General features: G+C 36.8%; 5 protein-coding genes and 1 non-coding gene across 14 annotated transcripts in view; 4 read left to right on the top strand and 2 right to left on the bottom strand.

Annotated features, from left to right (window-relative positions):
- Positions 1-29,123: 29,123 nt before the first annotated feature.
- On the bottom strand, positions 29,124-52,170 carry mthfs (5,10-methenyltetrahydrofolate synthetase (5-formyltetrahydrofolate cyclo-ligase)). 2 transcript variants are annotated; one of them, XM_046857634.1, is made up of 4 exons: positions 52,157-52,170; positions 51,119-51,256; positions 45,101-45,365; positions 29,124-29,583 (listed from the first exon to the last, which is right to left on the bottom strand). In XM_046857634.1, exons 2-4 carry the CDS (start codon positions 51,245-51,247, stop codon positions 29,360-29,362), a joined length of 618 nt encoding a protein of 205 aa, XP_046713590.1. In that variant the 5' UTR covers positions 51,248-51,256; positions 52,157-52,170; the 3' UTR covers positions 29,124-29,359. The 2 variants fall into 2 exon arrangements, with proteins under 2 accessions (XP_046713590.1, XP_046713589.1); XM_046857633.1 differs by lacking the exon at positions 52,157-52,170 and adding an exon at positions 51,973-52,086.
- A 496-nt stretch (positions 52,171-52,666) lies between these two features.
- On the top strand, positions 52,667-52,739 carry trnag-ccc. Its single transcript has one exon. It is a non-coding gene; the product is annotated as a tRNA-Gly (tRNA).
- A 2,236-nt stretch (positions 52,740-54,975) lies between these two features.
- Positions 54,976-68,683, top strand: zfand6 (zinc finger, AN1-type domain 6). 5 transcript variants are annotated; one of them, XM_046857638.1, is made up of 6 exons: positions 54,976-55,155; positions 58,312-58,515; positions 61,367-61,524; positions 63,036-63,170; positions 64,225-64,329; positions 68,366-68,683. In XM_046857638.1, exons 3-6 carry the CDS (start codon positions 61,374-61,376, stop codon positions 68,512-68,514), a joined length of 540 nt encoding a protein of 179 aa, XP_046713594.1. In that variant the 5' UTR covers positions 54,976-55,155; positions 58,312-58,515; positions 61,367-61,373; the 3' UTR covers positions 68,515-68,683. The 5 variants fall into 5 exon arrangements, with proteins under 5 accessions (XP_046713594.1, XP_046713593.1, XP_046713595.1 ...); XM_046857637.1 differs by having other exon boundaries at positions 58,175-58,515; XM_046857636.1 differs by lacking the exon at positions 54,976-55,155 and adding an exon at positions 56,562-56,770 and having other exon boundaries at positions 58,175-58,515.
- Positions 68,684-69,906: 1,223 nt separating this feature from the next.
- fah (fumarylacetoacetate hydrolase (fumarylacetoacetase)) lies at positions 69,907-98,097 on the top strand. Its single transcript, XM_046857632.1, is given in 15 exon segments — positions 69,907-70,244; positions 70,325-70,435; positions 70,545-70,666; positions 71,374-71,423; positions 71,981-72,071; positions 81,237-81,334; positions 85,571-85,623; positions 87,507-87,606; positions 89,308-89,438; positions 90,725-90,800; positions 90,894-90,905; positions 90,908-90,939; positions 95,336-95,437; positions 96,470-96,587; positions 96,771-98,097. Coding segments are annotated over 15 exon segments (1,338 nt in total). The 5' UTR covers positions 69,907-70,079; the 3' UTR covers positions 96,848-98,097.
- A 9,475-nt stretch (positions 98,098-107,572) lies between these two features.
- Positions 107,573-129,551, bottom strand: LOC124390852 (cortexin domain-containing 1). The gene is made up of 3 exons (XM_046856923.1): positions 129,403-129,551; positions 109,870-110,122; positions 107,573-108,617 (listed from the first exon to the last, which is right to left on the bottom strand). Exon 2 carries the CDS (start codon positions 110,060-110,062, stop codon positions 109,883-109,885), a length of 180 nt encoding a protein of 59 aa, XP_046712879.1. The 5' UTR covers positions 110,063-110,122; positions 129,403-129,551; the 3' UTR covers positions 107,573-108,617; positions 109,870-109,882.
- An 11,309-nt stretch (positions 129,552-140,860) lies between these two features.
- arnt2 (aryl-hydrocarbon receptor nuclear translocator 2) overlaps positions 140,861-144,179 on the top strand; it is a 111,564-nt gene continuing 108,245 nt past the window's right edge. The window contains exon 1 of one of the 4 annotated variants that reach the window (XM_046857776.1): positions 140,861-141,413. In XM_046857776.1, coding sequence (XP_046713732.1) covers positions 141,383-141,413 — 31 coding nt within the window. In that variant the 5' untranslated portion in view covers positions 140,861-141,382. The remainder of the gene's footprint in view (positions 141,414-144,179) is intronic. The other 3 variants (XM_046857778.1, XM_046857774.1, XM_046857777.1) reach the window with 3 other exon arrangements.

Raw genomic sequence — 144,179 nt, 5'->3', positions numbered from 1 at the left:
AATTACAGGGATGCACCGAGAATTTTCGAAAATACCTAAATCACCGAAACAACACGGCAGAAACACAATTGTAATGACGCAATAAAAAAAGCGCAGCCAGCACACGGTTATCTGGATAAGAGCAACATGTCTGCGGTGTGCGGATAGCGATTTGCAAAACATGCAATGCTGAAATTTCAAGAGGGGGTGTATCTGCAAAGAGTTTCTCCAAGTCGGGTTTAATTTATCACCTAAAATCCAAACATCCCAATTGCCATTCTAAATATGAGAAGAACGCGGCGCAGAAAAGTAGTCAATCCGAGCATGCGCACTCCGTCTGTAGTGGATGTTTTTGAAAAGGCAGGAAAGTTTTTCAGTGTTGGTGCCAAGGCAAAAGGCATAACACAAAAAAATATGGATTTCATTGCCTTTTGAATTGAATTTTAATTTCGGTGCATCCCTAAAATATTATCGTTGGTGTGGCCCTCTGACACAATTCAGGTTTCTCGTGTGGCCCCTTGTAAAAATTTATTGCCCACCCCTGCAGTATATTCATCTCACGCACATGCGCATTTGACGAAAATACCGTTTTGAACTCAAGCGAATTGAACACGCACATAAAAACAAACCACACACAAAGTCTGTGTTTTTTTACCCTGAAACACGTGACATCAAAGCATCGATCTGTTCTGACTGACACGCATGTGAAAGAATTGCTTCGAGTGGCAACAACGGAATACGAGGCAGATTTGAAGGATTGTTTAAGGCAAGGAATGCCAAAAGTCCCACTAAGTAACATGCATAGTAAAAGAAAAACTCTATTGTAAATTATTATATATTTTTTGGTGGACTTGGTTAAACTGAGTTTGTGTGTGTGAGACAGTGCAGTGTTCATTGTTGAAAATGTCTGTCCTGTGGTTTTAGAACTGTAGGAGTCAATTTCTGTCATTATGTTGGTGTGTGACATTTACAATAAATCTGGCTGAGCAGAGGTGTGTGTGTGTGTGTGTTTAAGAGGAAGGGATGGGTGATGTTCATGTGTGCCCATGTGTATGATGTGGCTCTTTGCGGTAACACAGTCAAAAATGTGGCTCTCGGTCTCTGACTGGTTGGCCACCCCTGATCTAGAGGTACCTTGGACCTAAACCTATTGCACATTTTATCAGGTAAACCTATATATATATATTGTGTGTATATACACTATATTGCAAACATACATGGACACCAAGATATAACAAAGTTAGAAGCATACACTTGTACAGAATGTATTTTTATTTTTTTTGCTGTAAATTTAACATTTCCCTTTACTAGAACTCAGGGGCCGAGACAGGCAGCCATGACAATGGCTTTATGCATCAACTAACATCCATGAAGGAATGGTTTGATTAACACCATCTCTCTAACATATAATTAAAAGCCTTGTGGAAAGAGTGAAGTTATCAAAACAGGAGCACTTAAACCAGGGGCACTAAATTTGGTACAAAAAATGCATTAAATAATGATGTTCAATTACTGTTTTTATATAATTTGGCGTTATAATTTTTTACATTCAAAATAACACCAAAAGTATTTTTTGCAACAGTTGTTTTTTTATTACTATACAAACAGAATGCTAATAACACAACTTTAAATACTGCCACATTAACCAAAATACTGTGCTTGGTCTATAATATACCGTATTAGCCAATAAATTTAATGTAATTTTTTTTTATTTATTTATCAAATGTAATGAAACATAAATAACATTTATATCTGTGTATAATCTTTACATTTATGATATAACATATTAATGTAAGAGTTGTTCCTATTTCACAACAATAAAAAGGAAAAAATAATATAGTAATAATAATATGGTATAAAAGTGTTGACCTTGTGCATTCAGCTTCAAACCACAGCAATATACCTTTGAGATTCTACAATGAATTTGAGTCAGGAATACATATTGGCAGATTCATGACTCTGAGGTTCTTTGATCAATAGTTGTTATAAAGAAGCACAAAGATTAAGGTGACATGACAGCTCTCCTGGAAATGATTGGCATGGGTCAATCCCAAATGGTTTGCGCTGAATAGAGTGAAGAAACCATTATTTCATTGTCATTTCATTGGTGTATTCAGTGTATTTCATTGGCAAGTAGAAAGGTAAAGACAACGTTTCAGAATACTAAGTAGGAAAATCTGTACCAACACTACAAATAAATACTATCTGTGCCAAAACTTATAAATATACTTAAAACTATATATACATATACACTCGAATTGGGTGAGGAACTGCTACATTTAACTGTGATGACATTGTAGTGTCTCTGTTCTCTGGTGACCAGTCAAAATGTCCCAAAAGTAGTTTTTGAACTGCACAAGGGCTTATATTTGCAACATACTTATAGTGCTAATTTCAGTCTCATTCAGGACAACCACATATATAAAGCTAGAAATAGCATTGCAATGAATAATCATTAGATCATACAAGAGTTTATTACAGTTTTTATAACAACTGAGGAATCGGCCTTATTCAATCAGGAAAATTGGTATTTTATCTCAAATATGAAATCTATGAATTCAAGTTAGTTATGATTTTAGTGTTTCAATTGCACCACTATTTCCAAATTAAATTGAAAATTATTATTGGCTGTCCCAAAGCTATAGGATGACCCTCATGCACCTCATGTCATCTTTATGAACTTCTTTTTTTACACATAACATGACTGTTTGAACTGAGGAAAATAACTCATTATTGGTATGATGCTTAGAAGATGCTTAGTTTACTATCCACAAAGTTTTTTTATAAGTAAAAAAAATTACTTAGAAGTTATTATGTTAAAAGCTAATTTTACATTTATGAAAGAATAAAATCAAATTATTTATCAATTCACTTAACACAACAGCAAGTACTGTATATACAGTTATTTTCTCTGTTTCTCTTTGCCATGGCAAGGAATTTACTGACTGTTATTAACTTTCCTTTTAAAAAGTTTCACCCCATAAATGATTATAAGGTTTTCTTAAAGCTTTCCCGAGTTTTTTCATTATATTACATAAAAAAACGTGTTCTGTACTCAATCTTTGCCTCTCACACATTCGCGAAAAATCTTTGAGAAGGGTATTGGGAGGTCCAAGTTTAAGAGAAGGTATTATGCTCTTTCTTTGCTCTCTGAGCCACATGGTAGTGCTGAATGACAGTCACTATTCTCTGATTGCCCCGAAAACTAGAATCAGAGTACACCGACTGTGAGGCTTCTGAGATTCAGTGTATTCATGCAGAGTTCAGCTTGAGTATAGACTTGATACTGCAATTGACATCTCTTTCCCAGCTATTACAGAATGAATAGATTGGCAATTCAGGTCTTCAGCTAGGTCACATTAGACAAAACTCAAATCTCAAAGAACACTAAGGCACGGTATAATGTTGCATGAAAGCATTTGCATTTTTCGTGACTGCATTTTGCAAGACGACTTTAAGCTTTAACTCAAAGACACAACCGTGTAATTGAATACAGAAGCAGATAATGAGTTATAAATCAAACATTTATTTCAAAAAATATTTTTATTTTATTTGAGAAAGCATGTTTGAAAGGTCTGGGATCCCAAAGGGTTTAATCAAATGAAGTCACACAATTTTTCTTTTTCATTATATATATTTATGATGGCGAGTATGAAATGGTGAGCAGGGTTGCCAGGTTTCAGCAATATTGTCACCCCAAATACAGTATAACCAGAAAACAAAAATCTATTTCTTTAAACTTGTCGTTAACAGTATACTACGATTATGTATTTGTTCAAAAGCTTATTTATTAAAAAATTATTTAACAAGTGCATCTCTGATTTCTTGCTAAAGCTGCCACTCCTTATAGCTCACATACCCCACATGCTGTGCACAAGCAAACATACTGTATCTTTGTGGGGTTTAAATATAACATTTTTGTATTGGAATCCTGTCACATTAGCCAGCTAGTATGAACTGTAAAAATTATGAATGTTGTTTGTACGCCTTAGGAATCTTGACAAGACCACAACCCTTTCAACACAGCATAGACAGCTCAGTTCTGCAGGTGAATGCTAGCCTGTCAGCTGTATGCATGTTTTAGTCAGGCTTCAATTCCCCCGAAAAATGTCTTTGCTATCCCTTTAAAGTCCATAGAAATTGATTGACAGGGCCACTTTGTTGACAAGGAAAATGCTAATGGGATTGCAAAGGTGTTTTATTTTTGGCTGGAATTTGAGGAAGGAAAAGTACAAAAGTACTTTGAGGGATTTTTTATAGGGAAGAATCATAGCACTTTAACTATTTAAAAAAAAAAAAAAAAAAACAGGTTGAAATGTCATTTTGACAGCCATTGTAAATTGTTTTACACCATCCATAAAGAATCAAAATAAATGAGATAAAGTTTGGAAAATTGTTGCTGCAGTGTACATTTACTTAAGTGAATGCAACTTTATGAAGGTTTTTTTCATTATTTATCTGCTTACAAAATTTTGATACTCACTTTAACTTTATCATATGGCAGCCATTTTTCGCTCTCTGTTTATTACTTTGTACTTTTATCTTAAGCTTCTCCTTGCTTTTTTTGATTTATTGCATATCTCTATCCTGCACACACAGACAAACACTTTATCTCACAAACAGTAGTGTCAGCGGTGTCACAGTGGCTGACTGATGCCTGAGAAGCTTGATAGTGATGGACAGGAGCTGGGTCGCGATGCCAGCAGACAGTATACAGTTTATAAGTAGATCTGAAACAATATACTCTAGTCATGCTTTTAATTTGCTTCATAATACTGGCGTCATGATTTCTATTCTAATAATCCTCAGAATATTGAAACAAATTAAGTACAAAGATAAATGATGATTTGGAATCATAATTTCAGCAACAATTGCATTGAAAAACAAAAATGTCCAATTTTAAATGTATAAAACAAAAATAAATTACAAATTGGCTATGAATGAATAAAATCTTTTAAAAATATTACAAATTTGATACAGGCTCATTAAAAATTAACAAATAGGTTTATAAATACTCCTAGATTAAAAAAACAACTGTCAGACCCAGGAACTTTGAAAATAATCAAGCAAAATATAAGCTCTGTTGCAGAAACAGCTCCAATGTCAGCTAAAATGCCTGTTTTCTGCCAACTTTGTTGTTGTTTGTTGTTTTTTTTTAACCATTATATTCTGGTTGTGTAATCATATAATGCATAATGCATGTTGGTCAATGCAATCTGGAGCTATTTAACTTCAAAAGAGGAGCTCTTACAGGCTCTCCGTGTCATGATGTATTAATACACTGCTAATACTTGGTTCAATACTTGCAGGCTGGCCAAACAGCAAATGTAAAATACACTTGAAATACGTATTTAAATGATTGTCATCTCAATATCTCTTTCTTCACAAAATTAAAAAGCAAGCTTTATGAAAAGATTTTGGTAGATTGAATGGGTTTAAAATATACTTTTTATAGCCCAAACTGTTATGTCTGGTGTGTATATTCAATACACACCAGACATAACAGTTTGGTCTATAAACAGAACGAACTGTTATGTCTGGTGTGTATACTCAATACACACCAGACATAACAGTTTGGTCTATAAAAAGTATATTTTAAACCCACGTTTTTAATCTGCCAAAATCTTTTCATAAAGCTTGCTTTTTAATTTTGTAGTGGACTACACTAATGTAACTAGAAGCCTAATCCTTAAGCAATTACAAACTAATAAAAAAAAAAAAAGCTCAGCTATTTGGCGCAACAAAATTCTATGAGCTCAGTGAGCTGAGCATGTTTGCATGCCCAAGGTATGGTCACACATGAGCTTTTCCTTCAGGCTTTAGGCATACAAACACACCTAGCTCGATGCTCAGGGAATAACAGAAAGAACGAGATCATCTATTTTTGGACAGAACTATACTCAGGTGTGCTAAGCCAGTCATCTGCAATCTTCACCGTATTAATGATATGTTTCACTATGTTAAATGACATTTTATTCTTAATACATTTATTAATAAACTTAGATTATGTGACATGTTCAACTTACAAGTAAATAAAGAATTGCCATAGAAAAGATGAAGTATTATAATAAGCACATTAATATCAACCAATCATTTGAACTGCAGGCAGAACTACTGTCAAAGCCAAGCTGGTTTGGAAAACTATTCAACACCTTCAGATTAGAGAATTTAACAGCACTGTTGTGTAATGACTAAATAAATGACAGTCTATGCTGTGTTGAGAGGTGATCAGAACTGTGATTGTTCATCCTTGTCTTTCCATTTTGAGATGATTGTTTCCTAGCTGGTCTTTGACATATCAACATTCACAGCATATTTAAACGCTGCTGTCAACAAACATTGTTTGCCTGTTGGGTACTACTTTATCATTACTGCTACACAACCGTGAACTTGATGAACTGAGTCGTGCAGCAGTGCACTCGTGTCCCAAAACTATGTAATGAATTAAGCATTCGGTATATACAGAGAACAGGGCGTGAAATACTTGGCCTGCATTCCAATCAGCAGGCAGCTAACCAGATAGACAACATTTGCACAATTCTGAGAAAAATCTGTTCCATTCTGAAGCCAAAATTTAGAGGGTTCATACCAAATTTATTTTTAATTTTATTATAATGAACTGGAACAAATCACAGATTATTTCAAATTTAGTAACATAACAATAAACCTCACACAATTATTCCCATTATACCAGACATTTTATTAATCTTTCAGTACATGTAAAGTATGTTAACGATGTGTTAAGTGATATGCTCTTCTTTTTAACAAACTCACATTTTCAATGAAAATAGTCATTAGTCTAATGTTAGTTCTATTTCACTAAAGATGATGAACATTTTGATACCAAGATGAAGACTTTTCTTTGTAGCAATGATAATTAAACCATCTGTTGTCAGCTTTAGAGGGGTACACTTTCCAAATCACACCACAGTGAAACGCATCTTTTGCTGCAAATGCTTTTTATGTCATCACTACTTTTATCTACCTATCTATCTATCTATCTATCTATCTATCTATCTATCTATCTGTCTGTCTGTCTGTCTGTCTGTCTGTCTGTCTGTCTGTCTGTCTGTCTGTCCGTCCCTATCTATCTTATATATATATATATATATATATATATATATATATATATATATATATATATATATATATATATATATATATATAAATAATGTATGTTTGAAATCTAATTCTTAAAAGATGGATTTGTGGGGAGAAATTGTTACAATTTTTAAATAAATTATCAGCAACTGAATACATGCGAACATTTCCTACAATATACAGCCTAAGATGATAACGTAAAAACTATTCTAAATAGTACCTTGATTGAATAATATCAAGGTTTTGATTTGAAATAATTAAATGTCATAAACAAAAACAACAAAATTATATTTACAGGTAAATGTAGCTTCTAAGACCCTTTTTGCAATGTTTAATTGTGAAATTTTGAATTGGCTTTTTAAATGTGTTTATTCGCTGCCATGCCATTTATGTGTACAGTCATGTAACAGATATATCTGGTATAAATGCGGGTTAAGGACAAAAACGACAGAAGTATAGTACAAAGTTTAGAATTGGTAAACAGGCAAATAGTTAGGTAATTAACAAACAGGATATCATAGGACAGGCTAAAATTGAAAAAAATATACCAAACCGGTTGCAAACAGGATACAAAGACTTGGTAAACAATGAAGACAAATGCAAAAGAGTATATTACTTCACAGGTAACTTAATGAGTCAAACTAAGGTGTGACTAATCAGTACATTACAGTCAATTTACAATCAATATTTGTAAATAATATAAATGACAATAATGTATTTATTAATTAATTAATTAAATTCTTTTAGGTTTTCAGTATTACACTGTACATTTTCCAGAGTATTTTACAGTAGTTCACTGGCAATTATAACCCCAATTCCAAAAATATTGGGACACTATGTCAAATGTAAAATAAAAACAGAATGCAATGATTTCCAAATATCATAAACCTATTTTTTACCCATTCTATTTTATTCACAATAGAACGTAGCAAATATATCAAATGTTGAACTTAGAAAATGTACCATTTTAAGGAAAAATAAGGTAATTTAATCTAATGGCTGCAACATGTTTATTTTTTCTAAGATGATTTTTTTTGTAAGATGATTGGGTATAAAAGTATATCTTAGAAAGGCTCTCAGAAGTAATGGTAGGCAGGTTATATAGGTTTTATAGTAACAAATGCTTCCATCGAGAAAATGTCTGTTTCAAGGATGGCCTTACATATTTGAGCAAGATAATGCTAACCACATACTGCATCTATTACAATAGTATGACTTTGTAATAAAATATTCTGGGTGCTGAACTGGCCTGCCTGCAGTCTAGAACTTCCACCATTTGAAAACATTTGATGCATCATGAAATGAAAAATACAACAAAGGACACCCAGAACTGTTGAGCAACTAGAATCCTGTATCAGACACATATGAGATGACATTTCTCTCCCAAAACTGGTCTCCTCAGTTACCAGATGTATGTGAACAGAAGGCAGGATAATGGTAAACATGGCCCTGTCCTATTTTTTTGAGACTCGTTGCAGCCATCAAATTCAAAATGACCTTTTTTTGGGGGTTAATTGTGAATAAAATATGGATTTATAAATCAAATCAAATTGTTGCAATCTGTATTTATTTAAATTTTGCACAGCATGCCAACTTTTTGGGGGGAATTAGGGTTGTACATGACAAGCTTCTAAAAAAATAATTACAATGTTAAATGAAAAATACCCAATGGACTGATAATATTAACTTACTTTTACAACTTTCAATCAAGGTAGGATACAGCTCAGCACACTAGGGTTAAGTGTTTTGCTCTTAATTCATACTTGACTGTCGAATTAAACATGCAATAGAAGACAAATTTCATTGATTCACTAAAACTGGAAAAAGAATCATTTCTAGCATGTAAACTAAAAACTAAGTAAATAAATAGCAGAACAGATCACTGATTACTGGTAACGCGTTACTGCCCAACACTGGTTATAATTGCCAGGTCGTTTACTGTACACAGCTAAAATAATATTAAAAATATTTTTGTTGTAAAAATAATATTGCAAATTTACAATTGTTTAAAAATGGAAATAGAAAATGGTTCATTTTATATAAAAGAAAATATAGAAAATCAAATGCAAATTAAGTTTTGCAAATCACTATTAACATTCACCTCATATCTTTTAAATTTAATATACTGTATGACGAAAATTTTAGTACAACAACGGTGTCATTCATTCAATTAGTAAAGTCAGACTTCACTTGACCTACAGCCTGTTAGAAAAAAAGAGGGATGCAGTTCAATACCATCAAATAGAAATATTGTTCCTGGTCAAGCATATGAAGGCAAAATAAATTGATGCTGTAAAGAAAACTGGTCATCAAATTGCACACCCCACCGGCAAACATCACTGATATTTTTAGATGAAGCTATCATGAGGGGTCTTCCCAGTTCAGCAAGCACCAAACAGACCACAAAAATGAAAGGAGGACAGACTGAGCGAGAGATGGAATGATAAAACCATTTAATTTGTGCCACCACTGTATACTAGAAAAAAATGAGTCAGTCTAGAAAGTTCTGATATTAATAACAATTTTTGCCCTTGAAAGGTCTCACTTGCATGTATCATTTGCAAAAGCCAATTTAATAACTGTAATGGATCTGTAATGGACCATTTTCATTCAGTTGTAGAATAGAGCACTTGATACCAATGATTGAAATGTTTGATGTTTCAAATATAACCATACCTGTATCATGTTCACACTAGGAGGTAAAGAAAATTTGAAAACATTCAAATCAAGGTTTTTATACCCTACCTGTCAATCTGCACCTTGCCAAGAGTTGATGAAATGGCAAACGTCTTGTGATGGTGACTGATAGCTCGCCCGAATGAAGTTACACTCACCCCGACAATGGCTTCGGGCCCTGTGCACTTACAATGCTCCTATACACTTCTAAATGAGCCTCTCTGCCAAGTCTAATTTGAAATTCCCCACCGAAGGGCAAGGAACTACGTGTTTAATTAAATTTGTCAGGCATTGGAGCAATAGCGTGCCCCACTGAGCATTTGTCTATTTCATGCAGTGTCGCAATGGGATAAGTACATTTGAAGGGCGAGGATTTGATTTTTCACAAGGACTTTTGTGAACAGAGAGACAATCTTGAGTGATGAGTTATCACTCCAAGAGAGCAGTAGATAATCAGCCTTCCCTTGAGTGTTGCTAAATACCTGCGCTTGGAGCAGCCTGATCATTCTCACAGGGTGACTTGCAGAAATGAATATGAGCCAAATTGAGAAGATTCGAGGTGGGATTGTTTAGTTTCTAGTCCTCAGGAGATGTTACAAATAGGAACAAATGCTCTGCCTCGATGTTTGCCAATTAGTATTATTAATATTGCATTTTTGACTTGTGATGAAGATATAACAAGCGACTTTATTCAGCCTTACAAGCTACACATTTAACATTTTAACCCGTTTTAAAGTATTTATTTAGCTGTTTGTTTTTTCGTATGTGAAAATGTAAATTAAATTCCCTTTTTCAATAAGTCATGTCTTCATTTAAAATCATACGATACAAGTATTTGTGATGTATTAGTTCTTAATGCACTAGTTTTGGGAAATAGCACAATCATATAAAGACATAAGATTTATGTACGTTTATTTGTAGAACATAAAATGTTCGCTCAGTATGCCACTGTTTCATGTCATGAAATGTCTAAGTGAATTGCGCTGTAATTATAGTGTTGTGGAGATGTGGCAGTGTGTACAATGTGTTTACACTCTGCACTTTAGAAGGGGTTAAAGATGTAATTACAATGCTAACTTTAGCTGTATGGAATTTGTGGTCTTATGTATTCAACAATAATTGTGTGAAATTAGTCAGGGGCTCTGGGCACATGCTGTTTTTACAAGTGTACAGTGAAACCCCGTTGTACGAGCATAATTCGTTCTTGAAAATTGGTCTTAGGTCCATTTGCTCGTACGTTCGAACTGATTTTCCCCATAAGAATGAATGTAAAAGTGATTTAATCCGTTCCAAGACCTCATCGTTGATTGCGAGTGTGAGACGCGCACCACGCTCTTAACCTCCTCGGTTTCCATGGTAATTCTATTTACCTTGTTTTCACAGCACCATTAATGATTTTCTTGGGAGACATTTTTCAAGATTTCTAGTGAAATGAAAAATAAAACTAAAAAAAGTTACGTTTTTGCTGCACTGAACAACGAGAGCGGCCGAGTGATACGTCATCAACTAAGCAACTGAGGCGACCCTCCGAAAAAGGTGAACCGACAGCGTGGGTTTGCTCGTGCCTTCTAAATTTGCTCGTGAAACGGGGTAAAATTTTGCGAGCGAGTTTGCTTGTACTATAGGTTGCTCCTACAACGGGGTTTTACTGTACTTGTTTTATTTGCATGTACACGTATTTTTGGGCTATTTTGTCAGCTTGTATATTTCCACAATTTCTTTTATACTTTCTTTTTTTTCTACATCATCCCTTTTTTTTTCCACATAGCCTGCCTGCTTAATAAAATATTGCATAATAAGTGAATATTGCATAATAAAATTTTTACACAGGGTCACTGCACTCACACTATTTTTATGATTTTACTAGTGTACACTTTATATACACACACTTCCACTATTGCTCATTACAGTAACAGTTTTAAACTGGCCAACCTGTACTTATTTTTGTACAGTTATCGGTACAGCAAGCTCAGTCTATAAATAACTTGTAGAGCTGTTTATATGTATATTTTTTTATTTCACTCATATTGTTTATTGTGTAGTTTTTAAAAAAATATTGTAGTGTTAAGTCTTGCTTTTTGTATTGTGGCTGTTGTGACTCTGAATTTCTTCTTGGGGATTCACCATCTCTGTCTATTTAGTGCAATTGTTTTAGTGCTTTATCTTACTGTTCTCCATCGTGAGACAATTATTTAAACATTCCTTTTGATGTCCTCTTTCAAACAACATGCAATAACAATAACATGCCCAGTGATTCAGTGCTTTACAGATATAAAACAAGCTTTGACAAAATACACTGGAGAAATTATTGGAGAGGCAAAGAAATACGATAAGAAAGTAATGTGCTCTCTGTAGATGCTTTATATAGGAACCTCTGAATCATTATGCTATGTTTTATAGTATTCATCTTTGTAGTTATGATTTAAAAGTCTAGTAAGAATAGATTTATTTATTTATTCATTTATTCATTTTATTTTACTGGTTGTGTTACTACCTCAAAATGTCAGCGACCTACATTTGACCTTGAATTTGAGATTACTGAAAATCAATAGATGGATGGATGGCTGGATGGATGGATGGATGGATGGATGGATGGAGGGATGGATAGATGGATGGAGGGACGGATGGATGGATGGATGGATGGATGAATAAATGCTTGGATGAACAGATAAGTCAAATGTATGTATTTTTAATAGATGCATTTTCCCAAACATGTACACGTTACCCAGACCTTACTGATGAATCATGATGTTTATGATTGGAATTAGTTAAATGGATCCTGTAGCACAAAGCAAGACATGCAGTAGGAGGCATCAGATTGACCCTTTGATCCCCTGGTTTTATGCATACTAAGGTAAAGGTATTAAATGGTACTAAAAACATTTGTATAGATCAACCATTTAAAAAAAAATGCAGAAACATGGACATCACTGTGTTTGCTGTTTGGGTTGACTTTTCAATTTAACAGTACAGTGTTTGCAGTTAAATGCATAAACAGCAAGCAGGTCATAACAGTAACACAACCAGTCTACTCATGTTACACTAAGCTAATATATTATATATTAGCTTAGTGTATTAAGAGGTTTTAATATTAAGAGGCTTCCGTCATACTAAAGCCCTGCGATAAAATCTGATGTAAGCTAGTGCTTCTTTTTTAAGCGTGTTACACTGCCCTGGGATGCAGCATGAACAGCAGTTTGCTGAAGGAATTATGTGCTATCCTTTTCCCCAAGGATCAGGGAGAGCTGGCTGGCGGAGGTCAAATAATTGAAGGAAAAATGAAAAAAGAGATGCATTTAAAACTGGATTGCCTTGTATCGGGTAGTGTGTGACGCTTGGTGAGTGTGCATATAGTCATATAAGCCGCGTGCAAGAAATATTTTACTTTTAAGCTTCCCATTCATTAAGTGTCAGAATGATAAATTCACATAAAAAACACAGTCTCATATTTCTGCATGCCACCAGTGCTATTTTAGCACCAAATACTGCAATTCACCGTGGATTACTATTTTTATTCTATTTGGGATCATGAGGTCCTAAGGAGGCTTAAAAAAAAGCAGATTAAAACACAATATGAATCTGATTTGTGGAGTGTGTTTTAGTGTGTTACCTGTGCACCATTCATTCCCCTCAAACAGGCTGCTCATGTTACTGATCTAATTGCTTTATCCAAAGAAAAATAGATGATTATTTTCAGGGGCAGCCACTTGTGGGTTTCAGTGTCTAGACAAATTCAGTCTGAGATGACCAGATGCAATATGTGCTGAACTAGACAAACACACAGTGGCAAACAAATAAACTTAGAAGCATCAGCCAGGATAATCTCCATTCACCCACCAGGCACAGACACATACATGTACACTTATGTCTCATCCTTTCTGATGACCATCCTGTGCAATAATTATTCGTGCAGCTAATTAGCACTAAGCTACCCCAAACACAAAACTTTGGCTTGTAAAAAACAAAAGATACAAACAAACAAACAAAAAAAAAAGAGTCATCAAAATGTCTGAAGAATGGTAAAACTGTCAGATGTTTCGTACTTTCTTGTATGGACGTGCATGCACACACACATACAGCCATCACCATTTTATGACAACTCTGTCATTATTTTTACACGCCCCTGCCCTTCACAGCCCATGGAACAGATTTTGAACATAGCCTGATGGGACTTAAGGCAAAACACAAAAAACCTTGAGTGTGTGGCTATAATAGTACGTAACTCACTTGCTTGCTGACACTTTTTGTGTGTTGTGAATTTGTAACAGTTCCCTGGATGACGTAGGTCCAGTCATGAATTCACTGAGCAGGCACATATAAATGAACTATAATCACAAAGCTCTTCCTTTCTTTCAAAGAAAATAAAATGTCAAAACAAGGTGGTTTCACACTAGGCATGTTCGCTGTGGTCTGAGGCTGAGTGTAATTGTTCCTGGTGCCCCCTGGTGCGTTGGTCTGGATTCAGACCCACTTGGTTCTATCAAATACCAGTGCATTTGGGGTCATCATATTTTATCAAAAAATGCACAAGGAGAACGTTTATCTTGGGGTTTTATTTTCATTTGAAATCATCATTTAAAAGATTTTTTGTTGTGCCACTCAGGAGCCTTGTCTGCAGGGCTCATATTAATATCATATTTGATAGGTTATTGAAGATTACAACTTCATACCAGTAGGGGTCCACTTATTTCTTAATAAGGATTTTTCTTCGCTCACAACATCCTGTTACCTTCCTATTCTAGCTTATGTAAATACATCTGTCTCACACTCACTGCATGTTTAGTCTACCTTCTGACCACTGGTATTTCCCAGATTCCTTGACCTTTGCCTCTGCTATGAAATAATTTCTTTGGTCTTACCATGTTGGATACACAAGTTCTGGGATATAGCCAAGCTGCCACTATTGGGCCCTTAAACAAGGCCCTCAACCCTCTGCACTCTGACCCCAGATTCCTAACATCGTTGGAATATGCAAATAAGAATTTCACTGTGCTGTACAGTACATGTGACAAGTAAAAAGCACCTTTCTTACCTTTATTTTGAAATTATTCATATCAATCTCATGCACCTGGACCATTACACTTTAACTTCATTTAATTGTGAGGTATTCAAGATAGCATGTATAGATAAAAGAAAACAATTCTTAAATCTATACATGCTATCTTGAATATGAAGGGGCAGGTGTTTCCTGGTCTGTTTTTATGCTATTAGTATGTAAGTGTTAATGCTAGCTTTTCTATTAATCCAAAAATAAGGTTTGGATGAAGTGTCCACACTTCCACTCTGATACAGTCATTTGACTCAATTTAATAATAATGAAAATAGTAAGCAAAAATGTATTAGCAAGAAACCAGCAAGATGAGAATGGAAAAGGGGTTGAGTGTGATGCAGTGAGGAGCTTTTATGTGCTGGCTGTAAAAAATCACTGACTTTCTGTCAAATAAATTGTGCAGTAAAGCTTTTAAAGTAGTAATATAAATACAGTTTGCTCGAATGATTAAGCACATATGCACAGCACTTAACAAGTGCCTTTGAAATGAAAACATTTCACTGTGAAGCATTGAGGCATCATTAAGATTATCAAAATAATGCCATGCTATACATGACTTACATTTGCTTCTCTCTTAATCAAATGTTTTTTCCCCTTATATATTAAAAAGCGAATAGAATCAAAAAAGAATAAAACGGTGTGTGCTCTGTAGTTTAGTTAAGGATGTGGGTATGAGATAACGGAAAAAAATTTTTTTAAGGTTTATTTCTTTTTTCTCTCAGGGAAGAAAATTACTTTAAAAAAAATACTTTGAATTGAAAATATGCTCAATTTCTGGGGAGAGTGTAAGATAATAGTTTGTGCTTATTTTGTAAGAGTTATTAATGCAAAGACAGAAAGAGTGAAAAAACGAGAAAGGAGGAGGGTTTTAGGGCGGAAAGGGTTGGTGTGTAGGTGCTAATGAGACATGCTGTTCGGAAATGACATGCACCCCAGGTGTGTACTCCTACACCCAGAAAATCAGTGATCTGACCTTGTCTGAATCTCTAAAGCTTGTTTAGCTGAAAAACAAAGCCTGAAGGCGAAGACAAAGATGGCTCTTAGACATAAATAGTTCGAGTTAAGAATATAACTACTACCTTCTTCACATGTAGCCATGATTTTCTTTATTAGAAGGAAATGCAGGTTGAAATGCAGAGGATTTTTGATTATTGATTTTTGGTGACAGCCTCATTTTACCTACTGTAGGGTATAGAAGTCCAACTGCATTTATTTATTTAAAAAAATGCATAAAATTGATGATAGTGATATTCAGGATAACAAGGTTGTTTAATGACAATGTCTGCCAATTCTGACATTTTAACATATTTTAGGCCATAAACCTTTGACACACTTTTTTTCCTTAAAAAAATATAATTAGCTGAATATAAAAAAATTTGTTATCTATTTCTGTGATTAAACTTTGTTTTTTGTTTTTTTCTTTTTCCTTCCCGGCACATATATTTCAGGACAGGACGAGGCTATACTGCTTCAGGACAATCAAATAGATACAAGATAAGATAAAATGGTGTTTCGATCTTTGTGTAATGACTTTTGGAGTCTGCAAGTACTGCCGAGTACTGTATATAGAACAAGAACAAGCTGAAGGGAAGAATGACAGCACTCTATTTGACATTCAGCAGTCTGGAGGAGTAGAGGAACAACTTCCCTTTTTTCAGAAAGAGAGAGAGAGAGAGAGAGAGAGAGAGAGAGAGGTAATAACCATAACCATAACTTTAAAGCTTGCACTGTAAATACTGTATACACCATTTCATGTATCAAAGCCCATTCCAAACACAATGCATGCCTTTTAAATTAAGTTCGGTATGAAGCTTATCCTTGTTCAGTTGTTGTTTTTTTGAATGGAATCCAGCTCATAATTCAACCCACTCCTCCACTCCAACCCCAAGGGTTTAGTTGTTAGATTAGCTGAAGAGTGCATCGTATCTCTCACTCTGCCCCTCTGAGACACACCATGCTCCCGCTGTCTCACGCACTAAACCCACTCAGTTTGCACTCCTTCTTTTCTTTTCTCTTTGCACTTGTTCTAATTTACACTCCAATCCCAAGGGAATTGCCTGCATCTGTCATAGGCCTTCTTCACTTACTCTCTCTTATACATCTTTCTGAGAGACAGTGAAAGAGTAAAGATTTATCCTCTGGTGCCTATATATACTGTACAGCACGCGTGTGCAATCTTTTCTCAAAAAGTAATAAGAAAATAGTCTTTGGGTATCATGCCTAAGCAGCTAATGACCAGGAATAAAAAAAAGTCTTAGCTGTATATTGCAAAAGTATGTTATGAAAGATAGTGACTTATTTGTTCTTTAATGCTAATGTTGTGACAATGAACCTTTCGCTGTAATGACAATATCATGACATGAAGGCAGAAAGTTGACTAGTGCTAACAGTGCTTTGACATTATATTGTTGCAATGCATTCTTCTTCCAATGTATAGTGAAAGATGACTGTGGGAGCAAGACCAGGTGAGAATACATGGAAGATATTTCTATGATCAAAATAGAATAGTTAGCTAAATGTTAGCTACATTTTTTGTCACCTAAAGCAGTAGTAGAAGGAAGTTATTTTTCCATTTTCACAGGACTACTAATGTGCAATTCAATTTGAATTCATTAACTTAAAAATAAACGAAACAAAGGTTTCTGGCGACTCGTTTTCTACTTAGATTCAAGTTACATCATTGGTTCTCAAAGTGTGGGGTGCGTCCCTCTAGTGGGGAATAAAGACATGACAGGTGAGGTGCAATGAACAGCAGGATAAATATACATTTATTTTGTGTTCTTCATTAATTTTCTCTATCAAAACTAAAGTTCATACATGCAAATCAACCAAAAACAAGCAATTAGGTCATTAATGCAGGTGTATTAAAACATCATTTAGGGTTTAGCCTGGCCATTAGGGTTGCAAAAGCCAGTGCACTCAGTGACGGTCCCAAGCCCGGATAAATGGGGAGGGTTGCGTTAGGAAGGACATCCAGCATAAAAAACATGTGCCAAATCAAATATGCGGATCACAAAAGAGAAATTCATACCGGATTGATCGGGCCCGATTTACCAATGACCACCACAGGTATCGTTAGCCAACAGGGTACCGGAAATTGGGCTACTGTTGGCCGAACGAGAAAAAGGAGAGGAGTAAGATGTCTACAGAGACAGCAGGGAAAGGAGAAATGTAGGAGAGTGGAGGTTAGGGTTGGTACTTTAATTGTTGGTACTATGACTGGTAAAGGAAGAGAGTTAGCTGATTTGTTGGAGAGGAGAAAGATAGATATGTTGTGTGTTCAGGAGACCAAGTGGAAAGGGAATAAGGTCAGAAATATTGGAGGTGGCTTTAAAATTCTGAAGGAAGAGGACAGTAAGAGTGTAGTGAAGGTGAAAAGAGTTTCTGATAGGGTGATGAACGTGAAGCTGGAAGTTGAAGGGGTGATGATAAATGTCATTAGTGTCTATGCTCCACAAAGTAGGTTGTGAGATGGAGGAGAAGAACCAATTCTGGAGTGAGTTAGATGAAGTGGTAGAAGGTGTACCTAGGAAAGAACGATTGGTGATTGGAGCAGACTTTAATGGGCATGTAGGTTAAGGGAACAGAGGTGATGAGGAAATGATGGGTAGGTATTGCCCTAAGGAGAAAAAGGCAATAGTGGTGAGACAGATGGTGGTAGATTTTGCTAAAAAGATGGAAATGGCAGTGGTAAATACTTATTTTAAGAAGAAGGAGGAGCATAGGGTGACATATAAGAGTGGAGGAAGGTGCACACAGGTGGACTATGTACTATGTAGGAGATGCAACCTGAAGGAGATTGGAGACAGTAAGGTGTTGGCAGGGGACAGTGTAGCTAGACAGCATCAGATGGTGGTCTGTAGGATGGTTTTGGAAGTAAAGAAGAAGAGGAGGAGAGTGAGGACTGAAAAAAGAATAAGATGGTGGAAACTAAAGGACGGGAGACGGTAGTGTGAGATTCAGGGAAGTGGTCAGACAGGGGCTCGGTGGTGAAGAGGCGCTGGATGATTGGGCAACTACTGCAGAAGTGATAAGGGAAATAGCTAGAAAGGTGTGACATATGGAAATAGAAGACAAGAGATAGAAGAGAAGAAATAGAAGAGAGGTGTTGGTGGAATGAGGAAGTGCAGGAGAGCATAAGGAGAAAGAGGTTGGCAAAACAGAATTGGGATTAGCAGAGAGATAAGAAAAGTAGGCAGGAGTACAAGGAGATGCGGCAGCAGGTGAAGAGGGATGTGGCGAAAACCAAGGAAAAGGCATATGAGGAGCTGTATGAGAAGTTGGACACTAAGGAAGGAGAAAAGGATTTGTACCGATTGGCCAGGCAGAGGGACCGAGCTGGAAAGGATGTGCTGCAAGTTAGAGCAATAAAGGATGGAGATGGAAATGTGTTGACTAGTGAGAAAAGTGTGTTGCGTAGATGGAGGGAGTATTTTGAGCAGCTGATGAACGAGGAAAATGAGAGAGAGAAGGTTGCATAGTGTGGAGATGGTAAAGCAGGAAGTGGATAGGATTAGTAAGGGAAGTGAGAAGCAGGTGTGGGAAGCAGGTTGGACCAGATGACATACTGGTAGAAGCATGGAGATGTTTAGGAGACATGCAGTGGAGTTTTTAACAAGATTTTTTAACAGGATATTGAAAGGTGAGAGAATGCCTGAGGAATGGAGAAGGAGTGAGCTGACACCAATCTTGAAGAACAAGGGAGATGTGCAGACCTGCAGTAACTACAGGGGAATTAAGTTGATCAGTCACACCATGAAGTTATGGAAAAGAGTAGTGAAAGCCAGACTGAGAGAAGAGGTGACCATCTGTGAGTAACAGTATTCATTTTCATGCCGAGGAAGAGCAACACAGACGCATTATTTGCTTTGAGAATGTTTATGGAGAAGTATAGAGAAGGTCAGAAGGAGTTGCATTGTGTGTCTGTGGATTACGGAAAGTGTACGACAGGGTGCCGAGAGAGGAGCTGTGGTATTGTATGAGGAAGTCAGGTGTGTCAGAGAAGTATGTGAGGGTGGTGCAGGACATGTATGAGGACAGTGTGACAGCAGTGAAATGTGCAGTAGGAACGACAGACTGGTTCAAGGTAGAGGTTGGACTGCATCAAGGATCGTCTCTGGTCCCTTTTTTGTTTGCACTGCTGATGGACAGATTGACGGACGAGGTTAGACAGGAGTCTCCGTGGACTATGATGTTTTCGGATGATATTGTGATTTGTGGTGAGAGTAGGGAGCAGGTTGAGAAGAGCCTAGAGAGCTGGAGGTATGTGCTAGAGAGAAAAGGGGAACGAAAGTCAGTAGGAGTAAGACAGAGTACATATGTGTGAATGAGAGGGAGGGCAGTAGAGGCATGCAGTTGATGGGAGAAGAGGTGGTGAGGGTGGAAAAGTTCAGGTACCTGGGTGTCAACAGTGCAAAGTAATGGAGAGTGTGTTAGAGAAGTGCAAAAAAGAGTGCAGGCAGGGTGGAGTGGGTGAAGAAGAGTGGCAGGAGTGATTTGTGATAGAAGAGTATCTGTGAGAGTGAAAGGGAAAGTTTATAGGACTGTGGTGAGACCTGCGATGTTGTATGGTTTAGAGACAGTGGCATTGAGTAAAAGACAGGAGGTGGAGCTGGAGGTAGCAGAACTGAAGATGTTGAGGTTTTCGTTGGGAGTGATGAGGATGGACAGGATTAGAAATTAGGTAATTGGAGACAAGGTGAGGGAGGCGATATTGAGATAGTTTGGACACATGCAGAGGAGGGACATGGGGTATATCGGTAGGAGAATGCTGAGGATGGAGCCACTAGGAAGGGGGAAAAGATGAAGGCCAAGGAGGAGGTTTATGGATGTGGTGAGGGAAGACATGTAGGTATAGTTAGTTTGAAAGAGGCAGATGTAGAGGACAGAGGGGTACGGAGACGGATGATCTGCTGTGGCGACCCCTAATTGGAGAAGCTGAAAGATGATGATGATTTAGGGTACCTAACACAACTACACTTTAATTTTCTCCATTTTGAACTTGATACTATTTATCATGTACCATAAATAAATAAATAAATAAATAGATAGATAGATAGATAGATAGATAGATAGATAGATAGATAGATAGATAGATAGATAGATAGATAGATAGATAGATAGATAGATAGATAGTTAAATAGAAGGCTTTAAATAGACCCTTTAATCAGTGATCGGTATCAATCAATACAGCTTCCAGTGATCTGTACCTGATCGGAGCACCCCAAATATAAAGTACATTAACCATAAATAAAGATTTAGCTGTTACCAGCAGTGTTTCGCAAACGCCTCTCAACATGCTGACATGTTTCACTGAAGTGACAAGCCTAATATGAAATAAACAGACATGCAATCCAAATATAAAACTCTTGTGATTTTAGATAACTGTACATACTGTAGCTAAACTCCGTATGTGTTCACTTTGTAATCTCAGCATTTCACTTTTTTTGTCCTTTGTTGTAACTTCACTTTAGCTTTGACAATACACCATCTGCAAGCTGCATCATGTGTCTCTTTGTGTGGGTCTGTTCTAGTGGAGAAGCTGGACCACCATTTTGCTCTTTTGGCAAAAGTGAATCTGCTGTATGCCAGTGTGAAGTCAGACCATGAAAGCCCCATGCTAAGTGCCACAAAACCCATGCTGGGCTTCACTCCTCACCTGGCACCGGACTCTTACCTTCTGGGCATCCATACTGGCACAGTGCAATGGTTTCTTATTCTGTGTGGCTTTAGCTTGTTAGCTTTAAGGCTGCAATGTTTTCAAATCCTGGCTCAATCGCCTGTAATTCTCAAACTGAGTACACAAGAGATTTGTGCAAAAGGATATGGATTTCTGTAATGTTAATTAAAATTGAGCTGTAAATGGGATGTTTGTACTGTAGATTAATGTCTGCTCTATGAAAAAGATCTATGCTATAATACTTCCTTAGTATGGATGTAAAACTAAACAACTTGGTAAACTGCTCATTATAGCCTAGTTGGAGTAGAGTATTTTGTGCATGGGTATGTAAAAATGAGGCAGTGCAAATAATAATATTTCCCAAATAGGTCTTAGGGTGCAGGGTTGTAATATAGTAGTCCTTGTGATATTGATTGTGTTAATGTAACTCATATGAGATAAGAGTGTGAGGTTTACATTGATATTAGTGTTTGTGGAGGCACTTGGTGTGGTGCTGGTGTGGTCAGTTGCAGACAGAAAGAAGGTTGCAGATGCAAGGAAAACATACAGACGTACATTTACAGTAGGTGTAGCCACATTCCTATTTTCCATGGATGCAAATTAGTATTTTGACCCTCCCTAGATGTCCACCCAAATAAAGTCTTTGGGGCTTGCCTCCAAAACATCTTCACCCTTGTCTATGATTCAACCCAGAACCTGAGCTTGATCGCAACCTAGAGGCATACAGTCATTAACAAGAAAATGGTTTATGTCCCATTGCCTATGGTAGAGAGATGGCAGAAAAGAATGGCATTTGAAAGCTAGGTCTGGGCTTTATTTTACTCATCGTCACTGGAATAAGGGAACCTGTTTACAAGCAACAAAACAAATGGCTATGTCGAGTGAGAGGCTATTGCCTGCGTGCTCCACAATGCCGTGCAGAGCACCGTCCCGAATCCTTCATTAGTCACCTTTACAAGCACGATGCCACTTTACACTTCGGTTATTACACTATTACTCATGGCTCTATCCAGTCACACCATCAGTTTATTTCTGTTTTTTAACTGTGATGGAATTGAATTTAGTCCTGCAGGGGAATGTAGGCGATAAGAAATGAATACGTAATTTTAAAAAACAATTATGTTTTCTAAGTTTTTTAAAGGGTTGTGGGTTTTTTGTCACAAGCAAATGCAGTCTTGTGTTATTTTTGCTGTACAGCTGCTAATACATTGACTAAAAATAACCATTGTTTTTTTCATTTGTCTTGTGGGAAAGGTTTCATAAGATATTCTTGTAACTGGGAAAGTCAAAATATCAAAATCTGCTGTGTTTGAAAGTGCTCCTAACATAACTTCTCTGTTGCTTTGTCTTCATATATCCAATGTCTCTTGCACATTTATTTGACACCGCCCTACATGTTCATCGTTGATGCCAAGAGCAGGCAAAAGTGCTGAATGACACCTAATTCTTTATATTGACAAATCACTTCTCAGTAGTTCACTTTGGCAAATGAGTGCAGTGAGCATAACACCAAGGTCACTTGACCACAAGGTGTAGCCAATGGTGTAGCCAAGAGTTAACTCACTACTCGCAGTATCAATTTTAGATCAAACAAAGCCTAAGAGTCCCCCATGTTGACTTTTCTGACATCTCCACGGGCAATAAAAACTGAAACAATTATTAGAAAGCATTTCTCATGTACATCTGAAGAAAAAACACTGGCCTGATTCTCAATAAAGGCTTGGGGAAGTGATAAATTAGGGGGTTATTATAGAAGATAACTCGCCTTATGGCTGCTCAGGCAAAGCCTGCGTCATCTGGCTCCACCTGTCACATCCAGCATGCGGCAGCGCGTCTCCTTATTAATGCCTTATAATGAGCGCCCGTGCTGGTAGTTGGCACCCTGAGCGCTTTTTCCTAATTAATCATTTCTAGAGTCCTACTGGTTCTGATGAAGCAAAAAAAAAAAAAAACGCAGTTGAAATGATCAACGGAGGGCCGAGTGCAGGAAAGCTTCTGCTGTGCTGTATCAACATTGTGTGGGAGGCAACTTAATTTGAGACTTAATGACTTATTTACTCTTTTTTTTTAAATAACAGGGGCCTAAAAATAGTCTGCATATTAACAAGCATGATGCAAGAAATGTTGTTTCTCCATTATTCTACGTGTCTGTGTTTTCTGGAGTGTAAATTATTATTTAGATGAGAAAGGATTAGGAGTGTCTGCTAAGTAACATTGCTGGAGGAGGAGGACGTCTATATGATTTATTATCATTGACATGCGGCCTCTGTTTAAATCGCACCAACCATTCCAAGTGTAATATATACACCTTATTTTTTTTATTACAAACTCATCGTTTTGACCTTTATAACCAAGTTGCATTTAGCTCATTAGTAAGCCACATGACCATAACATCTAGGTATGCACAAAGTATCAGGTTTTTGCCTCAGCTTTTGATGTGTTGTGAGAAGATTTGTTCGTTTTTACAACAGTTGAATGAGTTACCGTTGATTTCCTATCAGCTTAAACTGAACTCAGTCGAGCAATTCTTCTGTGACCTCTCTCCCATCCACAAGCTTTTCCACCCATAGAACTGGAACTCACTAAATAATGTGTGTGTGTCATTCTGTGTTAACGCTTGTGTTAAAATCACAAGAAATCAGCAGTTACTTAAAACCTTAACCAAGCCCCTCTGGAATCAACAACCATAAAAGTCATCACAATCACATTTTTTATGTTTGCTGTGAACATTAAGTGGAGCTCAGAACCTTGTATATATATATATATATATATATATATATATATATATATATATATATATATATATATATATATATATATATATATATATATATAAAACCAGGTATATAAATATTCCTATTAAATTGTTAGCAACTGTACATTATCTGGATATATTTCAACAGCTATTTTTTTTAATTAAGCAAAATACCACATAAGAGACCACATTAGAAAAAAGTATACACTAGCAATAAATATGCGGTTTTTCCCCAAACTGTTCCCGCAAACACACAATTGTATAGGATGTCTATGGATGTGGAAACATAAATTTTTCCATTTATTTAAACTAGTACACTAAAACCTGTGCAAGCATTACAATGCTCCGTGCAAAAGACTAGCTAGATGAAGATATAGTTTACATGGGGTGAAGTGGAAGATTTTAAGTGGCCCACTATTGTACTCTCAACCCTGTTGAACACCATTGGGATAAATTGGAACACTGACTGCACCCCATATCACCCTACCTCAGTAGCTGACTTTACTAACACCGTTGTTGCTGAATGATCACAAATCTCCACAACCACACTCTAAAGTCTAGAGGAAGTTCTTCCAAAGGAGACTGGAAGTTTTTAGAACAGCAAAGAGAGACTAAGTGTGGAATGTCAATTTAAAAAAAGGGCACAAATCGGGTGCCAAAAAACAACTGTAGAAATTTTGAGCCCATAGAATGCTATACAATAAAACTGTAATTATATTAATGTCCAAATTAAGATATTAGAAAATCTTGCCATCAATTTAAATGGTATTATATATAATCACTATTCCACTGAGCAACGCTTCTCTTACTTATTTTTCCTGGTGACATCTCAACTGCTGGGTTTAATCACACAATGAGCAAGAAGGCCACTGATTAAACAACAACAAAAAAAAAACAGATGCTTAAGAAAAGCAATCGATTCTCAATAAACGCAGATGACAATAACTTGTTACAAAGCGCAATCACAGTGTAGTGGCTTCTTTTATTTTTGCATCAAGCATCTCGGTCAGGAGCAAGAACTGTGAAAAACAGGGAAAGAAGCAGTGCAGCAATTTCTTCCTCACTTCCCTTTGAAAAACAAAATTAAACACAATGCCTGAAAAGTAAGGTCTGATGCTCCTATCTGGCAGTGTGCCTGTCCAGTCTTTTGTCCTATTTTCCCTGTACAGTCTGATTTTAATTGCTCGTCTGGCGCCAGCAGAAACAATCTGCATGGCTCAGAGTGCAATTACAAGCAGAACCAAGCCTCTCGCTTCATTTAGCACAGTGTTTAAATCACCCTTCTCATCCTTTATTTCCTCACATGAATACAGTCGGCTCCAGAATTATGTGCACTCTCGGTAAAGACGAGTAAAAAAGGTTATGATAAAATATCTGTGCCTAATTTTAGAGAAATCTAACCTTTCTCAATTTATTGATTCATCTTTAGTAACCACTTTATCCATGTAACCTTTGACTAAAATGTAATTATTGGCACCCCCGCATTAAGTATTTTGTGTGACTGTCTTTGCCAACATTACTGCACAGTCATCTTATAATGCTTAATGAGAGCAAGGAATTTGAAAAACTCATCAAACGTATACCATGTTAAGTTAAGTTGTGTCTGAGATTTTAGATGTGAAAAGCATGATTCATGATGCATGGTCGCTGAACCATCTTTGTTTGGATTTGGATGCAGTCGCAGCTTGGCAGGAGCAGGATAAATACCATTTACGAGGGTGAATCAAATGAAAACCTTAAAAGTGTGGCATAAATTAGAAAAAAAAAACCTGAAGCTCATTAACAATTGTAGTTACAAAGGCAAAAATTTGCTACTGCCCTCTATCTCAGTTACTGCTTCTACTGCCACCTTAAATAAGATATACCTTTATTTGTCCCACAGTGGGGACATTTCTGAAATATTCACTATTGTGACATTTATTTTAGTTAAACAATATTATAAAATATATACTGTAGGTTATTATTATTATTGTTTTACATTTGAAAATTTCCTGCTCTATCATCGAGTTCATGGTGTCAAGGTCCTCAGTGCCTTTAGTGGACAAAAAAAATCACATATCCACGCTCAACAATTTGGATTAACTTTTTTCTATATAACTATCATTCTTGTTTATGCCAAAACTTTACATTTATGGCTTTGGCAGAGGCTCTTTTTCAAAGTGACAGTTATCTCAGTTATACAGCGGAGCAATTGAGGCTTAGGGGCCATGATCAAGGGCCCAGCAGTGGAAGCTTGGTGGTGTTGGGATTTAAAACCCTGACATTCTGGTCAGAAGTCCAACATCTTATCCACTTAGTAATTCCACTTTCCACAAAACATTGTGTTTGTTATTATTACAAAATTCTTTATATATCAGTTTTATCTGACCATACAACCGGGTTCTGGGCAAAAGTCCAGTATTGTTTAGTAACCTTCTGGTTTTGCGGTAAGATAAAATGAAAGATTTTCTCTTGGCACACATTCCAAAAAATGTTTCGGATTAAAGTGTTGACTCATTACAGATTTGGAGACTTGGTGGCCCCCATAAAATCTCACCATATCCTGCTAATCTATAAAGCTGATGCTTGGAGGAATTTTTGCCCTCTAAGCATCTAACTGTGCACTGGGGCAAGAATACACCTGTGTCCTTTTCATCGTCCAGGCAGGTTCTGGATGCCGGGGACAAAACCATTGCTGGATTTATAAAAATCTAATGCAGGAGCTTTATCACAGAGGAGACAATTTATTAAAAAAGACAGCAGCTGAAGAAACTAACAGAGCGACACGGTCTAAAGTGATATTTTTAGAAAGTGTTTTTCATCGGTTTCTTTTGCATGCTATTATGCATTAGATTTTAAGAGGCTACTCTTTCAAAAAGGAGTTGTGAATTGCCAGTACGTTTTTAGCTTTTCAAAAATGCAACATCCTGGATGAAATAAAATACATTTATATTCTTTGCACATCTGAGATGTATTTGGAACAATAGTATTTTTGAAAAGCAGGCGCACAAATGTGCTTCAACACAGAAGTATAAATCTGCACTAAGCAGGGACGAAGTGATATAGTGGTGGAGGCTTTGTGATATTGGGACAAAGCCATTGGCTTGGTTTTTACAGCAGATCTGGTGACACCCCACTAATCATACAAACAGCTCTTGTGCCATTTTGTCAAGGCTGTCATTTGTTTGGCAAATCAAAGCCTGTCTGTCACTAGAACACAAAGTCTGATTAGAAAGAGACATAACATGCGTAATGTTTCTCGCACTGGAGATTTTTTTTTATTATAATGTAGTCAATTGAAACAAAGAACTCATAATAATCCAAACTGGAATGCCTAAGCAATGAAAGAATAATCTTCCTTTAACCTTTAATTTCCGTTAGGATTAATACATTCGAATATCCCTATTTTATGTACTTGACTTAAAAAGTCATATTTTGATTAAATGTAATTGTAAACATTAAAATTATAAGTTTTAATTAAAGAGTACTACAATTATTTTCTGGCTTATACCCCCCAACAGATATATCTTTGTAAATGTAAAATAAATGTTTCCATATTTCTAATATGCTCATATCTTTTATTTATACCCCTACCCTTCCACACACTCCGACATAATTATTAGCACAGCTGATTAATTCTTTGTCTGCACTTCAATATAACTCCATCCATACCAAAAGCCTCTAAAAGAAAATGAAAGCACACACAGCATTTAACTTTCACAAACACGAAATCATACAATATACAGGTGCATCTCAATATATTCAAATATAATTAAATATAATTATAATTAAAAATATTATCTAGATTTAATCACACACAGACTGATATATGTGTTTATTTCTTTTAATTTGGATGATTATGGCTTACAGCCAATTAAAACCCAAAATTCAGTATCTCAGAAAATTTGAATATTGTGAAAAAATTCAATATTGGAGACTCGTGGTGTCGCACTCTATTCAGCTAATTAAATCCAAACACCTGAAAAGGTTTCCTGAGCCTTTAAATGGTGTCTCGTGTGGTTAAGGCTACACAATAATGGGGAAAGACTGCTGACTTAACAGTTGTCCAGAAGACAGTCATTGACACCCTGCACATAGAGGGTAAGACACAAAAGGTAATCACTAAAGAAGCTGCTGTTTACAGAGTGCTGTATCCAAGAAATTTCAATGATATACTAATTTATCAAGATGCACCTCTAAATACACTTGCACTCATCCCCACACACAATTTATTGCATACTGTTTTCAGAAACATTTTACAACCATATTTCGAAAGGAATTCTAAAGCAATGCAATGAGCCGATGGGGTGTAACGCCGATGGGGTGTAACAAAGATAATGAATGAATTTAATGTAAAGCACATATCCAAATCCAATTTACTCAAAAGATGCAATGTAAAGAAAAAGAATTTGCTTTGGCTTGTCCATCACATTGTTTCATATTAGCACCATTTTAAACTGCCTGTCAAGCGCTTAGCTTTAATATGATGTGCTGCAAGAGCATTTACCTTGAATGCATAGCATGGATTTATGTATAGTTTGGTTAAAAATGAGGACATAGACAGTTGACCTGATTGATACATTTTTGTTTAGTTTAGAATAAGAAATCTTTTGCATAGTCACAATATTTATGATATACTAAAGCAGTGTGCACTTGGGGAAAATTATGAGGAATGGGAATTGATCTTTTCATAATAGTGATGTCTTTTACCAGATGCATTACTACAGTATTGGTATAAAAATGGTAGCAAATGGTATTCTTTTCCTTTACGTCCCTCTCTTGGTCTATACGCAGTCTATCACCACATGTGAAATGGGCATGCCCGCCCATCCTCGATACTAAACTGGACAACTTGCACTTGCACCAAAATGCACTAAAGCAGCACTAAATCATAACAGAACCACTGAACAGGGATTGGTGATTATATTGAGATTTAGAGGCATCATTTTCCATTTCACAACATATATAAATGTTCCATCATTTAATTATTAACTTAACCAAAAGCAGTTAGTTGGATTTTATTTGGGTGAGGTCATGGAAAAAAAGCTGCATTTACTTAAGCCACTTATGTTTACCCCTTTGTTGATTTCTGTGAATTATACAGAGTAAACTGGGGTTTGAAATACATTTTTTCCCCTACTTAAACGTCCTCATAGAGAACTTCATCAATAAGTATGTCACTGTCGTCCACAGGAACCTGTTCACACAGCTGCTCTTTGAAGGCCAGTGCGATGGTGTAAGGTTTGCCTTTAAGGTGCCTCATGCAGCGCTGAAGGTACAAGTCGTAGAAGCCTTTACCTCTCCCCAAGCGATTGCCATTTTTATCAAAGCCCAGTCCGGGCATCAGGATCAGGTCGAGGCCACCTGTATGAGGGTTGGAAAGAAGGGTAAAAGCTTTAGTATTCTTCATCTGTTTCTTCACTAGTTTATATAGATTTAATATGCTATTGGGAAGTAAATGCTTTCATATACAATCAAGTTAATGAAACAAATGCACTACCATGAGGATTCTAATACCTGAACAATGAATATAAGCTGAAGGATGCAATTGTTTATTGTAGCATAACTCCAAATGTCTGATAATTAATTTTAATTCTGACCATATTGGCAAGAGGAACTTTTGGAACTTATTAGGATGATCACTTTGGAGTAGTTGTTTGCAATTTTATAAAGCCATCTGCAGTCTGGGGAAACGTATTGTAATGACAATATTAACATGCCTGACCAATTTCTTTCAAGGGAATCTACAAACTATTATGAATGGTAGCTTGACAAATGATAATCTAATGGCAGTTCAATAGAATTATGTGCTTGTGTGATTGTAGCTTGGCAAGTGGGTGTAAATAATTTAGTGAAATATGACTAAACACAATATCTGGTCAAAAAAAAAAGCCATTGATTAGTTTTATAGCACGAAATGCAACAATTAGCCATACCATCAAAACTACCTGCTGAATACTGTATAGGTCCACCTTGGACCAACAAAATAACCACAAGACTTATGAAGGACTGTCATTTGTGGCACAAGACATTAGTATCAGATCCTTTAAGTTCTGTAAACTGCATTGAATATGTTTGTCAAACACATTCCCACAGATGCTCAATTGGATTGAGACCTAGAGAATCTGGAGTCAACACCTGCACTCTTTATGGTCCCTCAAACCATTCCTGAACAATTCTATGCCAGTGTAATGAAGGGCACACTGGGTATAAACCAATGTTTAGATAGGTGTAACGTAAAAATAAGAGGTTGACCGATGGATTTTACCAATAGCCAATTTGGATTGTACTTGCCGATAACCGATTAAATCAACCAATATTTTTTTAAATGGATACTGGATAAAAACAAATGAACATAACACTCCATGTAAAATAGTACTAAACTATTACAAAAAAAATTGAAGTACCTAATCATACATATTTATATATTAATAAATATAAACTTTCTTTCGGCTTCTCCCGTTAGGGGTCGCCACAGCGGATCCTCCGCATGTTTTGATTTGGCACATGTTTTACGCTGGATGCCCTTCCTAACGCAACCCTCCCCAATTTATCCGGGCTTGGGACCGGCACTGAGAGTGGCTGGGGATGGTTCCCTGATCGGGAATCGAACCCGGGTCGCAGCGGTGAGAGCGCTGCATCTTAACCACTAGACCACCAGGGGACCCTATATATTAATAAATATAATACAATTAATAAATTATAAATAAAACATAGCTCTCTCCATGCACCGTGTGCGAATGTGCAGCACGCAGTCTCGAGTGTAAAAACAAACAGCAAGTGGCATCAGTGATTCAAACTCCAAAGCCGCTCTCGTAATAGCAGCGGACCGGAAGCCGGAAAAACGGTATTCTCTTTTGCCAATATTCAATAGTTCCAGCAATCAACTATCTGTGCTGATAAATAGGCAAAACCGATTAATTGGTTGACCGCTAGTAAAAGTAAAATCACAGGAATGCCAGGTTTCTTGGTAGAACATCGTCAGAGCATTATACTGTTTCCACAAGCATGCCTTCTTACCAAAGGGCATCCTGACCAATGTTTTCCACAGGCAAATAGAGATCTCATTCCTGACCATCCACATGATTCATCAGACCAGGTAAACTTTATCAATTGCATGAGAACTGGCTCTTCACTTTATCATATATACACAGACATATGTGAAAACATATACAACAATGCCACAGGGATAAAAAAAAAGTACCTAGAGTTAGCACAGTGTCACTGTGGCTATTCACACTTACTGGGAAAAAAATTGTTTTTGTGCATGTATGAAAATGCTAAAGAAACTATAGTGCTAGCCTTAGCTGCTAACCAGGAAGAAGCTAATGCTTCAGCTATGAATTCTTTAGCATTTTATGTCAAGTTCAATAATTTCTCTTTAAAGGAGAAATTCCTGACAATTCTGCATATTGAGGAAGTGAATGAATGAACGATGGAATGAACAAAGACATTTGTTAAAGTATGCTGAAATAAGTACAGTTAAGTAGATCATATCTTCAGAAAATACAGTGAGGAAAATAAGTATTTGAACACCCTGCTATTTTGCAAGTTCTCCCACTTAGAAATCATGGAGGGGTCTGAAATTGTCATCGTAGGTGCATGTCCACTGTGAGAGACATAATCTAAAAAAAAAAAAATCCAGAAATCAAAATATATCATTTTTAAACTATTTATTTGTATGATACAGCTGCAAATAAGTATTTGAACACCTGTCTATCAGCTAGAATTCTGACCCCTTAAAGACCTGTTAGTCTGCCTTTAAAATGTCCACCTCCACTACATTTATTATCCTAAATTAGATGAACCTGTTTGAGGTCATTAGCTGCATAAAGACACCTGTCCACCCCATACAATCAGTAAGAATCCAACTACTAACATGGCCAAGACCAAAGAGCTGTCCAAAGACACTAGAGACAAAAGTGTACACCTCCACAAGGCTGGAAAGGGCTACAGGGAAATTGCCAAGCAGCTTGGTAAAAAAAAAATCCACTGTTGGAGCAATCATTAGAAAATAGAAGAAGCTAAACATGACTGTCAATCTCCCTCGGACTGGGGCTCCATGCAAGATCTCACCTCGTGGGGTCTCAATGATCCTAAGGAAGGTGAGAAATCAGCCCAGAACTACACAGGAGGATCTGGTCAATGACCTGAAAAAAGCTGGGACCACCGTTCCAAGGTTACTGTTGGTAATACACTAAGACGTCATGGTTTGAAATCATGCATGGCACGGAAGGTTCTCCTGCTTAAACCAGCACATGTCCAGACACGTCTTAAGTTTGCCAATGACCATTTGGATGATCCAGAGGAGTCATGGGAGAAAGTCATGTGGTCAGATGAAACCAAAATTAAACTTTTGGGTCATAATTCCACTAAACGTGTTTGGAGGAAGAAGAATGATGAGTACCACTCCAAGAACACCATCCCTACTGTGAAGCATGGGGGTGGTAGCATCATGCTTTGGGGGTGTTTTTCTGCACATGGGACAGGGCGACTGCACTGTATTAAGGAGAGGATGACCGGGGCCATGTATTGCGAGATTGTGGGGAACAACCTCCTTCCCTCAGTTAGAGCATTGAAGATGGGTCGAGGCTTCCAACATGACAATGATCCGAAGCACACAGCCAGGATAACCAAGGAGTGGCTCTGTAAGAAGCATAACAAGGTTCTGGCATGGCCTAGCCAGTCTCCAGACCTAAACCCAATTGAGAATATTTGGAGGGAGCTCCAACTCCGTGTTTCCCAACTCCGTGTTTCAAAGGCAGACTAACAGGTCTTTAAGGGTCAGAATTCTAGCTGATAGACAGGTGTTTAAATACTTATTTGCAGCTGTATCATACAAATAAATAGTTTAAAAATCATATATTGTGATTTCTGGATTTTTTTTTTTAGATTATGTCTCTCACAGTGGACATGCACCTACGATGACAATTTCAGATCCCTCCATGATTTCTAAGTGGGAGAACTTGCAAAATAGCAGGGTTTTCAAATACTTATTTTCCTCACTGTGTAATATATATATATATATATATATATATATATACACACATACATATATACACACACACACACAGTGGGGGGGGGGGGGGGGGGGCGGCATTCCCTGAACCACCCTGCTTCTTCTTCTGTGCGTGCCCCGCAGTCATGCTGATCACACCTGACTCTCATTCACTCACTCATCCCATCTCCTATTTAAGCCCCTTACCTCCACACACTCGCGGTCTTTATTGTTTGTGCATGATCCTATGTGTTGGTTCATGTCGGTCTATGTGATCGCGTATACGGATCTCGCTATGTACCCTTCTTCTCGGACTCCGCCTTCTGTCAACGGCACCCCGGATTACCCCGATCCTGCTGTTTTCCATGTACACGCTGTCTGCACCACGTTTATCCGTTGCTGCCCAGCGCTGCGCTTTCCATAGCGCGGATCCGTGGATTCTCTACACGAACTGTCTCTGCTTTCACAGAACTTGGTGGACCGCGATCCCGGAGCGCACCACTGAATATTACTGCTTCGCTACAAGTATTGGTGGATTATCTCCTGAGTATTCTCAATAAACTTTGTTTGCGTTTACTTCGGCTTCCGCCTCCTTATCCGCATTACAGGTTATCTCGATCCGCATGACCAATCAAACAAATCGCGGCAACGATTGTTGTGTAAAAAAACCTCCAAAAACACGTACATGCACATTCTCATTTAATAACGCACATCATGTATATAAAGAAATTTCAAGCACGTTAATATATTGCCGCCATATTGGTTTTCGTTTATCTCGATGCTTTTTTGGCGTCCCCTAGGCCGGCAACATAACTGGGTTCCACGGTGTGTGTGTGTGTGTGTGTGTGTGTGTGTGTGTGTGTGTGTGTGTGTGTGTGTGTGTGTATATATATATATATATATATATATATATATATATATATATATATATATATATATATATATATATATATATATTCAATGTTACTGCTGATCGATGTGTACAAATAGCACAATATTTCATGTTAAATGCACCAAATGGCTTGATATTGTGATCAATGAAGAATAACCCTTGTGCCAACAGTCATTCATACAATATTTACATTTCTATTCCACTTGAGGAAAGCTAATTTCATTTTAAATGGCACTTTTAATTTCACTGTTAGCTTTCACTCTGATTTGGCAATGTCTCAGACAGAATTCCTCCAATGCAGCCAAGGAGTCCTGTTCTGCTCTGAGTCTGTCAATGTTTGCACATCATGAGCACAATATTAGGAGAGGTATATGAGCAAAGCTTTGAAAGTCATAAGAAGAAGTTATGATCCTTTTTGCGCTTTATTACATTTGGGCCTCTATACGAAACATATTATGTAATAACCAGCCTATAATATAATTATTATACTTTAGGCTGTTACAAACATTACTGCTTAAAAAAAATCCTGCCAGAAATGCAATTTATTACATTGTGACCACACCATTACGCAATAGCTTGATTATAATTAGATATATTCTGTACATCTGTCTGTAGAGGAGCACATTAGTACATTTTAGGGCTGCATACCAAACCTGTTATGTGATAATCTGCCCATAATGGATTAAGTCATTACCTTTAGAATTTAATTGCATTTCAGGCTGTACAGACGGTGTTTAAAGTTCAGCTGATTATTGCCGTGTAGCTGTACAAAATTGATTTTACTGATACTGCTGACCTACAATAAGTTAGTCTTCACAGTGTCTAGATAACAGATGCCCAACTGAACACTTATATTGGAGATTCCTAAAAACAACACCATCATCAAACATCTAAGAGAATATACTTTGGAAGAATTTTGTTCATCCTCCAGCACAGTCCATTTAATCTCTCAGCTTTATAAAAAAAAAAAAACCTTCACTAATAAATTTTTGTTGGGTTTTATTTAAACTTTTTTAGACAAACAAAAGGATTGTGTACTGGATTTCTATGCAACAACATTACTGAGGAAGCATTTGTGCTCTCAAAATAAAGCTAGTCCCAAAAAAAAAGGACATAATGAAGACAGCATGAGGACAGATGTCATCTAAAGCTCCTTATTTTGAAAGCATTTATATTGGAAGCATTTATATGAGCACTGCATTGTGCCCTTCTTGAAAAAAGACAATCCTACAATTTGTACTAGTACTGCATTGTGTCGTCCTCAGACAAGACAATCTGACAAATAATTTAATGGCAGTTTAATATTGGTGTTTCCTGAGATGCATACTCTATATTCAGTGCATACACATGAGAACATCTGACTAAAGGCATTCATTTGTACCCACATGGCTGAGAGTCACTAAATGTCCCCATACCTGACAATGAAAAATGCTAGGCAACATAATTCGCCTTGCAGTCAGACTAATTCATTGGTCACGATCAAACAGCAGGCTGACATATAAATGAGTCGAGATTTCAAAATCAACACAACCTCATTAAATATTGATAAACACAAGTACATCATAAAAGCAGTGCAATAATGATCAGCAGACGCCCTAGTTGGCCTCTCGGTGTAATAATATGCTCATATGTGACATTCATTTTTAATGTAAAAATGGTAAAGGTGGAGGAAATAAGTATGCATCTCACCCTCCTGCAAATAGCATTACATTTTACTGGAGGGTTCTACAGAAACTTCCTTCCTAAATACAGACTGAGCAAAGAAATGACTCAATAAATACAATATCAAATATTTAGAATTTAATAATATGTGCTATATAGGAAATGTTAGAATGCAGAAATGATAATAGTTATGGCCTCATCTTAACCAAGCAAACAAGAGAAACCAAACTTTTTCTAGTTGAAATGATGAAATGTAGTAGCTAGAGTTGTTGGTCAGTTCTTGGACTGGGTCTGGTCTGGTACTAGGATGCATTTTAGTCTTGAGCTCTGGTCTCGTCAAACATGGTTTTGGTCATTGCTCGCAACAAATATGGCACTGGAGTTTATTGTCTTTTCACATGAACTAGGGTTAGTTTGTCAAAGAAACACTAAATGTTGCCAAATAGTTGAAACAAGGACTTTGTCTCTGTCTCAATCTTGACCCTGTCTTGCATTTATTTGGACTCAATCATGACTTGGCTCCAATCCCCTTAAAACTTGATTCAATCTGTGCTAATACAGTAGTACCTCATACAGCAACTAATAGATAGATACAGATTAGATAGATACAACTTTGTCATTGCATAGTACAGGTACACAGCAATGAATGCAGTTTGGCATCTAGCAGAAGTGCAAATAGTAGCAATCATGCAAATTGTGCAGATGAATATGTAGCATATGTACAGCATGTAATATATACGTATGTATGTAAACATATGTACAGTGAATAAATATAAAGGCTATAGCAATGCAGAGATGTGTGGAGATTGTTGAGAAGTACAGGTAAATGGTTCTGAGGCTATGGCATTGGGAATAAATGTGCAGACACTGTTGTAAAGGAACAACAAGTAGAAGGTTCATGTTATAGCATTAGAAAATGTGCAAGATGAATAAACAAGGCCACTAATAAATATATATATATATATACACATATACACACACACACACACACACACACACACACACACACACACAGTACAGACCAAAAGTTTGGACACACCTGCTCATTCAAAGAGTTTTTTTTATTTTCATGACTATGAAAATTGTAGAGTCACACTGAAGGCATCAAAACTATGAATTAACACATGTGGAATTATATACATAACAAAAAAGTGAACTGAAAATATGTCATATTGTAGGTTCTTCAAAGTAGGCATCAAGAGAATGCCAAGAGTGTGCAAAGCAGTAATCTAAGCAAAAGGTGGCTACTTTGAAGAACCTACAATATGACATATTTTCAGTTGTTTCACACTTTTTTGTTATGTATATAATTCCACATGTGTTAAAGAGAAAACTCTTTGAATGAGAAGGTGTGTCCAAACTTTTGGTCTGTACTGTATATATGTATATATATACACACATACACGAATGTGAAATAGTAGGCAGAATGTACAGTAAGGTATATGTAGATACACAAAATATTCGATATATATAATATACCGATACCAATTTGCCCACAAGGAATATTGTAAAGTGGGATAATTCGTAATAAAAAAATACAACCATTAAGCACTAATATTATTCAGTATTTAGCATTTGATAATGGTGCCTTAACATCTAAAAGGAGAAAAAATTATCTTTACTGGGTACTTTACCTTTGAGAAGAGTGAATGCTGGCATGATTCAAATGACGTTCGGAGAAGAAAGATGGAGAATTATTGTTTGGAAGGAGACTAATCTCCTTCCACTATGAATTTGGGCAGACTGTCACCCGAATCACCGTTATCCCTTATTTTTCTCTTTTTTGATACACTTTGCTTCGTTTCACTGCTTTTACTACTTTCGCCTTTTTCAACTTCCGTAAAAAAAAATTTGCCTGTGAGATTCGGATGATTCCTATTCTGAATTTTTAGGCGTAAACCGATAGGAAAGTTTTTAGGAATTTCGATTTGTATTCTGAATTATACGTTATTCAGGGCATTCGTATTCAGAGGTACCACTGTACTGGTCTTTGAAGAGACAATGGCAGCCAAAGTAGGACTCACATGTGAATTCCAGCGGTCTTCTTGTTGAACACAAATTAAATGAGGTCCTTATTAATTTTACAATTAGTTATTGAAATAATAAAGAAATTACCGGCATTAGCTACTACTCATGTTATCACACATAATCTCACAAATCTTTAATGTAACGTCGTATATGACAAAAAAGTTGAAGCCAGGTTCCATTTTTGAGCTTCAAACTGTAAAGGAAACCTACAGTAACTGCAGGTAAAAACTAAAGTCATAAGTGGGCAGCTGAAGAAACCAAACTGCACACACAGTGTATGATTGATCTGAAGATGCATAACAGGTTAAAAGTTAAACAGTTAAGATTTTTACCAAATCACACCTATTTGCTACAAGAAAATTGTCTTGCTGTGCTGTTGCTTGTACGGTCATTGATATTGCAGTTCTGTATTGCACATAGAAAATGAACGGTTACTTGTTCCTGTGTCTCTTACTAGTGTGACCATAGGGTAATTGGTGACCCATGGCATGCTGGTGCTCAATTTATTTTGCACAGGCGCCAGCAATTAGCAAAGTCTCTGCCACAAACTACATTTAGTATTTATGTCAAGCACACTTGCTGCCTTGCTGCTGTGGTTAAGCATGTAGACTTACTTTAACTGTTGTTACCACAGTTTAGCATTAACCCATTAATATGACAATGCAATGCAGAAAACTGAACGTTTTAGGGATAAAATTAACTTAAATTTGTAAACACGGACAGCATCTTACAAAACTATTTGGTTACAAATATTTTAATTCTGTACATTCAAATGTATATAAATATAATGTTCAAATTATATGAAGATTTGGGAATGTATTTATAAATTGTTAAGATTATAAAGTCTTATATTGCTTGTTAGTTACATTACATTTAAAGTACACATAAGTAAACAACAGAGTCTAACCATGTCATGTCTGATTAATTATATTTGGGGTAAAGGGAACATTATATATATTTAGGGAATTTATGCAGAACCGTTTTTTAAATCAAGCCTCTTTATTTAGAGCATTGTCAATCCTATTTCTCCTCTTCATACCATAAAAAAATCTCCCGAGGGGTATTGTGTTGAACAAAGGATCTGTGCAGATTTTCTTTAAGTCTGCCTCAATCAAAAATTTTATCCATCCTCCCTGAACATCATCTCCTCTTACTATGAAGGTGGTTTTCCTGCGTTTTATTGTAAGGTGATGAAGATGGAAGGCATCCAGAAACCACTTTGAGAGGCTCACAGCAGGTTGCTGATCCAGGATCAGTGTGTAAAAATCACAGGCCCAGTAGGACAGTTGAGCGTTTTTACTGCTAAATGAATCTCTAAGGTACGGCCTTTAATGCACTGCACAGTATGAGAAAAGAAGCTCTGGGGACGTGCAGTGCCGCTCGCCATGAATATCCAAATCTGATATCTGAGGCAACTTGGATATTCTGCAGCATTTTATAATACGGTTAAAAACAAACAAAGAAAACACAAGCCTTACCTCCTGGGGATGAAGCAGATATCAAATCATCAATTCATGGTTGGCTGCATTTACTTTTTTTTTTTTTTTTTTTAACAGTTTACCACCCCTTTGTATGTGTGTGTGTGTGTGTGTGTGTGTGTGTGTGTGTGTGAGTGTGAGTGTGAGAGAGAGAGAGAGAGAGAGAGAGAAAGCTTCCACTGTATAAAGATGTTACGCTATAATAACCTTGTCTACAAGAATCACAGCTTTAGTATTAGTATCAAAACACCACCACCACAAAGGGCAGTGGTGAAAATGCAGGAAAAATATTGAGATAATATTTGCTCAAAAGTCTTTGCTTGTCCTTATAAAACCTAAAAAATTAGTTCTTGTTCACACTTACAAAGAAATCTTTAAACTGTCATTGTTTATTGCACTGACTATTCAGCTCCAACATTTATACTTTATAGACACTACAAACAATGTCCTGCGGTGAGTGTACGATTTAGGAATGTAGAAGAAAATGCCAGAACAAAACATCACAGAAATACACTCAATGCCTGATATACACTTTATGGTCAAAGGTTTATGCTTAACACTCAACACACCCATTTATTCTTCACCCGAACTGCAGCTACAAAGTTGGAAATCACAGAATTGCATATAACGTTTGTATGCCCCAGCATCATAGTTTCTCCTCTACTGAAACTAAGAGGTCCGAAACTGTTCCAGCATGACGCTGGAATAAAACAAGATCTATGTGTAGGCCATTAGATTTCTTCCACTCCAAACCTGGCAAACCAAAGACCTGAACTCAACTCCACTGAACACCTATGGGATGAACTGAAATACAAAAATGCCCCAGGCCTTCTAGGGCAACATCAACGCCTTATCTACAATAATGCTCTTGTGACTGAATGGGCACAAATCCCTAAAGCTACACTCTGAAATCAATTGGAGTCTAGTTTTAGCCTTTCTATAAAAATCACAGTCTATCCAAGAAACACTGGGAATGAGGAAGAGAAACCACCACGACCAGTAGAGCACCGACATTAACACAAACACATTCAAATGCTCGAGGCAATTTAGTGTAGCCAGTCCAACTAGTCACATGTTGTTGGGCGGTGGGAGCACATGCAAAACTCATATACAGTAACCTGAGCTCAGGATATTAAACCAGTAACCAGAACCAGAAACCCTGGAGCTGTGAATCCATCCTACAGTGCCACTGTACCACCCCTCATCTGTTTATGCTATTTTTAAATAAGGATCTGAATTTTCACCTCTTCTGATTGCCAGGTCCAATGGCACATCATATCCCATAAGTGTTGCCACAATAAACAACTATGAATGCAGCATTTTCCTATAAACTGTCAGACTATGGAACTAAATATCACATTGTTGGTACATCAGTGCATAAAAGATTTGGTTCCAATATTCACATTTTTTTAAAAATCTGTTGACTAAGCATTTCTCAGCTCATCGCATCAATTTTTTCCACAAAATTAATATAAGTTCTTAAATAGACTCTAGAGAATTAGATAAATGAAAAATAGATTTAAATCAGCCAATGATTTATCACAATGCAAACAAACTAATTTCATCAAATTGTCTGCTTCTAAAAGGAATGAAACTTCTACTCGGAATGACAAGTATCTTGGTTTTGCCTCCTTTGGCTGCACTTTAAAACATGGACCAAACCTTCTTTAGTTTGACTAACAGGGTTAAAGGCCATGACAAATTGGTTTGACTGCGTTTTGATGCGACATTAAAAAAAGAATTAAAAAATCTTAAAAAGATTATGAGAATAAACTTGTAGCAATTTGTAGTCAAAATATTTTGAGAATAAAGTCGAAATTATGAGAATGAGGTCGAAATATTTTGAGAATAAATAAAAAATACGAGAATAAAGTCGAACTATTTTGAGAATAAAGTCGAAATTACGAGAATAAAGTCGAACTATTTTGAGAATAAGGTCGAAATTATGAGAATAAAGTCGAAATATTTTAAGAATAAAGTCAAAATTACGAGAATAAAGTCAAAATATTTGGAGAATAAAGTCAAAATTACGAGAATAAAGTCAAAATATTTGGAGATTAAAGTTACATTTCGTAGCAATTCAAGCTCAAAGTGGTAATATTTTGGAGAAAAAAAATATATATCACAGAATTGTGAGAAACGTTAGCTGTTTTGCATAAAATGGATTTGGAGGATTTGGTTAAATCCTATTTTAGGTTCGGATTTAGCAATAATGATATTCTTTGTCTTTTGTTGCAAGAGATATAATTAGTAGACGGACAGTAAAGCAGTTATGTCGGGAACAATTTATTCAGGAAAAAATCAGACGGGCATTGAGGAAATTGCCTCTTTTGTGCAGTCTGAAATAGCGACCAGTGGTCAACTCCGAGGATATCGCTGGGTAAATCTGCATGCTATTCGAAGAGGATATATTCATTCTCAGGACATAAGCGGATGATGAATAAATCGACCCTGAAGGAGTTAAACGCCGTTGTTTCCGACTTCATTCTCATATTGCTATGACTTTAATCTCATAATCTCCGATTGTTTTTTTGTTTGTTTTTTTTTAATCGAGGCCACACCTCCTTTGGTTCAACAAGAGGCACAAGCACCAATCTTTTAATGGTTGAAATGTCTGGCACAGTAGCAATGCTGTTTATTGGTTGAACTGGAAGGCATATTGGTCACAACTTCTTTGGTTAGACTGATGGACACACAGTCCCTGCCTCCTCTGGTGAAATAATAGGCACAGAGGCAATTCCTACTTTAATGGGTGTAATGAGGACAGAATGTGTGATGTAAATAGGAAATATATTTCGCAGGCACTTGAAAATATGTTGAAACTCTTTCACATGCAGAGCGGATGCTGATATATGATGAGTCATATCGGCACCCTGCAGAGAGTCCTGCCTTGTGATTTGTTTTAATACAGAACAGAAACTTGTCATTGGGTTACAGCTTTGAAAAGGTAATTAGTGTTCTTTGTTTTCAGAGTGTTTGGTGTTTGTATGGAACAGCTTTCCTCATTTACAGCTCGCTTTATAGCTAAACACACAGGCATATTTAGTGAAATGACAAAGTGAGCTTCTGTGCTGTTCCTTAGATCTGTTCTAAACACAAGTATAAAGAAAAACCTGTGAGAAAAACGTGAAATTATTCACAAATACGTCTCATATACCACTGAAATCAGCCCATAGGCTCGGTTAATTGTACACCACTATTAAAGCAATACTGAGGATGGTCCAAGTTCAGATATTGAAGATGAGAAATTAGGATGGTTGCATTGGTGCATCCCTAAGGTACAGAGACACATAACAAAACAACAACAAATACACTTTCATTCCCACACAGACCTTTTTATTTTACTATCTAGTCAATGGCTGGTCTTTTTACAGTGGGAGTATTTAAAAGCAAACAGTTCAATGAGAACACCACAGATGCACTCTTTTGAACAAATACCTTTCACGGTTGCTCGCTTTCCTTACATCCTGTGAAGCCTAGAGTAAATCTAGCTCATAGGTCAATGTTTTGGTCCATTTATTTTTTAGTGACTATTTCTCTCTATCCCTGTCTTTCTTCCTCCGTCAGTTTTACTGTTAGCAAATCTTTTCGTGAAATTCGAGATGACGTTTAACACTAAAAAATGACCAGAGTGTCTGATTAGTAGCTGTTTCTAAAACTAGTATAATAATGCTTAGGATTAAAAGATATCAGAAGCAGCGAAGGTAAGCCGAAACTCAAAGCTAACGTTTGTAAAATCACATGAATAAACAGTTTGATAGGGCAAGGATGAGGAATGGCTACCATGGAGTGAGGACTTGCCCGACTCAAGAGGGTGACCAGAAAAGCAAGACCAGATTTACATCTAAACGCCAAAAAAAATCTAATTTCTGTGTTTTTTAGTTCTGGGATCATGAGATCTGTGTATAAGACAACATTAGTGACTTTGGACTTTTTGGTGGATTTGTAAAGACCTAATGGGAGTGAGAGCAAAGCAAAAACTTCTTTGGACAGGAGGGAGATCGTCCTTTTGTCCGACACTGAAATCTGTCTAGAAATAAATTAAATAGGAATAAATGGCAAGAAAAGGAAACAAATTCCTAGCTGTAGCTGACACCTTTATCTGTGGGCGTAAAAGTTCATCATGGTTGATGGTCATTTGATAAAAAAAAACAAGTGGGAGCTTGCTACTATTGGTAGATTTTGGGATGATGGAACTAGTTCCTGTATAGGAGCATTAGAGATCAGGGTGTAAACATGAGCAACAGTATGCTAGGCACATATAATCAGATCTTACATTGGAGGTAGGAGGTAGAGAACAAGAGCTGCAGGCTGCAAGTGGTTTGGATGTGCATGTGAAAGGTTGGGGAGGGAGTTAGACAGGCGAAGGGTTGGGATAAGTGAAATGTGTTAAGCAGGGTTGGAGTAAATGAGGAAAAGGATTCATGAGGATAAATATGAAGAGGACTGGAATGAATGAATAAAGATGTACTGTGTGAGGCTGGGAAGAGAGACGAGAGACTGACTGTGTGAGTATAAGGTGGAATAAATAGGAGAGGATTTGGAACTGGTGAAGAACGATGAGGCATGGGACATGTGAGCGAGGAGGCTGGAATGAAGGGCAAATTATTGGGATTAATGAAGAAACCTGGAACACAGGAGGAGGAAGTTGGTTGGGGTGTGTGAGGAAGGAAAAGGTGCCCCCAGTCTCCAATTCTACATTGGTATGCCCACAAATTTCAGCATGTGCCAGGAATATAAGAAAATATAAATAAAGCGCAAAACATAGCCCTTATCAGTTGAGACTTCAGTTCACGAATGGTGTGCCTTTTGCTTTTATGCGCGTTACATCACATTGTGGAGAAAGATAGCCCATCTGTAATTCTTTAAAAAAGGGTTAAAAAGTGCACCTGCAATCCTTCAGACAAAAATAAATAAATCTGTGGTACTTCAGAAAGAGAGATCATGAGAAAATCTGCCTGAGATGGACAGGGCTGCAAGCAATGAGAGACAGTAAGGGCTGAGAGTACTGAGGCTGAAGGGGTTCCAGGAACTTAGGAATGCAGGTTGCTGTTAGAACCAAAATAAGTGGGGCGACAGCAGCAATATAAGAGAAGCAGTGAGAACTGGAGAGAAAGAAAGGGCTGAAAGCACTATAAAATAAAATGGGCTTAAAGAACGGAAAGAATGGATCAAGAGATGGTTAGGGCTGCAAGTAGCAAATAATGGGAGTCTGCAAGCGAGGAGATTTATGGGGGTGAAAAATCAAATAAAGTGATGGCTGTTGGCATCTAGAGACCGGTGGGGCTATGATTGATTTTTTTTAATTCATTTATTTATTTTATATACACACACACATACACACACATACACATACACACACACACACACACACACACACACACACACACACACACACGTATGTATGTATGTATCCACATCATTTTCTGAATTTGGCTTGAATAAAAAGTAACAACACAGCGCCATCTGGTGGTCCTGGCCACAACACTATAAAAAAAACTTACTTATTGAATTTGTTTTTATAAATTTTTAATCAATGGGCTTCCATTACATTGATTTTAGAAAATCTTAAGGCTTTAAACAGTTCACATGTGTTTCAAAAGCAGATGCATTTCCTCCTACATTAACCTACAATGTACACCTGCTTTCAAAGTCACAGTGAAGTACATAATTAAATTACTCCGATGAATTAATATGGCATGTATATAAGGAGACATATTCTTTAATTTTCTTTTCCTATAAAATGTACTTTTAAAATACTGTACAGTAGGACCCCCAGTGCAAGTTTCACACCCTGCGTGAGGCACTTTATGGGAAACCTACCTGTAGCAAGAGCTTCCTCTCTCTGTGTGTCGTTGTCAGCAGGCTGCTGAATGTTCCAGCTGGTGACGGGCAACGAGTTCATGTCCTCCATACTGTTCAGGCGCAGCATGTCCATGTGGTTGCTGTTGCTCTGGTACCTAGGGATGAAACAGACCTTGCCGCTGCTGAACATGTGCTGAAGGATGGCGTCGGTGCAAACTTCATCATACATGCTCAGGAACACAGCAATGCGTTGACTGCTTCTGTAGTTGGGATGTTTGAACAGCTGCAGAGATGCAAAAATAAAATGGTGTGAATTTTAGAAATACAATGGAGCACTGAATTATTATTTATAAAATTGGTTTATTACATTCCTCTTATAGTCAGCAGTATTTGAACATTCAGTGCATGCATGGCCTTTTTTTCTGTCAATCCCAGACAAAGAGGTGTGTCCTCTTAACCTTCCAGTCTTAATGAAGGAGGTGTGGCATCTGTGCCCGTCAGTCTCAGAAAAGGACATAAGGCTCCTGCAACTGTCAGTCCCATTAAAGGAGATATATGTCTCCGCGGTGAAAGGCAATCCTGGTAAAGGAGATGTGGCACTCCTATTTCTTTCCACAGAGCAAAAAGCTGATGGTGTTAGAAAATGTGTTTTGCAAGTCTAAGGATTTATGGCCTGGAAAACTGGACACAATGGTAGTCTGGATTTTTTATTATTAGTTAAAGAAACCGAATTCAAAATGTAGGCAAGGACCATTACTTCCTTACAGATCACTTAAAGTGGACTACAATTCATGGACCAGGTGCAATCTGAAGTGAACTGTCTCTATGTTAAAGCTTTTATATATATATATATATATATATATATATATATATATATATATATATATATATATATATATATATATATATATATATATATATATATAGCTCAAATGCACAGAGGGATTTGTTTTTTTAATTAAAGTTATTTTCCTGTGTTTCTTGTTACCATTACACATGTGACACACACATGGAATGTCACTTTAACTCTGGACTTTAATAGCATCCCTTTTATACCAACATATGGACACTTTAAAAACATTAATAACACTTGACCACCTCAATCTGTACATCTGTCATACACATATCCATCCCCTTCTGCTTAATTCACATACATACATATATATATATATATATACAGTGATTTGAACACCCTGCTATTTTGCAAGTTCTCCCACTTAGAAATCATGGAGGGGTCTGAAATTGTCATCATAGGTGCATGTCCACTGTGAAAGACATAATAAAAAAAAAAATCCAGAAATCACAATGTATGATTTTTTAACTATTTATTTGTATGATGCAGCTGCAAATAGGTATTTGAACACCTGAGAAAGTCAATGTTAATATTTGGTACAGTAGCCTTTGTTTGCAATTACAGAGGTCAAACGTTTCGTGTAGTTTTTCACCAGGTTTGCACACACTGCAGGAGGGATTTTGGCCCACTCCTCCACACAGATCTTCTCTAGATCAGTCAGGTTTCTGGCCTGTCGCTGAGAAACACGGAGTTTGAGCTCCCTCCAAAGATTTTTTATTGGGTTTAGGTCTGGAGACTGGAACCTTCCGTGCCATGCATGATTTCAAACCATGACGTCTTAGTGTATTACCAACAGTAACCTTGGAAACGGTGGTCCCAGCTCTTTTCAGGTCATTGACCAGCTCCTCCCGTGTAGTTCTGGGCTGATTTCTCACCTTCCTTAGGATCATTGAGACCCCACGAGGTGAGATCTTGCATAGAGCCCCAGTCCGAGGGAGATTGACAGTCATGTTTAGCTTCTTCCATTTTCTAATGATTGCTCCAACAGTGGACCTTTTTCACCAAGCGGCTTGGCAATTTCCCCGTAGCCCTTTCCAGCCTTGTGGAGGTGTACAATTTTGTCTCTAGTGTCTTTGGACAGCTCTTTGGTCTTGGCCATGTTAGTAGTTGGATTCTTACTGATTGTATGGGGTGGACAGGTGTCTTTATGCAGCTAACGACCTCAAACAGGTTCATCTAATTTAGGATAATGAATGTAGTGGAGGTGGACATTTTAAAGGCAGACTAACAGGTCTTTGAGGGTCAGAATTCTAGCTGATAGACAGGTGTTCAAATACTTATTTGCAGCTGTATCATACAAATAAATAGTTTAAAAATCATATATTGTGATTTCTGGATTATTTTTTTTTTAATATGTCTCTCACAGTGGACATGCACCTACGATGACAATTTCAGACCCCTCCATGATTTCTAAGTGGGAGAACTTGCAAAATAGCAGGGTGTTCAAATACTTATTTTCCTCAATGTATATTATATATATATATATATATATATATATATATATATATATATATATAATTCAAGTTTTTTATTCTTTAATTAACATGGCCATGGACAAATATAAATGCTTTATGCAAATGCATGTTTATTATTAGTGAACCCATACTCTACATAGAGTATGAAGATTCTTTTAAATGTTTGAAAGTAATTATGGTGTTTTAAATTACATAAATCATCAGGACACCGAACGGAACTGTCGCTATTTTCCACATGGATGGTTCATGAGATAATGAAGTACAGTGTCTCACCCAAAATATATCTACACATATGGGAAGATGGTAAATCCAACTCCTCAAAATACATGTTCACAAAAAATGCCATCTTTAACACAGATGTTGAAAAGACTTAACATTCTGTCACTGTCTAAAAGCAAAATTAAAAGAAGATAAGGGAAATAGATGAATCATCAATTAATGGGAAGCTGAGGTAAACTTAATACGGTTTCTAAATTAAGAGTGTCGACAGCACCAAAGGATTAGTAGTAAAGTCAGAGGGGGCTTGATGGGTAAAGAAGATTATCAACAAAGAAAATAAAGATGATTTAGTAATAGACTGAGTTTCCAACCAAACCCACAAAAATTCTGATTGATTAGACAAACATTAATTTATGAATATGAGCAGCCCAATAATATGACTGAAAATCTGGTAATGCAAGGCCACCCTGAAATGTACATCTCTGAAACAATGTTTTGGCGATCCGTTGAACCCTTCCACAAAATAAATGACACCATTATATGTAACGTGCAGCTGAGCAGGACGTAGAAGACCAAACCTAATGCCGGGACTCGCCCTCAGCTGATGTCCATTATCATTTAAGGGCCTGTGCACACTTTACAGTAAGGTCTGAGAACACAGAGATAGACATATCTCCAACTTTTATCTGCCACTGCTCCCTAGCAGGATGTCCACACAATCTGAAAAATAACGCAGTCTCGTCACAATCGCTCGCGGTCGCTCCCCCGTCTTAGGCTTAAGGTTGCAATGTACGATGTGCCCTCTCCAACAACGGCTCATTCTCCAGCTCAAACACGTCTTTAAGCAGTTTAGCCATCCCTTCTGTGCAAGAGCAGTCAGCAATGTCCTCAGGGACTTCAAAAATCTGAATATTGTTGCAGCGTTGGGCCTTGATTTGTGCACTGGTGTGCAGTTATGTTGGAACAGGAACGGGCCATCCCCAAACTGTTCCCACAAAGTTGGGAGCATCAAATTGTCCTGGTATGCTGAAGCATTAATTAACAATTCCTTTCACTGGAACTAAGGGGCCGAGCCAAACTCCTGAAAAACAACCCCACTTCTTAATCCCTCTCCACCAAACTTTACACTTGGCACAATGCTGTCAGACAAGTACCATCCTCCTGGCAACCGCCAAAACCAGACTCGTCCAATCGGATTACCAGACAGTGAAGCGTGATTCGTCACTTCAGAGAACACGTCTCTGCTTTAGAGTCCAGTGACGACGTGCTTTACACCACTCCATCCATTGCTTTGCATTGCACTTGCTGATGTAAGGCCTGGATGCAGCTGCTCGACCGTGGAAACCTGTTCCATGAAGATCTCTACACACTGTTCTTCTTCTAATCTGAAGGCCATATGAAATGCAGCTATTGACTCAGAAAGTTGGCGATGTCTGTGCACTATGCGTCTCAGTATCCGCTGACCTGCTCTGTGATTTTACGGGTTCTACCACTTCATGGCTGAGTTGCTGTCATTCCCAATCACTTCTTATTTGTTATAATACCACTAACAGTTGATTGTGGAATATTTAGTAGCGAGAAAATTTCACGACTGGACTTGATGCACAGGTGGCATTTTATCACGGTACCACGCTGGAATTCGCTGAGCTCCTGAGAGCGACCCGTTCTTTCACAAATGTTTGTAGAAGCAGTCTGCATGCCATGGAACCGTAGAAGTGATTGGAACACCTGAATTCAATGATTTGGATGGGTGAGCGAATACTTTTGGCAATATAGTGAATATACAGACTTTAAATTCGCAAAAACATATTTTACTTATTTATCTGCTTTATATAATCGAGTGTCTGTGAGGAAAGACTTAACAGACAGCACAAAGACAGAAGTAGCTTCGTTCAAGTTCTCAGTTTATAGCTGTAAACATCCATATACATGTGTATTGCATATATTTCAAACAAAACTACTGAGCATCTGTTGCCGGATTCACACATATAATTTATGTAAAATATGAATACACATAAGCACCACTGGACAGGTGTGCAAGGTATTTTTGATTCCAACTGAAAATTTTTCAAGCATCTACATGGCTCATTTATATCCTATTGACCAGATGAGTCAGATTTATTTATAGATTATTAGATGTACACCAGCACTTATTCTGTTTGAGATCAATCTGCATTTACATTAAGGCTTTTCTATCCATTATTAATGGATAACTTGGCTTTATGTGTATGTACTGAGGAAAAAGCAGATGGGCTTGGCAAAACGTAGCCAATCCACCTACGTGCATGTTTTTGGGAGCTGGGAAGAAACTGAAGTATCCAGAAGTAGACCACAAAACTCGACTCTCAGGATAGTAATGGAGCCATTGAGCTGTAAAGCCATAACAGTATCAAGGGGCAAATACGGTTTTGAACTAAAGTGCAAAGATGTGGAAAAATGCACTTGACGGCTTTTACACATTTGAAAGTCCACAGGCCAAGAATTATTAACATCTATACAACGATGTAGTATCTTGTGATAGAAGAGTATCTGCAAGAGTGAAAGGGAAAGTTTATAGGACTGTGGTGAGACCTGTGATGTATGAATTAGAGACCGTGGCAATGAGTAAAAGACAGGAGGTGGAGCTGGAGGTAGCAGAGCTGAAGATGTTAAGGTTTTCGTTGGGAGTGACGAGGATGGACAGGATTAGAAATGAGTTCATTAGAGGGACAGCGCATGTAGGACGTTTTGGAGACAAGGTGAGGGAGGCGAGATTGAGATGGTTTGGACATGTGCAGAGGAGGGACATGGGGTATATCGGTAGGAGAATGTTGAGGATGGAGCCACTAGGAAGGAGGAAAAGAGGAAGACCAAGGAGGAGGTTTATGGATGTGGTGAGGGTTGAAAGAGGCAGATGTAGAGGACAGAAGGGTATGGAGACGGATGATCTGCTGTGGCGACCCCTAATGGGAGAAGCCGAAAAAAGAAGAATACTCCTTTCCTATGAAAGGCCAAAAATCAAACTTGATTGAGGGCCCTAGACATAGAATAAATGTTGCATTAAACTAAAGTTTATATTAAAATATATGAAAAATTGCCATGGTCTCTCATATATAAATAGAAAACATGACTGTTTTTGGCTTAAATTGTGCAGTTTTATTTTTTATAAACTTATAGTACAATGAGAAACAATCTGATTTATTGGACATTAGAGTTTAATACCTAATACAGCTATTTGGGGAGCTCTTATGCATGACATCAGTCTAAATTTTCCTTTTTTTTCTCTCAAATGTTATTCTTTTTCTCCCTTTTCCTGTGTATGGCATGCTGGACCAGTCAAAACATTGGTTTGGATATTCATGGTATAGTTAGAGACACACTGAAGATCCTTAAGGCCAGTGATTTTGTGTGCGCGCGCGCGTGTGTTATTCCCTATGCACATTGCCCTTGTTTACAAAGCGCACACGTGTAAACGCTCTGCACCCCAGACCTGTCCACATCTGTATTTACCTTTTGTGAAACGATCTGGGACTGGCGTCGCTTCTCCTCGTCACTCAGAGCAGCAACTCGCTTCTTGAGCTCTTTCCTGAGGGTCTGTTTGGCTGCTCGCAGCGCTGCCATCGCGCTCAGCTGGCTCATTAGACACACCTGCAGGTTAGAATGCACTGGTCCTGTTTCACCAATTTGTTCTGATCAAGGTTTCAAATGTTAATCAGTAACTGATGAGCATCTACCCACGCATGCCATTACACACACATGCGCGCGCGCACACACACACATCAACCAACTGCATGGGCTGAGACTAACTTTAAAGGACTACATTTCCCGGCGTAGGCAGACGAACCAAAGTACTTCCGGTGTTTTAGTGCCAAGCAGGTACACTTTTAAAGCCAATAAAAAGGTTGTTTTAATTTAATAATTGAACATATATACAACCATAATGCATGTATATAACAATAGTAGAAATCTAGATGAGATTATAAGGGGTCCCGAACCACCGGGCCGCGAAGAAAAAATATATAACCTTCATTTTTATTGTTTTTCCCCCAATCGTATTGATTTGTGCAGCATGCAGGGTGTTTTATAAAAAAAAACAAAAAAAATTAATAAAAAAAAAAAAAATAATAATTATATATATATATATATATATATATATATATATATATATATATATATATATATAGTTTTATAAAAAAAAATATATAAAAATATTCCGTTTGTGTCCATTTTTTCTTTACATCGATAAAATAAACTTGTATATATGTAATTTAACTTTTTTTATATGTAATTAAATGAAGCAAAATACAATAGTGGACGAGCATATAGTTAACAGAATATTACATGCATTTCCAGTATCAGTGTACCTTCTGGTCATTTAGTTTTCATGTTGGGAAGAGAATCTGCAACATGCAAAAAGCACCGTTGTTATTATTTTCTTCTAATACTCCAGAACCAAACTACGTGAAAAAAACAAGTCATTTTCCCGTTTGTAGATGCACGAAAATTAAAATCAGAGGGGAAACTAAAACATAAAACCCGCTTGATTACTTATGTGTAATTTGCAGAACTGCAGAAACAAGCCACTTGTTTCCCGGTGCCCCGTGACACGGACGGAACTTCCGGTACGACGTAAACAATCATTCGCTGCGATGTCGCAATTCATTCATCTATTCTTAGTAAGATGCCTAATCACAGTCTTACAGAATAATTATGGACTTTGTTGATTCAGATGTTTGTGACGGTACGGCAATGAGCAGTGTGAAAAGCTCAGAGGTTTAACAATACCTCAATGGTTATAAAGTCGGACGTGTTCTGTTTAGTAATGTGGGAAACGATTTCGTGGAATTAAAAGCGGATGTAGATGTTTTTATCAATGTCACGTAAAAATATAGACGTCAGGACGCCCGTGTAGTTACTCAGCAGCAATACTGTGTGAAAGGTCAATACATAAAAATAAAGTGTTTAACGACTAACGTTTAAACGAACCATTTGCTGCATTGTGTAAATACGTTTTTACTTTGTACTTATATTTACCTACATGTAATTACATCTCCCCTGTCCCCTGGTGGTCTAGTGGTTAAGATACAGCGCTCCCACCGCTGCGACCCGGGTTCGATTCCCGGTCAGGGAACCATCCCCAGCCACTCTCAGTGCCGGTCCCAAGCCCGGATAAATTGGGGAGGGTTGCGTTAGGAAGGGCATCCAGCGTAAAAACATGTGCCAAATCAAAACGTGCGGAGGATCCGCTGTGGCGACCCCTAACGGGAGAAGCCGAAAGAAAGTTTTTTAATTACATCTCCCCTTATTAATGAAACCTGAGCCAGTTTGTGATGAGTCGTTCATTAACGATTCGTACTTTTTGAACGAGTCTTTAATTTGACTCAGAAGAACGAGTCGTCTCAAAGAGTGATTCGTTCAGTTTCTACTGGACGCGCATGAGCAAAGCATCTCTGAAGGTAATGTACAGGAAACAGAATTGAGTAGTTCATCTCATGAGTCTTCTAGCCAGAGTCGTTGTCACGTGACACATATACGCTAGAAATGTGATTAAAGGCACGAAATGAATCAATTACACAGAAAAAAAATCGTTCATTTTGATGGATGAGATTAAAAGAACTGTCACTAAAAGATCCAATTTATTTAATTTTATATATAAAACGGTTTACAGAACATAAGAAGGAACAACCATAAGCATGGGGTTCAGGAAATATTAAATGCACCATAGAATTAAAGATATTAGGAGTAAATAAATAAAAAATAGAAATAATCAGTGTCAAAGGTTCAAAGGCAACAGTTCTCCACACAAATGTACAGAAACGTGCACATGCATATACACATTGACAGACTGAATGAATTCAATAAGGAAACTACACAAAAACATCAAAACATGTTTTGTTTTCCTGTTATAAGGGGTGAAAAAAAACTTAAATCATAACATCCTTTTGGAAGAAAAAACAGGGTGTAGCCTTTGTAGTCAAACACTTGTAAATATAATATTTTGCAAGCAGAATAATTAAATTGCAAAAAAAAGTTTTTTCATATTCATTTTTCATATTTTTCATATTGTTTCTCAAAAGGTGAGATACCCAAACAAAATATCATTAAAAAAAAAACTCAAAGTCTTTAAGAATGAAATGTACAAATAAGAGGTGTACATCTTGGCAGAGTTTCAGAATGTTCACAGTACCAGAAAAGATGACAGTTTATGGCTGTAAATTACAAAAAAAAAGTCAAGTTTATTTCTATAGCGCTTTTCACAACATTGTCTCAAAGCAGCTTTACAGAAATCAACAGTCAAGGTGGATGATGTGTATTTATCCCTGATGAGCAGCCTGTGGCAATGAAAAACTCCCTTCCATGTTATGAGGAAGAAACCTTGAGAGGAACCAGACTCAAAAGGGGAACCATCCTCATTTGGGTGACATCAAGAGTTTGATCATAAATCTTTCAACAATACAGAACACTGGAGAGTGAGAACTAACATGAGTACTGGAGTGTGTGATTATAAGTTATGTTCTTTCTACAGTCTTATACAGTCATTAGGGTTATAAAACTAGCTCAACATTTGTGATCACAGCAGATTATTTGTTTCCATTCCCCTCTGTCCTCTACATCTGCCTCTTTCAACCCTGCATGTCTTCCCTCACCACATCCATAACCCTTCTCCTTGGTCTTCCTCTTTTCCTTCTTCCTGGTTACACCCCATGTCCCTCCTTTGCACACCATGAACACTTAATTCATTGCACAATAGGCAGAGCATTTAAGATATGTGCAATACCACTTCTGTACCTTTTGTGCAATGTAACTTATTTGTTTTTCTTATGAAAATGTGCAAAAACACATTCTTTTTTTTTTTAAGTTCATTCTTATTTACCTTTTTTTGTTAGTTGTTGTTAAATGTGCAACTGGAAGCTTCGGTCACCAAAACAAATTCCTTGTAAATGTAAACATACTTGATCCGATCTTCCCATCTTGCACATTTTTTTCTTTCACCACTGTGGGCCGAATAAAAGTTTATCACACCATCAAGTCTATTGCAATACATAGTTATGGACGTTATGAGCGCTAATTAGAGTTTTACATTTAAAAGCTACAGTCCCAGAGAGGCACGACAATAAAGAGAAAGAAAGACTATTATTTCTTCTAAAAAGGGAGAGAATGCAGTCAGGTAAGGAAATGAAGGCATGTCCTGCACTCTAACACAAATTAAGCTAAACAAACCGCACATAAACAAAACTTATTACCGTTGGTGCAAATCAGTCAACGCTGCTACCACTTCCGGCGGAAGTTATATCGATAATCGTTTTTTACAACAGCGCCGCCAGGAAACACGTGGACACGTCATAGCATTTTCAGTATAGAAGTGGGCGGGGTTTATACACTCAGTAGTTAGGTAGTTGTGCTACTTAACGCTTGTCTTTTATTGTGGACAAGCTAAGACATTTATTTATTGGTATTTTTCCAATATACAGTGCAGCACACAGTGGAACAAAACAACGTTTCCACAGGACCAAGGTGCTACATCAGACAACATAAATTAACAAAAGGTATAAGCAATTTCACATAGATTTTCAGTGTATCGATATTTACTACAAAACAGTTTTAAATAAGGTCACTTTTCAATTCGTACATGCATAGGATAAACTAATAGTAATATTTATAAACATAAACCATGTACCCACATGCCCACACGTTCGTTCATGCGTTCCCATGGTTACATAAAAAGGCAACTTCCTGTGTCAAATTAAAACCTTCTGTTTTAGTTTCTCTTCGATTTTCTTTCCCATGTATTCACGAAGAAAATGAAAAGAAAGAAAAACATTTGGTTCTGAGTATATATATATATATATATATATATATATATATATATATATATATATATATATATATATATATATATATATGTACATAATAATACAATTAATTTCTCAATTTCTCTTTCTAAAAGGAAAGTTACACAGAGCTTCCAGGCACATAAAACATATTTATCTACTTCATTGTAAACCTGGTTTAGTTATATTATTTGCAACTTATCTTTATTTTATATTTTTTTATTTTATATGTTTGTAGGTAGCTCAAAACGGAATTTGTTAATAACAGTGGTCTTATAAGATATTGAAGGAACGCTGTATAATAGAAAAATGAAGTGTGGGATAAAAATATGTATATTTGAATGTGCTGTTTTATACACAACATGAAAAATTTGAATACTAAACTGTTCCCATTTTATTAATGACTTCAAATTGTATGTAAATCTCTTGGAAGAAACAAAAAAACTGAAATTTGTGTAAAAAAAAAAAAAAAATTATGTAACTTATTTTTAATGTATTTTTTTTTCCTGGAAGTAAGTGTACATTTGACATGAGTATGTAATACCTCTTCTTCTTTTGGCATTAAAAATAAATAAATAAATAAATAAATAAAGGAACGCTGTATTTCCGGGAGTGGGCGTTCCCTGCTACCGCCAATTAGGAATGAGTGGGCGTGGTTTGATCAGCCCCCCTCCAAAAAAAAATTTATATTCTAAAAAGGGAGCGAATGCAGTCCGGTAAGGAAATGAAATATGTTCAGTTTAGAAGTGGGCGGGGTTTATACAGTCAGTAGTTAGGTAGTTGTGCTACTTAACACTTTTATTGTGAAAAAAAAAAAAAACTTCCGCTGTTTGAGAATAATGAAAAATATAACTGTATATTATTTTACAAAAAAAAAAAAAAGATGGTTGATAAATAAAGGAATACATGACATAAGAATTTTTAAAGCAATACAGGTTTGTGAAACGTAGTTATTTGTGTTAAACCGTGTAGCAGAAACGATATATTAATTATGCAAATTCGATTAATTGAAATAAAAAATAAAAAAGTTCATTGATAAAGCTCTGATTGTATTACATCACCGGACAGATGACAGCGAGGGAAGGAGTGACGTCACGTTGGGGGATGGAGAGTGACGAAAATAACAAACAGGCAGCTCCAGGGTGTGGGGGGTTGATGGCTGAAGGACGAGCTTCGGCTCCGACTGCGTTTATTTAACTTTTTTTTTCTTCTGTCGCCAGATTATTATTATTATTATTATTATTATTATTATTACCTGCCTGTTGACGCTGAAGAGTGAAAGTTATAAGTGCTGCCATTTCGGCGACCATAGCTGTAAAATCAGGGAAGGGTAAGTTTCTTTTTCTTTCTTTTCTTTCAGAGTTAACAGCCAACTAGCCATCGACGCTAACTAACCAAGTTATCTTCTGGTCTCTTGGAGAGAAAACACGAGATTAAGCTTTCAGACTCGGTTTAAAGTCCTTTAAGTCTCTATCATTAGATGATAAACAGCAACCAGCCCTGATCCATGTGCTGTTAGTGAACAGGAAAACAACTCGTCAGCTCACATCGAGCTTGTTGCTTGAATATTTACTTTTTGTGTTGTCTTTTCCTCAAACCTGTTTCGGCTTTTCTTACTAATCCGGATAGGGTTGTGAAAAGGGGAAACATTTTTAAAGCACATTGAAAACGACCACCTGGTTGGATCATTGAGGAGAAACAAATTGTGCTTTCATAACTCTTACACTTTTCGGATGTAAACTTGGATTATGTCCAGATTAGGATCATCAAATCAGGATTTCAAACATAATAACACAAGAATGAGACTTTCATCTGCACTTCCTGTTTTATTGTTATACCAGTTTTAGATACTTACATTCGAGGAGTTGATGATCGTAAGGAATAAATTAGAATTAATCTTGATTATAGGTTTGGGAACAGAAACTGATCCCACTTTTCTTAGGAAGTTGAGGAATGGTTATGATAACGACACGCCTGGAGGATGAAGGGGTGAGAGCCTTGCTTAAGGGCCCAACAATGGCACCATGGTGGTGCTGGGTCTTGAATCCTGCTGGGGCAAACGCTGGGTATGGGCTCCAAAGCCATCCATTTTTATGGCTAGTTGATTTGGCAAATGAAAGGTCCAACGTTATATGTTTAGTATTCACTATTAGGGCTTTTATCAATGGACGTTGTCTTAAAGCAGGTTACAGAGATAAAGTGATTATAAAGTTGTATGAAAAAAGTGCATCAGTTTAGTGCTTATAATTTCGCTCCTTATAAGTTTAAGTTCCCTAACAAGTGAGTCTGCGGGAAGGAAAAACTCTCTGAAACTGATGAAAACTTAAGGGGAACCAGCCTTAATCTCTCATCTGAGTGACACGAATGTGATTCATTTTGTTTTGTTTGTGTTGAAAATGATACAGTTCATTGCCCTAAAACTTTAGTGTATTATAGCTGCTGTGAGTCAGTCACGGTTCACATTGTACAGGCTGTTATTTCACCTGTTGGACATTTGTAGACAGAACAGTCCAGACCTGCTCTGCCTATACGTTGTTCTGCATTAATACACCCAGCACATGTTTCTAGTCAGTTGAGTATAAGAGGTAAAGGGCATGGTAGCACAGGATTGTGATTGGACAACACTATCGGATCTTTAAAGATTAGACTATTAACTATTGGTACAGAGTTATGAGTATAAATTCTGTCATAATGGTGGTATTATGTTCTAATTATCCATCTGTCCATCTAATAGACCGTCTGAACATCCATCCATCCATCTATCCATCCATCCATCCATCCATCTATTCATCGTATCTGTTCAGCCATCTGTCAATCCCTCTGTCTAGATCATATTTACTTGCACATCAAACCACATGTTTTACCTGTTAGGCTGTCTATCCATTTCTCCCATCATCTCTCCTCTTGCTGGCCATCTATTTGACAATCCATCCAACTGAGCTTCTGTCTATCCATCGAATCATCTCAGCATCTGACCACCACCTGGACCAGTTATCCACCCATCTAGCACTCTATCTATCTGACTACCCAACCATCTGCCCATTCATCCATCAAGCTATCCAAAACAGCAATCTAGTAAGCACCAGTAGTTTTCCTAAGCATTTGTCTTGTTTTCTCAGCACTGTAGCGTGTAAGCACTCAGTTTGTCTGCTGCACATGGTTATCCATTACTTAGCCTGTGGTCCAGGAGCTTGTTGTTATGGGTTGTAATCCGTGTTAAACACTCCACTGTGTGTATGTGCCAAGACGTGTCTCTTTCCCAAGCCAGTCACAGGACTGCCCATGTGAGAATTTGTAAATGAGTTATATAGTATATGATCCATAGGGCCAGACTAGTGCTTGAAGGGCTTTGATGCTTGCTAGGTATGTAAAAGGCTTAAATATATCTAAATAAATATATCAGTGTGGATTGTGTTAAGGCTGTAAATTGGTTTTAACTTTGACCAAACTGCACGAGACTCGCTTACAAGGCTCACGTACAAGTTATATGGATGAGCTTTAAGCTGTCTTTAACACCCTCAGATATGTAGCCATGTTTGCAAATGACTTTTTATATGCTCTCTCGTTTTTCAGCTCATAATAAATTAACCCAAATGATTATGCAATTTCTAGCTCCTTTGCTAGACATGTTCTACTGCTAATCCATCTGTTCCAAACAATAAGTACCTGAGAGGAGAAGTTGTTTTGCTAATGTGTTAACCCGTTTCTACCAGTAGTCCAGTTCTGATTCGAGTTTGCTGTCGTGTTAATATATCACCATTTAACCAGAGCGAGTCTGTAGTACACGTGCCTTCACGCTTTAGCCATAATTTGTCTATCGTGTTTGTAGTCTAGGGTACATTAGCACATTGAGTGTGACTATGGCAGCTAAACACATGCCTCTGGCTTCTCTGTGTCCACAGAGAAGCCAGAGTTACAAGAATCTTTAGAGATTTAATCCTACTGTTGAAACCAATCCAGCAATCACAAGAAGGTTCTTGTAAAGAGTTCTGCGTAATCATGCTTACAGCATGGAAATAATAATTTGCTTGCTGTTTCCAGTGGTGAAACTGTTTTGCTCTTTGCAGTGTAGCTTTGATTCCCTGAACACCCTGAACAAGACTAAGAGAAAGTAGACCTCTAAGCAGCCCGGCAGATTTTCTCTATTACAAATTTAACAATTAACAAAAGTTTTTAGCTATAGGTTTTCCTTGTGTTGATATTACACTGATGTAGTTGTAGGGCTTTTATCTCGAAGAACCATGTGGTTTTCCAAATTTCTCCTTAAAATCTGCCTTTAGAATCTATATAACTGGGACGATAATCAAATATGGCTCGAAGTATTGGTTATAGACTTGTCCTGATGGTGAATGTTTGCCTGATGACTAATTGTCATACAAATAATTGCTATTTCTAAATGCCAGGCATAAAAATAAACGACTTTTTGTTCTTTGCATTGATTTTATTTTGACATTATTTATCAAACATTTTGGCAGGGAGCTGGGATGTTCTCACTTTTCATAGGAACGGTATTATTCAAGTCTGGATAGCACATTTGTTTTCTTGTGTTTTGTTTAAATCTGGCGGCAAGGTAATGCTGCTTTCCCCTCAAAGCTCAAGGGTCCCTGGTGTAATGTTAAGTTCTTGTTGGTGTCTGTATCGAGTTTCCTTGCATGTTCGCTTTGTATTTGACGTCAGTTAAATACAGGCAGTTAAAAGCCCAAGGGCAACTCTTAATGATTTTACGACCACCATATTTTACTGATGGAATGGTGTTCTAACAGATGTGGTGTTGGGTTTCTGTGAAATACCAAAAAGTGGTAGCTCATTGGTAGCTCTGGGTACTGATCGGAAGGTCGGGGCCCCAGCACTGCCAAGCTGCCCCCTGTTCGGGCCATCAACCCTCTCGGTATCACAGCTGACCTTGGCCCTTACCCCAACTTCCAAACAAACTGGGATATGTGAAGAAAGTAAAAGGCTTTCTATTATGACTCAGAACTATTTTCATGTCACATGGAAATCGCAAGCCTCCTTTTGAGGAAAATTCAAATGGGCTTTCAGATGTCTTGCAAAATAAGAAATTTCACATGAACATGAATGGTGTGTTTATGGCCTAATCACAGCTGGATGTAACTGTAGCATAACTTTTCCAAAACCTCAGGTCTGTTGAATGTTGGGTTATGGTTGTAAACAGGCGCACCTATGGCTCTCTCCAGCTCTTTTAGAATTGCCTGTGACCTTTTTTGTAAATAAACCCTGTACAGTTGAGATCTATAGTAATATATTCTTTCCCCAAGCAATCAGCCTCATTAACAACTGACTGTAATTATATCCCCTGCTTCATATTTATAAGTACTGCACAGAACCCAGTCATCACATCCTCCGTATAGGTTACACACATTATGGCTGCTATATATTGTACAGTTCTATAGTAAACTCTTTATCGTACCTGACGCACAATACTGTCATTTGCACTACCATGCACTCACACTTTATGTACATCACTGATCTGTCATATACTCTGTATCCCTATTTAATACTTATACTGTCTATATTGTCTCACATTGTCTGTATTGTCTTGTCTGTTTTGTCTTGTTTAGTCTAAGCTGAATGTATAGTTTTTATTTATGTCTGTACTTTGAGAGTACGTAACTAACAGCGGGAATCAAATTCCTTGTGTGTGTCAACACACTTGGCCAATAAACCTGATTCTGATTCAGAATCAGGTTTCTGAATCAGAAACCCGCTTTGTTATTATTAAATAAATTTAATTTATTAGTGTCTGAAGTTACAGACTTCATTAGTTGTTCCATTTGGTTTCCATTTCTGATAAATATGAAGTCATTAATATTATCAATTTACAAATAATTCACAGATTTTCTCACTGCCTATTTCACAACTTTGTAAAACCAATTAGACTGATGTTCTGTCTGCTTTCGTCTTTCAGGAGAGACATGGCTCAGGAGACAAATCCAACCCAGGGGCCCCTGCTGTGCGCCACTGGCTGTGGTTTCTATGGAAACCCACGTACCAATGGCATGTGCTCCATCTGCTACAAAGACTTCCTGCAGAGGCAAAATACCAACGGCAGGGTCACAGAGACAGGTGAGACCCATGTGGTGTAACCTCAGGTGACACCACAAAAAAACACAACATACCTTCAATATGCCACAACATGATTTCGGTACGTAGTTATTTTTTTATTTAAAATTTTTTTGTTAGTAAACCGATAATCAGAATCTACATCTAAAGAAACAAGAACACCTTAGAATTTAGTAGAACCTCATTAACTTGAAGTAGACGTTTTCTTTAAGAGTTTAGCAATCTCTCTCATCATACTAGAGAAATTTCAACCCACTTTGCGATAACATTGCTTTAGTTCATTGATCATCATTTTTGCAAACGTCTCTGGAGATCCCATCACAGCATCTCAACGGGGTTGCCCTTTGACTTGGCCATATCTTATTTTTTTTATTTCTTGGCATCACCTGTTGAAATTTTGGTCTAGCAGATGATCTAATATTTCTCTTTAAGAATGAATCAATCATTGCTTCAGTGACTGAAGTTTTTTTCCAGGCCATTTGACTGCAAAGCACGCTCAAACTCTTGACATTTGGTATGGGATGTTTGTGGTGAAACATCATATTTGGTTTTGTCCCAACCGTCCAAAGGATATTGTTTCAGGACTTTTGTGGTTTGTTCAGATTCAATTTGGTCAGACTGCCATATTTGTTTTGTTTTTTTGATAGAAGGGGCTCTTATCCAGCCTTCCTTGAAAGCCATATGCAAGTTTTTTTGTGGTTGTACTGCCATGAACAAAAACACTTCATATACTTGCAGTAGGCCTGTTTGCACAAGAATGTAGGATTTGAGTTTTTCTTTATATCTGCGATCAAGATTAGAAACTGTCTTTAAACCTTTCTATTTGTAAATAATCATTCACTTAGTAAAATGTTGAGTTCAGTTTTTTGGAGATGGCCTTATAACCCTTCCCAGATTGATAAGCAGCAACAGTTGCTTCTCTAAGGTCATGACTGTTCTTTTTTCTCAGCATGATGTAGACACACACCTGTGCACTCCAGAACTCCAAACCACTAAAAGTTCTACTTTTATAGACGAAGTCAGACTTTTTAGCAATTAACCAATCTTTAATCTTTAACCAATTAATAACACCTAGCAACTAAATTCTCACTAAATTATGGTTGTAGAAAAGTTTACTTATTTTTCCCCCCATATTTGTTTTCTTAATGTTGGTTAACTTTTGGGAGAAGAAATATTACTATCGGCTGTGTTTTTTTTAAATATTCTGCTCTTGTTGCTACCTAAGGTTATAAACTGATTGTTTATAGAGGTTAGTGAGAACCACACAAGTTATTTAGTTCCTCTACTTTCTTTTTCCCCACAAGAGTATATTTTAACTTGATTCCACCAAAGTACAAACAATGCACTTTAAACCATTTCTTAACAGCATATAAAATGAAGTGGGTACCAAACAATAAAGCTTGTTTTCTTTGGTTGGTATCGTCCAGTGTTAGGTCTCACAGCTGACCTGCTACGTGCTGTCTCCAAATGTGTTAACATTGAATGTCTAATTTTTTATTTTTTTTTGTCTTTAGTGTCATCCAGCCTGAGCAGTTTAGACCATTCTCTGTCAGAGTCGTCCTCTACAGGTACTCCGGAAGAAATCACACAAAAGGATGAAGCTTCAGGAGCTCCAGTCCAGGCAGATCCGAAAACACAAGATGAAACCGGTACAATCCCCTTTCTCTCTTCACTTATTTTTCGACATGAGAACCTGTTCCCGAGAACATTTCCATGTTTACAAGAGGCTGGCGCACACTTACACACACGGGTTGTTGCGAGAAAGAGAGAGTGGGAATGATTCAGCCGGCCTCCATTAAAATGCCGAGCTGTTTCCTGTAACCTTTCTCACACTCAATCTGCTCTTCTGTTTGTTTGCCTTTGTTTGAGTTGAGGACACTACAACACATGCACAAAGTCCATTGGCAAGCCTCAGAATCCCTGTTTTATCTCTCTGATACAATTTCCCAGAATCGTTGGTCCTATTCACGGCAAGCATGCACCCATTCAAAACAGTATATGATATCATGCAAAAGATACGGGGTGATTTTGACTGAATGAATCTTGCCATCATTTGTATTGCTGAAATCTATCGATCTATCTCGGACACGGCAATGTTTGTCAGTTCCAGCGAAAGAAGAGTCTTATTGCCAGTTTTTAAATAGGTTTTGTACTGTTATCTAGAGTTTCTGTGGTAAAATCAGTATCAACTGCACATTAGGACGTTCCACGTTCCATTAGGTTTTTCCACGTACAAATCAGAATTAGAAATGAACCTATTTAAACTCTGTCTCACGTTACCATGACTCACACCCTCCCTGAAATAGGATTACAGTTTTGAAGAATAGATGTTAACTCTGAATAGATTTCACCCAATTATTGAAGCTATTAAGTTTCTCAGACTCTCATGTAGAGGGTCAACTTGCTTTCGCATCAATATTTATTATGACTGTTCAGATATTCCAGGGCTGCACAATAGTGGATTAAAATGATAATCTCGAATTATGTTGCTCAATATTAAAGTCTCTGTTATTTCTCATTTGGTAAGATAGTATAATAAGTGTACTGCTTTATAAATTCTTAGCAAAAACTGACATTTAATATCTTTTTTTTTTTTTTAAATATATTGTTTTGTTGTATCAGTTGCACTATTCATTAACCGTGAAGAAACATTGTGCATGGATAATATGTCTCACCTCTGACTGTTTCTTATCTTGTCCTCAGCCTCAGGATCAGACTTATCTATAGAGCCAGCCACCCCTGAGCCAGACAAGTTAAAACCCAAAAGGAACCGCTGCTTCACTTGTCGCAAGAAAGTGGGCCTGACTGGTAAGAGACATGTAGCAATTTGCTGAAATTGGCAAAGTGCCTCTTTTGTTTCTAAATCAATATTTGGAACTTATGTTGTATCCATCTCTTAGTTTTCTCTTTGAAACATTTATAAAAGCTTAAATTAAAATAGTGCACTGCACACATACACGTGGGTTATTTTAAAAATACCATGAAGGTTTGCCAGCATTAACACATTTGACAGAATAAAACAGGATATAACCATTAGTTTTTGTTAGTTTTCTGTACGGGTCACCAGATCTAAAATTCTGCCTGCTCTAAATCATACACAGAGAAAAAAATTGCTTTAATTTGTTTCAATTAATTATAACATAGTTATTAAAGAGCGTGTGCATGTACATTTAAGCAACTATTTTAGTAAATCTTCTGAAGGGGCAATACTATAGAAATGAAACTTGGAGATATTTTTGAGAAGTCAATGTGCAGCTTATATAGCAGTATAGATTTACTGTCCTCTAAAGGCAACTCAACATACAGCTATTATTGTCTAAATAGCATTATTGTCCCTTAAGAACATATAATAAAATGGTTGCTTAAATGTGAGTGGTGTACTCACTTTTGGGAGTTACTGCATATACAGTAAATTATTAAATATACACACACGTGTGAATGCATTCTTTTTTACATACGGAACATAGTTAAAATTTGAGTTCCCTTCAGGAATGTATTAAGTGGCGGACCGTGATTTGGTTTGTCTCTGCCTCACACTTTGAGTGCATTTTTTTATTATTAATATTATCAAATACACAACAGTGCCAGGAGTATGAAAAATAAAACTAGAGTTAGCATGAAAATTTAAAATTTTTCTTTTTATAAAATATATTTATAAATATTTTATAAAAAAAATATTTTATTTATTTATTTATTTATTTTTCTTTATATATTATTTAACCAAGCAATAACTTTTTTTTTCATTGTTTTAAAAATGTAAACTGTTCAAATGTTAATAATGATAAACTGCGTTAATAAAAAATGACAAGCAATATTATGTTTTGCATTTCTTCCCCCCCGCGTACCATACCGAATTTGAACCGAATTGCCACCCAAAAACCGAGGTCCGTACCAAACTGTGAATTTTGGATATATATATATATATATATATATATATATATATATATATATATATATATATATATACAGTACAGACCAAAAGTTTATATATATTATATATACAGTACAGACCAAAAGTTTGGACACACCTGCTATTTCAAAGAGTTTTCTTTATTTTCATGACTATGAAAATTGTAGAGTCACACTGAAGGCATCAAAACTATGAATTAACACGTGGAATTATATACATAACAAAAAAGTGAACTGAAAATATGTCATATTGTAGGTTCTTCAAAGTAGGCATCAAGAGAATGCCAAGAGTGTGCAAAGCAGTAATCTAAGCAAAAGGTGGCTACTTTGACTTCAGTGTGACTCTACAATTTTCATAGTCATGAAAATAAAGAAAACTCTTTGAATGAGAAGGTGTGTCCAAACTTTTGGTCTGTACTCTGTGTATATATATATATATATATAATATAATATATACACATACACACACACACACACACACACACACACGTGTATATACACACACACACATGTACTTGGGACACTGAGTAAAATGTAAATTAAAGACAGAATGCAATAATTTGCAAATCTCATAAACCGGTATTTTATAAACTGAGGAAAATTACCATTTAAAGGGAAAGAAGAAGGTAATTTTTAAATTGATAGCTACAACACAGCTCAAAAAAGTTAGGACGAGGCAACAAAAATCTGGATAGGGTAAGTGCTATTAAAATGAAACAGTTAAAAAATATTTTGGTTAATTGAAAACAGGTCAGAAAGGTGATTGGGTATAAATAGTGTATTCTAGATGCAGTACCTCTCAGAATCAAGGATAGCAAGAACTTCCCAAGTCTATGAATTACTGTGTCTACAAAAAACTATTTCAGAATAATGTTCCTCAACATAAAATTTAAAACATAAAAATCAGTTGAATATCTCATCATTTACAGTACAAAATATCATCAAAAGTTTTAAGGAATCAGGAGAAATCTCTTTTGATTATTCAATGTTGTGAAGAAGGGCACCCAAGAAAGTCCAGAAAGTGCCAGGACTGTCTCCTAAAGCTGATTCAACTGTGGGATCAAACCAGCACCACCAGTGCAGCTTAGGAATGGCAGCAGGCAGGTGCGAGTGCATCTGCACGCACAGTGATCTGAAGAATTTTGAAGGATGGTGTGGTGTTAATAAGGCCAGCAAAGAAGCCAATTCTCTCCAGGAAAAAACATCAGGGAGAGACTGATAATATGCAAAAGGTACAGGGATTGGACAGGGGGAAAAGTCATTTTATCTGATGAATCCCCTCTCCGATTGTTTGGTGCATCTTGAATAAAGCTTGTCCGGAGAAGGTGAGCGCTACCCTCAGTCCTGAGACCATTCATGTGTGGGGATGCTTCTCAGCCAATGAAGTGGGCTCACTTACAATTTTGCCTGAGAACAAAGCCATGAATAAAGAATGGTACAAAAACATCCTCAGAGAGCAACTTCTCCCAACCATCCAAGAACAGTTGGGTAAAAAACAATGCCTTTTTTGGCATGATGGAAAGCACCTTGCCATAAGGTGGTTTGTGGACAAAACATAGACATTTTGGGTCCATGGTCAGAAAACTCCCCAGACCTTAATCCCATTAAGAACTTGTTAATCCTCAAGAGGCGGGTGGACAAACAAAAACCCACAAATTTTAACTCTTAAGAATTGATTTTGCAAGAATTGGCTGCGTTAAGTTGATGCCAGGGTGAACTGCAGAGGTCTTGAAAAACGCTGCAAATATCGACTCTTTGCATAAACTGAATGTAGTTGTCAGTAACAGCAATTAACACTTGTGAAATGCTTGTAATTATACTTTAATATACCATATTAACATCTGACATACACATAACTATTTCTTTGAAATAACGTTTACCACTGTGTATGGCCAGGGCCAAAGGACCAATGTAATTTCTATATATATATATATATATATATATATATAGAGAGAGAGAGAATATATATATATATAGAGAGAGAGAGAGAGAGAGAGAGAGAGAGAGAGAGAGAGAGAGAGAGAGAATATATAGAAATTACATTCTTTTTTTATTTACATTTTGCACAGTGTCCCGAAGGTTTTTTTCGGAATTGGGGTTGTATTTTGCTAATAGCTATTAAACAACATGTATATTCAGTGATTTTGAATGCATGTCTTCTAGCCAGTCAGAATCAAGGCCTCAGCCAGACCATTATATAAAAGAGAATTATACATTATTTTATAATTTTTCTGTATGCTAGTTTGATTATACAATCTGCATACCAAAAGTGTTTATAATTAGTATAACCACATTGGGACATTTCACTCTTTATATCATTTTGTTTGTGTGTTTGCTACTTCTATTAACGGTCCCACTGAATCCATGAGTTTAATCATGTTATCGACATCATCATGACACAAATCTTGTGAATATAAATTCCATCTTAATATGAAAATATAACCGTTCATCATCTTATAATGAAGAGGAGGAAGAGATGCTGATTTGATCAGACACACCTTCAGGAATGTACAAATCATTATACCAGGTTAGGAGAGTCTTTTACTTTAGAGGATTGAGGATTTATGTAATAAGCAAAGTATTTGGATATATTGTGACTGAAATGTTGGTTACATTCATTTCTATGTTTTATAAAACAATGTCACACTCACAATCCTGCTGTTATATAGAGTATGAGCTCCTATAGATTTGCACATCTGGCCAAATTACAGCCATGCTGGTGTGTGATTACTCATAATTAATAGTATAAAAGTTACAGATTTCTCCTTCAAAAACATTTGAATTTAGCATTGAATTGTAAATCCCACGAATGCTAAAGAGCCACAGTTGGGTTTCTGAGTGATGCGACTAGCGCTCGCATATACTGTCCATTTGGGAGTCTTACAAGTCTGTTAATCAAAGCATCTGCTCATTCCTGTGCCTCTGTATATTGCAGGTTTCGACTGTCGCTGTGGAAACGTGTTTTGTGGCGTTCACCGATACACAGACGTCCATAACTGCAACTTCAACTATAAAGCCGACGCTGCTGAGAAAATCAGAAAAGAAAACCCCGTCATCGTCGGCGAAAAAGTGGCAAAGATCTGAGCCGGGGCTCATGGACAATCCCTAGTCCTTTTCCCTAGCCACCATTTCCCCCATTTTTCCCCTCTCTATCCCACATTGCACAGTGGACCTCTGAACAATACCAGCACAGACCCTTGAATCATGAATAATACACCCCAGACAGAAGTAAACTTTATTCTTTTAGCAAGTATATGTTTTCCCTTTGAATTTATTTCTATCGTTATTTTTGTGTGTGTGTGAATGTGTTACAGAAAATCTAGATTTATACAATTGTATTATTATTATTTTAATTTTAATGACTAACAGGGCTACGGTAAAACTACTTGAGCGGGCAGGTCTTTTCTCAAGTCTATAAACGAAAGGTCATGTGCATGTTAAACAAGCAAAGAATATTTTTCTTTACCTAAAGAGTTTAAACGAGAGCGCAGCATTTAGGTTTTCATTAATGGCTTAAAGCATGCAAGGAACCATTTTATCGGCTGGCTTTGCCCTCAAAATATTGTTAAATGATTTAAGAGTTTATAATCGATAATATAGAAAGCGGCATGAGTTTGTAAGCATGTGTACACGTATCCTGAGTTGCCTTCGCAGATATACTGAGACTATAGCACATCTGTTGCGCACAATTATTTTTTTTTGATGGGAAATGCATCAGGACCATAACTGATCAGAGACTTATGTGGGTTGGTGGATCAGTCTCAAGTTGTACAGTCCTTACAGTTTTCATCAATGTTAGGTGATTGTCGGTCCAAGCAGGAGTTCTAAAGGACAGATCTGCACCTGATACACTTATAACAGATCGCTAGCGATCATGTGGTGGTCAGTTATCACTGATGGACGAAGAAGAGGTGGGCTGCATACACGAACTGTGTGTGGTAGCAGATTAGGTACAGTCTGACGTATATATGACGAGAACATAGCAGCTCATTGTGTGTGATTTTTAATTTTATTATGGAGCCAGAGATGAATTAATTCACATTTAGTTTATGAGTGACTGATTTATTCCTTTTAGGGCTATAACTCATTTATTATTATTCAGAATAAGTGTAATGTGATCAATGATGATTATGATGGTGTGTGTGTGTTATTTTATTTTCTTTCTTCAGTTTTGATCTGAATAAAACAAAAAACTTTTTGCTCATTTGTGCTGAGTCATTTGCAATCTGGGTTAAATTAAAGGCTGAATCCCAAATGGCTCTCTAGTGTGCATATATGGTGCACTACCCCTTGTGCAGATGCCTTTAGTTCTTACTCTATAGTGTGCCTTAGTGCAGACAATCAGAAGGCATTTGGTTTCAGCCAGTCAATGAGCAGAGTTGGAGTAGGGAGGATGCCCGAGAGAGTCTCTGATTGGTTCGGGACAATTATTGCTATGTGGGTTGCCAGATCTTTAAATCTAATACACGTCCACTTTTATTTTACAACTACAGATGGGTGAATGATCTCTGGCTGGTGTGATTCTATATATAATTACTCAGGAAATATTTTATGGTTTGGTTTAAATTGTGTAAAGGGTATCAGCGGTGGCCAGTCTGGAAATTTGTAGTCCAAACTGGCAACTTTGTATAAGTAGGCGGTAACATCATATGGCTGCTGGCAACATCTGGAAAGCTTTATTAACACTGCTGCTCTCTCTCAGAAGTGCTCGTGAGTTGATCTGCACATCCAAAATGTCCTTTATAAAAGTTACAGAAAACTCGGACTTTTCTCTCCACAACCTCCCCTATGGAGTTTTCTCCACTAAAGACAATGTAAGTAAGGAATGCATGTGTTTTTATGTACAATGAAACTCTGTGATGTGATTAAATGATATTGGATGTTGGATGTTGAGGCTCGGAGGAGGATCGGAGTGGCCATCGGAGATCAGATCTTGGACCTGTTCGCAATCAAACACCTCTTCACCGGACCGGAACTCTCTCAGCACCGGCATGTGTTCGATCAGGTCGGATTTACTACACAGGTTTAATCGCGCATGTGTGTTCCGTATAAGAGTGTATTTAAGATGTTTACGTGTCTCTGTGTGTGTGTGTGTGCGCGCGTGTGTCTTGTAGCCCACTCTGAACGCGTTCATGGCTCTGGGTTCGAGTGCATGGAGAGAGGCGCGCGCGGTTCTTCAGACGCTGCTGCGCGCGGACGAGCCGAGGCTGAGAGACAATCACGAGCTTAGGGGCAGGTAAATACACACACACACACACACACACACACACATTAACATCTTTAATAATAATAATAATTTCTATTATGTCTATCTTTCTGTCTGTCTATCTGTCAGTCTATCTGTCTGTGTCTGTTTATATATGTGTCTGTCTATCTCTCTATTTGTCTATCAAACTGTCTCTCTCCATGTCTCTGTCTGTCTGTCTATCTGTGTGCCTGTTCGTCTGTCTATCTATTTATCCGTCTGTGTCTGTCTATCTGTCTGTGTCTGCTTATATATGTCTGCCTATCTGTCTGTCTATCGCTCTATAAATCTATCAAACTGTCTCTCTCCATGTCTCTGTCTGTCTGTCTATCTGTGTGCCTGTCTGTCTATCTGTCTGTCGGTCAGTCTGTCTGTCTGTCTGTCTGTCTGTCTGTCTTTCATTTGTGCCCATTCTTGAGTTCAGACATAATGATTATGCTTAAGTTATTTTTGGCCACAAGTGTGCATCAAAACATTCCAATAAATACAAATAATCAATAATGCAATAAAAAAATGGCTTTTCATTAAAAACTAAACTTTTTTCTGCTTTAATGAATTCATTAGAAACTCTTAACCAGAAACATTAAATGCCACTTAAGTGAGCTATTTGTGTTAATATTACACATTAATGTAACATGTATACGACATAAAATGTCCTTCTGAATTCTTCCCTTAAGTCACTGTTTTTCTCTCTCCAGAGCTTTTGTTGATCAGAGCGTTGCAGTGATGCATCTCCCAGCTGAGATTGGTGAGTGCAAGGCAAAAACAAGCATCTTATATTATCATAACTCAGACAGTATTATATATATATATATATATATATATATATATATATATATATATATATATATATATATATATATATTATTCATATACCCTACCCTTTTCCCAATGCTAGGTCTAGTGATGTTATTTCAATCCCAAGATGAGATCATTGACATTTATGGCATTTGGCAGACGATCTTATCCAGATGAACTAACAGTTACCTTATTTATACAACTAAACAGTTAAGGGTTAAGGGCTTAAATGGGAGGGTTACCGTTGTATTACTGTAAGATTTTTAGCACAAGCCTGGAGTGTATATTAGGTCTGAATGCACAAACTTCCTCTTAGATGTAACAGCCATCTGTTGACCACATGAGTGCTCTGTACATTTGCTACAGCCCTCATTTTCAGTATTTGGTATCTTACCGATTAGTTGATTTTATGATGTCTGTCTGTCTACATCCATCTGTGTGCAGCAAGTCAGTGTGACATGTTTTGTTTAAAGTTGGAGTATTTGATTGTATTTGTTTACTCCTCAGGCGATTACACTGACTTCTACTCATCCAGAGACCATGCCACGAACGTTGGAATCATGTTCCGGGGCAAAGAGAATGCGCTGATGCCGAACTGGTGTGTAACATACACGTAATCACCAGCAAACATTAGCTGCAAGCTCTGCTCTGCTTTATTTATTTAATAGCATTTGAGCTTTAAAACCAGTCAAGACAGCAAATGGGGAGAAAAAAACTCAATCGACAAAAGAATAAGCCAATGAGATGTACAACCTGTATTCATTAGTTCTCATTTCAGTTCCATTACGTCCACATGACCATTTTCTCAAGAATCTAAACTGCAGCGTTATATTTTGGCCATACACAGACTTTTCACTTAATCTGTATGTAGATGTATACTTCTAAGTCACTAATACTGTAAACAGACAGTAGCCTGGTGGCATTTTTATGATCAAAAGTACTTTCTACAATATAATAGCAATGTAAAACAAGCTTTGCTACTAAGCAAAAAGTTATTTTAGAAACAAACAAGTCGAGAAGATTTTATTGTCATTTTAACCAGAATCCTGGTGCTCCATTAAACAGCACAGAGCTACAAGAACACAGAGCTAAGCACTAAAGAAAGCTGACCTCGCCACATAAAGTGCATCGTGTGCAACCCGGTGCAAACGGTACAAGACAAAGACAGTGCAAACAGACAACACAAGACAGTGTAGGTCAAATACACAAAATAGTGCCGCCAGTAAACCTACTGTATGGTATACAATACAATGTGCAAAACAGGACTGTATACAGGAGTGTACAGTAAATAAACACAAAATGTTGTGCAAAACAGCAGCAGTGAAATGAATGTGCAAAAACAGCATGCAAAGTTATGTAGTTAGAATAAAATCATAGTATAATATGGGTGGTACTAAAGATATGTATGTGTGTGATTCGAAATGAGTATTAAGTGTGTGTTTGAGTTCAGATTTGTAGAAGCTCAGTAACACACAGTTGAGTGAGTGTGTGTGTGACTTTTAGTTCCAGTTCAGTTCTGTATGTTGAGGAGTCTCATATCTTGATAGAAAAAGCTGTTGCACAGTTTGGATGTGATCTGTGAACCGCTTCCCTGATGGTAGTAGAGTGAAGAGTGTGTGTGAGGGGCGTGTGGGTTCGTCCACAATGCCATTGGCATTGCGGATGCAGAGTGTGGTGTAAATGTCCGTGATTGAGGGGAGAAGGACTCCGATGATCTTCTCCGATGATGAAACGAAGGCAAGTGTACCCGTTGCAATATTTTGTTACTGCAGCCTGACTTTAAAGATTTAACAATCACTGTGCTGTAAAACCAAATAAAAGCAAATCTAGTTAAGTTACTTGCTTTTCAGCATTGTTATCAATTATCTTCTTTAATTCCAAGTCCTACATCTGGATGAACTCAGTACAGCATTGCCAATCCATTTAATACTTCTGAGACAGGCTGCTACTTAGATAGCTCTTGATAAGTTTTTTGCAGTTGGCTTGTGCACTGTTCAACATAAATAACCGGTATAATCGGTAAGATACCGGGCTTTCCTTTTGTGGTTCTTCCCCCAGGATGTGGTAGAATAAAATTTTCCCTTCACTTGTACTGGGACACTCAAACCTGTTCCAACATGACATTTCTCTTGTGCACAAAGTGAACTTCATGAAAATATAGTTTACATGGTTTGGAGTTGAAGATCTTGACAGGCCTGCTCTCGAGCTCTGGCATCAATCTTACTGAACACCTTCAGGATGAATTCGAACACTGTCTGCACCCCAGCTCACCTTAAACTTTACTAACGCACATGATTTTCACAAGCACACTCCAAAATCTTGTGGAAAACCTTTAGTTATTATACCTGTAAATAGGATCAAATGTGGCATGGGATTTTTAAAAAGCAAATGTTAATCTTATGGTCAGGTTTTTCCATAGAGTATATAACATTTGCAGATATTGTGATTTGTGGTAAAGGTAGAAAGCAGGTTGAGAAGAGCCTGGAGAGGTGGAGGTACGCACTGGAGAGAAGGGGAATAAAAGTCAGTAGGAGTAAGACAGAGTACATGTGTGTGAATGAGAGGGAGGGCAGTGGAGGGGTTCAGTTGCAGGGAGAAGAGGTGGTAAAGGGGGAGGAGTTCAGGTAGCTGGGGTCAACAGTGCAAAGTAATGGAGAGTGTGTTAGAGAAGTGAAGAAAAGAGTGCAGGCAGGGTGGAGTGGGTGAAGAAGAGTGACAGGAGTGATTTGTGATAGAAGAGTGTCTGCAAGAATGAAAGGGAAAGTTTATAGGACTGTGGTGAGACCTGTGATGTTGTATGGATTAGAGACAGTGGCATTGAGTAAAAGACAGGAGGTGGAGCTGGAGGTAGCAGAGCTGAAGATGTTGAGGTTTTCGTTGGGAGTGATGAGGATGGACAGGATTAGAAATGAGTTTATTAGAGGGACAGCGCATGTAGGATGTTTTGGAGACAAGGTGAAGTAGGCGAGATTGAGATGGTTTGGACATGTGCAGAGGAGGGACATGGGGTATATCAGTAGGAGAATTCTGAGGATGGATCCACCAGGAAGGAGGAAAAGAGTTAGAACAAGGAGGAGGTTTATGGATGTGGTGAGGGAAGACATGCAGGTAGTTGGTTTGAAATAGGCAGATGTAGAGGACAGAGGGGTATGGAGACAGATGATCCGCTGTGGCGACCCCTGAAGGGAGAAGCTGAAATAAGAAGAAGAATGTATAACATTTTCCAGAATGCTCATATTTCAACTGAATGTAACATTGATGCATTATAGATAATTCTATTTACATTTAAATTAATAGCATTTGCAGACGCCCCAATAAAGAGCGATGTATCGTCTTATCCAGAGTGACAAAAGTGCTTTAAGGTCTCAGTCATTAAATGCATTCTAAAATGTTTCATCGGAACACAGACTATGAATACAATCAGTCTAAAACTCTATTGAAAGAGAATATAATAAAGATTCTTTTTCTTCATTTAAGTTAGAGTCAGTCAGAGCTATATGTCTAATTCCAAAGTTTAGGAGCTAAATGTGAAAATGTTCTACCACCTTTAGTGGACTTTGCTATTCTAGGCACTACTAGAAGTCCGGAGTTTTGAGATCTCAAGGAGCGTGAAGGATTGTAGCATGTTAGAAGACTAGAAAGATAAATGGGAGCCAAAGCTTTTTATGGCCTTGTAAGTTAGTGACAGTAGTTTGTAGTAGATTCGAAACTTAACAGGAAGCCAGTGTAGGGATGATAAGATTGGGGTTATATGGTCATATTTTTTCGACCTTGTGAGAACTCTGGCTGCTGCATTCTGGACTAAATGTAACGTGTTTATTAATGATGCAGGACAAACACTTAGTAATGCATTACAATAGTCCAGTCTGGAGGTCATAAATGCATAGACAAGCTTCTCTGCATCAGATATAGACACGTTTCTTAGCTTAGCAATATTTTTAAGTTGGAAGAAGACTATTTTTGTAGTATGGTTGATATGAAGCAACTTCCAGGTCTTTTACTGCTGAACTAGGAGTTACAGAACATCCTTCTAAATGCAGGTTAAAATGCTGGGACTTTTGTGTACTGTTTTTTTGGACCGGTGAGCAAAATGTCCATCTTATCAGAATTTAATAATACACACTCAGTTATCCGAGCCAATTGAGCTGTATCGTCTGGTTTCAATTAGATATATAGCTGGGTATCATCAACATAACAGTGGAAGCTAATCCCATGCCTTTTATGCATAAAATGCATAAAATGCTGAATACACAGGTTAAGAGCATCCGTTAATGTTTTTACCTCACATTAAACATCAGAATTGGGTGACTTTAACCCTGGAATGATTTTTTTATGCCAAATCTTCTAGGAATTACACATACAACTGTTTCTGGAGTTTATATATAATGCTGCGAAAAAATTAAAAAATAAAGGACAAAAAGAATTTTTGTGAACAACGATACTGTGGTTGGAAATGTCTTTTTGACAAGAAAAACTTAGTAAGAAAAAAAGATTTCAGCATTCACAAAACATTGAACCTTAAAGTGGATGGGCAACAACAGTAAAAAGAAAACCATATCAAGTTCCACATCTGTCAGCTAATAATAGGAATCTGAGACCATCATGGGTGCAGACTGGATAGTTAAAGATTGAAGGTTGTTCTCAACTTGCTGGAAGCAAATGTTTAAAAAAATCAATGGAAGCAGTACTGCAGCCAGCCTCTAGATGGGGTCAGAGACATTTTAAGCTTTCAACTGCTGTATCGTTCTCCATCATAAAGACACTGACAGGAATAAAATAATAAAATGAAGATTAATATATGGAAAATAATTCATGAAAAAAACGAAAAGATCAAATATATGAATCATGTATTAATTTAGTAACAAGAATAAGTGTTTTTTTATGTTTTCAGCCACGATTTAAAATGTGATTGATCTATCATATTGTTACAAAAAACGCCCTAAACAGCAAATTGTAACAATACCAAAAGAAAAAAACAACAACTAATATTTGACCTAATAACTTGCTGATTTGAATATGACATTTTGTTATTTCAAGTGAGGTTTTTTTTTTATTATATCTTGTTAATTTAGTGTAAACAGTGTGTTACTTTTCTAACCCATTATTGTAATAATATCATGTCATTTGTATTAAAGTCAACCCCCGATAATTTGCGGCTCGGGAAATTCGCAGGTTCTCGTTTGGAACCTGACTAACAGCAAGTTGCGGATTATCTTAAAATTGTAGGAATCCGCAGTGGGACCGAATGTTCAGGAACGTTAGGAATAACAAATTTCGTAAAAATCTTTAAATGTCTATAACTTCACATTTTCTGTTGAGTATACATTAAAAAGGAACCAACTTACTGCCACAATGTCTAGATGAATTCACCAAGGTACCATAGAGGGTGCGTCCAAAATTCACAGTTACGTTTTAAGACCCCCCGCGAGTTCCGGGGACCACTGTTTTCATTATTTTAGTATGTATGTTACCTCGGTTTTATTTTATTATTATTTGGTCTGAGCTCATAATTCCTCATTAATATCTTATTTGATTTATGATCTAATTATTTTGATAGATTATTTCTTTTTTTTTTTTCTTCTTCTTCTTTTTTTTTTTCAGCTTTACATTTGACACCCCACATCTATCAACACGATAAATGTGCTGAATATTAGAGTAAAAAGTATTAACAGGTGTTAATAAAATGAACTCCATATAGTGCAGCAGATCTTTCTGGGCCGAACTGCACTGTGTGTAGGAATTTCTTTTTAAATGTTATGAATTAAAACATACCTGAACACATTTAAATGAATAACTGATCATCAGACACGCATTTCCCTCTTTCTGCATGTGGCATGATCCTGAGCATGATGTTGGGTTCCTTCCTATGTTTTCCTTCCAGTATTCATATTCCCATGTTTTCTCTGCCCCTCATTCTGTTTTTGGTTTACCTCCATGTTAAATCAACAGTTGACCTGTTTATACCCTCCAGTTCTCATGATTCCTCCTTCCCCTGTTTCCTAGTTACTTCTTCTTCTAACCTTTACTTATCTTCACCTCTCTGATCACGCATGATTTTGGTTTAATTATTGTGTGCATGTGTTTTAATTTATTGATTGCGCTTAATAAACAGTATCTCCTCTGAAGCAAACAGGCTGTTTGAGTAAACGCATGTAGAGTAATAACTAGCGTTACATATCTTAAGTTGAATTAATGAAATATTATGTCAGATTAAAGTTTGTTTACAGTTTCAGGTTGACAGGTCGTGGATCCTCTATTTTCAGGGCTCTGAAAACAATGTCAGTTAGCTTCAGAGCTGTTTCCACCTCACATAAAAATGTTTATACATCCTTGCGGCTTTGTGCGTGTGTGTGTGCTTGTGTGTGCGTGTGTGTGTGTGTGTATGCATATTTTCCCACTGTGACAAAATGTCACCCTGCTGTGACTCATACCCAGGAAAATGGAACATTTTTTCTTGTTATTTACAAGCCCCAGAGCCCTTTTTTCCAGTCATTTGATGTAGACAGGCAAAATTATGGAGTGATGCCAGAACAAAGGTTACTGAACTAATTTCAGTCACTTTTGGGTTCCAAAACCCTCAGGGGGCAGTAAACCTGCTAGAGTGTTTTTTAAAGTGCAATGTTTCATTAGGTAGGAAAAACAAAAACGTGCTTCTCAGTATGCCAGGAGACACTGTGGTGCTTTAAAGTTTGTAAACCCTCTAAAATGTTCTACATTAATGCCTAAATACAGCCTAAAACATCGTCAGATTTTCACACAAGTCCTTAAAGTAAGGAACAAGAACCCAATTGAATGATGCAAAATACATTATATTGGTTATTCTTCTTCTTCTTCCGCCTTCTCCCATTGGGGTCGCCACAGCAGATTATCCATCTCCATACCCCTCTGTCCTCTACATCTGCCTCTTTCAAAATAACTACCTGCATGTCTTCCCTCACCACATCCATAAACCTCCTCCTTGGTCTTCATCTTTTCCTCCTTCATGGTGGCTCAATCCTCAGCATCCTCCTACCGATATAACCCATGTCCCTCCTCTGCACATGTCCAAACCATCTCAATCTCTCCTCCCTTTCCTTGTCTCCAAAATGTCCTACATGCCCTCTAATAACTTGTTTCTAATCTTGTCCATCATCGTCACTCCCAACGAAAACCTCAACATCTTTAGCTCTGCTACCTCCAGCTCCACCTCCTGTCTTTTAATCAATGCCACCGTCTCTAAACTATACAACATCGCAGGTCTCACCACAGTCCTACAAACTTTCCCTGTAACTCTTGCAGATACCTTTCTATCACAATATTGGTTATTCATATATTGTCTATTAATAAATATATGTAAAATGCAAAAGAGAGTTTCATTTGTAGATGAAATTCAAGTGTTTCCATTCAGTATGATGATGAGTTGTAAATTAGTTTTATTTAAAGAATGTGGGTCTATCACAGTCTGATATTTGAAACGCAGAAGGTTACAAAGCCATCTCTAAAGAGTTTGGATTCGACCAATAAGATTTTTACAAAATGCAAGAAAATTCTGAGGACCATTCCATGTTTCCCAAGTGGTCAACCATGGAAATTCACTTTAAGAACAAGACATAATACTCCAGAAGAAACTGTTGTAGCAACTAAAGGCCTCTCTTAAATGTTATGGTTCATGAGTCCACCATCAGGAAAACACTGGACAACAATTACAAAATAAAGCCATGGCACAGCTAAAAGTATATTGCTGTCTGGCAGAAGATTACTAATGACATGGGTAATCCCGAAGGCTATTGGAATTTTCTTTTGTAGAGAGATAAGACCAAAATAGAACATTTTGGTTTAATTAAAAAACTTGTGCCGCCACCACCACCACCAGGCTGCCACTATAAGTATAAGGTCATTGTAAGTCGCCTGGATAAGTGCATCTGCCAAATCCCATTAATGTAAATCACTAAAGGTAATGTTGTGTAAGACCCTAAAGCAAGCAGGTCATATTAGGAAACTCACCAACACCTTAGAGTTGAAGCGTTTCTGTACGAATGAATTTGCTAAAATTCTTCCAAGATGGCGTGCAAGACTGATCAACAGTTACCAGAAACATATAATTGCAGTTATTGCTTCAACACATCACACCAGATAAAGAAAGTGAAAGTTTGCAAACATCTACCAATGTAAAATTGGATCATTTTTTAATCAGTAAATAAGTGGCTAAGTGTAATTTTGTTTAACTTTGTTAATTTGAGCGTTGGTATGAAAATCTGATGACGTTTTAGGATTTTAGGTGTTTATGCAGAAATATAGTAAAATCTAAAGGTTTCACAAAGTTTCAAACACCACTTTATATGTTCTTTTTGTATAAATGTTTTTACACTGTCTAAGTTCAGTCAAGTAGCACAAGTGTTCTTGAAACTCTAGCATAGTAATGAGTGATCCATGCTCAGTTCAGTTCAGTACTAATTTGATCTGATTTCTACCAGAAATTGTATAATACAATCATTTTTTTATTTGGAATATATATATCAAGATGTACCAACAACATGCTTTTGCAAATTTTCTATGCTAATTACCGTAATTTCCGGACTATTAAGCGCACCCAAATATAAGCCGCACCAACTGAATTTTACAAAGATTTTTATTTTGAACATAAATACGCCGCACCTGTCTATAAGCCACAGGTGTCTACATTGAAACTAATAAACTTTACACAGGCTTTAATTAAAGACAGTGTCTGTAACATGACTTGTATCTAAACAGTAGCCTACCAAGAAAGTCATTGTTTACTGTCTTCCTCCTTCCTTTCACAACAATTTCTTTTTGACGAGTTTTTCTTTTGGCATCGTCGTGTGTTTAAAAATCACCATCGGTGAAGCTTCTCTCCCGATGCCATGCAGCACAGAACACAGGTGAAGTGCGTTTTTTTATGCCCGGTTGTTTTCAGCGTGACGAATGATTCGCATTTCGTGTAGACAGTCCGAGTGAGCGGCAGGTCAGACGTCAGAGGAACCTCATCCATATTTATGATGTGGTGCGGCCCGATTCAGGGGGAGCGCATCTGATTTAATATAAAGAATTTTATTGGTTCACCTGAACCCGTTCGGCAGTTTCATTGGTCTAATGTTTTTTGGCATGAAGCTTGTGAAACCGGGAAAAACCCAGGAAAAATCCATAAATTAGCTGCTTCGTTGTTTAAGCGTTAAGGGTTCAAAGCGTGGGAAAAAAGTAGCGGCTTATAGTCTGGAAAATACGGTAAGTTAGCACTGACATGTCGGTGTGCTTGATTTACAAAGCAGGAAGATGCTAGAGCCTGAAGCAGTACAAAGAATATCTCACAAATCTACTTTCTGTTTAAGAGTATTAAATGTGACAAATTCAAGTGGCTTTCAAAAACCATATATGGGAATGTAGAGTCATTGTGACTTTGTTCTTACAAAGTACCTTATGATCATCTGCAATCACTGATAACACTTGTAATAATTTCTGTCTTCTATTGACTTCTGGATGTCCACAATACTGTTTTCTTTATTATTGAAAGTGTTTGTACAAAACCTGACAGATCCCTTGAGCCTCAGGAAAAAGCTGGATTCTGTAAATCTGCCACAATATTCATTGCTTTCTAATGCTAAAAGAAAGATTGCAACAGATGGAGGGAGAGAGTGTATTAGAGTGCATGGCCCTGTTCCTTGAACTATTAGGAGTGATAGATATAAGGTCAAATAGACTGATAGTGAATGTGTGGCTTAATGTAGCAAATGGATGGACTGACCGTGATGCTGTTTCATCTCCTCAGGCTGAGGCTGCCTGTTGGCTACCATGGCCGAGCTTCCTCTGTGGTCATCTCAGAAACTCCAATTAGAAGACCTCAAGGCCAGATGAGGCCAGACCCAAGTAATCACACACACACACACACACACACACACACACACACACACACACACACACACACACACACACAGAGTTTCAGTGTATATTTATATTATCTTCACTCAATGTTCAAATTCTGTGTAAAGCTGTTTGTCACCCTCACCAAACAAAATGCAAAAGCATTCGCAGACATATGTGGATCCACCCTAAAGTTGGGGCACACAATTAATAATAATAATAACAATTGTATATGATGTTATTTAATGAGTTAGCATTAAATCTTCCCTTCACCTGACAATGTCCCCATGACAATGCCCCACTGGAATAAATTAGGATGCTTAATGCATCCCAGTCTCATTATCTTGTATCAGTACCTGACTTTACTAATGTTCTTGTGGCTGAATAAGCAATAAGCTCCACGAGCGCACTCGAGCTAATTTTAATTTCTATAATATATATAGTACACACAGTATCTCACAAAAGTAAGTTCACCTTTGCTAAGATTCCTTGGATGTTATGAGGAAGAAACCTTGAGAGTAACCAGACTCAAAAGGGGAACCCATCCTCATCTGGGTGATATCAAAAGTGTGATTATAAATCATTCAAACAATAAAAAACTGGCGTCTTGAGGTTCTGCGAGCTTCAGTCACTTCCCATCTCATGAAGAGTATGGACCTTTATAGAAGTAGATGCTGAGCCCGCAAACATCCCGAACCATCTAGAGACGTATTAGCTACATTTGGATTCAACTTCATGTAGTCTTTGGACATTGGGCCTCTTTAAGTGTTTGAAGGCATGGAGAAGTTGGTGTTGGATCTTTGATAATCTCAAATGTTGAGCTATTTTATGAGTTGCTCAGTAGCTCCTGGTTCCATAATCTCAACTGACTGTGTACGACTGTAGGAAGGACATTACTTATAATCTTACATTCCGGTGCTCATTGTAGTTCTCAGTCCATGTTGTTTAGCAACTATTTTACTAAATCTTCTAAAGGGACAATACTATAGAAATGAAAATTTTATATAATGTAGAGTAGTCAATGTGCATCTTGTATAGCAATACAGATTTACTGTCCTCTAAAAAATAATTATAATACAGCCATTATTGTCAAAATAGCTACTGTGTGTGTGTGTGTGTGTGTGTGTATGTATATATATATATATATATATATATATATATATATATATATATATATATATATATATATATATAATGTCGCCGGCCTAGGGGACGGCAAAAAGCGTAGAGATAACCGATGATCGAGATAAACGAAAACCAATATGGCGGCAATAACGTGCTTGAAATTTCTTTATGTACATGATGTGCGTTATTAAATGAGAATGTGCATGCACGTGTTTTTGGAGGTTTTTTTACACAACAGCGTTGCCGCGATTTGTTTGATTGGTCATGCGCAAACAAATTTATTGAGAATACTCAGGAGATAATCCACCAATACTTGTAGCGAAGCAGTAATATCCAGTGGAGCGCGGTCCACGAAGTTCTGTGAAAGCAGAGACAGTTCGTGTAGAGAATCCACGGATCCGCGTTATGGAAAGCGCAGCGCTGGGCAGCAACGGATAAACGTGGTGCGGACAGCGTGAACATGGAAAACAGCAGGATCGGGGTAATCCGGGTGCCGTTGAGAGAATGGGCGTAAATTTCATTTAACAGTAGGGGGGGACAATAAATATAAAATTTCTCATGAGCAATTTTTGAAGGGGGACACAAATAATACAGTCAAATTGTTCTTACAGTATAAAGACACAGTGTCCCCACAGTGAAAAACGTGGTTTCTATCGTTATTATTGTAGCATGGAGACTGCGTCAATTACAATGGTAATTCAAACTTTACATAAATAAAGTAAAACTATCATAAAAAAAATAATCACAACAATAAAAACAAGGAATTAAAAAAAAAAAAGGTTTAACATTTTATTTACAAATTAAGACACTTAAGAACAGAATAGAAATTGATTATACAAAAAATACAGTGGGGTCAGTTCGTAGCACAGTGCTTATTTAGTAAATGCACAGCTAAACAATATGCTAATTGTGGCCGTTAATGTTAAATTAACATTATGCCAAGTCGTCCCAAATAAAACACTGCATGTGAAACGGCTTTGGTGTGTTAGTGTCAGTGCACTATGCTACAAGCTATTGTAAACAAGCTAACGTTCACTAGATAAGTCATATTTTAATCACTAATATAGCAGATTTATGGTAAATTACATCGGTAATCAGCATTTTTGCCGCAACTAATTTATTAATAAGTCTGCATCAACTACATTAAAGAGAATCGCTTTATTTAAAGTGAATAAAATACCCTAGTTAATGGAGTTGAACATTAATTGAGCCGCAGCCACACACCTGACTCGTGTGTGTAGAGTAGGTGAGATGAACTGGGAAAGCAGGCAGTGGGTCAAACCACTGTGAGGAAGGGCAGGTTGATTCTACTTACACAATTATGTTAGGTATTAATACATATATTTTTCATATAATGAAGAATACATATAATAGAGAGTGCGATTTTTTTAAATAATTTTTTTTTTTTTTACATGTCCCCTCCGTCCCCCTTGGGATTTACGCCCATTGTTTAGAGAATGCGGAGTCCGAGAAGAAGGGTACGTAGCGGGATACGTATACGCGATTACACAGACCGCAATGAACCAACGCATACGATCATGCACAAATAATAACGGACCGCGAGTGTGTGGAGGTGAGGGGCTTAAATAGGAGATGGGATGAGTGAGTGAATGAGAATCAGGTGTGTGTGATCAGCAGGACTGCGACGAGCTCCGAAGCAGGGTGCTTCGGGGAATGCCGCCGCCGAAGGGGGCGTGGCAGGGGGATTCCTGACATAACCAACGTTAAGTGACAAATTTGCCCCCTCTTGTGCTGGAGATATTAGGGTTCGGAGACATAAAAAAATCGACATAACCGATTAAAAAATGCTAAGACAAAGCGAGAATTTGGCGGTTCCACTTCAAAAACGTCGACTTAATAGGGTTGGCGAGTTAACCGAGGTCGAGATAAGTGGGTTCGACTGTATTTATATATACATATACATATGTATATATAAATATGTATGTATGTATGTGTGTGTGTGTGTGTGTGTGTGTGTGTGTATATATATATATATATGTGTGTGTGTGTGTGTGTGTGTGTGTGTGTGTGTGTAATTATAAAGAGAAAGAGGTACTAACTTATATGGACTGATTTAAAATGTACCATATTTTCCAGACTATAAGCCGCTACTTTTTCCCACTCTTTGAACCTCGCGGCTTAAACAATGAAGCGGCTAATTTATGGATTTTTCCTGGGTTTTTCCTGGTTTCACAAGCTTCAAGCCAAAAAACTGAGCCCCGTAACATTAGACCAATGAAATTGCCGAACAGGTTCAGGTGAACCAATGAAACTCTTTATATTAAATCAGATGCGCTCCCACTAAATCGGGCCGCACCACATCATAAATATGGATGAGGTTCCTCTGACATTTGACCTGCCGCTCACTCGGACTGTCAACAGGAAATGCGAATCATTCGTCACGCTGAAAACAACCGAGCATGAAAAAACGCACTTCACCTGTGTTCTGAGCTGCACAACATCGGGAGAAAAGATTCACGACGATGCCAAAAGATAAACTCCCGAGAGAAATTGTTGTGAAAGGAAGGAGGAAGACAGTGAACAATGGCTACTGTTTAGATACAAGCCGTGTAACAGACACCGTCTTTCGTTTAGACAGGTGCAGCGTATTTATGTTCAAAATAAAAATCTTTGTCAAATTCAGTGGGATTTTGGCGCACTTAATAGTCCGGAAATTACGGTGAATATTCGAAGATTGCTAATAAACAAAGCTGACTGTAGTCATAATAGAAGGTTATGACTTTTGTACTTGATTTTACCTTCTCTGAGGCAGCAGATTCTCTCAGCAGCCACATCAATAGGCTTTAACTGGCAGCATTGTCACTCTGCAGCCACAAGACACTGATTCATCACAAAAATCAAACGCACATTCTCTCAGAACACATCAAGGAGGTTTCTAAGGGGATTCCACTCATTACATCCCACAATACTTGCCTTTGATCATACTTTGTTATACGGTCCATTGTGCTGACCATTAGAAGTGTCCTAACGTTTCACAGGTTGATTGAAGGAAGCACAGATTTCCCCTGATGATCGTTAATGTACTGGAGATCTACTGTCTACTCAACTAATCTTTTTAATTCCTCCTACTTACTATTTTTCTTGTGTGTATTCCAGCCAAACCTCCTGTGTTTGGGCCATCAAAGCAGCTGGACATTGAGCTGGAAATGGTGAGGGTGCTTGTGTGCGAGCTACTGAGATTTATACCTAGTGAAGAAACTTTTCTGAATGGCTTTCAGAGCGATTCTTTTACTCTGAGATACAATTTAGTTTTTTAGTATTAAAAATAAATAAAAATCAATTTTTTTTATAGTAAATATATTTTTTTTGCTGATTTCTTGCTCATTTTAATGTAGTCTTCATAGAATAAAATATATTTTATGATAAAAAAACACAAATTTAAAAATGAATGCAAAATTAAACCTTTGACAATTTTTTTCTTTTTATAACGCTTGCCATTCTATTTCAGAAATGTGTCTGGACATGCGTTCATAGAAAAATAATCAAGCCTGTAGTTGATTCGTTTCCAATGAACACATCTCATGATTTACAACACATCACTTTTCCAACGGTTCATTTTTCTTCGTAAAAAAAAGTTAAACTTTTGCTTCATTTATTCTCACATTCTTTGGACATCCATAAAAGTTGTCACTTTCATTATAACGGCTATAAAGTCATTCCCTCCCCGATCTCTCTTAAAGCTCTTAAAGCTGATAAGATGGAACAATCCAGCTCGTCAAATAAATGAGAAAGCACAGAGAGCAAATTCGGCCTCGCTGATAACATTCCCTGCAATAGAAAATGTAAAGTATTAGCTTTAAATCAAAACACTAATCCTGAATGAAGCCTTTTCAATAAATCAGTATGAACTTATCCCTACAGAAAGCTTCACATGAATAATTAGTATACATTTTTTGTAGTTCAATATTAGCAGTTTGTTTGTTTACTGATTAATCTATTTTATTTATTGATTTTTTTTGTGTGTGTGTTTGTGTGTCTCTGTTTATTGAAAGGCTTATATTATATAAAGAGTTATTGGCCAAGGCCTATGAGTTGTTACTATTTAAAGCCATATATATATATATATATATATATATATATATATATATATATATATATATATATATATATATATATATATATACAGTACAGACCAAAAGTTTGGACACACCTTCTCATTCAAAGAGTTTTCTTTATTTTCATGACTATGAAAATTGTAGATTCACACTAAAGGCATCGAAACTATGAATAAACACATGTGGAATTATATATGGAATGATATACATAACAAAAAGTGTGAAACAACTGAAAAATGTCATATTCTAGGTTCCTTAAAGTAGCCACCTTTTGCTTTGATTACTGCTTTGCACACTCTTGGCATTCTCTTGATGAGCTTCAAGAGGTAGTCACCTGAAATGGTCTTCCAACAGTCTTGAAGGAGTTCCCCGAGAGATGCTTGGCACTTGTTGGCCCTTTTGCCTTCACTCTGTGGTCCAGCTCACCCCTAAACCATCTGGATTGGGTTCAGGTCCGGTGACTGTGGAGGCCAGGTCATCTGGCGCAGCACCCCATCACTCTCCTTCTTGGTCAAATAGCCCTTGATGCCTTCAGTGTGAATCTACAATTTTCATAGTCATGAAAATAAAGAAAACTCTTTGAATGAGAAGGTGTGTCCAAACTTTTGGTCTGTACTGTGTGTGTATATATATATATATATATATATATATATATATATATATATATATATATATAAATTGATGCATTAATATACCTGTGTTTTACCAGGGATACTTTTCAGGAAACAGGCTTTCTTGTCAGGAAATTAATCAATGCCTTCAGGTCAATCATAATTAAGAATGGTATAAATGAAACATAATATATAGTTGAATAAGTGACTTTTCTCTTCATTAGTTAATATTTTAAAATGTGAGGCTGCTCTATTGGTCATTTCCTTCTCTTACTAGCTTATTATTTGCAAAGCAAATAAACAAAATTTGCATCACGCTTTCTTGTTGTAAGCCTTGTAACATGTGTTTGGGTGTGTGCTTTGTAGGCATTCTTTGTGGGTCCTGGGAACAGACTAGGAGAGCCAATACCAATAGAGAAAGCACATGAACACATCTTTGGTATGGTGCTGATGAACGACTGGAGCGGTGAGTTTTTCTCCTTCTTTCCATGAAGTACCTATTAAGTCATCCAACTAATATCTGGTCAGTCATGGTACTAGAATTCCTATTGAATTGTAACATGGCATGAATAATTAATGACCTGCTGTACACTGTATGTATAGCTGCTTACATGAATAGTACTGGACAGTAGATACAAGATAATATACACTTTGAATGCTAGAAAGGTCGGAGGAGAATACCGTATTTTTCGGACTATGAGCCGCAACTTTTTTCCCGCGGCTTAAACAACGAAGCGGCTTATTTATGAATTTTTCCTGGGTTTTCCCGGTTTCACAAACTTCAAGCCAAAAAAATTAACCCATAACATTAGACCAATGAAATTTCCGAACGGAAACGAAAAAACGCACCTCACCTGTGTTCTAAGCTGCACGGCATCGGGAGAAAAAAAGTTTTTTTTAAACGCACGACGATGCCAAAAGAAAAACTCTCAAGAGAAATAGTTGTGAAACAAAGGAGGAAGACAGTGAACAATGACTTTCTTGGTAGGCTACTGTTTAGATACAAGCCGTTGAGTCAGGGTCAAGGGATAGCTCGCTAACTCCAGTTGCAACAGAAATCATATAAGCAGAAAGGCTATGATCACTGAAATAGCCACTCTTTACAACTGTGGTGAGTAGAAAAGTCGGCGTGTTACCTTTTAGAACAGAGGTGTTCCTAATAAAATGGCTGGTGAGTGTATGAACTTTTTTTTTTTTTGCTATCATCCATCCTTTTGTCTTTAGGTGAAGTACACTGAAGGGAAAACTGAATGCCACCTCGTATGAAATATTGACAACCTCATTTCTTGTAAATCTATATAAAAGAGAGGCTGTCTGAGACAGCCCAGACTGGACTTGATTTAGCGGTGTTTCCTGTTCATGGCAAAATGGCCATCTAAAGTAAACACTGCTATCAATTTCTTTTATTATTCTGTCACCACTTGCACCGTTAGCCTCTGAGTCGACAATGACACCTTCCACAGCATGCCACGCTCCCATATTGCTTTTTTATGAGACCTACACCAGGCTCTGTGAAGCATCACATTTCCTGATTGCTTGGCTTTTGTCCATAACAAGTGTTACATAGAGTAACGCTGAGTTCAGTCTTATTCCCATAACATTTACACAATGTTAGTTCATCTGGATGTGTGGACGCTTTGTTACATTCAAGTTACTTACAGTCTTGATCCGTTAGTCTTCCTGCATTGCACACAAGATTCATTGTTAGATAATTAAATACTAGGGGGGTGAAATATTTTCTAGCAACCTCTTCCTTGTCCTGATTTAAGTGTTCCAGATTTAAAAAGTTATTTAAAGTTTTCTGACACAGTAAAGTCCTCAGGACATTTGATATGACAACCTTTATTTTTTGGAAGGAAAAAAAAAGTGGAGGCTTATAAAATCTTTGAGTGTCATAGCTATAAGTGGTCATAGCTATAAAATTGTTTTCTTAAGCCGCAAACTTGTCCTTTTAATCTTGTCTTCTGTCTACGTAAGTCTCCCATGGATACGTTTCTACTCCTTTCATCTTTTTCCTCATCTATTTTTCTTCCCTTTCTTCCATCCATCTTTTATTTCTCTTTTCAATCACCTCCGTTTTATTTACTTCTTATCCATTGTTGTGTAATTGAATCGATAATTTCATGTTAGTGAATCACATGTGCTCGCTCTCTTTTTCTTTCCACAGCGAGGGATATCCAGGCATGGGAGTATGTGCCATTAGGTCCATTTCTTGGGAAGAATTTCGGGACCACCATCTCACCTTGGGTTGTTCCTATGGAGGCTCTGATGCCTTTTGTCGAGACGAACACAGTGCAGGTCAGTGGGATTGAGCTAAACATACACCTTTTATTCTTAATATGCTTTTAGTTTTTATATATTTGGTTTGAAAACCATTGATTGAATAGCAGTGTGGCTGATATATGGCATACAGCTGGCTCAAAATGATCTACACTGTGTGGACAAAAGTATTGAGACATCCTACTTTTTCAGCAATGTGTGGTTATTCCCAAAATTGTTACCACAAAGTTTGAGACGCACAATTGTGTAGGAAGTCTTTGTATGCAGTAGCATTAACTTTCCCTCTTTAAACAAGAAGACTTAAACCTGTTCCAGCATGACAATGCTCATATGCACATGAAGATATGTTTTTATGTGGTTTGGAGTGGCCTGCTATAGAGCTCTGACCTCAACTGAACTCCTTTGGGATGAATTGGAATGCTGAATGCATCCCAGGTCTCCTCACTCTACATCAGTACCTGACTTTACAAACGTTCTTGTGGCTGACAGTACAAATCTCCACAAGCAAATGCTGAAAACTAATGGAACACCTTTCCCAGAACAGTAGAGGTTATTATAACAGAAATTCGGGACTAAATGTGGAACAGAATGTTGAAAAAAGAATCTGAATCTTGTGGTCCGGTGAACAAACATTTTCCATATAGATTTATAGTAAATAAAATAATAAAAAATAATAATTGTCATAGTAATCGATTATCAAAATAATCCCTTTTCAAATATATACCACCTGCCTAATATTGTGTTAGTGCCCGTTTTCCTGCTAAGACGGTCCTGACCCATCAAACATTAACAGCATTAACTTCTTCAGCAATTTGAGCTTCTCTGTTGGATCAGACCACACAGGCCAGCCTTCGCTCCCCACGCTCATTAATGAACCTTGGCCACCCATGACCCTGTCGCCAGTTCACCACTGTTTCTTCCTTAGACTACTGTTGATATGCACTGATATGCACTCAAATCCTTACGCTGCCCATCTTTTCTGCTTCTAACACATCAACTTTGAAGACAAAATGTTCACTTGATGCCTAATATATCCCACCCTCTATTATTCACTTTACTAGTCATAATGTTATAATGTTACGCCTGGTCGGTCTCTCTGAAAGAGAGATCTTGATTTGAATCAATCGTTTTTTTACTATTAAATATAGCAAATTTTATAAAGTAATCACGAATTTAGATTTGAACAAGCTGATGTTCTTTCTTTTTTTAAGCCTCGCCTTGTATTAAAACATCTTTGATGCTGTAACTGTAACTACATTATAGATTGTTTTGGTATCTGACTGTAGTACATACTCTTATTTTAGGACCCTGAGCCACTACCATACCTTCGCCACCGGGACCCGTTCACATTTAACATCAAACTCTTTGTCTCAGTTAAAGGTGGGCAATAAAAAATTGTTTAGCACAATAAACCAGTCAAGCAAAATAAAATTGGTGAGGCAAATTTCACTGTCTTGTTTTACTACCTATCAGGTGAAGGCATGAGTAGGCGACCACCATCTGCAAGTCTAACTTTAAGGTAAGACCCTGATTTGTATTGCAAACTTATTGTACCAATTGGAATTCTTTATCTGGTGTCAGATCTCCACAGAATGTAGTTTTCACACCTCCATCAGAATGATACAACCTCTAATCTACATGCAGTGGGACTTACAATTCTGGGACCACCAATGAAAATGCATCTATTCTAATTTACTTCAACAGTTTTGATTACAAATGATTCTACTAACAACTTCAGTGAAAAGTAAAATATCTTTGAAGAATTTCTTCGTATTTGCATTGTCCTCTTTTTTGCACATTTGAGAATGTGGAATTGAGCTGGCATGGACTCCTCAATCAAATCAACCAAAGTGTCCTTTAAACACACTTCAGTTGGTCATGTGGAAAATCTGACATTATGTCCAAGCAGTTAATATAGCCAGTATAACAAATGTGTTAATATTTAAACAGGGACTAAAAAATAATGCAGTCTCATTGATAATTCATATTCCGGACATAAAACATTGGGTTTCTTCGTTTTGAATTGCTCACAGTTCTAAATCCCAGATTTTAGTGTGACTTTTTGCACTGAGATTTAATGGAATCAAAAGTAAGCTACACCATCCAGAGAAATTGCCAACGGCAAATTATTATACTTTAATAAGTAAGATTTGACCTCCAGCACATAGCAAGGTTGACTTAAGATTGTGTAGCGCATAAGTGAAGATAGCTACTTAAATAGACACAGGCACAGGTGATCCTGATTGCCCTGAATATAATTAAGATGGTGCTATTTGGCCTTCTTTGGTGGCAGGAGCCAAGCCTGACAATGTTTTCAGTTAGTGGTGACGGTACAAGCAAGAGCTAGTGGTCCTTTATAAGTGTTTAACAGCCTTCCAAGGTAGCGGGGAATGGGGAGTTAAGGTATCCTTTTTACTTAACAAGGATTTAACACAAACTAGGGAGACTCATGGCAGCTTCTGGAGAAATTTATCCAAATTAATTTCACCATTGCTTCCTTTTCATTTTGGAGGCCAGGAACTGAAATGCAATGATACTATAATCTTTGAGTCTCTAGCAGAGACTATACTGTATGGCAGTCCTGACAGGCCACAGGCTCAGTGTGTTGCTTTACTGACCAGGAAGGTTCTGGTGAGGCATCCCTTAATTTTCAGTAGGCTGTCAGTTCTATGGTCTCCTCATTAATCCTAAAGCTCCCTCTACACTAATCCGATTAAATTTGAAATGTCCACACTACTGTTTTCAATAGTTTTCCAAAGGTTGCTTATCCAAACCATAAGCCTCTTTGACTTTCCGCCCTGCATTTTATAAAACACCGTCACTGTGTAGACATGGCCGGAGTTTTTTCCCCTCTAGAATCTGCAGATCTTTCCACCTCCCAAAAACTTCCAGCATGTGTACAGGCTTAGAAGAAATACATCTAGGCATAAATGTGTGTGAATGGTGCCCTGCAATGAACTACTGTCCCATCCATCTCCAAAATACCACTGCCCTCCTGCAGTTAAGCTGAAAAAAAGATCGCAAGGGACAGGTTCAATTAAGGGCCGGAGACCTTGTGTCAGTACCTTCAGTCCTGGTGATTAACAAAGAGACTGCTCTTGAGCTGGGACAGTGAGTACATTAAAGGATACAGAATGCTTGAGGTATCAGGTTTAGTCCTGATAGGCACGAGAGATTATGCAGTAGATCAGTGGTCTATTGTTTATGTTCTATTGAAAGCTTTTGCTTAAAAAAAATGACAATGAATGTGATATAATTTGCCACCTGATAGAGTTAAATGGACTAAAACACAATTTCATTATTATACCTTAAACAAAACATATTTTTAAGGGGTATAGTTTTGTGAAAATGCCTACTTTCCAAGTACCTTCTTCACGCCACTGCTCCTGCACTCATCTCTCTACTGACAAGAAAGAGATGAAGAAAGAGAGAGAGAGTGGTGGAAACACACTTGCCCCAAACATACTTTGATTCTTCCATAATATCCACTCATAGCACAATATGTCCAGCATGCATCATTCCATTCTGATCCCAACAAATAATTTCACAAACACATTTTTGTGTAGTGTTTTGTCTGATTTAGAACATTGTGCCTCATTTGCCAATCTCTAGCATTGTTTTTGAAAAAATCTGTGCTTTGTATATACTTTGGATTTAACTTCGGATAGTAAAATACACCCTCAAAGCCAGAAGTAAAGCCTGTAATATCCACTAGGTTTGTTATACATGACCAGACTCCAGTATATGATGATACACTGTAATAGCGTGTAGGTTCTGTCAAGTTTGCTGTCTATAAAAGGTAATATATGTAATTTAAACTCAAGAAGGCCATACCGTAAATTTCATCTTGGTTATTACTTGAGCCTTTTTGCTGAAGTAACAGTGTGTGTTACAATTCAGTCTGACCTTGGAGTCTGCGCTATAAGCTGTTATCTGGTATCGGGTGTTATCTGTTTTCTGTTGCGACAGCCATCTTATTCTAGAACTCTGTACCAGACTTAATTTAATGTACTAGAGGATAGAGTGAAATTAAGTTTTGTGTCCATTAGCTTCTGTTATTTAGCAATAAAACAGTGAGACTGCCACCAGAGATGTTGTCCAGGCAAAAGGCTGCCAAGTGAAATGTAGTGTACTTACCAAACCAGGGTACATGTACAAACCCGATTCCAAAAAAGTTGGGACGCTGTACAAATTGTGAATAAAAAAGGAATGCAATAATTTACAAATCTCATAAACTTATATTTAATTTACAATAGAATGTAGATAACATATCAAATGTTGAAAGTGAGACATTTTGAAATGTCATGCCAAATATTGGCTCATTTTGGATTTCATGAGAGCTACACATTCCAAAAAAGTTGGGACAGCTAGCAATAAGAGGCCGGAAAAGTTAACTGTACATATAAGGAACAGCCGGAGGAGCGATTTGCAACTCATTAGGTCAATTGGCAACATGATCATGAAATTAAAAATCAACTTATTTTCCGCTTAAAATTATAGATTTTCTCGGTTTAAACAATAGATATGTCATCTATGTTGTATTCTGAATAAAATATTGAAATTTAAAACTTCCACATCAGTACATTCCTTTTTTATTCACAATTTGTTCAGTGTCCCAACTTTTTTGAAATCGGGTTTGTAGTATACTTTCTAGTAGTAGAGGTAGTTGGAAAGTAGGCATTTTCACAAAATGAAACTGCCTTTGTGTTTTGTTCAAGGTGGTAGCTTAGTGGTTAATACATTGGACTTTGGCTCTGAATGTCATGAGTTCAAATCCCAGCCACACCAAGCTTCTACTTCTGGGCCCTTGAGCAAGGCCCTTAATCCCATAGCTGCTCAGTTGTGGATCTGTGGACACTTTCAAACAATATTGCCCACAATTTGTGGCGCCAGGGTGCAGTTATTTGAAGGGACGCATTTTAAAGAGGTATAAATGAAAAAGGTGTAAATGTCAAGGTTATCGTTATTAGGCGTAATTAATTAATAAAAGCTGTTAATAGTGTGTGTGTAAGTAAGCGGCAACATTGTCTTTTGATACATAATGTCTAAGTATGTCTCTTGCTACACACTGAAATGTGTGTACTTTATCTTCACACAAGGTGTACTTACTTTTGCATTTTATAAGACGCCGAATTGGGATAAAGCAGTGGTCTTCTTGCGCAGGCCTGAACGAAGGAGGCGTAGCCGTTGTGCCTGTCAGTCACAGGAAGAATTTTCTCTATGCTAATTTAGTATTGAACCATGCTGTACATTGTAATGCGGCTCAAACGTAATAATGTTCAGTTGCATATTAGTGTACATGTGTAAATAACACATAAAAGTTTGTTATTCTTTGCAATTCACTGAAACAATTAACTTCAACATCGAATGTGGCCCGTAAGTGTGAACCACAATAACAAACAACAACAAAAATATACAACCAAAAATGTATCAAAATTTGCTAGAAAATAAAAAGGCATTTCCTTCACATACTTGTTTCTGATTTCATTCATTGCATCTAAGATTTACAAACTCTGTAAAATAGCAGAAAATGGAGCTAAAGGATGGATATATGAGTGCTGAATGAATCTTTCAATGCTTCCATCTATGCTTATTTTTTATCACGCTCGTTCATCCGATGTTATTTGAGATATGCTAATATTCACGGCACTAATAGGAGTTGGAGAGCACTGCAAACTCACCTAAAGGTTATCCAGCAGATTAATTATGTGAAATAACTAAAGAACTAAAGTTTAGTCAGGAAACATAAACTTGTCCTCTTTCAAGTAAACTCTCCATAGTCATCTTTGCTATGCTACCAAATAAAAAAAATAAAAAAACTTTTTTTTTGTTATATTCATTGTCACAGTGATAATAATCATTTTAAGTTTGAAAAGAAAGTATTGTGTAAACATATGCGTTGTTTATCTTCTCAGTACATGTACTGGACCATGAAGCAGCAGTTAGCGCATCACACAGTGAACGGCTGTAACGTCAGGCCAGGGGACCTGCTGGCATCAGGCACCATCAGTGGACCGGTCTGTGTGTGTGTGTGTGTGTGTGTGTGTGTGTGTGTGTGTGTGTGTGTGTGTGTGACATTTGATATTATTTTTAATCATTAAGAGAGTATTTAACATCATTAAAAGCGTAAGGAGTTAAACACGTGCAGAACGACAATAAAACACTAACATAGAGCTGTTGCCCAGCTAGCTAATTAACGCACAGTGGCATATTAGAGAATATTATATTTGAATCCTAAACTACAGGGGCAGAATTTTGTGAAAATCTGACCATAAGATTTATATATGGTTTTTGAACATTCCACATTTTGTCCCTATTTCAATAGGGTTAAGGTCAGTGCTTTATTGCAGGCCACTTAGGATCTTCCACTTTAATCCATGTAAACAAGATTGGGTCTCCTAGTTCAAGAGAAGGGAAAATTTAATGCTACCACATCCAAAGACATTTTGGACAATTGTGTGCTTCTAACTTTGCGGTAATATTTTGGTAAAGAAGCACATATGGCTTGGAAAGTCAGATGCCTCAATACTTTTGTCCATACAATGTATATAGGACGCCATAATGATACATTTATGGCATTTAGCAGACGTCCTTGTCGAAGAGTACAAAAGTGCTTTGAGTATCTATCAATGAATAAATCTACACTGGTAAGCTAGATTACAAACTTAACATAAATCAGCCTACAACTCTACTGAAGATACACAAACCCGGCATGCTAATATTAGCTAGCATGATTCTTTTTAATTACTTAATAAGCATAGATTTTTAAACTGAATGTTCTCTGGGCTGTACCATTTTTTTGGTTACAATTTAGAAAAGAACCACATAAGTCAGGTGTCCCAATAAGTTTGTCCATATAGAGTATGTGCTGTATTTATGCCTGTTGTAAATAATTCAGTCATTAGTAAAGCAGAAATGAGGGCATCAAATCAATGTTTAGATCAGGAGAGTGTATTTGCAATGTCTTAAAGCACATTAGGGAAAAATTGTGGGCTAAACAATCTCATCTATGAATTTGGCCTACCTGACTAGATTTGTTGTGTTTCAAGGATCCGGAAAGTTTCGGCTCGTTGTTGGAGCTCTCATGGAGAGGATCAAAGCTCATTGAGCTTGGTGGAGGAGAGACGAGGACGTTCCTTAAGGATGGAGACGAGGTCACCCTCACAGGTATGAATGAAGAGTGTGTGTTCGGGGTGGTTTTTTTTATCTCTATAGTTGCATAATAAATAACAATGTGTAGTCTACCAAAAGTATGTGGACACCTGCGCATCAGCCCAATCCTGTTCTGGAACGATTCATTATCTGCACTAACTCTCTATCTTTCTCACTGTTTTTTTTTCTCCTCCCTAGGTTACTGTGAGGGTCGGGGATACCGCGTTGGTTTCGGATCGTGCCAGGGGAAGGTCATTCCTGCGCTACAGCAGTGATGTTCCCCATTATTACTCCTTTCCATCCCTAAAACCAGCTGGGCTTATCATGCACCAAATGATGCCTTATCAGTCACGTTTAATTATTCATGACCTTTTCCCTGACAGCTAATGGAGTACATGCAAGCTGTTTTGATTCGCTCATTGGAGTTTCACTTAGACAAAGCTTATCTCTGGGCAGAAATGATTATGATAGATTGTGTGCGACAGCCAAGGAAATTGAACGGAGATTGGACAAAACGCATTGACTTTTGTGTTTAATAATATGAGAGTGTCCAGAAACATTCCATTGGCTTTTTTTTTATATATCCAAAAGTGTAAGCAGTATATGATATTATTGTTCAATGTATTTTTGTTTCTAATAGGAAGGGGCTCGACGATCACTGACAAGTTATTGATAAGCATGATTTTTATTCATATTTAATAATGCAACATTGAACTGTAAAGCAAAAAGAAGCATAGGTCAGCTCTCATAATAGCTCAACGCAATTCTACAGGAAGTACCAGATAGTTATATTCGCTGAAAGCCACAATTCTGTGTACAAATACGGCAGCTTGTTCTAGAAGCTAAACGTCTGAGTCTGTCACCTCTCTTTAGTTTCATCACATAACAATAACGACCCAGATAATAGCCACGTAAACTGGCACGGTGGTTGCAATTTATGTCTCTAAGACATAAACAAGCTCAGTTGCTAATTGGGAAGATGTCAACACGGCTTTATTTTAATTATCATCCGCTTCCTTCCACCTTCCACAGAGTATAATCTGTGATTTAAATCGACCTGTGTTATAAAACAGCAATACGTCTTGGTGATTGTTCATTTCATCTCCACCCCCTTACCCATTGATTTGCGGATTCGGTTCAAGCTCTCTTCACGCAAATTTACCGTGATTAATCGTCCAGCTGGCAAAGAAATTTTACCAGCTTCATCAGCTCAGCCTGATGTTTTTGGAAATTGTTCAGGCATTTTTTTTCCCAGCATGGCAGTAATGGATGACTGATTAAACATTCCAACTTCCACCTTGTGTAGTTTGCATGTGCTAACCAGTCCTTTCCTTTTCTGCCTTTAGAAAAAGCTTGATTAGGTAAAACTCCTGAGCTTTTCCAAAAAAATAGCCTCTGCTGCATAAATCCTTTAAACATTCAATTTCGCAAAGGCTTCTCAACATGAAGCCTAATTACCAAAGGCAGTGTTATGTTTATTTCTGTTACCCACAAATTGGTAATTAAAGTTACTGATGTCTGTTAACTCCGCATGCGCGTGTTTAATCCATCAGCACGTGCGGCGTAAAAGAGCTGTGTCATTTGATTAATTACTCTGCCTCCACTCTAAATTCACCTGCTGTGGTTTAATGACTCGTAATGATCTAGCAATTGCTATTTCATCTCCAAACTGGGCTGCATTTAAACACACAATCATCTCGTTCCTCTCATTACAGCATCTATTACTGTAATTTACTTTCTGTTTTTACTACCCAGAGACCATTCAGGTTAAAAATCTATCTTTAGAAAGGAATTAAAAGAGAGTGGTGCTGGCTAGTATTAGTTGGGTTTGTGTATCATTATAATGGCCTATATACACTATACAGACAAATGTATTGGGACACCAGTTCATGACTATTGTAATGCATTACTAGGTGTTTGTCCTGCATCATGAATAAACAAACTTAGTCTGGAATGCAGCAGCCAGATTTCTCACAAGGTCAAGAAAATATGATCATATAACCCCAATCTTATCATCCCTACACTGGCTACCTGTTAAGTTTCGAATCGACTACAAACTACTGCTACTTACCTACAAAACACAAAATGGTTTGGCTCCCATTTATCTTTCTAGTCTTTTAACACGCTACAATCCATCACGCTCCTTGAGATCTCAAAACTCTGGACATCTAGTAGTTCCTAGAATAGCAAAGTCCACTAAAGGTGGTAGAGCAATTTTACATTTAGCTCCTAAACTTTGGAATAAAACATTAACTGTTAAATTCTGTAAAGATGCTTTGAGACAATGTCTGTTGTGAAAAGTGTTATAGAAATAAACTTGACTTGAGGACTTGATAGGTGGTTCTTCTCCAAACTGTTACCACACAAGTTGGAGGCATGTAATTGTTTAAGATGATTTTTGGATGAGGTACCATTCAGTTCTTTCTTTACTTGTATAAAAGACTTATGACAATGGTCTTGTGCACAATGTGGGCTCCATGAAGAGAGGGTTGACATGGGTTGCAGTGGAAGATCTTGCGTGGCCTGCTAAAGAGCTCTGACCTAAACCCTATTGAAAGCTTTTGGAATGAATTAGAGTGCTAACTGTGCCCCAGAACTCCTCACCCTACATCGGTAGCTGAATTTTACTTTTGTGGCTGAATGAGCACAAATCTCTACCAGCCAAAACACAGTGGAGCATCGTCCAAGTAAAGTGGAGGTTATTATAACAGAAATATGGGGACCGATCGTGGAATGGGATGATCCTATTGTCATGTGTCCACAAGCATTTGTCCATATAGTGTCTTTGATGATACGGTCCAACTTGGCAACAACAGAAATCAGACAGCTCAATTAATATCAAATCATATTTGATATTTTAAAAGAAAAAACACAAATTTTATTTGTGTAGCGCTTTAAACAACAGATATTGTCCCGAAGAAGCTTGATAGAAATAAACAGATTACAAATATATATTTGAAATTCATAAATTCTCAAGTTGATCCCTAATGAGCAAGCCAGTGGTGGGCAAGGGAAAACTTCCTGAGATGGTATAAGGAAGAAATTTCAAGATGAATCACACTCACAAGGAACCCTACCTCACCTGAGTGATACTGAATGTCCATTCATTATAGTTTTTTCACTGTTGAGATTATCAATTGTTCACTGATGGATGATTGAATGCAAAACTGTTCATGGCAACTGAGCCATTGTAGCAAAATGTTTATATTAAATACAGTCCAGAACTGAAAACTAGAATGTAATCTGTCCCAGTTTGGTGATCCTGTGCCCATGATTGCCTCAGATTCTTGTACTTGTCTGATGGGTGAAACCTGATTTGCTGAGATGCTTTTCAAACCCCCATGGTTGTAAGTGATTATATTAAGTACTATATCCTTCTGGGCAACACAAAGGTGTTTCTACCAACAAACCTGTCAGTCAGTGATTGTTTTTTGTTTTATGCACCATTCTGTGTACACTCTAGAGACTGTTTGTTAAAATCCCAGGAGATCAGCTGTTTCTGAAATACTCAGACCAGCCCATCTGGTACCAAGAACCATGCCACAGATAAAGTTACAGAGATTACACATTTGCTCCATTCTGATGTTTGATATAAACATTGCCTAAAGCTTTTGACCTGTAGTTGCTTGTTACATGAAGTAAATAAAGGCATATATAAACATACACCCATATACACCGATATATAACCTGGGTAGTTAAATCTGGTATTTTATTAAGTCTAAAAGTGATTCCTGCTGTGCAAATATTGAAAGATGAAACATCCAGTGACTTAAACTGAGCTTTTTCAAATGTATGCATTGTTTTGAATACAACCATTTTGGTTATAGCTCTCATTTAAAGCCTTGCCATGGTGTAATAAACCTGGCAAAAAAATGCTGATGTTTTTTGTTACATTTTCTTTACTATTAATTTATTCATCTGAAAAAGAAAAACGCTTAATAGGAGTTTGACTTCCTTTTTTTGTTTCACCTCTGAGTTAAACAAGTAAAGGTTATTGCTTGAAAAGCTGCGTACATTTATATCGTATAGTTGTGTGTCATTACTGACTCTGAGGTCTCGGTAGGGGCTCGGCCTTTAATCTGGGCAGCAGATGGTGCTGAACTTGAGTTAGTGTAGATCTAATGTCATGCAGGGGCAATCTGCTTGTGGTTGTGCTCTCTCTCTCGTTCTCTCCTTCCCTCTCTCCCTCCCTCTTTCAAATTTCAAGAGCCAGCACATGTGGAGAGCTCACAGTTGATTTAACCTTAAACTCGCACAAGAAAGAAAGGCATAGAGAAGATATAATACAACCAGTAAACGAATGTACATACAGTATACACAATGTTGTGCATTCCTGCCACAAAATTCTGTCCACAGCAGTGCATTTCGGACAAGAGTATGATGGTACTGTGCTACCATAACATTTATTTCAATGTGTCGACTGGTCAAAGGGCAGAAGGTGCAATTTTTAAGTGCTAAGAAATTTCACTGAATGTAACTTTGAACATAGTGACAGGCAAAGGTAATTGTCATCCATTCGTCTATTCACCTCCAGTGACCTCCTCAGTCAATGGCGTCTTCAATCGCAATTACGGCTGCAAATCTTCTGGGATCTATCTCTGTCAGCTTTGCACATCTGGATCCTGTTATTTTTGTCCATGCTTCTTGTGCAAGCTCTGCCAGTTTGGAAAGAGAGGGTTGTGAAACACCATTCAGCCGAAAGGTATTTTTTTTTATCTCTTACACATAATCATACATTCCGGTGCTCATGTTAGTTCTCACTCTCCAGTGTCTTGTATTGTTTTAAAGACTTACAATCACAATCTTGATATCACCCGTTACTCTTAAGGTTTCTTCTTCATAACATCTAAGAGAGTTTTTCCTTGCCACAGTCGCCATGGCTGCTCATCAGGGATAAACACGCATTGCTCACCTTAAACTCTAAAATTTTGTAAAGCTTCTTTGAGACAATGTCCGTTGTGAAAAGCGCTATAGAAATAAATTTGACTTTTTAATTAATATGACATTGACTTCGACACTGTTGAAAAATCAAAGAATAATTCAATAGTCAGTTTTGTAAATATTCTTTCTTGAAGCATGCCATTAATTTTAGGTCTGATAGTATATTATAGTATACTGTTCATGTTATTTCTTTCACACAAACTGTTATTTTTTTAACCATGTTAAAGGTTAAATGTGTGTTTCTAGACTTCTGAAGTTTATTGTTATGATAGTGGTAGTAGTAGTATTTCTTTAATACCATGTTGGTGCAAAAAAATGCTGGCACAATAATTCAAATGCCTGCATTTGCTTCACTATAAAAAATGACACCAAAAGCCTTCTGTCTTGTTTAGAGTTATTGATTGAAAACCATGTGTGCGCTGTAGAGCTCACACCGTGCAACACTGAAATCCTATGATTTATGTGGCACAGATGACATATTTCATTCGTTTTATTTCAAGGGGCATGAAAGAGATCCATAGATGTACACAGCCTTGAGCATGCATGAGGAACTGCTGATGCAGGCGTATGGCTTATTGTACATGGAAGTTAGTAAAGAATCTATTGTTTTTAATATACGCAGATCGACAGGCAAATTAATGGTTGGAAAAAGGAACCCAAAATGTGTTGGCATATAGTATAGTTAATTAATTGGAAGGACTGTAAAGTCTATAGCATGTGATTTACATAATTTTGAACTTCTACATTTTTTTTTGTGAGTCCTGTGGATTGTGAGTGGCATCATCTTGGATGCCACCACAATCATTTTTCCTTTTTTTTTCTCTCTCAAATTGTCACCCGTCTGTACTTCTTCATATGAGATAAGATATAATGATATAATTTTCAAAAAGCAAGACTTTCTTGCATAAGTCTGACCAAAAATTCCAATTATTCAAATTATTTACTGCTATTGATTTGAATACCGCACCCCTGAAATAATTATAATTCTCCATTACAGCACCAAACAAGCATTATTTTTTTATTTTGTCCTGGTGCGCACTACAGCTACAACTGCTTAGTCATTTTTAACTCTGAAGAGACTAAATAAAAATGTACATTTGATGATTGAGACGGTTGTTGTTGTTTTTTTTTTTAAATGACAGAGTAAGACAGAGTGCAAAACGGAATATGTTTTCCAAAATGCCTCTTAAACACAATTTATAGTCTAAACAAATCATCTTGCCAGAAAATGGCATGCCACTGAAATGAATTTAACAGAGGCCCTCTTAACTTGATTAACTGCTGGACTGAATAGGACACAAGTTCACTCACTGATAACGAATCAGCTGGCAAAAATGAAATTGTGTACCTGTGGCTGTGTGTATCTAATAACACAATACTAAAAGAATTTTGGATTCATTTTATCAGCAGAGTTGAAGCCTTGAGTAATATTGCTACATCAGCAAAGGTAGTACAGGAGTGTAATGGGATTTTTAATGAAAGACAAAAAGATGAAGGTCCACCAATTTGAAAGGTAGTAGGGTTTCGGTAAAGGGGAAAAAAAAAATCTAAAGTGGGAATAGTTCAGCAGTTTTACACATTGTAAGTTATTGTTTTGACATGGAGACCCTCCAAGTATCATGGGTTTTCTGTGTATATATCTGCTTTATATTTTTGTCTGAAAGAATGACATTAACTGCTGTTTAACACTGCAGCGGCAATATTAGGTGTTTATTATATTACAGGATTATAGGAACAATTATATTACAAATGTGGTCTAACTGCACAATATTGCACTGAGGAAACATAAAAAACAGATTTAGTATATGAATGATAACATACGTTTTAATCAATCAAATATACTTCTTTGCATGTTGATGCATGTGATATTTTGTTTTGTGTACACTGGTGTGAAAGTGTTTGCCTTCTTCCTGATTTCTTATTTTTCTGCATGTTTGTCACACTTTAATGTTTCAGATAATCAAACTAATTTAAATATTAGTAAAAGATAACACAAGAGAACATGCAGTTTTTAAATGAAAGCTTTTATTATTGAGGGAAAACTAAATCCAAAACGACATGGCCCTGTGTGAAAGTTTTTGCCCCCTAAACTAAATAACTGGTTGGGCCACCCTTAGCAACAACAACTGCAATTTTGCGATAACTTGCAATAAGTCTGTTACAGCGCTGTGGAGGAATGTTGGTCTCATCTCTGCAGAATTGTTGTAATTCAGCCACATTAGAGGATTTTCGAGCAGGAACTGCCTTTTTAAGGTCATGCCACAGCATCTCAACAGGATTCAGTTCAGAACTTTGACAATGCTACTCCAAATTCTTAATTTTTTTTTTTTCCAGCCATTCTGAGGTGGACTTGCTGGAGTGTTTTGGATCATTGTCCTGCTGCAGAACTCTCTAAATACAGAAATATAGAGGCCATAATATTAAATGCAAACCACTTATCAGCAGTAAGAATCAGAGGCCAGGCTAGATGTAGTATTATAGTTTGAGCTTGCATGATTGTTCCTGGCGAGGTCACTAATATTTATTGATGATTTGAGTCATGAATGCATGATTGCAGAAAAAATATTTTTCTACAGAAGCATTCAGTCTGCTAATTTACAGATAAATACTGTGCATTCAATCTAATTGAGAGGAACTTCATCCTGCAGGAAGACAATAAGCCAAAACACACTAGCAATAACAAAAGATTTCATTGGTGGAAAAAGTAGAAGGTTTTAGACTGAACAAGAAAATCACCAGGCCAAGATACAACATATCCTCATGTCATATCCTGAAGATAGGACTAAATGGAGAAACTTAACAAAAAATATTAAAATTCAAATTTATTAAAATTCAAATAAGATTTTTTATTTGTCACCTACACATTCTTACAGACATGTAGTGAAATGCTTTTTAACACTGTACAACCTGTAAACATGAAAATTAGAAATAAAATGTAAGGATACAAATAAAGTAAATAAATAAAATAAGTATAAAGAATAAATATTAAGTTTAATATAACTAAAAAGTATTGTTTTTGTCCTCAATTTCTCTCAAAAATTGTTTACTAATCTGTCTAAAGCTGTGTTAGTGAGCACTTCTCCTTTGCTGAGAGAATCCATCCACCTCACAGGTGTGGCAGATCAAAATGCTGATTAGACAGCATGATCATTGCACAGGTGTGCATTAGGCTGGCCACAATAAAAGGCCACTCTAAAAATGTGCAGTTTTATCACACAGCACAATGCCACAGATGTCGCAAGTTTTAAATGAGTGTGCGATTGGCATGCTGACTGCGGGAATGTCCACCAGAGATGTTGCCTGTGCATTTAATGTTCATTTCTCTACCATAAGCCGTCTCCAAAGGCGTTTCAGAGAATTTGGCAGTACATCCAACCGGCCTCACAACCGCAGACCACGTGTAACCACACCAGCCCAGGACCTCCACATCCAGCATCTTTGAGTTTAGCTCATGAAAAATACAGGCAAAATATTTATATTTTTGTTTAGTGTGTGTGTGTGTGTGTGTGTGTGTGTGTGTGTGTGTGTGTGTATGTACATATATATATATATATATATATATATATATATATATATATATATATATATATATATATATATATATATATGAATAGCCAGAAAGGGTGTTGCAGTGTTGGAAAAGATGTGCAACAAGCGATATTAATTCTATTTTCTTTCCAAGGTTGTTGAAAGCTTTGAAAAAATAAAATTTTCCCACCAACATCATTCAACATTATATTAAACCGTATTTTTCGGACTATAAGCCGCTACTTTTTTCCCACCTTTTGAACCCCGCTGCTTAAACAACGAAACAGCAAATTTATGAATTTTTCCTGGGTTTTTCCCAGTTTCACAAACTTTAAGCCAAAAAACTGAACCCCATAACATTAGACCAATTAAATTTCAGAACGGAAACGAAAAAACGCACCTCACCTGTGTTCTGAGCTGCACGGCATCGGGAGAAAAAACTTCCATTGGGTGATTTTTAAACGCACGACGATGCCAGAAGATAAACTCCCGAGATAAATAGTTGTGAAAGGAAGGAGGAAGACAGTGAACAATTACTTTCTGGGTAGGCTACTAGTTAGATACAAGCTGTTGTAGCGCATTGAGTCTGGGTGAAGGGATAGCGCGCTAACTCCAGTTGCAACAGAAACCATATAAGCACAGACAGGTTTCCAAAACTCGTGCTTTTTTATTTTTCTTGGCAACAGCATTAAGGGTTAGTCAAAAAATAAGCATCAGAAAATAATAGGGACATAATCCTCAGTCTTACACACACGCAGTAATAGCGTAAGAATGCAGTGGCATGCTATTCCCAAAATACCGCTATGCTCCTAAAAGAAGCGCAACATATTTCACCCGTTACACCGTGTGTAACGTGTCTTTGGTTAAAGCCTGTGTAAAGTACATTAGTGTAGACACCTGCGGCTTATTTATGTTAGAAATAAAAATATTTGTAAAATTCAAAATAAGTGCGGCTTATATATGGGTGCGCTTTATAGTCCGGAAATTACAGTAAATGTTAAATTATAGATTCAGGATTTTATTAAAGGATGTTAGTAAACCTGATCGGCTGCTTTAAAAATTGTGCATTAAATTAAAAGACCTATAAATATAAGATAAGATAAAGGTAAAGTAGCAAATTGGCAAATAAAAGTTGATCTGTTGTCTCATATTTGTTTCTTGATCTCAAACCCAAATGTCTGTAGTGTATAGCAAAGAAAAAAGACGTGCCTTTTCAATACGTGCCTTTCCAACACGAAAAAAGACATGCATTTTCCAATATGATTCCCTGATTACAGAAAGACCGAGGCTGTTCCTCACAAATGATAGCAGCTGTACTTTTTCATGTTTTGACTCCACATTGTGACACGACCACCTACAATTACAAATAATCACTAACGATTTCAGGTAATAGATAATTGCTGCGATGTCAAGCTACCCTAATTTCACTAGAGACCCTTTTGTCTATTTTCTGGTTCTGTCAGACTGAAAAAGAAAACAGGCCTCAGTTAATTTCAGCAAGTGAATTCTCACTGGAGTTCAACTGCTACATAAGAGGTAGGAGTCTTGATTAGATTAGGGATCGAGGTTCGTCGACACTGGCCTCGGTCACATATCATATTTAAAGCCGTGGCCATATATCCTGAAAAGAGTGTGGAATGTCAGAGCCCCAGTGGAGCTGTGCAAATTAACTTTCCCCTTTTCGCCATGGGAATGAGGATTCCTGAGTGTGACAGATATCGAGTGCTATATCCTGTTGAAGAGCTCTGCCTTTGAAGTCTGAATCCTCCACAGAAATCCAAATGTGTGCAATGGGATGATTTGAGAACATGAGGTGAAAATCAGAGAGAAAGTGAATGATGAAAAATGCACTAAACAGATGAAAATTGCACTAAACAGAAATGGCAAAAAAAGATAAAGATTTAAATGACACTGTGTGCATCTTATTAGTCATTTAAATAGAATATGTGAAGCAATGCAGATGATGCCAAATATTTTCTAATTCAGTGTTTGAATCCAGCTGTGCAGTGAATATTCACCACTCTTGTACTTCACTTGTTTTGCATGACAGCCTGGAAAATAATGGATTGAATTTGGAATTTTATTTTTTTATGAAATTTTATAGAATATCCCATAATATTAAAGGGGGTGGGTCAAGTGGGATTAAATCTTACATACAGGACCCTTTTAGGGTACAAAATCTGATCTTAAAAACACATAGACATGAAAAAAGCGATTAACAAATAGTAAGAGATTCTGAAATTCTTGCAAATATTACAAACAAATTCTACCTTTTACTTCTGATGTTGTCTGTTTTGTGTTGGAAATTATTGTAGTCAGAAAAAAAAAATGCAAACTAGAAGTTTTTACTTGACTTCATAGACTTTCGGATCCAACAGTCTATTTTTGCTAATTAAAATGTTAAACTAGCAATGAATGCATTTCAATTACAGACTATATAAAATGCTAATTTTGGGGTGTTGTGAATTCTTTATTTATAACACTGTATATTATGTGGACAATATGGCACATCATAAAGACACCAAAGAGCCTTAAAATCCTTGTTAACTTTATTATGCATAAGAAGATGCAGGCTGAATAAACATAGCACAGTTGCAGTTTTCATTCAAGACAATATTGTTTGATCTGCTACACATTATTCTTGATTGTGTGCTGCTTAAAGACAATCTTTGTGATTTTGGCTGAGGCACTTAATAACATGCAATAATTCTCTGCAGATAAATACACGCTAACTGACATGATTCAAGACAACGAAGGAGCAATGGAAGTTGGCTTTAAGAAGTGGTGAAAGGCAGTCACATTAAGGAATAAAGGGAATTTCACTTAACCCAAGATAAATGGCTTTATATAGGGTTGAGTATCCTAAACAGGCATGTGCCGATAATGAACCTACCACATTTTTGCATGTTTTTCTATAATGACTTTATGATTTGCAGGCTGTTTTCCCATTGAGTAGAATTTGAATCAAAAAGCCACTTCAGAGATGCTCACTGCTTTTTAAATTGTAATGCCTTCAGTAAGAAAAATATAGTGCTGTCTTCGAATACTAATGCTTCTTTCTCAATAAGACAGATAAACGTCCTGCCTGGACGACCTTCTCCTAAATGGAAAAATAATGATTCTGCGCATGTTGATTATCGGCACAAGCTTCATCCTGAATTGCATTCAAGCTAGCATACTTGTATTTTGTCTCATCATTGTAAACGGGTATTGCAATTTTGAATAGTCGTTATGAGCAGCTTTGTCAGCATGCCTCCAAGCCAGGCTTCATTTCACATAACAGTGTACATAAAATTTGCACACCCCATCCATCATGATTTTTACAAAAAGTGTACAAAACCTAAAAGTCTCCCCAAAAATATAAGTTACACAGGCTAGTTCTCAATCTCATTCATCGATTATTGTCTAAAGTGTATTTGATATGTTGTTCTGCGAACAGCTCTGTGCAGTGTTGGGTTGTTCTGCCTGGTCCCGGTGCTGTAGGTAGTTTCAGAGCTTGTAGAGTTTCTAGTTGGTGTGCTTCAGTATTGGAGTAAGTCTATGTAACCTGACCTTTCATCCCGGATACAGGTGTGTCTGGAGGACAAAGAAAATAAACATTTTGAGGTATTTAAAAGCATACTGTTCCAAAGACATATAAAGTCTGCACTGTTTTTCATTCTAATCCCGTATATTCCTTCAGACGCTCATGACCAAGATTGTCTGCCGGTGCAGAATTCCAGCTGCTCATAGAGAAAGTTTGACTACTCTTCATAATCTCTTGACAATCCCAGTCACTCATGCTCCTCTTACAATCCTGACCTCTGCAAAATTTACTTAACCAATCCCACCCACTACACCAGAGAGTTGGACCAACACTTTCTGCTTCCACAAATACCTTTGAACAATGTTTCAGCAAAAGTTTTTTGACCAGTTCTGCCTGCTCTCTCGGAAGGCTAGATGATTTTTTTGCTCCTTCAAAAAGGTCCATCAATCTTGCCTGCCTCCTTAGAAAGCTGCACCAATCACATCTATTTCCACAGGCTCTCACGACCAATCGGTTTTATTCCTACAGAAAATGGGCGCAATCCACTTGCTTTTGCAGCAAGATTGATGACTTCCTCACAGACACTTTGGCTGCTACTGATCATTGATACAAAGTCTGACTAGCAATACTGATTCAGCGAAAAAGAAGATTGGATGAAAACATGTGGAGATTTTGCCAGGTAATACCAGATATTTTCATATTTATAAATCATTTACACTTAAACATCAACTTTCTTTTTTATTTAATCGGTCTTGTTTGAATAAATATTTTAGTTTTGCTGTGACTGCAGTTATGGGCGACTTAACTATTTTCCGTCTTCTATAAAAAAAAAAGTTTTTTTAAACATTTTAAACATTTTTTAGAGTAACCATGATAATTTTTAGATGTACTGTCAACTGACAACATGCATCATGTTTCAGATATTACGTGTTTATGTTTTTTTTAAACAGCTCACCTTGCTAATATGCTAACTTTTAAACAAGCATATGAATGTTCTCTAAATGTTCTAATCTAAACGTTTATAGGATTTCTCATTAAAGCAAATCTGTTAGCAAATATTTGTAACTTTATTCACTGTAAGATATACTGTTGTCTTTACATATTTAGGCAAATTATGGAATATCCATTGCAAATATGCCAAAACAACTGTTTCTGTAAGGCATTGTCTTGTCTTGAATTAAAATATTATATTATAACCTCATTTGTTTTCCATCTTCTCTAAGTATAATTTGTACCAAAGCTTGCAAAAGTGCTGGAGGTTGAGAAATTGCACCTATAATCTGAATGTCTATGTGTGCAGACCTTCAAAGTCATGCTAGTCGTCTAGATGTTGCTCCTCCCAGGTGGATGTGGGGATGGCGCTGTATGGGTCCATGATGACTTTGGCACAGCGGATGATCATGGCCACCAGCAGCAGGCAGAGGAAAGCAATGCATGCTAGAGTCAAGCCCTGGTCCACATCTACGAATGCGGGGTCTGGCGTTGTCTCTTCCATCTCTTAAAGTTTGGTTTGTCCACATCGAGCTGGACCAGTGCTACCATCCTGATTGTTTATCTGAGAGAGAGAAAGAGAAAAGAGAAAGCAGAAAAGATGACACATATCTCGCTCGTATTGTAACAGGGAAATATTTCTAAATGTTAGTCTTTATCATGTAGATTTTAATATTATTAACAACATAGATGAAGTGCAGATCAGTCTCTACTTACATGTTAGCATGCATTGTGATATTGCCCCAAAGCTATTTAGCCTCAAATATGTTCTGTTCACTATCTTGTGTGCACTGTATTTGATAGAGATGGATGGAAGGCATCACTGCAAACACCTTATGATGAGACATTAAATCGGTGAAAATGAAATACATACATTTTCAATGTTCCACATGAAATTTTGCCAAGTATAATACATTTCCTGTTGGGGAAAAGAATTAATATTGTTCCAATTTGATAGACAAAATTGAAAATGCCTATTGACACTGCAACAGTATAGAAGGATTACTTTGACTCAAACAGCAGCAGTAGCTCCTAGCAGAGTTCTGGAACTGGATGTGGATATTTTTGGCATGTGTTATGAAATGTGTTGGGAAACACATGAGTTGTGAGTTATTATCCAGAGTTCTCTGAGGTTGCTGAAAACAGAGCTGAAGGAGTATAGTTTTCTTGCAGTGAGAATAGTTCAGGGTCAGAGACCACAGGGTCACACACCTCAAGCCAGAAACAGTCAGGAAATTTGAAGAGATGATGGACAACGTTGAAACCTACAGTATGGAAGGTCTGTGAATACTAGCACAAAGAGAAAAAACAAAGAGGATTTTTGAAGCTTGCTATAGCTATAGCTTGAGAGAAACCAGACACATACAGTAAGGGATCCTGTCCTCATCTAGGTGACCCCAAATGTTCATTCAGCATAGTTCAGCTCCCTCATTGTTCATTCCCTCATTGTTCAGCTGTTTACTGATGGACACTTGAATGCAAAACTGTTATTGGGAAATGTAGCCCTAAGCCATTGCAGCAGACTATTTATATTAATTAAAATCCATATCCATCTTCATGGTTCTTGAGTTTAATTCTCCACAGTAACTTCAAGCAAGGGTACTCTAAGAAATGTATCATTCGCAGAAATGAACTAAATGTCACATACTAGTATTGTGGAGATATGCCAGAAATGATGTTGATAATAAAAGTGTCTATTTCTCAAGACAGCTTAATTTAAATTACAAACTATATCGATCCCCACCCCAAATTCAATATTATGGGTTGGTTACTGCAGATTTATTACGCCTATTTACTTTGCAGGATGTAAAGCTATAAAATGTGAAAGTCTTTAAAGGGAGAAATACTACATGAAACAAGTGTCATATGTGTCTAAGTCTTGATAAAGTTAAGCAATAAAAATGGTGTATTTCTGGCTTAAGTTAAAAGCTAGGATAATTGCTATTCACTCTGTTAATGGAGTATAATAATTTGAGACACATGTGAGGACTTTTAAAGTAAGACCAATTGATGTACTTAAAGTAGTCAACTAAAGTAGTTGAATGTCATTTAAAAACGTTTGCTTTATTTGGGGCATTTATTTGGCTAAAATGCTGTGAATTGGCTAAAAAGAGTTGTAAAAATAATTATTTTCGATACTGAAACATTCAAATAAACTTTTGTCTTATGCCAGTGAGCAACAGATTCTAATACTGGGTGATGTGAGTGGTTGGGGTACACAAAATGCATGCATACACTACATATATTACACACATACTGAATACTAACAATCTTTTACAGTGACTATTGTTCCTGACATAATAAATTCTACAAAAGTATTTGAATACCTGACTTTTTCAGCCACTTGTTACACAATTATAAAGAAAATATGGTTTACATGGGTTTGACTGATGGAAACTGAGTGCCATGTTATATAACTCTGACTTAAACCCGAGTGATTATCTTTGGAATGAATTGGAACTACATCTTATGCCTTGTCACCCTACATTAGGACCTGACATTACTAACACCCTTTTGGCTGAATGAGCACAAATCACCACAACCATACTTGAAAATTTTGTAGAACATCCTACAGGAAAAGTGGAGAAATGGGAACTAAAATGAAATTGGAGGTTTAAAAATCATAAGAATTTTATGGTCAAGTGTCTACAAACCTTTGCCCATTTTTTGTACTGTACATATCACGGATATTATGCAACAATTGTATTATAATTAATATAATACTTAAAACTGCTGACCTTGTTGTAGGACCACATGACCCTAGCTATTTGAGTTGAAGTTCTGCTTAGATAATTGGAGCTATTCTGTACTGTATGTACTGTAACTTTCTAGTTCTGTATCTTTAAAGCATCTAAAATGTAAAGCATACTTTGGTTTCACAATTTGAATGAAGTGATCCATAAATTATATTTATTGCTTTGAAAGTGATCTTAGTATCACAAGTATCTTACTTAAGTCTCTCTTAAGGGATCTGAATTCACTTTGTTGTGTTCGCATACACACAAAACATTGCAGAGTCATGGATTTGAATCCACACCCTTATAGACCTTGGAGAACATTCTGTAAAATTGTAGACATTATGTAGTGTATCAGGTTGCTTGCAAAACCAGTGAATGTATTTGTAGATTAAAACAGATGACATGAGTTTGACATCAGAATCTCTTTTTGAAAAAGGAGCCCTGTGTGCTCAGAGATTTCTGCAAATAGCAAGTAATCAGTCAACAGAGGGGCGATAGTAAGCAAAAAACAAAATGGCCCAGTAAATCCTGGCTGCTATTTGAAATCACTCCACATGCAGCAGTGCTTGAATCCGCCACTGTTTCAATTTGTATCCATATTTGATACTTTACCACCAAGCAGGATTTTATTTCCATCCTCTCAGGACATAACTCAATTTCATTCTATTGAGCTCGGAGCCTTCAGCCTATTAGAATTTCATATGGCTACTCCACTTAGCTAATACAGAAATCGTTTTTTTCACTTTTGATCCATTCATCCATACGGATGAAAGAAAGAGAAGACAGACATTGGACAGATGGCCTTTTTACAACCATTAGTCTGACTTGTTTCAAGTGCCATTTTTTGTAATGCCTACTTTGGAGTGCCTCATTGCTGCATCTACACTTTTAAGTTCTTTCAATAGCCTGGAATTCCTAGCTTTCCTTAAGAAAACATAATCTAAAAGGGACAGACTCAAAAAGAGGAAACGTACAAAAAAAGTACAGCCAAACTTAATTTTCCAGCAAACACCAGCAGGATACATTCGAAATGCATCTCCCAGCAAACACCAGCAAATAACAGCCAAACTCCATCTCCCAGCAAACACCAGCAGAGTACAGCCAAACTCCATCCCCCAGCAAACGTACTGGTCCGTACTACACTGTGTTACTGTTTTCGACAATTACTGTGTCTACTGTCTCCTTGACTCATTTTGTCTCTTGTTGCACATGTGCACTTTGTGTTGTTAGTTTATAGTTCTGAGTTGTTTTGTTTTTCTTTTGTTCATTTATGTTGTCTGATGTAGCACCTTGGTCTTGGGGAAACGTTGTTTTGTTACACTGTGTACTGCAGTGTATATGGTTGGAATGACAATTAAGTCTAGTGTACTTGAATTGACTTGACTTGACTTGACACCACGACCATTCAACATGGCCTAAACCATGTTCTACCATGTTCTAAAACCTACAGTTCTCATAGTAATCCACTTTCTAATTAACCACGGGTGTTCCAATTATATGCAAACGCACACACACATGCACATAAAAGGACTCTACTCTCACTGAAAAACTGCTAAATATTTGCTCTCTGACATTACCAAGCGATTTGGTTAATTTGTGAAATCAAATGCCAACTCAGTGCCAATCTACTTTCATGCTTTATTCTAGTCCTATTTATTTTTCCTGTTTGCCAACTTGAATGACCACTTTCTCTCTAACCACTGTGATTGTGTAATACTGTTCTGAAATATTCTGTCTGATTTCATTAAAGACTATTTACTTGCATCAGCTTTCCCTTGTCACCGCTTTCATGACACCGACAAGAAAACTTTGTCAAATACTATATTATATTATATTATAATATATTTAAAGTTCGTCCTTTGGCAGATGCCCTTAACCACAGTGACTTCGATTAAGGGCCTTGCTCAAGGACACAGCGGCAGCAGCTTGGTGATTCGAAATCAGAAGTCCACAATCTTAACCACAGTGTCAAAAAAGTTTCACAGAATCATGCAGAAAAACTACACCCTGAAATTCAAAACACATAATTCTGCTTGTGGATTCTAATGATGGCTTTTTTATTTCTACTTGTTATTCCCTGGTGAAATTCACATGATGTTTAAAAATGATTTCCATATGAATTAAGAAAACATTCAAGGGAAAGCAAATGCTGATAAAATCATATACTACAAATGTCCAATACTTATTGCCAAAAGACATCTAAAAAGTTAACTTTTGATTCATTTGTGCTTGCTTGGAAAAAAATTGGAGGCTAGTTATAATAATAATAAAAAAAATACTTATAGATAGAAAAAAAGGCAATTAAAATGTTTCCTCTAATCCTGCTTTACTGTCCAGCACAATTTGTCCTTATTTACTTGGTCTGCTTTTGTTTTTTACACCTTGGGGATCCTAGCAACCTTCTCCTTTTGCATAGACACTGCCATTGGCATCGTGTCCTTATTTCTCCTTTACTATGCGTACTGTCACAGCTGAACTGTTTAAACCTAGCCCCTCAGGGCTGGTAGCAAATCATTCAGCTTCAATAAGGTGTCACTGCTTGTGTTTTAAAAACCTCTTTAGGGAACAAGACACTCTTGTGTCAGCAGGTTTGGGGATTTTTTTCAAAAAAAAAAATAGAGCTCTGTCTCTCGCAAAAGGTCACAATCCTAAGTGCTCATGGCAACAGTAACCTTGGTGATGCCATTAGCAATTTAATGAAGAGTTCACAAAAAAAAATGAAGCAGGAAACCTTTATTCTCTGAACAAACTCAAGCCAAGAGCCCTATTCATAATGGACTTAACAGCTTTAGCATGAAACTCAGGCTGAGAATCAGATTAGATTTTCTTTAATGCAAAATAAAAAAAAAACAAAGCTATTATACTGTGTAAAAAATAAATTCTTTTTCTTAACTTACATTACCATATATGGTTCACTTTTAATTGAAATGTTTAAGTAAAATATTCATAATGCTTTTCATTCAGGAAAATTGTAAGCCAGTTAAAAAAAAAAAAAAAAGTATGTGCAAATCTGACATAATTCAGTTTCAAGCCATCAGAATAAAGCCAAAGTCTTTAGACACTAGCTGTTTATTTAGCAGCAGCAACGTCTAAGAAAGAAAACATAATCTCTGGTTTAGTTATAACACTATATGGTTACACTGATGTTTTGTGGACACCTCACAAGCTCATTCATATGTGCTTTTTAAACACCAGAGGTCCAGAGTTGCTTTAAACTCAAACCCATTTGCTGTTACGATAAAATGTTTTTGTTAGTCTGAAGTGAGGATTCTGTGCAGGCTAAAATCTTTCACACAAAATCTGCTAACAATTAGCCAGGCATGTATTAAACCATAATGTCTACTTCCTAAGATATGTTACAGTTTGGATTATTGTATCAGTTAAAACCTGTAATTTGTAAAATAATTGCTCAAGTAGTTTTACTTGAGAAATGTTCCTAATGAGTAACAGTAGCTGCATTTTTTTACTCTTTCCACTGCATGTACTTGCCCTTGAGAGTTTATTACCACTTAATTGGTGCTGTTCATGATAACTGCCTGATTTAGAGCAATGAACAGCAGGTTGTTTCTGTAAAGACTTTTTCACAAGACAAACAAAAAAACACTGAGACATTCCAAATGTATTTCTCCTTATGTGTGTTTTCAATTTGTAACTGTAACACAGTTTTGCTCTATGATATAAACTCACCTAGGAGTCAGGATTGTCTGTACTGAATTAAAAAACACAATTAAAATGTGGAATACAAAAAAGGTCAAAATGAAAATGAAAATCTGCATTTCTTTTATTAACCTGATCACATCTATTCAAACATATTAATTTGGAATTGTAACTATATAACTTAATTCAATTCAGTTTTATGTTTAGAGTGCTTTTTAACTATAGATATTTTGGAATGTATTACTGATTATCAATTTGTTCCTTCTAACTTTGAATTGCATTTGATCAAGCCCTTGTAGTTCTGCATGTAACAACACTACAAGTGAATACAGGGTTACATTAAGCAAAAAGTGTTGCAGCTTTTGTGTATTTAAAATATTTCAGTTGACCTCCAAAAATATACCAGAAATTCCCCAAGCACAGGATGAGGGTTTGATCATTTTCTAATCAAATTATGCTTGTAAGGATATGACCTGAGAAATACCATTCCTAATTAGTAACCAAAACATATGTTATTGCTAAATATCTGGCTTCCGGTGGATACTTGTATGGTTGCAAATTCGAAACAATGAACTAATCCAAGACGTTGCTGCATGGCATTTAGAGCTGTTTCTCTTATACATGACTTTCAAAAGATTAGTAGTTGAAATAATCTATCTATATTTACATTGATTACTGGTTAATCAACGTGATCAATTAACTATAGATGATCCTGAAGACTTTTGGCCGAACTTTGACCTCAACCCTACTGATCATCCTTAGGAAGAATTGAAATGTTGACTCCTTACCCTACATCCTTACCAGACTGGAGACTAAATGTGGAATGGGATGTTCAAAAAACACATACTTGAAGTTGATGATAATATTTTAAGTACCTGAAAGCATATCACTGGTCAGAATTAATATTAATAGACTTGAGGTTAAACTTGTGGAAAGGTTATTCCAGAGCCATTGTTGTTTCATGTAGTGTTAATGAGCTTCAAACAATTCATAAGTAGTAAAAAAATATATTGAGCCAATATATTTCAATTTTAAAGCAAACATTTTAATCATGATTTGAACTATATCTACAAAAGGTACTATATGTAGTACTATATTCAGGACTAAGACTGTACACATTTTTTTCCAAACCAAAAAAATAAGCAAAATGTGACACAGTGGAGTGTCAGGAGTATTTATTTCATTCTCTTCATATTCTGACAAGTGATTTGTAAAAAGCTTCCTAGTTGCCATTCTGGGCTTGGCCCATTTTTATTTTTATTATTTTTTAAATCTGTTTTAACCACCAGGTTTTGACAGAACAGAGAGAAAATATGAGTCAGCAGTTCTGCTTTTGCTGCTGAAGGAGATTTACGTTTCTCCTATGTTTCTTATCATTTAAGCTGTATTAATATGTGACACCTTCACTGTTTTCATAATTGCCTCTTGTGAATAACGGCCCAATCACAAACGGAGTTCTGGAAGGGTCAAGGCTGTCTCAAAAGATAACGGTGTGCTGCCGTACGTATACTTGGGAATGTGAGAGTGTGTGAAGAGTGTGAGTGTGTGAATGTGTAGGTGTACAAAGCGGTGAGAAAGTGAAAAAGATTAGGAGAGATAAAAAAGGGGAGAGGGTAATAGTGCATGTGGGTGCAAGAGAAAGTAAGGAACTTCATGAACGAGCGTGAATGGTCAGGTGAAGTTTGGGGTTGCTTGTGAAACAATAAGAACTAAAGCATTTGAATGTGAGGTTAATAACACACTTTTTGGTGTTTTGTAATTTAAAATACAGACAAACCTTAATGAATGTGTGAGGCACAATGTCTGTGATGGCTTTTTATATATTATAAAAGTTGCAGAGCCAAAAGGTTTTGTTTGGTTAATGAGGTTAAAGTACGAATTAGAATTTGGATTTACAATTAATTAAATGTATTACATAGTACATCAGTTGAAAGTCCTCACAGTAATATTAAAACTTGTGTGTGTGTGTGTGTGTGTGTGTGTGTGTGTGTGTGTGTGTGTGTGTGAGAGAGAGAGAGAGAGAGAGAGAGAGAGAGAGAGAGAGTGAATGGGGGATTACATTGTGTGTGTGTAAGTGTAGTAAGTAGCTGATCATTTCTTTCATTACGGCCCATCTGTCAAAGATGGAGTCTGAAGAGAACACAGAGGCTTAAGCCACTTCAGGACATCTTACCCCCTCACACACAAACACACACACACACACACACACACACACACACACACACACACACACACAGACACAGTACCTCCAGATGGAATCCAGAGACCTACAAAAATTGGACGAGTTCCATTTGTTTGGATGTTTGCGCTCCCCTGAGAAATACATCAGAAAGAATGTATGAAGAAAGAAAAAAAAAGAAAAGGAGGATTTGTACTCCTTTTCTTTTTTTTTTTTCTTTCCTCATACATTCTTTGTCATTTCTCTGTTCTGTTAAAAATTAAAACGCATCCCAGAAAAGCAGAACACAAATCCCTCACCGCAAGAATTCATTACAATAAGTACTTCTGGTGTCTGTTTACTGTAAGAGTCAGTCTGTCCCTTGTAAATGACAAACAAATCTTTTGTGGCCTACCCAGCATTTACACACATAACTCACTGTGTCTTCTTCTTCTTCTTTCGGCTTCTCCCAATCGGGGTCGCCACAGCAGATAATTTGTCTCCACATCCCTCTGTCCTCTACATCTATCTCTTTCAAATCACCTACTTGCATGTCTTCCCTCACCACATCCATAAACCTTCTCCTTGGCCTTCCTGTTTTCCTCCTTCCTGGTGGCTCCATCCTCAGCATTCTTCTACCGATATACCTCATGTCCCTCCTCTGCACATGTGCAAACCATCTCAATCTCACCTCCCTCACCTTGTCTATAAAATGTCCTACATGCGTGGTCACATTAATAAACTCGTTTCTAATCCTGTCTATCCTCGTCACCCCCAATGAAAACCTTCTACCTCCAGCTCCACCTCCTGTCTTTTAGTCAATGCCACTGTCTCTAAACCATACAACATCGCATGTCTCACCACAGTCCTATAAACTTTCCCTTTTACTCTAGCAGATATTTTCTATCAGGTAGCTGGTATGATGGCGAGGAGAACGGTAGGGATGTTGTGTGTTCAGGAGACCAAGTGGAAAGCGAGTAAGGCCAGGAACATTGGAGGTGGGTTTAAACTGTTCTTTCATGGTGTGGATGGAAAGAGAAATGGTGTAGGGGTGATCCTGAAGGAAGAATAATAATACGTATTTACGTGAATAATAATATGTAAATACGTATTTTAAGAAGAAGGAGGATCATAGGGTGACATATAAGAGTGGAGGAAGGTGCACACAGGTGGACTATGTTCTATGTAGGAGATGAAACCTGAAGGAGATTGGAGACTGTAGGTGTTGGCAGGGGGCAGTGTAGCTAGACAGCATCAGATGGTGGTCTGTATGATGGTTTTGGAGATGATTAAGAAGAGGAGAAGAGTGAGGAATAAAAGAAAAATAAGATGGTGGAAACTGAAGGATGAAGACTGTAGTGTGAGGTTCAGGGAAGAGGTCAGACAGGGGCTCGGTGGTGAAGAGGCGCTGGATGATTGGGAAACTACTGCAGAAGTGATAAGGGAGACAGTTAGAAAGGTACTTGGTGTGACATCTGGAAATAGAAAGGAAGACAAGGAGACAGTTGGTGGAATGAGGAAGTGCAGGAGAGCATAAGGAGAAAGAGGTTGGCAAAACAGAAGTGGGATAGACAGAGAGATGAGAAAAGTAGGCAGGAGTACAAGGAGATGCGGCAAAAGCCAAGGAAAAGGCACATGAGGAGCTGTATGTAAAGTTGGACACTAAGGAAGGGGAAAAGGATTTGTACCGATTGGCCAAACAGCGTGACCGAGCTGGGAAGGTGCTACAAGTTAGAGCAATAAAGGATGGAGATGGAAATGTGTTGACTAGTGAGGAGAGTGTGTTGAGAAGATGGAGGGAGTATTTTTAGACGCAGGAGTGATTTGTGATAGAAGAGTATCTGTAAGAGTGAAAAGGAAAGTTTATAGGACTGTGGTGAGACCTGCGATGTTGTATGAATTAGAGACAGTGGCAATGAGTAAAAGACAGGAGGTGGCGCTGGAGGTAGCAGAGCTGAAGATGTTACGGTTTTAGTTGGGAGTGACGAGGATGGATAGAATTAGAAATGAGTTTATTAGAGGGACAGCACATGTAAGACGTTTTGGAGACAATGTGAGGGAGGCGAGATTGAGATGGTTTGGACATATGTGGAGAAGGGACACGGGGTATATCGGTAGAAGAATGCTGATGCTTATTTTTTCCCTTTAAATAGTATATTTTCTCAAGTTAAACATTTAATATATTTTATATGTAAATAAAGTTAAAATAAAAATAAAATAAATGTTTCTATTGTAAATAAAATATGGGTTTTTGAAATTTGCAAATCATTGCATTCTTTTTTATTTACATATTATGCAGTGTCACAACTTTTTCGAAATTGGGGTCGTAAATGTTTGTTTGTTTGTTTTACCCCATGCTTTCGGTGTTTCCTCCTGGCATTCTAGATTCATCCCACAGTCCAAATACACGAGTTAGAAGCTGATTGTTTGTTGATTGTGCATCTGACTCTATCAAGTCTCTACCCTGTCTTCTTCCCTGGCTCCCATGCAAACAGTACAGAAAATGGATAGAAATATTCTACCACTCTCTATGAAAAAAGAATTATAATTTTTGATACATTTTCTATCTGTCAAAAGAGCGTTCATCACTCTGTATCTTGAACAGGTTTGTAGTTGACCAGGAGGTTTAAAATGGAAAAAAAATTGAGTACATTTTACATACTCATACCGTAAATATGGCTTGTAGAGGAGGTATAACTACTGCTTAATGTTACACTTGGTACAGAGTGTATCATATTCTGCCACCTCCACATGAGGGTGTAATAAGAAACTAAAGAGAAATGAAATTACTAATGTGTAATTGAATTAGAAATTGCAGACCACATTGTAACAACCTGGTCTGCAACCATGATAAAAGAGTCCCCACACAGATCTAAAACTGTGATGGCTTTATGCTGGTTCACACTCTGATGCCACTGATTTTAAATACATACTTTATCATGCTCACATAAAAACACTGAAAACTGAGTTGTTGGGTTTTTGCCACATTTTAGGGATTTCAAAAAGAAAAAGGATATATATGTAGTCTTGAATTGTACAAGCTAGAATTACAATCCTGGCCAAATGGACCCCTGACCAATAGAAATCTCCTGGTGGTCCTGGATACCTAATTAGATTTTTTTTTATTTGAGAAAAAATTGCTACCAGCTCTTCCTTATTTTCTTTTTGATCAAAATCTATGGTTTCTTTCTCATTCTCACCATGAGCAACATTACTCAACATTTAGAATTAAAAGTTGTGGCAGCACTACACTACTTTCCAGTAGTTTTTTTTATTTTTATGTAATTATATTATTATTATAGTTTAAAATAAAGTCAAATGTAGGTTTGAATGCTTTTGAAATGTTATGATGGCAAAAATTATTTCACCGCTTTTGAGCATTTCAGAATCTCATAAACACTCTCATATGTGACTTCTGCCTCAATAATAGACAAATTTCACATCTAGAAGCCATTTAAAAGAATTGTCCACATTCCTTCAATCCTAACTGACTAGTCCTTCTTATAAATAATCTGAATCTGGACAAATGAAGGAGGTTTTGGCATAATGAATGTATAGTGCTCACCACCAAGCTCTACTGCAAGTATGTGGGACTCTGCTGACAGTGCCAGTAAATATGACACAATTTTTAATAATTTAAATACACCATATGGTAATACATTCATGACTCACAGCTCTAGGGTCCATGGTTCAGTCCAGAGATGAAGTTCTCTGTGTTGCATGTGTTCCCTAAGTCTATGTGGATTTATTTTGGTTCCTCTTACCTTCCATAAAAGAATGGAATTGCAATTTCTTGCAATGGACTTCTTGTGTATTGTCTGAGATATTTTTTGTGGACATTTTTTGGCTTTACTTCTTATTAGAGATACTCATTTCTGTAATTCAGCACTGCTCTCATGGGTAAATTATATGGGCTCAGCTTTAATATAGGTTGTCTTTTTTTCAACCTGTTCCAGTTCATTTTCTCAAAATTCTCTGTTAGACAAAGGCCAGGCCGCCAAGCAAATCCATTTACTGAATATAATTAATCTATTTAAATTTGAGGCTCATTATATACATGTGTACAATAATGTTTGACTATTACATCCATAGTAACTTCCATTTCTACTATCAGAGCTTTCCACTGAAAGAATACATATAGTCTGGGGTAACATTATTTATAGGCCAACTTGAGTCACTGATTATTATTTTGTTGCAGATTTTGGTCTGAATTATTCCTAATAACTATGTGAAAGTGAATCACTATAGAAATAATAAATATATTATTTTCTAATAATAACTCTAATAATGGTTGGTTGTGTTTTTTTTATTACTAAACATACATTATATGAACAAAGGATTTGGGACACCTGAATTTCCAGCCATATATGTTTTTTTCCTAATCTGATACTACATAAATTTGAGGCACACAGTTGTTTACAATGTCTTTGGATGTGGCAGAATTTAATTTTTTCTTCATTTAAACTACAAGACCTAAACCAGCATTACAAGGTCCCTGTACAGTACACACAGTAAGCTCCATGAAGATATTGGTTTCGAATGGAAGATCTTGATTGGCCTGCTACAGAGCTCTGACCTCAACAATACTGAACAACTTCGGGATGAATTGAAATGCTTGACCGCACCCCAGGCCTCCTTATCCTACATCAGTACTTGACTTTACTAATGTCCTTGTAGCTGAATGAACACAAATCTCCACAAGCACACTCCAAAAAAAAAAGTTGAATCTTGCCCGCTGTTAGAAAACCACCTTTCTATTAAATTCAAGTAAACACAAAAAGAGGCTTGTTTATTTTTGTACTGTTTCATCAGCAGTAAAGTCAGTAAGGCATTTGCCACACTCTATTCAATTCAATTATAGCTTGTAACTGAAAATTTCTGACCTCTAATTAAGAAAAAACAAAAACATTGCCTCTTGAAATTTCTATAAAGAAAGTCAAGGCAGTCCCCTAAACTTCACAGTGTAAAATATTAAATTCTATTAACTTTATTTGTATATTGCTTTTAAGTTATAGAACTTTTAAGCTCCTTAAAATAAATCAGCTTTACAGTATGTGTATTTTATATTGAAACAGGTTATCCCTTATGAGAAAGCCAGAGATGACTGTGACAGAAAAAGCTGCCTATGATACAGAAACCTTGAGAGAAATCAGACTCAAATAAACCCATCCTCTTCTGGATGACATCTGGATGAATAGTGTGATTATAAATACTTCCCTTTTATAACTGTGCATACTTTATAATTGGTTTTAACATGAAATCTATTTGGTTAAAACTTTTACCTGATTGTAATGGAGGTGTTGATATTTTGTAGCTCAAATGCATGAAAATGACTATGAAATTCTAAATTCAGACACCCCACTTCTCATGTAGTGTTTGTGGATTGAATGTGTGTTTCAGGGCTGCTTTAAACTCTGGTGTGATTATAAATACTTCCCTTTTATAACTGTGCATACTTTATAATTGGTTTTAACATGAAATCTATTTGGTTAAAACTTTTACCTGATTGTAATGGAGGTGTTGATATTTTGTAGCTCAAATGCATGAAAATGACTATGAAATTCTAAATTCAGACACCCCACTTCTCATGTAGTGTTTGTGGATTGAATGTGTGTTTCAGGGCTGCTTTACTACTTTAAACTCTGGGCTCTGGGAAAAAGGCTTAGAAAATAAGTCTTAAATGCCTTTATTGCATATTTGTTTTTTTCACTCTCTCTCTCTCTCTCTCTCTCTCTCTCTCTCTCTCTCTCTCTCTAACAATTTCTGTGTTCAAAGGAGTAGTGATTAGGAATTTTGAACTCCAGAGAGGTGCTGTCAAAGTGAGAGGAAAAAAAATCCATTTAGCTCTTCATCACGATGCACCTAAAGTCAATTACCAGACTGTTATTCTTTGTATCGGCAAAGCAATATTTAATTTGAGCCTTAGAACAGCAGCCAAAGGTGCAGTTCAGAGTTAATGGCTACACCGGACTGGACCGGGCCGTCATCCAAATTGTATTTGGTGTCATTTTTCTCCACCTAGTAGTGACCTGCCAGTTGAGTGAGTAATGATACTGCGCTTCATCACCATCGTCATCATTTAAGCAGTAAGGCGAGATTTGTAACATTTTGAAGAAGTAATGTATGATGACCAGAGAACCTAATACGAAGAATTTTGTAATTTTAGGTACCATATATACAGTAGATGTTTATTCTATACAGTGATGGGTCTTAGATTAGAAGAACAACTGAGTCAAGGATTCTGGCTGCTAAAGCCCACTTTTCCCTTGACACAAAGAAAAAGCCTTGTGAGGTATTTTTTCTTGACTCTGTGAAATAAAATGCATTCAAATAAACACTAGTTAGGTTGAGTTCAGCTGCCTGTTTGTCGCCGATTCCAGCTCGCAAAGGTCAAAAAGAATCTCTGATCAAATAAATGGAGGTCAGCAAAGCATGTGGTGCCAATTTTCCCTTTCAATAATTATTGTAAATCATTTGTGGTGAGAGTAGGGAGCAGGTTGAGAAGAGCCTGGAGAGGTGGAGGTACTTGCTGGAGAGAAGGGGAATGAAAGTCAGTAGGAGTAAGACAGAGTACATGTGTGAATAAGAGGGAGGGCAGTGGAGTGGTGCGGTTGAAGGAAGAAGAGGTGAAGAAGGTGGAGGAGTTCAGGTACCTGGTGTCAACAGTGGACGTTTTGGAGACAAGGTGAGGAAGGTGAGATTGAGATAGTTTGGACATGTGCAGAGGAGGGACATGGGGTGTATCGGGAGGAGAAAGCTGAAGATGAAGCTGCCAGGAAGGAAGAAAAGAGGAAGGCCAAGGGGGAGGTTTATGGATGTGGTGAGGGAAGACATGCAGGTAGTTGGTTTGAAAGAGGCAGATGTAGAGGACGGAGCTGTATGGAGATGGATGATCCGCTGAAAGTAGAAGAAGAACAAATACAGGCTTTTTTTGCCATGAGTCAAGTCAAGAGTCAAAGAGCGTTTATTGTCATTTCTACCATATATAGCTGACATAATTCCCCTTCCCTGATGGTATTAAGGATAGTAAAACTCCAAAGTAGTGACCCAAGTAGTCACCCAAAATCAGTGCTTTTAAGAACACCTGCTTACTATATGCAAAAAGTAGAAGAAGAAGAAAAATGAATTGTTAGACAGTGCCTTCTCATTTTTTGAATAGTTGCCACAGCACAGTTCGTTAACGATCTGTAACATGACAAGTGCGATGCCAGTGCCGGAGGTACTAGCATTAAATTTAGAAGTTTCGGCTCCTGATTTAGCAGAAAGTATACACATGAAGAGGTGAGAAAACTAGACTGACTAAAAGAGAACTAACGCTCTGCTGCGTCAGCCTCTTTAGGTAGCGATAAAGCAGGGGATACTGCTGCATTCAAGGCAAAGTAAAGACAGGTAAAGGCTACTGAAAAAAAAAGCTAATCTTGCAAGCTATTGTTTTTTTTTCCCTGTTTAAAATATGACATAGAATGAACTTTGTCTGGTTTTTATTTTAGTTTTGGCTTTAGATTACTTTATATAAAGACATAGGGCTTGGTAAAAATCTGTAAAACTGATTATAAGATTGACTTCTTTGAGAAAGCAATTATTTTTTATTTATATCACTAATGTTAGCTCACTTGAAATTCTTTATTGTCTGCTGCTGCTGTTGTTGTTGTTATTGTTGTTGTTGTTGTGCAACTTGGTCCAGAATGTTCCATGAATGTTTGGAACACAGCTGCAAGTGCATTTAAAATTTAACTTTCTATGAGGTCTAAAATAATATATTTTTTAGTTTTTGTTCACCAGTGTAAAAATATAATTTGAAGAATCTTATTGAAACTAAAAATAATGGACTTATTAGAAAATAAATCTTGGATGGCAATAATGATTGTAATGAACGTTCATTTTGAAGATTATTACTCAAGTCATTAGGCTTGGCTTTATTCACATTTTTTACTAAACTCTGCCATAAGAGGGACAGCGCAGGTAGGACGTTTTGAAAACAAGGTGAGGGAGGCGCGATTGAGATGATTTGGAAATATGCAGTGGAGGGACATGGGGAATATTGGTAGGAGAAAGCTGAGGATGGAGCTGCCAGGAAGGAGGAAAAGAGAAAGACCAAGGAGGAGGTTTATGGATGTGGTGAGGGAAGACATGCTGGTAGTTGGTTTGAAAGAGGCAGATGTAGAGGACTGAGTATGGAGACGGATGATCCGCTGTGGCGACCCCTAATAAGAGAAGCCGAAAGAAGAAGAAGATTGCCAGTGCTTGTTTTCAGCTGTCGCTTTGTCTCTCTGTGTCTCTCTTTCTCTCTTTCTCTCTCTCTGTCCCTGCCACAAACAATATAAACCCGGAAAGACCGATTTTGTCTGTTTCACAGTTAAGCTGAGCTTTTCTCTGCTGCCTTTTTGTCTATTCAAGTAGTAGTGCTGAAGGGCAGGTTGAAGAAAAGGGTACAAGGAAAGAAAAAAGCTACAGTAAACAAACAAACAAACAAAAAAGCCTAATGATTTTCCTATTTAAATCTCTGGGGGAGGGAGTGGGTGCTAAATTTCACTTAAAAAAAAAAAGAAAATAAAAAACTAAGCAAAACATGAACCACTTTGTTATTCACAGGAAGCTGACCGTGTCAACAAAAGCCGATTAAATCTTTTTTGTGTAATTCATTCTCACAGTGTCGGTAACTCAGCCCTATCAACTGCCAAAGCGAGACATTTGTCACAGAAGAGACGTCGTTCAGAATACAAATGATCGTATTAACTTGTCAGAGTCAGACTGATGGGGGACGTACTGGATTAAATCTTATAAATTATTTTGTCAGGACAGTCTCATCTTGAGAAGGCTGATCTTACTTCCATAAAGTAATCTGTCCAAAAGACTTTCTTTAAAGACTCACCCAATCAACCAATCGTAGCTTATTAATGAATTTAGAAAAGTATACTGGACAGAAGTACCAAGAATTTGAGTTATTGTATCTCTGAAAAAATAAAATAAAATCATCGTAATTTTTCACAAATCTTCCAATTTAGAAACAAAATCATTTTATTGGATTGCATTATTTTAAATAAAGAGTAGGTTGAGATTTTAAACACCAGAGTAAATTTTGTACAACTAGCTAACTTTAGCTAGCTATCATCACCCTTTAATACTTTCACCAATAGTACAGTTCATAGTTGTTTCTGTTTTTGTGTTTTTATTAACTATTATTAATCAACTTCAATAGGAACAGCTGTACACCGATGAATCAAGTCTTGCAGCAACAGTTCCAGAGCTTCAGCTTCACAACTGTAAGCATGTTGAGAGACAGAAAAGAAATTCTTCAAGCAACTGTGTTCTAGATTGTCCAGGATTGGTGTCCACTGTAGCCTCCGATTTGTGTTCTTGCCTGAAAGACTGGAACCTGACATAATCCTCATTTGCCTCAAGGTTTAATATATCCAGAGATTCTTTTCTCCTCACCAAGGTTGAAAAAAGCAATAATTTGAGTTACAAACGTAGCCTTTCTTTGTAAAAGTTACAAACGTTTGTGTGTGAAAATAGCAATAAATCACCAGTTTCCGAGACACTGGTATTATCTGCTCTCATCACTCCATGCTTCTGCTCAAGACACAAAAATGACATGTTTACCCAACGTGGATGTTTTCATCATCAACTTAAGCTCTCAGCCTGTAATCAGCAATGTTACACACTGCACTGCTTCTACATGATTTTATTATTTGAAGGACAATTGTGATTAAAGAACGTATACAGGTGTTCCTAATAAAATGGCTTATTTAGTGTATCACCTAACCCAGTTATCGATTGCAGGCTTCGGTTATTAGTGTTGCTAGCCTGCTAGACCATTCTTATCAGAGTGTTATTCAGAAATAACTTGCGAAATGTTTTTTTATTACCAAACAGGTCAAAAGGTGACTATATACGAATTCAGAATATATGAATCAAATATATAAATCAGTCATTTTGATTACTGTAATGTTAAGGATGTCTGTGTTACAGCAGCTATACAGTAAGCTGCACTAATTTACTGCCAGTTTTACAGAAACATCTAAAACTCAAACTCTGTAGCAGATATGAAGTCAAATATTTCCATATGATATTTAACTGTAGATAAACATAGACATTCACAGAGCATTCCCACCCTGTATCATAACAGCATGTATGCTGCTCTTTTAAATGTAAGAGATTTCTGGGTTGAGATGTATTTAATCATTGAATGTTTATAGCTTGTTTGTTTGTTGTAAATAAAATAAGTAAATGAATGCATGAATGATTTGCTTGCTTATATTATACTATTTATTTATTACTAATTAATAAATTGTTATTTATTAGCTTTTAAAAAAGTATTTATTCTTAAAGCTTTTGTTTATTTATCTGTTTTTTATAATTAATTATTACGTTATTTTAAAAGTAAACAAATACATTAACAAACAAACTTTTCACCAACTAGATGGATGGATGGATGGATGGATGGATAGATGGATGGATGGATGGATGGATGGATGGATAGATAGATAGATAGATAGATAGATAGATAGATAGATAGATAGATAGATAGATAGATAGATAGATAGATAGATAGATAGATAGATAGATAGTTCTGAAATTATTGATGCTGTGATGGTAGATTGAAATAAAAAAATAAAAAATAAAAAAATATATAAACAACAACTTTTGCATCCTCTCCAAAAATAAAACTTGCCCGATTTGCTAACAAGACAAAGAATCTCATTAATTAGTCTAATTTTTTTAGATATAAATTAACACTTTGAATATTCTGTCAACTTCATAATGCACACAATAACTCGTTATATTTCAAAGTTATTTATTATTCTGTCATAAATGTCTTTATTAATAATAAATCAACCCTCTGTGCTCTAATTTAAAGCATATACAGTATCTTGTAAATCTCTAAAAAAAAAAACTAGAAGAATTGCAGGTTGATGGATTATTAATAACACAAGCCTGAAAGCATCAGTACAAACCTGACGAAAATGACATATACAGCATGTCTAATGTGGACATACATGTGGACAATTGACTATTTAAAAGACCAAGCAGCCTAGCTGGAACTTTTGCCACTTGCTCACAACAGCTGTATATTTGCTTGGGTTATATTCTGAGCAGCACAGCATAGAGATCAAGCATAAAATGACAATGACAAATTCTCTTCCAAGTCAAAACACCAACAGGCACATCTTTTTTTCCACTTTCCATTTGGGACATTCATGATGGCAATGCATAGAGTGTTTATGTTCCATGGTCTATATTTTCCAGAGGCATGAAGTGCTGAGTGAGGAGAGGAACATAGTGTCTTACCTGTTCTCACATCCTGTAGAGTGGAAAGTGGGGAGAGACGGAGTCCCTGCTGTTTTTCGGCTACGATCGGGAGGCTTTTGCTGCTGCAGCATCCAGCTCCTGGTCTTACTGCATTAGCTAGAGACTCTGTGTGTGTGTGTGTGTGTGTGTGTGTGTGTGTGTGTGTGTGTGTGTCCGTGTAGGAGAATGAGAGACAGAGAGCAAGAGAGCAAGTCAGAGCAGATTGGTTGGTAAAGGCAGAAAGTCCACACACACACACACACACACACACACACACACACACACACACACAGAGTAATGGCCCAATAGGATGTGCAGCCACTTGCAGACAGATACAGATTCTTACTCACATACACACCATACTGTACATAACATACAAAATACGACATCTTATGACTTTTAAAATATTGCATCACATCAAAAGGCTTGTCCTTTTCACCAAGTACTCTTTCTTGATATTTGGATCTCCATATATTTTCTTCTAATACTGTCTTACTCTTCAATGTTTGAATTGTATATATTGCACTACGCCAACAATATATACAGTAAATTGATATTTACCCTTCAACACACAATGCCAGTATGCAGTGCTTTTCACAAACAGTCAGAGTTAATGTTTTGCACCCACATCATTTCAAGCGTCTGAGAATCGACGAGGGTTTTTTTTAACTGATCCAATTAGTTTTTCGTGTCCATTATCTGCAGCAGAGTCCATACTGATAGTGGTGGTGAGATAGTTATATTGCTTGTTAAAATGGATCAATGCTGTATACAAAAGCTACTGGTGCTACCGATTTTTGAAACAAGAATAGCGCAATACAATAGAAAATCATTTTTAGGGCAATGCCCAGTAGACAAAAGTGATAAGAGTCGGTTGTGTGATTTAGATAACAATTAAGGCTTAATGACATATTTGGTGATATGTTACTGTTCGTTTATATACTTCACCATGATCTGATGTGATTAGCGCATGCATTCATCCATGCATCCTTATGAAAACATTATTAATATACAGCTCATCTTTCTCACTTTATACTAAAATGTGAATTGACATATTTGTTTGAAATATTAATATAAGAAACGGTTTGGAACTTTCCTTCAAAATTAACTATTATATTATCTTTGCTACATTTATACATAATGCTTCTTTAAAATGAATGAGTAAAATATCTCTAGATAGCTAAAAACTCTATAAAACTATTAAAATGTTAATATAAAGGCTCTAGATACTTTTTCTGGAGACTAGACCTTTTTATTTTTTTAAACTGGTACTCTACTGGTGCCACCTTCACAAACTCGACTGGTACCACCTTCACAAACTTGACTGGTACCACTTTCACAAACTCAACTGGTACCACCTTCTCGAATTCGACTGGTACCACCTTCTCTTAAGGTAAGAGGTAAGTATACCACAAGGCTCTTCTCTGTTCTGGCATGGAGGTGGTGAAATGAACTTCCCCTTCACATGTTCGAACAGCAGAGTCCCTGGCTATCTTCAAGCGACGGGTGAAGACCTACTGCTTTCTGAAACGCTTAAATAAACACTTTTCCAGATTTTCTTTGCATATATTTTGTATTTTTTTAAAAAGCATCTCAACAGAGTTGTAGGCTGATTTACCTTAAGTTTGTAATCTCGAGTACCAGTGAAGACATCGCTCTGGACAAGGTCATCTGCTAAATGCCATAAATGTAAATATGCGTTTTTAAAAGTATCCACCAAATAAGTAAATATTTGCTTCTCTTACTGAAATTCCTGAATTTTTTATATTTGATGTGTTATTTTCTCAATATATCCATATGCACATTACTGCCAAGTGCACATCTGTTCCCACTGTATATATATACTGCACCAAATTGCATGCATCCTGCTGTTACCTCTACCTTATGCCACTGAACCATAATTCTTATTTATTTAATTGAACCCATTGCCATTCGGACTCCTGGCATGCACCATACTGTTCTACCATTACTTGTACAGTGTTATATTAAATATTGTGCCATAACTGTACTTAGTCATTAATTTTTTTTGCTATTTGCTTTATTGGCTGGATGCTAGCTGCATTTAATTGCCTCTGGATGTGGACTGATAATAGCAATAGGGTTAAATCAAACCAAACCAAACCAAAGTCAGTAAAGATTTGGGAATCTTGGTCTTGGGATTATATGGAAAATATGTTGCGTGTTTTTGGTATATATTACATTTATAACATACATGTTGCATGTTCATACGTGCTAATTTATCAGAATTATTATTATAATGGTGATATTCAGTTTTAATTTGTACACCTCAACAGAGTCTTTCCCTCACTTGTTTAGCATACTTAGTTAGCTAGCATGTTATAGATTTAGGAGTGTTCTGATTCGAGGCTATGCTAATAATGTTATGCTGTAGGACAGGCAGCGTGACAGTCTAACCTTGCTTTTCTGTGTTGTGTTGAGTTTGCACAGGTGCTACATCGTCTGCCATCTATCACCGCACTGTAAATATACCTTTTAACAAGGACAAATGAACACAGAAATGTGCAGAAAAACTGTCTGAGCAACCCAACTTTCATTGACCTCCTCGCTCTCTTTTTTTTTTTTTTGGTATTTCTCTGCAATACTTGTAATTAATGTTGGTTCATTTTTTGCACTAACAAGGAAAAAAAGCTCTCACTGAAATCCAAAGGAAACTAAATCGCTTGAGTGCGTAGAGGATCCTGTCACTAGCCTCTAGCTGTTTTGTGAATATTTATGCAGTACAACACATTTAATGCTGATATATATATATTTTTTTTTTTCAATTTATGATGATTTCAAAACATTTCTTTATGGTTTGTTATAGTGAAGCAATAGTGTATATAAAGATATTACTGTATACATAACACTTGGAGCATGAGTATGCAATGTTTTAAAAAATGATTTCCATTGGAAAGAAATTATTAAATTGTTCCTTTAAGTCTGTCCAAAATAAATCCAAATGAATAAGATCTGTGTTTCCTGAGAACACAAAACTTTACTTAATAATTCTGCATACTCAAGCGGCCTCCTGCAATTTGGAATGTAGAGACAGTGCCAATAACAGTGTCCATATTTTGTGTGTTCTGTATAACCGATTGTGCACACACACACACACACACACACACATACACACATACATACACACACACACACACACACACACACACACACACAGTTGAAGTTGAACGTTCTTCTGGTTCCAGTGCAACATCAGGGATTCATTAGTGCATGTGTTCGACCATGACTAGCCTTATTTCAGCCCAGCTTTCAAAACACCAAGACTGCAGAAGAGGCAGAATGCAGAAAACCTGCATGGAATAAAATAACTTTTATCATTCTCGCCTGATTTTTACAGAAAATGTTCAAAGATTAAAAAAAAAAACAGCATTTGCAGTGTTAGTTATGCCTGACTTAACAATCTTTGTGGATTTGATATAAATATGGGTCTAAAGCCGGTTGGTTGTGCATGGATTACTGAGTTAGCTGGAATGGATTGTTCAAATGTTTTTTTTGAAGCTGTTGGAGTAGTTACCAAAGCAACAAGTCTGTAAGGAAACGTGTTCAGAAAAAACAAGATCAGAGAAAGATGTTATATAGTGTAAATACAGAGATTTGTGCCACAATTTAAACAAAGACCTGTGTCCATAGGTCTACTTATGGATTGGCATTTTTAATTAAACCATGTAAATGTGTGACTGTTGCATTTGCCATTCAAAGCATAATTCATAACAAAAAAAATTCCTTTTTTTTTCCATTTTTCAAATATCGCATGTCAGAGTTCAGTAAACTAAATATTTAATATTCAATAATCAAAAATATTTCCAGACCTCTAAAATGATGGCAAGTGTCTGCAGGTTTCATCCAGAAGGAGACATAAAAAACATATTTATATAGGTGTTACTGTAGCTCAGTGGTTAAGGCTTTGGGTTACTGTTGAGAAGGTTGGGGTAGTATGGCACCAGTATGGGCCCTGAGCAAGACCTTCAACCATTTGTGTGCCAGGGGCACTATATCATGGCTGACCATGTGTTCTTACCCCAGCTTAAACATGTGACAAATAAAAAGACCCTTTACCTATATATCCATTACATGTACAAAATATCTACCGTAATTTCCGGACTATTAAGCGCACCCATATATAAGCCGCACCCACTGAATTTTACAAAGATTTTTATTTTAAACATAAGTAAGCCGCACCTGTCTATAAGCTGTCTACACTGAAACTAATGAACTTTACACAGGCTTTAACAAAAGACAGTGTCTGTTACAGGGTGTAACGGGTGAAATATATTGTGGCTTCTTTAAGAGCACAGTGGCATTTTGGGAATAGCCTCCGCCACATTTTTCCGGTATTACTGCATGTGTGCAAGGCCGAGGATTATGTCCTTATTATTTTCTGATGCTCATTTCTAAGTTTCTTTGACTAAACCGTAACGCTGTTGCCAAGAAAAATAAAAAAGCATGAGTTTTGGAAACCTGTCTGTGCTTATATGATTTCTGTTGCAACTGGAGGGATAGCGAGCTCTCCCATGACCCAGACTCAACGCGTTACAACGGCTTGTATCTAAACAGTAGCCGACCAAGAAAGTCATTGTTCACTGTCTTCCTTCTTCCTTTCACAACTATTTCTCTCCCGCTTCGTTGTTTAAGCCGTGGGGTTCAAAACGTGGGAAAAAGGTAGAGGCTTATAGTCCGATAAATACGGTAGATCAATAGATTCACATTTTGCTGTTAGCTCCTGAAAAACATTTTTCACCATCATTTAATGTCATATTAGATAAGAAATCCAAATTAGAATAGATAAGGAAGCAAACACTGCACTCAAATTTCATTGCAATGCAGAAAAGTGATGCAGCTCAGCTTAGCTAGCAAGCCATGCTTGTGATGAGCACGATGCAACTGATAGCGAGAAAATAATTAGTTTATCTGCTGCATTGCTCTCTTTACGTTGTAATGAAGTAGGGCTAATTTTCTATTGGTGCCAGTTAAATGGCACTTTGTGTGGTGTAGGAAACTGATTCCAAAAAGAACAAACCCAGACACGTTTCTAAAAACTTTTAATGGAAAAAAGATTGTACATTATGAAATCTTTCAGGTTGTATTTGAATTTTATTAAAGGTAGACATGGACAATACTGGCAAATACTGACAACCAGTAGAAATGTTAGCACAAGGGTAAAGGCATTGGACCTTGGATTGGAAGGTCATGAGTTCCAATCCCAGCGCTACCACTGATAGGTTCTTGAGCATCAACTGTTCAGTAGTAAGCTGCTCTCAATAAGGGTGTCTCCAAAATGCCATAAATGTACCTAACCATTTTTGACGTTCTAGTGTGTATATAATCTCTCTGCATGCACATTTCTGGTTGGAATTTGATTACAGGGGTTGTAAAGTCCATTTCATGCATCTAATATGCTTAATTCATAACAATTATTTTGTAATTGTCATGTTGTAGAGCAGTCTTAGCTAGTGTAAGCACAGCTGTATATTTTGTCAAGCATGGCTCAGATGATTAGCTTTTTAGCATCTTTTCTTTTGTTACTCGAATATAAATGAGAATTTAAATATTTCTATTGTCCTACTTCCTTTACAGAAAACTTGTATTGAAACCTGTGTCCAGATCTATGATCTGAGTAATGGTCCTACTCATACAAGGTTTCACTTATACAATCTAACCTAAAATCAACACATTACTTTCTTGCATTTAGGACACTCAGGTGCTGCTGCTTTTCTGAAAGTATGTAGAAAGAAAACTGGGGTAAAATAAAAACTGCAGAACAGCAGAAGTTCAAAACTGGACCATAAACCTCCAGACTTTAAAGTTGTTCTCTAGAGGACTGATTAATATTTGAATTCAATGACAGACTAACTGCACTGTAAGAACCATGACAAAGGGAATGGATGTGTTAATAGAAAAAGCCTGAATGTATATGCTAATGTGGCTAACAGTGAATGAAGAGCATGAGGTTATTTCCATTGTGCTGACTTGTGCCACTAAAGAATACTAAATCTCACAATAATAAGAATAAAAAGAAGAATAGGAAGAAAAAGTAGAAGAGGAGGAAGTCATTTAAATTATTGTTCAATGGCAAATAAATGCCAGCATAAAAGGAAAAAGCGAATGTAAAACTAGAAAGGAAAAAAAAAAAAGAAATAATATAAATCAAGTACAATAATATAATAAATAATCAAATAATAAATAATATGTAATTGAGATCAAGTAGCATTTTTCTTTTTAATGATATATATATATATATATATTTTTTATAAACTTTTAAATTAATTATTATTTATATACATTAACCTACAGAAAAACTGAAGCAAAAAGAGAAAATACTTATATGGAGTTGCATGGTTTGAGAACGAATACATTAAAAGCACTTTGGTGTTAGTGTTGTGTGTTTGTTCAGAAATGAATTCAAGTTCCACAATCAATTTATATAAAAAAAAAAGGTCTATAAATAATTTTCTATATTGACCAGGAATCCAGCACTGCAGCAATGTGCTCATTCTTCCATGTTTGAGGAAAGACACAGCATTCTGTACAGAGTGTAATTTGTCTTTAGCCAGTGAGCAATGCATTACAATTATCTCGGAGAAAACATGCAGATACAACATTTCTAAGATGCTGTTTTAGTTATCAGTGTGAGGTTTAACACAGAGGCCAGAGTCATAGATAACAACCGTCTCACATGTCAAACAAAAAAAACATATACCAAATACAAAAATAATGTCAGTTGCGCTAATGTGGTGCAGTCTAAAGGGGTGTGTGATCCAGTGAGCAATGTACAGTAAAGGCATCTAATTGTATTAGTCATCAGTCATTATTGTATATCACAGGATAAAGGTATACTTTAATAAAAATAGATAGTTTATCTCTTAGTCAACTAGGAATAAAAAAAAGTAGGTGACTAATCAAACAGTCAATTTTCTTTCAACTAATACTTTTTTCATTGTATGTCAGTTTACTTTTGTTTGTACTTTATCTTTACTTCAGTAGAGTATTAAGTATATTTATATTGTAAAACCTTACTACATTTTAAAGTCTTATATCTTACTTGTAACTCTCCATTTCACAATTTACATCATGCTGCACTATTTTGAAGTGAAAACATAAATTGCTTTACAAGATAAGACACAATGCTATAACCATAACCTCTCAGATTCTTTTGGAATGGAGTTCTGACCTCAACCCTATTACACACCATTGGAATGATTTGGAACTCCTCTGGGGTGCAGTCAGGCTTCCTCACTATAAACTACTGGAACATCTTCCCAGAAGATGGTGGTTAATTATAACAGCAAATGGACACTAAATGTAGAATGGGATGGTCAAAAAGAACATGAATCTGGTGGTCAGGTGTCCAAAAACTTTAGTCCAAATAGTGTATATTTTTAGAATGTATGCAGTTAAGTGTTACATTCTTCTGCAAATCATACAATTTCAGGTAAGAGTTTTCTATTGTTACAGGCACACAGTAAGAAGTTCCTTAATTTACATTGCGGAAACTCTTGTGAGAAATTGTTATGCTGGAACAGGTTTGGGTCTCCTAGTTCAAGTGAAGAAAAAATTCAAACAAAAAAAACCCTCACATCCAAAAGCATCCTATTCAACTTTGTGGTAACAATTTGTGGAAAAATCACACATGGCTGGAAATGTCAGGTGTCCTAATACTTATTTTTTTTTCTTTACATATATTGCATTTCATATTGATCAGTACTTTTATTTTTGTTAAAATTAAGTACATTCAAAAGAGGTATTTTTGTACTTCAATTCAAGTAGAAATGTGAAAGGAGTAATTTTACTGGAATCATATTTTAGTATGAATAATATTAGTATTTTGTACTCAACTACAAGAAAAATTTACTTAATCTAACACTTGACCACAGAAGCAATTTGACTGACTCAGGCTCTAATTAGTGGCTCATGCCAGTGGGCAGTGTGTTTTGCGTTGACTGAGGAAATTGCTGTCTGATGTTATTCTATTAATGCAGTTAAATGCTGATCATACTGCACTATTAAAGGACTAATTCAATGCACTTATATGGAAAAGCTTGTTGCTCGGCTGCAATAGTTGAGTCTGGAACTGAAAGCAAGCAGCATAGAAGCTGTCTGTCAACAAAGTCCACAATATCATACAAAACTTTCTTTCGGCTTCTCCCATTAGGGGTCGACACAGCGGATCATCTGCATGTTTGATTTGGCACATGTTTTTTACGTTGGATGCCCTTCCTAACGCAACCCTCCCCATTTGTCTGGGCTTGGGACCGGCACTAAGAGTGCACTAGCTTGTGTAACTCTAATGGCTGGGGTTGGTTCCCTGACCGGGGCTCAAACCCGGGCCGCAGCAGTGAGAGCGCCGCATCCTAACCACTAGACCACCAGGGATCTCCCTCTATATCATACAAGAAAGGGTAAATTTTTCATTGTTGGGTTAACAGCCTTGCTTAACATGATAGTTTGAACTCACAGCCTTCCCAGCAGTACTCTAATACTTTAACCACTGCATTGGATATGCTTTCTACAGCAGAATCAAGGATGTTTTTTCTAGGTTGTTAATGACCCAGAAGTTCAACCATTATGTTCAACACCAGCCTCAACAAATCTGGATCCACTGAGTGTTAGTGACTTTTATACAAAAAAACTACAAGGAGGAATTTCTTTAGACAATTACACACATGTTCATTCTTTAAAATAAATGAAAGTAAAAAAAAACAAAAACCCAAAAACTTCTTACATTTCTTAACACAATGACAATGTGCACATCTATGGAAAATATTGTCTATAGAGTTAGTCCACCAATTCAAAAATTCTTTTAGAACAACAATGTAATTTTGCATGCTTTCTCAACCAACTGCTTGCCTTTATTTCTGTGATCTGTCTCCCCAATCCCTGATCAACTAGTTGTCTTTGAAACAGCAGGGATAAGTGAATGTAAATTACTGTTTACTGACTAGTGCAACTCTGTTATACACTTTTACCCTTATCGTAACTGTAGTGGATCAGTCAAGACCAATGCTGTTTAGTGTAGAAAGTCTTAAAAGACAAGTCCAAAGTGGTGAACAAATAAAGGATAGAACATAAAGAACATATTACACATTTTTGTCTGGATCATCAGGATTGTCTGGACTCCAGCCTGCAGTCGGCTTGTCCTGTTTCTGGCGTGTCAAGCTATATGACCAATTTACCAACAATAAAACACTTATAGCTTTTATTGGTGTGAAAAATGCAAAAGCCCAGCTTATTTTACTATAAAAGTCTAAATGATGAGTGTCACCCACAGGTCAGAATGAGAAATCTAAAGCTTTGAGTTATTTCAGTTTAATGATCTTTACCGCAGCCTTGGAACAAACAGCAGTGTATGTAATAAGCACACAGTATTTACTCTTTGGAGGGTTGTTGTGGGTGGCTTGGTCAGAGAAACATTTCAACTATATACATTCAAGGATTTTTTGGCTGCACCACCTTGATGTGGCCAAAAAAAAAAAAAGTAGACGGTCTGTTAAACTTAATTAAAAACAGAGATTGAAAGAAAGAGGATTCTGGATAATGACCTTAATAAGGGTCTATTTGTGGAGATGTGTTTGATTGGTTTATGGCAGCAGGTTAAAAAAGATTGCTCAGAGGAAATACTGCTTAAATTAGGCTTTGATCTTATGTCCTTGGCCTTATAACACTAGATCATTTTCACACTTGACTTGTTTAAGCTGTACAAAAGAAGCCTAAAGAGCTTCTCACTTTTGTTTTTTAATACTAATAACTGCACTCAGTGTTATTTTATTCTTATGCACATGATATGTGTGTGCTCTTTGTGAAGTACCAGCTCAGGTTTTTTCTTCATATATCCCTAGGATGTATTCATTACATTTAAATCGTTAGAACAGACATAATTGTGTATCAAATGACACCAGTAAGGCAGTATTAAATATGATTAAGCCACAGCACTGAATAATACATTATTCTGATTGATCAGAAAGTGCTGATAAATCTTTTATAACAGAAGCACTTATATGTTTATATTAATGTGTTCATTTAAAGATTTGCATCCAATTTACAAAAATTAATTAAAAAGCTATAATTGTTAAAAAGTTTCCTATGAAAAGAAGTTTATTCAATATATCACAAAAGGAGTTACCAATATCACCATTGCTTCTATCACCAACTTCAGTATTTCGATTCATCAGAATAATATTTTATAGAGTGCTATAACACAAAGCCTTTACACTTAATAGTCTGTCATGTAAAAACTTATTTTAAATACTTAACAAAAGTCTTATTTCAAAGTAAATGTACATGTTTTGGTAGATTGGTAATAAATATCTGACAAAAAGTGCAATCTTTTCATAGCATTATTAATTCAGAACAATTAAATCAAATGTCTGTAATCTCTCCTGTTATTGTACTGACAGATGGATTTGTCAAACATTTTTTCAGATTGAACGTGTTCTAAACAAATATACAGACAGATTGTTGGTGATAAGTTGATGTGCATTGGGACATGCATCCTGCTAGATATTAATCATTAAAAAGTCACATGAGCAGAAGGATTTTACTCTCATACTAATTATTTATAAACTTTATAGACAAAGAACATCTGCATTCGTTATTGTGTGATGCATTCATTGTTTATCTGCTCATCCTTAGTATCGCCCTGGTCAGACTCTTGCTGTTTTCACTTTTGTGAAACAGCCAAATAAAATTCACTGCAAAATTGCGTGAGCAGGTACAAAAAAAAGAAAGAAACAAACAACAACAACAACAACAAAAACTGTGAGTTTGATTGCAAAGCAGTTTTGTGTACCTTCTAAATGAGATAGATGAAGTAGAGGAAATGTCAGAGCTTGAATATTCTGATAGTATAGAGTTATAAACAGCAGCAACGTCTTCTCTTGTAGGCTTTGTGTTAAAAAACAAATTCAGAGATGAATATCCAAAGACATGTACATAAGACATGTACATTTACACATTAGAGGCACTGCCTTGCATTCCTAATCCTGAGAGAGATCGGTTACCTATTAGTTTCACTATACCAGTGTTGTTAATTTCATCAAGCACACAATACTACACTTTCCAAATACTATTACATGGCAATACCTGGTGCTGGGTTTGTATGGGTTTGGTAAGCATGGATAGAGCATGGATATATATAAATACACAAATAGTGATAATGGCAAGACGTTCATAAAGAGAATCCAGGACACGTGCGACTCCTGCACCACTCTAAAAACAATTGCTTCGAAATGTATCCCGGAGAATCCTGGCAAAAATTTTGTTTATATATATATATATATATATATATATATATATATATATATATATATATATATATATATATATGTGTGTATAAACAATTTTATATATTTATTTATTTAGCACTGCACTGATGCTCAGGGTTCTTGATTGGGAGATCAGGAAAAGGGTTTCCACTGTTGGGCCCTCCAGAGGGGCTGTATCATGACTGACCCTGGGCTCTGACCACAGCTTCTGAACAAGCTGGAAAATACGAAAAAATAATTTTACAATGCGGTAATGTATATATGACTAATAAAAGATATTATTTAATTCTTCTTGACTCGGTTTTATTCTATTCTATTGTATTTTGTTCTGCTCCATTCCACTGTATTCCGTTCTATTTTGTTTTTCTCTATTCGGTTTAATTGTTTTACTCAATTCTATTTAATGTACAGTATGTGTTTAATAATGATAGTAATAGATGTTAGAGAGGTGAAGATTAAATATGTAGTGAGATGTTGTTGTCTCTCCTTGTAAAGTGCACGGTTACTGTTGTGCAGAGTTTTAATTATTAAGTTATAACAAAGACTAGCCAGTTTTATTCGGCTCCTTCGTGTAAGGGAGTCGGTTCGGGGTGAATCGACTCGCATATGTCGAGTCGTCCGGACAGAAAGCGATTCGCTCGCGATTCGCCCATCACTGGTGTCGTGTAATTTTTTGTTTTTTTTTCTCGCACCGAGGCGACATCATGGCAACACCCGCCGCCGTCAATCCGTCCGGTAAGTCCCAATTCTGGTGTCTTGTTTGTTCGGGAAGCTTTGCGGCAGGTGAGATCAGAGTCCAGCTCGGCATTTAAACGTGTTTTGTAAACAAAAGAAGGAGAAGCTGCGGCTGTGAGCGCCTGCATCCGTCCTCCCCCCCTTCCCCCCACGCAGCCTTCCTGCGCGGATCTCTCAGCCTGCAAATGCGTGCTTTCTCTCTGTCTTATTATCAGCATCGGTGTGTCTGAAACCTGCGATCCCGTTATCCCGGAGCTTTGTAACACACACTGCAGCACGGATCTGCTTTATTCTCCCAAATGCAAATGAGATGCTGAATTGATTTGCACGCGAGGCGCTACGTGCTGGGATTTTTCATTCCGTCTCTCTTAGTATGAGTGCAACCAAACTTCAGCTTCCATCTCTCAGTTTTCCGCTTATAGAGTCCCTTATACCGTCCCTAAACCTCGGGTTCAGAACCACAAATGTCAATGGTTTCCTCCTTGTTTTGCCTGTTGATTGCATCGAACACAGAGAAGCTCCATGTAACGCGCACCAGGGCTCAACCGGAGGAACACGGGTTGCCAGATTGGGGCTGGATAGCTACAAATTTCCCTTCATGACTAATACACTTCATCAAATGATAAAGGAATTTGATATCAGACTATGATCTGTCTGCTTTGTATTTTTACTGACCATCACAAGGCCCATGTATGATAAATCTAATTTAATTCAGGTATTTTTTATTTGTGTAGTGCTTTTAACAATAGGAATTGTCTTAACGCTCAACACAGCTTTACAGAGATAAAGCGGTTATAAAGTTATAAAAGTGTATTAATGAATGTATTTGTTTAGGCCTATATGTTTGTTTCTTATAATTCCTATAAAAAATGATTAGTTAACTACTATCTACTAGTACTACTAGTATTACTAACTACAATCTGGCAAGTGAAATTTTTTCCTCACATATCCCATCAATGTTAGGAAGCTGGGGTCGGAACGCAGGATCAGCAATGATACAGCACCTCTGGAGCAAAGAGGTGTGAGGGCCTTGCTAAAGGGCCCAATAGTGGCAACTTGGAAATAGTGGGGTTGAACCCCTTACCTTCTGATCAGTAACCCAGAGCCTTAACCACTGAGCTTCCCCTTCCCATATCCAAGCATCTCTAGGCTTTAATTAAATATCTTCTAATGAAGAAGGTCTGTTCTTCTGTGCCTGTGTAATAACTTTATAACAGGGGACAGGAGGGTTTTGAGTGTAAATTCAAGGATTTCAGGTTCCAGGAATTTAATTTCTACATTAATTGCAAAAAATAAAGGGTATGCACAGTAGTTAGGTCAGATCTGATTTTACTAGTTGAAAAGCTAGGCTAATTAGAACGAGTATAATATTGATGTTCAAGGAAAAGGTGTGGTTTGAAATGGTTACGATCTTCACAGAGGATAGGATACTGGTAAGGTCATTAGCTGTTTCATTGAGTATGTGTTTAACAATGCATATATGCAATGAAAAAAATTCAAATAAAATTTTTAAGAAACAGTATAAAATGTAGATCAGCTGATATGAGTGATAGATGAGCAAAGTAGAGATGGTTTAGTTGTTCCTAAGCTCAAGTTCCTGTGTCACGTTTTCCATGCACACATTTTTTTTTCTTCCAACTAAAACTCATCTGTGTGCATCTCCATGTGCACATGGTTTATTGCAACCAAATCAAAATGTATTCCTGTCTCAGTCAGAGCGTTGCTTTTTCTGGACCACTGAGGACAGGACAACACTGGGAAGGACACTTCGAAGATAAATGAATCGATAAAAGCTTTTGATATTATGTTGATGTGTTTGCCAGCACTTGTATGAAGATGTGTGTAGAAATTAGGTTGAACATGATGGATTTTTCACTGGACTCTGGGTCATGAGAAGCTAAATATCACCAAAAATTGCAATGGCAATTGCTAGTGATTATAGTTTTTTTAAACAATTATTATGATGTTTCTCTTACACTCTTCTTCTTGTAGCTATGAAAAACAGTCCCCAATTGGTATTTATCTCTTTTCTGTCTCCAAATGAATACCTGAAGCTCAAAGGACTTCCCAATGGAGAAAAGTTTAAGGAATCAGTATTGCCTCTTTAACAGACCTTGGAGACTCTTTCCAACAATATACATAAACACTCCCTTTAAAGAAAGTGTCACCATATCAATGCTGAAACCTTTTACTTTCTTACAAACCTCGTTTTTTAATCTGCATACGATTAGGCTTAGGTTATGTGGAGTGTAAAGGGGAAAACATTAAAGCAAGCAGGATAATATAAACCCGTGAATAGAATTATAGCCCTAACAATTGTCAGATGTGATGCTGTTGAAAGAAATTAAATCAACACCTTCTGACCAAACAGTTTGGGAACAGTTTATATCTATAAATACAGTGTCAAGATCAAAACCCATCGCACCCAAAGGACCACTGCTAGGCCTTTGAGCAAACCGTCAACTGCTAAGATCCGCTCTTGGCTTGGAATCTGCCCCAGTTGTAAGCCTGCCAAATGAAGAAATGTAAATATGTTCACAGAGCAGTAATCTGTATGGATTGCAATGCACGGCATATTAAGGAAAATTTTGATTTGTGTTTAGAAGTATAACTTGGGTAAAACATACAAGTTTAACAAATGATTTCTCCTCACTAAATCCTTCCTTGATTCCTTTAGCTAGTTGTTCAGGAATAATGATTGTATTTGGGGCTGCTTTCTTGGGTAAGTTGTTGTGTGGTGGCAAAGAGCCTCACGTCTGATTTTGT

Source organism: Silurus meridionalis, chromosome 9, assembly GCF_014805685.1.
Source record: "Silurus meridionalis isolate SWU-2019-XX chromosome 9, ASM1480568v1, whole genome shotgun sequence".
Lineage (NCBI taxonomy): Eukaryota > Metazoa > Chordata > Actinopteri > Siluriformes > Siluridae > Silurus > Silurus meridionalis.
This window is presented reverse-complemented; position numbering and strand designations above follow the sequence as displayed.

Coding starts and splice junctions, on each gene's coding strand:
- LOC124390852 (XM_046856923.1), bottom strand. CDS start 110,062: ATGGAAGAGACAACGCCAGACCCCGCATTCGTAGATGTGGACCAGGGC.
- zfand6 (XM_046857639.1), top strand. CDS start 61,374: ATGGCTCAGGAGACAAATCCAACCCAGGGGCCCCTGCTGTGCGCCACT. Junction 61,525..63,035: donor CGGCAGGGTCACAGAGACAG/GTGAGACCCATG, acceptor TTTTGTCTTTAG/TGTCATCCAGCCTGAGCAGT. Junction 63,171..64,224: donor GAAAACACAAGATGAAACCG/GTACAATCCCCT, acceptor TCTTGTCCTCAG/CCTCAGGATCAGACTTATCT.
- mthfs (XM_046857634.1), bottom strand. CDS start 51,247: ATGAGCCAGCTGAGCGCGATGGCAGCGCTGCGAGCAGCCAAACAGACC. Junction 45,366..51,118: donor CCCAGATCGTTTCACAAAAG/GTAAATACAGAT, acceptor GCATCTCTGCAG/CTGTTCAAACATCCCAACTA. Junction 29,584..45,100: donor AGAGGAAGCTCTTGCTACAG/GTAGGTTTCCCA, acceptor ACCCTCATACAG/GTGGCCTCGACCTGATCCTG.